Source organism: Anser brachyrhynchus, assembly GCF_964034855.1.
Source record: "Anser brachyrhynchus genome assembly, chromosome: 2".
In the NCBI taxonomy this organism is placed as follows: Eukaryota; Metazoa; Chordata; class Aves; order Anseriformes; family Anatidae; genus Anser; species Anser brachyrhynchus.
The window spans coordinates 3043114-3187292 of NC_137695.1; the positions used below are offsets into that span (position 1 = coordinate 3043114).

The following is a 144179-nucleotide window of genomic DNA, read 5'->3' on the forward strand; positions in this document are numbered from 1 at the left end:
ATCCAAATAACAATTACAAAAACACATGTTAGGTGTCCCACAGAGTAAGGCTGTCATTGTGTCTGGAACTTTAGGGGCCTACTCTAATAATAAGAAAAATTGCTTCTCAAGATGTGTCTCACTGTGATTGTCAAGACAGTGGCATATTTTCTTCTCCAAATCTGACCAAGGAATACAATTCTTAAAAACAAACACAAATGGGATTGATTGATTTGGCTTTGTCAATTTTTTAGCTGATTAAAATATTGACATTGCAGATGGACATAGGACAACAGGAACTCGTCTACAATGGGAATTTTTAATTTTGGACATAATATCCACTAATATTCTACAATTATCCTATGTATTCAGTGAATGTACATGTACTGGTGAGTGTAGGGGAATGAAAGAGAAATTTATTTGCAAACTCATCTCCATTTAAACTGTGTCTGTGATCAAGTGCCATCACTTTGGGAACCACAAAGAAACCTCACAGTTGCAAGAAACTATATCCAATACAAGCCACAGCTAAAAATCCTTGAGAAGGCTCTAGCAAGGCCCAAAACAGAGACTCTGAGCTGTGCTAGGGATGTTAATACAACATTTCTTCAAAACTTAATCTGGAATTATTTGACTTATCAGAGTATAAAACTGCTTTTTCATTTCTGCTCAGAAATGATTTTTTTTTTTTTAATTTTATTTTAATCCTGCTAAATACCTGTGCTGTCTTGTGGCAGTGAGTTCCTCAGTTTAATCACTAGCAATGTATCTGCATTTAAATGCATGTAAATGCATCTGCATTTACTGGTTTTAATTTTGTTGCTTTTAGTTCCATTGGGTTGGTATCATGAGTCAGAACAAATTATAGCTTCTTGACTGATTCCTATCCTGTTCATTATGTTGTACATCTCTTACTCACCACTTCTTGGCAATGAAACCCTGATATTTTTAATCTGCACCTCTTTTTCTCTCTCTTTCATTCTTTTTTTTTAATTTTGACAGGGGGTAACTAGAACATGAGTGCTTCAAATATCACTTTTGCTTCCTTCCTAGATATATTCTGATTCTCTTTCTCTGTTTTTCTACTGTTTCTTTATTTTTTATTTATTTATTTATATTTTTTAAATCTTTCCTGCATAAACATCTCTCCTTCTAGGACAACAGCTTTCTTCAGAGCGGTGACAGTCCATGGAGATGACCTGTGTGGTGGCCATGAGTCTAGGTTCTTAAAAGGCAGCATCACCTGCTACTTGCTTTGGGTGCTGTTCACCAGCCTGCAAGCTAATTTCCTCTCTTTCTTAATGTCCATCAAACCCCATTTAGACTAAACTGTCAGTAGATTTTTAATACTTTCTTGCCACATCCATAACCTATATTTAAATAAAAAATTTTGACTTAGACGGTTCCTCCTCCTTCTTCTTCTCCTTTAACAGCAAATAGTGTTTTCTCTCCTGCCCAGATGTTTTTACCTTTCCTCTTTCTTGTTCTTCCTGTCTCTTCATTTTCCATCTCCCTCAGTGGAGTTCAGCATTTTCTTTCTGATTTTACTAGATTCTTCTTCCAGGCTAAGCTGCTACATAGTTTCTCCATGAGCAAAGCTCCTCCTGGATCCTGAGAAATCTATCCCATATTTCATGGTCCATGATGTCGTAGTAACCGCCAGTCTAAAGGGAGTGACAGGCCACTACTTTACATCCAGGATGATGCAGAAAGCCTGAAAATGTTTTTTTTTATCCCTTGTCAGCTGATGTGGTGTTGCATCTGTTCAAGGATGCCACCACTGAATAACTGCAGGAACTAAGCCATGTTGGCCCCCTCCGTCATGCTGTTCATGATGGACAGCAGCATTAAGGTTATCAATCAAACTCTAAAAGGATGAGTTTAAAGTAGGTTCAAATGAAGAGCTGTGGTGTCTGATGGTGCAAAGCTCATGAGAGCATATTTCGTCCAACTATCCAAGGCAATGACACATTTCCAAGCCCACACAAGTCCAAGAGACCTCTACTTTCCTGCAACCCCTGTACTGGTAAAGGAGGAAGGTGTTAACCTTTTGCCACCTAACTCTCACTTAAGAAGCTGCCTATGCCCATTCTTCAGCTGTAACCTTACACTGTGAAATGCCCTCGGTGGCTTTAAACAAGGCCAGTGGGTCCTTTGCTTCAGGGCATTTTCCAGCTGCTTAGCTTCATTGTGTCAACCATCCTAAAACTCACTGTCCCTTGTATCCGAGGGAGCTCCAGAGTTTGTCATGTTTCAAGGCAGTGCAGAAAATGTCAGCATTTTGGACCAGTGGTATGGCTGAAAGCCAGTTTGGACACTGCTTGTCCTCTCCCACCAGCGGCTCCCTCCCCACCTTTCCTTAACTGGCCACACTGAGCTGGCCAGCGGGGTCTTGTTCCAGTTGCCTCCCACCCCCACCTCTGCATAAAAACATCACTTAGAACTGCAAAGAAATGATAGGAGCTGTAAGCAAATAGAATTTTCTTCAAAAATAAAAATACTTCCAAAATTTTGTTTTCTTTATGACCAGTCCTGCCTACCTCTTCCAAATATAGTTGTGACTTTCTCCATCTCTTGCACTACTCCAAGTATCTACATCTCTAAATTAAGTTAGCAAATATCTCAGACCTTAGTGGGGATTTTTTTTATTATTTTCTTCTCAATAGACTGGCTTCTGGAGCCATGTCATTTTGTGCAAACATACACTAAGTTTCTTGATGTGCAAAGTATTTCATAAACCATCTTTTCCACTTTTTATGAAAGTTCAGAAACTAGAAAAAAAAATCATGACTCCAAATGCCTTTGATTCCTTCAAACCTTACGGGGTTTGGGAGGAGGAAACAGAGGCAGAAAGAGCTGACTCCTGATGTCTGAAGTGCCAATGGTTTATTGCTCGATGTCTTCTGAATTTGCAGGCTCAGACTTGTGCGGCTCTAGCTCTGAGGAGTCCACTAAGGGAGAGAAAAGGTGAGGAGAGGATGAGGAAGGATCTCAAGAGAGGACGTGGCAGTCATGAACCATCTGCAGGACTTTTCTAGGTGGTAGCTGAAGATCTCAGGCCTCTCTGGTGCTTCTCCAGGCAGGTTCTGATGCAATGCAATATTGCCACCATGTCCCAGAGCTAGAAGCAGAACATTTTCTTTTCTGGGAACTGTAGTGTTGGGAAATTATAGGCCAAATGCTTCCAGGAAAGCCGTGACTTCTAAACCAAACCAAATCTCCCCAAAACTGTACAGACCTCACCTACCACAGGGACACGACCACAAAGTACCTCTCCCTCCCGTCCACTGGTCCCTGGGAAGTCCCACATGAAGCCAATAAGTCAGGGCTCTGAGGAACCAGTGGGAGCTCCACAGCTCCCTAAAAAGAGAAATGACGTGTAGTGGAACCAGAGCAGGTTCCAGATTTTAGCACGTGCTTATAGGTAAGGGCATTCGTCCAGATACTGGACCAGCTCGTCCCTGGTGTGACTCCAGAAGGGCAATGGCGCATGGGTGACCCAGCACCCTGTGGAGACCTAGCCACTTTTTCTACCTGATGTGGCTGCAGAGAAAGAATATAAACCCTTTTTCTTGGAGGAAAAAAAAAATTGCACAGCTGCCAATGGGGCCAAGCCCTGCAGTTTTTACACCCTTCTTACTCCATAGAGCCAATGGGATTTCTGGGTAGGATTGAAGCCAAGGAGGGCTGTTAGGAGGCAAAGTTCTCCAAGCTCTGCGATTTCGCTGCCATTCCCATGAAAAAAACAACTCCAGCAGGGCCCGTCTCTTCTCTCTTGTTGAATCCAGCCAAATACAACCCACATTAAGGGAGTTGCTCTACATTCATATTGAAAAGCTGGTGCTTGCCAACCTTACGTGCCTTCAACTCCTTGTTTTAAACTCCTGAGCACTGGCCTGGGGAAAGGATTGTGTTGAGGAATATGTTCATACAGTGCCTGGCACTGGGGGGTTCTGGCTCATGACTGGGGTTTGTAAGTGCTCCTGCAAGACTTGCAAAGGGCTGCAATGCATTTGAAGTCTGGTTTCCTTGGGAAACTTGGTTTAACTGATTATGTTGTATGTCTCTATCCACTCATTTCCTCCCCTCCAACTCCTGAACCCCTCGGCCAATCCCAGTCAAATTTGGCAGAAAGATAAAAGTTTCAGGGAGATTAAGTTGTATGAAAATAAGTGTACAGGTAGGGAAGAAAGACCTTATTACTGTGTTTCCCCTCCTTTCCCCCTGGGAGAAACGGGCTGCAATGAGAGCTCAACCTTTATTAGCCACCTGAGAGCCCACATAGGAAGTGGGAAGGCTCAGCAGACAGCAAGCATCACTAGGACCATTTCCCACTGAACTACTGGTTGCTTAAGCCACTTCACGTCATGTCCAGGGCTTGGAAACAACCTTTCAGAGTGGTGTGAAGAATGGGAGGATACAGGCTTGATCCTCATCCTGCAAACAAGAAGCTGAGAGAAAAACAGAGTGATGCAGTCCCTGCTTTTACTCCTGTACATTGCCCTGCAAAAATCCCCACCTGTGTTGCTGCTGGGGTCCATACAGCCCCCAGCACACCACCACCCCAGCCACGACCACAGCCCTTCCTCACCTAAAACATCCCACGGGCTTTGCAGACCCATGCACCGATCTCCAGTCATCACTAATGCTTATGCCAGAACAAAATGGGAGCAAGCATCTCACCACAGCTCCAACTCCTGGCACTTTGCCCTATATTGATAGGTAGCCATGGACTCTGGGCAAGAAACCATCTGCAGGTGTCACTCCTGCACATGGAGTAAACGCACCAGGAGACAGTCCGGGACAGGTGGCCACCCAGCAACTACATTAAGACATCATAACTTTGACTAATTTGTAAACAGGCTGAAAGAACATCCACCCTCCCTCGAAGGGGAAGAAGTGTCTCTTTAAGCCCTGGGGATATGACCTCTTGTCCTCTCTGTTTATAAGAGAGAGGAAAAAAAGAAAGGAGGGAGAAAGAGAGAGAAAGTCAGACTTGTTGCCGTGTTAAAACCTCCCCCCCACCATCAGCTTTTGTGATGAAAATGGTAGGAGACACTCTCCAGCGCCTGGTTTGCTCTCTTTGTCATTCAGACTTTGCAAGGGAGAGCTCCTTTCTGTTTATTTATCAACTTGCATCCCTTGTCAACACTTCACTTGGCTGAGGTTTTAGCACCTTGGTGGGGTTTTAGGGGGTTTTGGTGCTTTTTATTTTTGCCTTTTTTTTTTTTTAACTTGCTCAGCCAAATCAGCCTGTTATTTTTATTTTTTTTTTCCTTCCCTGGGCTCAGGCAGATCTTTTCTCCCTGTCAATTTGCAAGAATGTTTTTTCTTGTGGCATCCATGTGTCTTACTGCAACAATCCCAGGCAATTTCTCTATCTACCTGTTGCCAATGAAACTGATTTTTGGCATTCCTGAGAAAGATTGTTGCTTATTTCATTATTTCCCACCACATGATGAAGCTCTGGCCCCACTCCTCAGCCCCATATCCTCCCCTCCCACACTCTGCAGAGGTCTGGTAACCAGTGCAATGCAGCTAATCATTTTCATGACAACTTTGCATTCATGACGTTTCATATCAAGCTGATTTAAAATAAACTCAATTCCAAACAAGCAGATAATCTAACAACCTTGATGTTCTTCACTTATAAAACGCATTGAAAAAAGGATTTGGAGACCTCAACAAGGTCTCTATGCAATACTGGGCAGTAACATGAGTGCCAGTCCAGCAGATGCTCCTACGATTTCACATTGTATTCTAGGTTCCCAGTTACTGCTTTTAATGTATCTTAATTAGCTTTGCTCTGGGCCCGAAGAGGAGACACTCCAGTTTGGGTAGTTTTTCAGTCCGTTGCTTCTCAGCAGCATAGAGTAATGCCTGTTTACAATGTGTATTGATTTGGGAGCAAAAGACTTCATCTGGATGGATAACATCATTGGGTTTCAAAGAGTGGTGTTAGGAGTGAATTCAAAAAGGGAAGAAACTCTGTTTTCAATTTTAGTTTCTTTTTTTTATTTTCACCTGTGGCGGGAGTGAGGAGTGTGTCTTAGCCCTGTGAAAAGAGGTTGTTTGAATGGTTTGTAGGGGTGCTATTCGAAAATTACAACTTCAATGTTTTGATGCTTTCGTAACTAACTGTTTCTTTTATTGATCTTTCTGTTTCACAAACACTTAGTTTTCATTGGTTTTGGAGGGAAACTTCCCCAAAAGCCCTGCTCTGCTCCTATGGCTTCCCTCTGAGAGATCTATTACTGCATTTGTAGTAACGCTTATTGCAGTGCTGATTGTTAACTGTGAGAACCACTTTGCTTGACTTTAACTTTCTACGTTTGGGCACGTATCTGAAGGTAGCTGTCTAGGCTGTCTCTGTAGTTAACGAATGGTGGCTGCAGGAAACAAGGACGCCCAAAGGACATTTGATTTTACCCTTGAAAGACACTTCACTTCCACAGGCACAAGCTCCCTTTGGGTAAGTTCTATTAACAAGTTGTGATCCCCCTCTTAGATGCTGAGACTTGGGGAGATGGATGCCTCCAGAAAGGGAAGCAGGACCACTCCACTCCACCCCAAGACCCCAAAATGTTCTGTCAATGAATGTGGTTTATTACTATTACTCTCTTGGAACGATTTCGTTGTGTTCAGTTATTAGCGTCTAAGCCTGCATCGCCCTATGAATGGTTATTTGTACACATAATAGCAGGTTCGGGCCCTCAGAGATTATCAGCTTCCACTGTTGATTATTAGTCTTTTATCTGAATCCGGCCTAGAGAAATTCCACATAAGTAAACACACGTTACACGCTCAGGGCTCGGGTTATGTATACATTTATTGAATTCAATTCCTTAAGGGCAAACTTTCACTGACCAGATTCTTCAGTCACTGTTTGTGATTCTTTCCTCTATGAATCTGAAGTTTGCGATGTGACAGAAATGCAGGACTGCTCCTTAGGTACTCGAGGAGTTAAGGTTGCCTTCAAGTGGGCAGCTTGCTTTCAAAACAAATTGCTTTTCTCCAAACCGCATCCCGTAAGGAAGATCCCAACCCATACTTCACAGCACTCATTTCTCAGAGGACAATCTCCACCGAGAGCCTTTGCTGGTGGAGGCTGTCTGCAGGAGTCTTCCTCTCTGTCATGGATGGACCTGGCAAGCAGAGCTCTGACTGCTCTTGTGCAACCCAGAGGGGCTGTGAGAGGCTCTGGAGGAGATGGTTAAAGGTGACAAACTTGGCAGGTTTAGGAGGAAGTGGCAACAAAATGAAATGATTATCTGAAATGAGACAAGGCACTAATTTCTTGGCTGCTACTGCTGTCTGATAAATCAAATATCGACAGAGACCTGAATACATGGTTTGTTCCCTTCTGTTGCCGTCTATCAGGGGAGATCTGGGCGCAGCCCATGCTATTTCTAACAGCTACCATCACTCTCACAAGACATTTTCCCTGCTGCACTACCTACTTTTCAGTGGGGCAGAAGGCCAGGGCTGGGGGTGTTGGCATCCCCACCCAGCCGATGCCACCAAGTTGGAGGTGACAAGAAATAACAGCTTGGTGGCACTGTCCCAGAGCCCCAATCCCTCCTGAGAACTGAAGGGAAGAGGCTGGAGAAGGGAAAAACCCCACAGCTCATCCTCCTGCCTTCCAAAGCAAGACCTTCGTGCCTTCTGCCCACCAGGCCCATCACAAAGACAGCCCACCAAGGGCATGGGGACAGGCCCCTCACCACTTCAGGCTCTTCAGACACTTCTGAAGTGGGGAAAGGAGACCCACAGAGCCCCGTGCAGCAGCTGCATTTTTGCGCCCTCTTGTTTTCTCAGCAGGTTTGTTCTCCTGCAATACCACTAGGTGGGCCAAAGCCACGCCGGTGAGAAGCCTACATCTCCTGCAGGGAGGCCCTGCAGGTGGCTGCCTGATCCCAGACAGCCAGGGGACAGCCTTTTGAGGGACAAGAGATGCAGGAAGGGAGTAGGGGAAGGTGTCAGGGAGCCTCGAGTTCCACCCTGAGCCTCCCCCTCACTCAGCCCTAGCAGGAGAGCTCTCCTGTCCTAAAGCGACCACCTCAGGGACACAAACCCCCTTGGGAGGTGACATGTGCCAGTGGAATTGTTTGAAAAAAATGACCTCACAGAATGGCGGCAAAGGTAAGAGCAGAGCCCCCATCACCAACCTGAGGCCTGGCCTTGCCACCTACTGCCTTTCTGAAGGAGTTCCTTGATGCTCTTCAGAGTCTGGCACAGAAGAAACAGAGTCAGCACGAGTGCCAGCAGGTACACCTGGAGGCACACAGGACATGAGAGAGGAAACCGCCTCCAAATAACATTTTTCTTCACCCAAGGTAAGGTGACAGAAGCTCCTGTATATAAAAGTCCAAAGGGAAGGAGCATCAGCCAGGACAGATCTGTTGCACTCTGCAGAAGGTCTGGCACGGTGCATTGCAGCTTTTTGGGTGCTCTGCTTCCTTTAAGCAGAAAACCATGCCCTATACCTAATCCTTCCCATCATCTCAGGGACATACCAGTTCTGCACCTTATGCTTTCAACCATCCTGCATGTCTCTCATGAGCACTGTGATTAGAAGACAGCATCATCAACACCTTTGTATAGAAATGCTTTGATGGAAAACCAGGAACACCCAACCTCCCAGTCTGCCATTGGCACAGAATAACCTGTCCAGATGACAGCCATAGCCAAAGATGTTTTAGGCATTGCCAGATGTATGCTCTCCACCTGTAGATGGGGACAACTTGCAGCCTTCAGAGCTGAGAATCCCACCCTGAATGTGCTCCTGGTCTGTTCACTGCTATCAGTGCCTCTTCAGAGCCCAGAGAAGAGGCAATAGCCTGTGGCATCTCACTTAACTTCAACCACCTGGAGATTAGGCACAAAGTTGAAACTAGATACCAAAGAGGGAGCAATGTATTTCCAGAAGTAATTCACCACACCTACCATTGACTACCATTATCCGTGGGCTGAGGTCTCTGTTGCTCCATTGACCATGAAGCACCCAAGGTTATCTAAGCAGGATTCAGAAAGCTACAGTCAGGTGAGGTGGAACCCATGCTGTTAGTATATTTGGCACAATTCTAGATATCCTCTCCCTCTCTAACATTAGACCAACCTTCACTTCTGGGCAGCAGCCACCTTGAAGTTTCTACAGTAAATCCAGCTGGTCATAGAGAGATCTGTCTCGAAATGGGGTCATGAATCCAGCAGCAAAATGCATTCTTTCACTAGTTCTGCCACTGAATCACACTGTAAGCCAGCTCTTATCCATCTTCTGCCTCCTTCTTCAAATCTGATGAGATCAATATTAACTAACCTACCTTGTCCCTATTTGCATTGCTGTGACTCCTGGTCAAAATGTACAGATGACACAGATGATGGAAGAACTCAGCATTTAAGGACCTTAAAGACATAGAGGCAAAGTGGCATAGGGAAGCGAATGATTTATCACAAGTCAGCAGGCCTGTGAAAAAGCTGGGCCTCCAGGAACACAATATCCAGGCTTCCAGGATCCCAACACTTACATGATATTTCCTGTTCATCAATGGAGGGAGAAGGTTTAGTCCTTACAGCATGTTTTGATAGCTGTGTCTGGGAAGAGAAAGGGAAGGAAGCAGTCCTATGGGTGGGTTCCCAATCTCTATCACAGAGGGCAGCATGAATTTGAAAAAAAAAACAACTCCTATTAGGGACCCTCACCAGGGCTGGTTTTAGGCTGGGGGACAAAGCTGCCTGGTGGCGATTTACTGGTTCTTCTATTACAGCAAGGTTCTGCATCATGGGACTCTTGTTGTGGAAGAAAAAACAGGCCATGGCTTTCTAACGCTGCTTCAGTGGTTATAGCCAACCATGGGGACCGCTTTGTCCAGAGAGGGTAGTTTGGGGCAGCCAGTGATTTAACCGAAAATGGGACAGCCTGCTATCTCCCCGCAAGAACTATCCACAGAGGCAGTTTGCAAAAGCAGATTATGAATCAGATTTTACAAGTGGAAATTCAAAAATCAAAGAGGGAAGGGCAAGAATGCACTTCTGTCCTCCACCAAAAATAAGCAAAGCCTCCCTCCTTAAGAGAAGCCTTCCTTGGCTCTGTGTTTGCTCCCAGTGAAGATAACCTCTCCCATTTGCAGCCCTAACAAATCTTCTCCATGTAGGGAAGAGGGAAGAAGGGGATGAATAGCAAGACAAGTAACACACAGGGCATTTAAGACATTTGAGGACTGTGCTGCAACATTCTGCCCGCCTTCCCGTCTGTCTGAATCCCTCCAAACCTCCTCTCCTTACCGCTGATTTCTTTACATAGATGTCTTTGGGGTGGAAGCACCGTGGACATGCCTTTTTTTGAATACAGAAGAGCACAGCTGTTCCCACTTGTGACTAACTGCAGAGCGAAGCAGTCATGTTTCTAAATGCAGCTCTATTTTCACACTCAAGTGGGCCCTGAAGATGCCAGCTGGGCTATCCCCGTGAGTAAGCAAGGCCAGAGCAGCTTGCCATGGCTTCATAAGGCACTCCAACCCCTGACTTTGGGGACAGCTTCATGTCCTCCCGTCCCCTTTTCCCCATGCCAGCTCTTCAACTGAAGATACCCATCCCCTTTTGCAGCAGGCTTATGGGCTAGAGGATTCAGTGCCACAGCTGCAAGCACGGTCAAGGTTTTATCCTCCCATTTCATGGTCAGGGTGATGGATCTTCACTTCCCTGGGAAGTCAGGAAGCAAAACTGGTGGTAGTTTTGCTGGTGTAAGGCTGGGCACCGTGGCAGGTCTGTGCAAGGCAGGTCTCAGCTCCACCAGGACTAAGACTTGGTGTCTACCACTAAGGATCCACAACCCTCCACTCAAAACTTCTCCACAGGCACCAATGAGCAATGCCAAGAGTAAAGAAGCCAAGGCGATGCTGCGGTCACCCAACTGATGGCCTGATCCTGCCCATCGTGACACATGTGTCTGAAGGCTGGTCCAAATGTTTGGGAGAGGTGTGAAAAGGCTGGAGCCCAGCAGACCAACATGGGTGAGCTTAGCCAGGGTCTGACAAAAGGCCCTAAAACCAACTGTTGGGAGAAAACGTTGCTGATTTGAGCAACCAAATGTGAGCAGTCCCACATGCTTACAGCCCGTGGCAGCCTTATTCCTGACTCTAACAGCCTGCAAAATATTCCCCTTAAAGGGTACCGGTTCAAAGGTAGCATTGATCATAGATAACCAATATATAGTAGCGTCCCAAGCCCTGGGAACAGCTACCATACTCCCGACTGCCTTTTAATCAGTTAAATGAAAGCCGTTGGCATCAGAGCAAGTAGCAGTGCTGCCAGCCGAAGGAATCGATACGCTCCTGCCTGCCTGCGTGTGCGCCTACGACAAAGTGGATTATCTCCATCCTCCCCAGCCAGCAGCTGCTGCCTAAGAGGAAAAGGGAGAGTGGCTGAATTTGTACCTCCAGGTGAAGTTGCCTGGTGCTTCCTGGTGGGAGGGGCAGCAGCTCTGGGGGATGTTTAAAGCTCTCCCCAGGAACAAAAGGAGGGGAGATTAGCTGGACCCCCCCAGGAGGGCCGGGTGTCCTGCCCCTGCCTCCCGCCCCCTCCCCGCTTTGCGCCTCGCCGGGACCCCCGCGCCTGGGCTGGTGTCTCAGGGTCTGCGTGTGCGTGTGTGTGTGTGTGTGTGTGTGTGTTCCCGTCTGCAGTGTGAGCAATTTCACTTGAAAAGACAGAGAAATCCCCTCCTTTGAAAGTCTCAGCGTTTGGTTCTTTCCAGTAATGCTATAATTGGATGGGATTTTCTCTAATACAGAGGGAAAGTCCTTAAGATGATTTTTCACACACCACCACCACCACCCTCCTCCTTTCTTCCTCATCCTACCTTATGCAATGAAACTCCATTCTCCCTCTCCAGCCTCTCTGGCTGCTCTGGGGAGGGGAGCTGCTGATGGAGGGGGGCGATTTCATGCCCTCGGTACAACTGCGGCATCAACACCACGGGGATCTGCCGGGAGAGGCAGGGAGAGCATCAATTCCTCCTCTGGAAGCAGCGAGGAGCTGCTCAGGTCGACTGGAGCTCGGCTACATGGGGCGATTAGATCTCAGAGCACTTGCCAGCGCTCACATTTGCAATCACTTGTCATCCAACCCTAAAGAAAATAATCAGGGCCCGACCCCTGCCAAATTCCCAATGATTTAAATATCCCCGAATGAACTGCATTTCCAGTATAATTTCACTAGAATGAATATATCTCTCCATCTAGCTAAACACAAACATATCTTTATATATATGCATATAAAGCTCTGTGTGTGTAAATAGGAATATTCCCTACTAAGGGAAAATATATATGCAGTTCTTAATGAGAAAGAAAACGCATTTTGATTTGAGCAAATGCAGGGTTACAAGCCTTCCTCCAACAAAGTCATTAAAAACCGTACCTCTCTTTGTTCCGTGTGAGCCACAGAAATTTTCTGATTCACAGATAAAATGAAATAAAGTCAAATAAATAAATAAAATTGCACCCAGTTCTCTCTGCTTAATAATAATAATTAAAAAAAAAAAAAAAGCAAACACCCAACAGGCAGCAGCCACAACAACCAAAGAAAAAAAAAAATCACGTGAAACAGAATCGTTGTTGTTATTCTGGGGAGAAAATATCTCCAGGCTCGTCCAGCGCCTCCATCCCCTCGGTTTCTCTTCTCCAGCCCCCTTTCAAACGACCCAGGGTAAGGGGAAAGCCTGTCAGCTGGGTGACACTTGCTCACGGACACAGCAAGCTTCAAACAATATGTTCCAGAGGAGCAGCAAATCTACCCGTGCACCCAGGCTCGAGGAGCTACATCTTTATAATAATACTAATTATGATCGCTTTTCTTATTTCCACCCCGCTGAAAACCTGCCGATTTTGGAACCATGCGATCCACCCCGACTCACCCCCCACCACCGCCACTGAAAGGAGAGAAATTGTTGCAATATGTAGAGAGAGAAATTAAAAAAGAGATCAATTACTAGTGCCCCGTGGGGTGGATCTGGTGGATGAAGTCGTTTGCAGCAGCGCGTTTGCAAGGTCCGGGCTGGGACTCCCGCAAATGGAGATGATCTGGATGAGCCTTGGTGAGATTTGCATGGAAGAAGTTGATTTCTTAGCAGATATCTTCACTGGAGCCCTTGGATCTCTGGCTGGTTGGACTGGTGGAGACGGGGGCTGCGTGGCTGCAGGGGATGCGTGGCGGTGTGCGTGTGTGCATGTCTGGGTGTAAGCCCTCTTTTTCTTTTTAATGAAAAAAGGAGGAAAAAAAGAAAAAAGGAGCCAACCAAAAGTTTCTAGAAAGTTACTTCAAATGCATCCCGACCATCACTGTGAGGAAAAGGGGATTTGAGAAGACGGCTGAATGGCAAGAAGGAGCAGATTGAGAAAATAATAATTTAAAGAAAAAAAAAAACTTCACACTTTTTTTTTTTTTTTTTTTTTTTGCATTTTAGTAGCTTCGACCCAGGGAGTGAAATCCGGGCAGGTTGTTATAGCTACCCAAATCCACAGGGGTCCCCCCTGTCTATTTAAACCCCCTAAATCTTCCTTCCCCTTTTTAAAACTACATTTTATCCCTTGGCTTGTGGGCCAACGTGCCCCCTAATGAGTATTAAAACACTATCTCCTTGCAATTAGCTCATTCCTGACTTCGCGCTCCTGATTGACAGAACAAGCCAAAGCATCAGAATTCTCCCTTTGGCAATAAGTGCTGATTGGGTCCTTTTTAAGAGAGCTACTTCAAACTTTTTTTTTTTTTTTTTTTTTTTTTAATATTTGCCTTCAGTGTCTTGGCTGAGAGAAGAGTTTTTTACCTCTCTGAGATTTTTTTTTTTCCTTGAGAGTAGTAGAGGAAGCAAGAGAGGATTTACCTGGTCGGGTTGAGTTCACTTCATTTGACTTTTTTTTTTTAAATTATTGTTATTATTATTATTAAAATAATCATCCTGCCTCAGAAGAAAGGAAGGTTTTGGCAACTCTGGTTAAAAAAAAAAAAAAAAGAAAGACAACTTTTCATCAATGGCCTCTTTTGGATATTTCCTGTTTCTTTGTGGGTTGAGTCAGGCTCTGTCAAGTTACCCAATCTGGTGGTAAGTTTTATTCTTCTTTTTTTTTTCCTCTCATTTTCATTTATTTTTCCCCTCCTCTGTTTTCTCTGCAACCCCTGCGCTTAAGATGACTTGAAATTCTCCTTTCGTTGCCACTCAGCTAAAGAGGTGGGATTGTTCCAGCGCCAGCAAGTTCTTAGAACCTGCATTTCACCTCTTTTATTTATGCATTCACTTTGTTTATTTTGACTGGGTTATACCTGATCTCTCCTTCTCCTACTGTAAAAGAGAGAGAGCGAGCGAGAGCGATCGGAAAGTTATTATTTTTTTTAAAGTGCTTTGATCCTCTCCTGTGAAGAACAAAAGGCACTGCCTGAATTAAAGAGATAATGATACAAGTTGACATGAGCATTTCAAGGTGATTTCGAGCTAGTCAGGTGGAAGGAAGGAGGGGGAAAAAGGATGAAAACATTATTTTTTTTTTTAATTTTTTTTTCCCCTTCGCTTTGAGGAATATTTAGGGAAGGAGAGTGTGCGAGGGAAGAAAGAGCAGGGAGGTGAGGCAAGGCAGAGCAACCTGGGCTGGCTGTGCAGGGGCAGAGCAGGGGCCGGGGGAGATGCGCCCGGGGATGCGCGGAGCCCTGCGCGCCCCCAAGCTCCGCGCATTTGGGGCCGGGCCGCCGCTGCTTCTCCGCGCTCTCCCCCTACGCCTTTAAGAGGCTTTTCGCTCTCCCCCACAACAAGCAAATGGTGCTGGGCAAAGGCATGTAACTGCACGATCTGCTCTAATTACCCCGCGGAGGTAATTGGGCTGAGGGAAGCCCTAGGAAGGCTCCAGCTCCGCGCTTCTCCGGCTGGTGCGGAGCGGTGCAGGAGGAACGGGGGCACCCCAGGGCTGCGGGGACACCCGAGAGCTGTAGGGACACCCCAGGACCGCGGGGACACCCCAGGACCGCGGGGACACCCCCAGGCTGCGGGACACTCCAAGGCTGCGGGGACACCCCAAGGCTTCGGAGCGGAGGCTCCCCAAATCTCGGAGAAGGAGTCGCTTGCTGCGGGGGTGCCGGGGCGGTGCTGTGAATAATCACCCCAACCACCCCCCTAAAAAAAAAAAAAAATGCTAAAAATATGTATTATCGTTGGAAAAGTGCACGGCCCCCGGCCGGGAAGGGGGAGCGGGGTGCAGGTGGCAGCAGCAGGGTGGCGGAGGAGCTGGGGGCCCGCTCCGCGCTGCCCGGCGGTGCAGAGGTGAGGGTGTTGAAGGCAGCCTCTCCAACTATGTCAGGTATGTCTGAAAGCAGGGAATTCGTTGGGATGGGAGAAAGGCAATAAAATGCAAATGCGCGCTTGGGAAGACAGGCAGCAAGAGCACCTGGACGGTAGTCATTAAAAAGCAATCTTTTATTCCCAGCCACGATCTAACTTATAATTAGAAACTCCGCTTGCATTCCTGATTGGAGAAGGAAGCGCATTCCTCCAATACCAACATAAATATTCCCTTGTCACCCACCGAGGGGAGAGGAGGGCAGGGCGGCTCCGCGTCCCCGACCCACAGAGGTGCCCGGCGCTGGGGAGGGCAGCTCCGCTTCCAGCCGGGGCTGCAGGTGTGCCAGGGATGTCGGGGGGAAATGCTTTTTTGGATTTTATTTTCCTCTTTTTCCCCCTTTCCCTCTTTCCCTTGGTGCCAACCAGCGGTTTTAGACGTTTATTTTGCAAAGAGAGCGAGCCCCCTTAGGCCATGGAAATGCAAAGGAGGTTTTGATTGGGGTGGGGGAGCCGGAGGAGAAGCCGGGTGCTGTTACGTGTGCTGCCTAAATCCCCCCCCCCTTCCCCGTACACATCCCTTTCCCTCTTTATTTATCCCTAAGCAAGATATAAACCCAGAGGCACCCCCTGGCCGGAGCCCCGGACACCCGGAGGCCACAGGGGCAGCACGGGGGTCCCTCGGAGACCACAACCACGGCAGTGCAGCTTCTTTTCTCCTGGCCAGATCACGCTCTGCAAGGACAGCTTACTCCCAAACTAGATGATTTAGCAAATCGATCACACTTCTTTATTTTATTTTAATTGTATTTTGTCCTTTTTTTTTTTTTTTTTTTTTTTTTGTACTGCAGGGAGGGAGGCAGGGCCAGAAATTTTTTAGTCGGATAGTGCAAGCAACAAACATCTCATCCCAAACCTCCCTGTTTAAAGCCTCCTGAACGTCTGCTCATAGCTGCTTGACTGCTTGGAGCAGCAAATCTGTAATTTACCATACACAAATTGTGCCCCCCCATGAATAATAGTTTCTAATTAAAACGTAAACTCCCCCTAATGCACACAGAGCTATAGATACCTACTCTGCTTTCAGCTTCCAAACAATCTGAGCAAAAGCAGGGACTAAGAAACGATACTTTCCTGCAGGGCTTGGTTAATTATTCTCCCAAAGGAAAGAAATTAGGGGAAACACCAAGTGCGTATTTGTCAGGGTGAGCAAGTGGGCATGTATCTGTTACTGTAATTGCCTCCACACAGAGCGCCTGGCTTGGCTGTGCTCTTTAAGTTGCTGTTCCCACCATGGCATAGAGGCACCTGTTTAAAATCGAGCTGCGCAGTGCTGTTTGGGCTCTGCACAGCCCCAGATGCATGGTAAGTTAAAAAAAATAAAAAATAAAAATAAAAATAAAAATAAAATAAAAAAATAGAATAACGGTAAAGAAAACATGGAGAAAAAAAAAATGAAAGATCCCCCGGAGCTCTTGTGCTCTGTCCTCATCCTTTCAGCAGCAATGGGGGGAAAAGTGAAGGGAGAGTCTTGGAGACAAAAATCTCCAAATAAAGAATTTACAGAAAGGGATGAAATAGGCTTTGAAAATAATTATTTAAAGTAATAAGAGAAGAGGGTGCTGGTTCCTATTGGGACCGATGTGGCAAGTCTGCAGGGACAAGTTGGTGTGATTTATTGCGGCACAGTAACCCCACGGGACCTTCCCCAGTACAGCGCAGCATTGCACCCTGCGACCTAAAGCAGGCACTGGTAGCAGCAGCAGGCTCTTCTGCATCCAGTGGGCCAGATTAGCAGCAAATATATATTATATATATATTTTTTTTTCCAAATGTTAGTGCTGTTCATTTGTTTTCTTTTTGTTTGTTTATTTTTTAAATATAAGAGAGACCAGAGTGAGTGAATGAAGGAAAATTAGGAAAACCAAAAGCAGAATTCATGAGCAGAGGGGATTAGATGTCTCCTGTCCTGTTGGGGTATGGGGCACAAGCAGTGTCATGCTGGCAGCATGAACAGAATTACAACTTTTCCCAGCTAACTTGCACTGCCTTGGCTGGTTGTCTCGTTGCACACGCAGTGGAAAAACATTTTATTTTTTAATCAGTGGCGTGATGCCGGACTTGGTCTGAGGATAGTCAGGGAGTGTAGAAGTGGTTCAGGAGGGAGAAGGGTTTGATTTAGGAAGAAAAACCAGCACTAAAAGATGAGCTGCGGTGCTGGGGATCTGTCCCCAAGCAGCCTGGGAGGTGGTGCCTGTGGGAGGAGGTGGCTGAGCAGAATCAGAAATATGGGCAGACCTCACCACCACGGCAGGAACCTGCCAGCTGGCTTCTCAGATCTTGTTCTTCCTGGGGTGCGAGGCAGCTTGGTGCATACTGAGTGGTTACAGCACGTGCCTGGGGAAGGGCTGGAGGGGGACACCTTGGCGGAGGAGATGGTCACTGTTGGGGGCTTTGTGTGGCAACACCCTTTTGGTCAGTGATGTGTATCCCTTCCTCTGTCCCACTGGTCCCCAAGGAGCCTTGTGTGATGTTTCCCAGCTGGGGGTAGCCAAGGAAAGTGTAGCAGCGCGTGAGATCCAGTCCTGAGAGCCAGCTGCAAGGTCTTGATCTTGGGCTGACGCCTGGCTACACTGCACTGGAGCAAGGCTGCACGGAAGCAGGTGAAATCCCTTCCCTTGTCCCTAAGGGACCCAGCTGGGCATGAGGGGCCACCCTCACCCCTCATGGCTTGTCTGCTTCACCCCAATGGGTTGTGCAATGTGGAGAAGGACAGGATGTGGTGGAAACAGGCAGAAGACATAGCTGCTCCTGTGTGACTTGATGTAGAAGTAGTCGCTGTGGTTTATGCTGCTCTTGCACCCATACCTGAAGGTTTGGTAGGATGCAGATGATGCGGTGTGGTCTGGTCAAGGTGCACTGCAGGTGCTCCATGTCAGAAGTGGCACAAGGAAAGGAAAAAGTAACATGAGGGCTTGAAGAGTGAGAGCTGGTGGAGCTCCCGTCCAATCTGCTGCTCTCTGTAAGACCTGTGTCACATCCTAAGTGGGGAGGGATGAGATTGGCCCCATTACAAACTGGGTAACGAGATGAGCAATAACTGCTGGTGGCAGAGTAAAAGCAGTGTCACTGAAGATGCCAGGCCAGCATCAGGAAAGGGCTGTGAAGAGTGTGTGTTAGAAATATTTTCCTGTCTATGACCTTGTTTTGCACTGATTTTAGGTTCTTACTGTTTGTTCTCCGAGACTAGTAACAGAAGCACTATTGGTTGAATCATCCATGTGGGATGAGTTTGGCCAAAGTTGTTGATGTTCTGCAGTAGCCACTTTACAGCCCACAAACGCTGGAAAAAGTGATCTAATGGATCTATCCATCCCAATTTCTTGTGATTCAGGAAATGTAAGTGCATGGGAGCAGGGTGGGATGACAGCCTTGCTAATAGAAAGACAAGTGACCCAGAGGCATTACTCCAGCAGTATGCAGGTTCAACAGCTGAATGTGTCCCTGTCAGAGTTTGATGGCATCACTGCAATAAAAGCCATGTGCAGATGAAGTCCTGGCCTGTGCCGTGGTTCAGGTGTCTCATGGCATCTGTGCACCTTGGGGTGGGGGGAACAGCCCCTGATTTGCACTGGGGTAGATGAAAGCCAAGCAGGGTTCTGGAGCCCATGAGAAACCCGATTCTCCTTTCGTTGCAAATTCTAGAGAACCAAGCTGAGTCTTGGCAGGCTCTGCACTTGAGAAACCGAAGCTTAGGTTTGGCAGCGAGTGTGTAGGTTAAGTGAGAGGTGATCCTTCCTCGTTAGCCAGGAGGAAGGCAGAGCCATGGAAGGTCACCCAAGGGACAGTGTGAGCCATGCACATTGACATCAGAGCTCCTAAAGCAATCTCTAGAGCTCAAAAACATGAATTACATGTACCTGTTCCTCCCCTGCTTGACTAACCTGAGCTGGGGATTTTGACATTTCTGAGGCAATAGCATTCATCTTAATTTCCTCTGCTACTGTTTGCAGTATGATGTTAAGCAGCTGTCATGCTCCTCTGCAGAGGTGGCTGCACTTCAGCTGTATGCGGTGCAATCCCTGTACATGCAGCCCTCTCCCACCCTTGCCCCAAGGCTTGGGAATTACCTTTACATATATAATATCTATGTTACAACACTATCTTACATGGCCTTGTTTTGCCAGGCAGTGTGTAATCACAGAAGGATGCTTTAGCCTGCTCTCAAATACCAAGTCTCCCACCAGCTTGGATTTTCCTCAGCACAGCGTGGGCAATTGCACACAAGCTGCAATGGGGATAGAGGGCTGCTGGGTGAGGGGACCATGCTGCATCAGCATAAGCAGTAGGACCTCTTGTGGGGTCTATACTTGGCATGTATTGTGCAAAGTGTAAAGCAAATATCTTACCATCTCCATTTTTTCATGGTGGTACTGGAGAAGCAGACTCTAATGTTGTCTCTAGCACAGTCCAGGGATGGAGGAATTGTGCAATGAGACTGAGTGGCTGGACCGAGGTCATACAAGTCTCTGTCATGGCAAGAACAGTAAACTTTGCAAGAGTGTTTAACAAGAGTGTTACCCCTGTTTCAAATATGGGGATGGCTGAGATACTCCCAGAGAGCACAGAGTGTGCTAAATGAGAGCCCTTATCTACTCAGATTTTAGTCTAATTTTAGTAAACAATGTTGTTCTGATACACTCATTGATTTTTATTTAATTATTTAATTATTTGTTTTCATTGTAAGAGGATTTTATTAGCTGGCAACCTAAAACCCGGCAACTTGATATTCAGAGAATTGAACCAAAGCATTGGCTCAAACAAACAAGCCTTTTCTAACAAAGAATAAAGAAAAGTGAATTATTTTGCTACTCAGCTCTTTTCAGATAGCTCCAGAGGCAAAACATACCTTTGCATACCTTTGAACACCTCTAAGACATCTCACCTGAAAACCATGGAGCACTTACTAACATGGCTTAAGCACTGTTAAGTACCCAGAAAGGAGGACGATGATTTTTATTCCCATTTTACAGATGGATAAGCGGAGGTAGAAGACTTTAAAGGCCTTGTCCTGGGCCATACGATGAGCCCTGCAGTACGGCTGGTTGTAGCACCAAGACACTTGGTTTTCTGGTTCACCAAGAGAAGGCAGGTCTTTTCTTCTTCTTTCTAAAGACCTTTCTACACAGGTTCCATGTCCATGGGTGCTATTGCAGTGCACAGCACTAGGCAGGATAAAGAGGTGATTGCTTCAGGGAGGCAGACGTTAATGAAATAGGTGGGTCTTATTCTCCTCTCTGAGCTCCTGTGCTGCTTTGATGGAACTTTTCACCTGTGCACATGGCATTTCTTTTTCCATACTCAGCTGTAAAGCTAGGCCCGGGAAATATCCATTGCCCCTGCTTTATTTGAAAAAAAAAATAAAAAAATTCATTTTAACTGCTCCCTCTAAAGGGTCATGCTGGAGGAACCTTGGCTTTTGCTTTGAATCTGTGGTGTCTCTTAGGAAAGAAAAACTATAGATTGCTGTTCTTACCCTGGAGGTACCAAGAGAAACAGAGCTGGTGTCTCCATCCCAAACCCATGGGATGCCCTTCCTCCTCACAACCCTCTTCCTACGGCTGGGATGAGCCAGGGGCTCAGTCTGTGCACCTCTTACTGCACCACCGGTGCTTTGCCGCTTATCAAAGCAGCAGAGGAAGGATGATGTTCTGTGCTAGACCTCTCCAAGAGCAGATGTTCTTGCTTTGCATTTGCAGGAGGGTGAGAAAAGCCCAACAAGACAACCATGTGTCAAAGCACACGCTTCCCCCTCATTCAGCACCGGCCCTCCTTGGGGAAAGGAGCCCATGCTTGCGTTCCTCGAGAGCATGATTCAAATAACCTAGCCACATTTCAAAGGGCTTTATTGGGCATAATGACAGCATTTAACAAGCATTGCACAAGTGTGTCACAGGGGGAATCCTCCGGGCTCTGAGTCACAAGCGCTCCGTTTGGACAGCTGGGATTTATGCAGTGACTGTGCTGAGCGCACAGTCCCATCCCCAGGGCCTTCTGTGAGCAGGGGTGGACCAGTCTTGCTTCCACCAAAATCCATGTCAAAATTTCCTTGCTGGAGCAGGACTGAGCTCATGTGCTTGCTCTGGTTCCCAAAAGAAGCCCTACAGAGCCTGGAAGAGGAGAGGAGAAGTGTGCAGGAGGTCTGGAGACCTTCACTGCAAAGACAGAGAAGAGGTTTCTAGGCCCAGAATCGGCATCCGATGTCTTCGGGTGATGTGGAGCTTGGTGCTTTCTGCCCAGTCAGGTGGGGCTGCTGCCAAGGTGACAGTGCCAGGGAAAAAAAAATGAAATATAGTGTATAGGAAGAAGAAATAAGAGAGGGAGGAGTATGGGCCTGAGCATGCATGTCTCATCCACGTGCTCACGTAAGGCCTGATGGGGCACAGCCCCAAGGCTGCAGCAAGAGCTGTTCCCATCCCATCTCACTGAACTCAGCTCTACTTTGCTGACACGACCAAATGGGGGCCCAGGGTCCATAAGATTCAGTGGGGCTTCATCCTGAAGGGAGGTGAGCACCCAGGGAAGTCTGTAAGGAGCCCCCCATTGCATACCAGGGCTTTGCTGTGTTAGGCCCAGGGTGAGTCTTGCAGAAAAGCCACACTGTGTCCTGATGCTGTCTGTGCTAAATGTTTCTGTTTAGCCTGGGTCACTTATAATGATTTTCTTCCCTTCTGTCTCTTTAAAAGTGTCAAGGTTTTCTCTGAATCCTATTATAATCTTAGCACAACATGTAAAAATTCAGCAGATCACCAGCTCACTCCAAATTCTACCAGTGCTTGCAAAAAGCAAGGGGAGGGGAAAGAGAACCAATACATTAACTCCCTTGTTCTGAACTCTTAACATAGGGCACTGCTTTTAAAAATGGCCTTTAAACCAGGGGAGAGCGTTACGCATCACAAAGACGTTGTTTGTCTCTTCCTTGCTTGTCACCTGCATATTCGCAGTCCCCTTCCCACTTGGGTGCTGCTGATACCCAGAGAGCACTTTGCATTTGTAGAGCCTGGGCCATCAAAGGAGTTCAAGGTGCCTTTGGTCTCCCCATCAGTTTCTGTTCTGGTATCAATATGAGTCAGTTATGCTTTTTATGGTATAGTGATAATTCTTAGCAGGGATGCTGTTACCTTTCCAACATGCTTTTTCCACTTCCTACATCATACTGATGTAAAATGCTTTACTCTCATTGCATCTTTCCACACCCTGAGGTACAGCATCATAGAATCACAGAATTATAGCATCACCAGCAAGGTCATGTCATAATGTGGGGCTGGGTCCCCTCTCACATCACAGGCCTCACATCACAGGCCCAGCCATTGGGGGTTGCCACTTCTTTTCATTGGGGAAGTCAGGTTTGCCTAGGGGGCTCATAGAGTGCCTCAGGCACTCCTTGAGCTTGCATCATGGGAGAACCCCACATTTCTGGCCTGACCTTGAGTCTATTACAAGTTATGTAAGCTCACTTTGTCCCCGTGCATCAATCCTGGTGTCCAGTTTAAGCACATCTTGCAGGAAAGGCAACTAATTTCAAAATGAAGATACCTGGATTTCCATCAGGTGAGCATGCATAGGTAGACATCTACTGCCAGTTAAGATGCCTGATGGCAACCTGGCTGTCCTCACTGGCCTGGTGGGGATCATATAAGGTCCACTGATGACATGCTTCTTTTCGAGCATCAGATGGAAACTGGTCAAGAAACCCCTAAACAATCTCAGTGTCTCTTGATGCGCATCTGCAAAAAAATGTGTGAGGCCTCAGGGTGGAATTCATTTTACCCATTATATTTCTGTAGTTTAGATGTCTCCATCCAAGACAGGTGCTCTTGGGTCCATTTGTTGATGGGGAGAAATGGGCACTTTCTGATGGTTAAACCCTCTGTGACTATGGAGGAGCTGAGGCAGTCAGCTCAGAGACATCTCCACCACTGGCATACAGGTTTTGTCAGATTATTCCCAAAACAGGGATTGCATTTTGAGAGTTTGCTCATTTACCTATTTCCTAGCTGTCACTACATGCCATCCATCTAAATGTGCTAAAATTCTCTAAACCACCCCTCTCCTCAGCAAATTCACACCATCTTCTATTTTGTCATGTCTCAGCATCATTGCTGAAAGCCTAAGCAGCTTGAGAGTTTTGCAGCTTTCTCTGTAACACATTTAACCCTTCCTCTAATCCAGCACACTCCAGAGCACAAATATATCTTCCTCATCCTCCTTATCCTCAGCTGCCAAACACAGTCTCCCACCATCCTCCAACCACATCCACAAGTCATTGATACAAGCTTGTAATAGAAAACCAACTCAAAACTTACAAAATGATACTCAAAATAGCTTTCTTGCTTCCCCATCATGACGGGTGACTTAGCAGAGGACATCGTCACTCCTAAAGATTCAAGAATTATATCTGCATTTCAAAGAGTTTCTCTGACTTTGTTTTACTTTCAGTTCCCTGAAATAAAATCCTTTCTCTTTTCCAGTATATGTCTCCAAATTCTGCTTTTCTAGTTTCATATTCCCTCTACATCCCTTTTGGAAGATGCAGGTTTTGATGGCAGAGGTTTGGCACACTCAGGCTTCCAAGGAATTTGCTGTTATTTGGCAGAATTCCCACTGTGGGACAGAGCATTGAGAAAAGGCAGAAACCAACTCTGCTGTAGCCAAACTTGTGAGACGAAGCCAAGCAGCACTGAGCAGAGCAGGGCTTTCTTCTGCTACCAGAAGAGTGCACCTTGTCTAATAGAGATATCTGCTAAGGGGTGGGAAGGCAGGAATGAAACTCCTTGAACAGTTGCCAAGCCTACTATTCAATTTGTCCCTCTGCCCCCAGAAGAACAACAATAGAGCCTGTTGCTAGACGGTGTTGTGTGGCATGACAGAAAGCATCTCGAAATCCTCACAGGCTTAAGGGAGCATTTCCATTTTTTTACAAGACTATAGTAACTGTGAAGAAGCGGGGCAGTTTAAGCTCTTGCTGGACAGGCAAGGTCTTCTCCAAAGCCTAGTGAAGAGTAGGGAAATACCACCGGGTGTCAGATGAGGTTTGGAGAATTTACTGGGAGACCCATGGCTCCTTTAGAGGCCTAAAATCTGGTTAATGTTGGTTTCTGGGGGATCCAGATCTGATTCCTATCCCTTCTGGAGGGAGAACCATCTTTCCACGTCAGCAGTCTCTAGCCAAGTCTTCTTTAGAGTTATTGGCTAGAAATAAGATGCAACTCATCTGAGGTATGTTAGACATTTTCTTTCAGATGGGATGAATCACTCCCCAGCTGTGCCAGTTTTCTCACCATTGCCTGCAATAGGATCCTGGATGACAAGGTCAGACAAACATATCTCATTTTGGATAGATGAATTCAGATCCTTTTTTTTTTTTTTTTTTCCTTTCAATACACTCCAAAAAGCTAGGAGCATCTAGGCAATTAATGATCCACCTTGCCCTGTAGATTATTAAGAGGATGCTTCCATTAGCAGAGCCTTTTGAAAATCCCAGTAGGCATTTCTTTACATCTTTAGAGACTGAAATATCTTTAAAAATCTGTCACCTGAAGTCCTGGTGTTGCGTTCCACATATGTACAAAAGAGCTGAGAAAAATTCCCATATGTTGGAAGGGCATTTGAAATAATTTCTTATGAAGAAATGAAAGAATTTCTTATTTTTCCAGCATGTTCTTCAGTGGGAAAAGCAGACCTGATGCATTTGTTGTGAATGACTTTGCCTTACCAATCCAGACCAGGAGAGCTTCACTTGACCCTGCATACCATAGGGATGCTGCCTGTCCTTGTAGGTTGGTTTTGTAGTGGTGGTCAAGAGCCATTTTGGAGTCTCTGGAAACATTGCTTTCTGATGTGCAGATGCTAGGAATATGGTCTAAAGGTGTTTTGATGTGTGTGCTTTGTGCTGATATAGTCTTTTTTTTCTCTCTCTTTTTGTTTCTCCTTTTTTTTCTCTCTTTTTTTTTTTCTTTTCTTCTCTAGTAGTAAGGGATCCTGCCTTCTGAGGGACTAGGAAGGCCAGTCGAGCCTAGCCCATTTACCATCTGGCTAGAACAAAGTGTATTGATATTTTTCAAGGCCTTGATACACTCTCATTTACAAACAGTGTAAATCTCTAGAGAGAGAAAGTGGCTGCCTGATTGCCAAGATCTGAATCTGTTTTGCTGCAACATGAGCATCACATGCCATAGAGAGAACAGAGGGTGAGCAACAGAGATTTAACTAATTATTAGGCACCTTAGGTTAGTTGAGATGCATCCTACCATGGGTTTGCAATAATAGACACAACTTGTACCATCATTAACTCATTCAAACAAGAAATCGTCTCATCCATCCTCACGTGCCACAGGCTGGATTAAATGTACCTAAATCACAGTTGTAAAGAAGCAGTGGATATAAGAGGTAGTTAGCACTGAGTCATTACTAACAATAATATCAACTGGATGAGGAAGGAGCTTGCTGGATCACAGTGTTTTTCTAACAAGACAGGTCATGGATATTAGCAGTTTGATTGCAAAACTTAGAAGTCACTAACAACAGGAGACCAAGGGCGCAGTGGGAATGAGTTTTTGCCTGAAAGAGTAATATGGTCCAGACAGATGGGGCAAACAACTGACTTGAAAGAGAATAGATAAGACACATTAGCAGAAGATTGGGAATCAGACAGGGAAATGCTAATTCAGTGGCTGCTGAAACCCTTGGTGCAACTTGCCCACAGGCATATGGGAAGTCTGTGATAGAAACGAGCAGTGAGTCCATCTGTCCTGCTGATGCAATGTATAGTCTCAGTCCCTGGTGAAGGAAATGTTCAAGCTCAGTCATAAAATAAGGCAGTGTTTTGTCAGCACAGTTTTCTAACAACTCCACTGAAATTACAAGTAAACTGCAATGTCTACCAGAAGACTCTCCAAACTGTGGTATGGAAACTAATTCAAGGGTTATATAGTCTGGCATATATTTACAGCCGCAAACACATCTCAGCTAACCTAGCTGTTGTGTCTGCCACCAACAGTGCTGCTAGTGGTAGTTCCTATTGCCTCTGACATTGGTACTCATCCGGAATAATTTGAGAAATTCTGACCTGCACTCTATTTCCAGGAACAGACTGAATGCAAGCTAGTACAGGCTTCTCTTTCAATCCTGGCATGGAAGAGCCCAGTTTTGCCATCTTTAGTACAAGAAGGTTAGGACAACATGGAAGACCTTGAATATCTAATGAGTTGTAGGCTGTGATAAACCAGGGGAAAAATATGACCCTGGGGATAAAGCACGTCCTTAGGACATGAGATCTCTGGTCATATTCCTTCTCTGCACTACACAAGCTTAAACCAATAGCTTGGTGACCTGGATGGATGAGAATAAGCTGGAGGAGAAAAAAAAAAAAAAAAAAAAGGCCATTTCCTATAGTCTCTAGCAGAGGCAGGCTGCACATATCCCATTTCAATGTACAGCATGGGGTCATTGAGCAAAGTCTGAGGTATGGGAAGAAGAGCTGTGCTGGACTTGCCTTTGACTCACTGTTTCCAAAAACATTGGAGTGAGGATAACAGCCAGGACAGCTGGACACTCGTGAGTCAGTACAACAGAGACCATGAGCGAAGAGCTTAGGTTTGTTCACAGTACTGTAGAGATGTACACAATGCTTACACACTGCAGCCATCCTGAGCAGGATTCGTCATACTCCATCTCAGAGCTGGACATCTCATCTGAAGTAGTCATCTAGGTTCCCTCTCTAGTCAATGAATGAAAACTGACACTTCCTCACCATGACTCATCAGACCTATCTGTGATGCCAATCTTAGGATGCAATGACTCTCTGTAGCAGCCAGTCTCTATGTTGGTGATCAAGAGAACCAAGATGAATACCCGAGAGCCTGATTTTAAATGAATATGGTTAGGCCAAATGCCCAAGATCCATCATTCTCAATTCCTATGGACCACTGTTGTGGGCCCCCATGGACAAGGAGTTTGTGTTTGTGTTAAATTCTGTCCTTTTGGGGTTTCTGTGGTGTTAGCTTATGAGGCAAGAGCTGATTCAAAAAAGGCACTCTTGCGGAAGTATCATCGGTCAAAGACATAGGTCAGAGACATAGTCATTTGGACTGACGTTTGGAACCGGTAAAGAATTGCCACCTGGAGGTACTGTGACAGATACTATCCTCAAGGCCAATCCCAATTCTGAAATGACTACAACAAGTCATCAGCTAATGTTGCCTTCTCCCGAGCCTGTGGATACCTGGTGATTAGGAACTGACTTTGATTTTCTTAACATATTTTCCTTTTAAATGCATTAGAGAGTGTCATATTTGTAAGAGCTTAAACACATGAACCCTCCATCTTGAGAACATGGAAAATTACTAAAGTTTTATTAGGAAAAAAAAAAGAGAGAGAGAGAGATTACATGCACTTTTTAAGAGAGTTTGAGATTTCTATGGTTCTGCTGACCTTGCTAAGGAGATCTGTACAAATTTCTTCGCACACTTCTGCGGTCTAGAGCTCAAATTCCCAGACTGTTTTTGTTACTGCGAATGCAGAAGAGTTTGGCTTATCTTAAATTTCCTTTATCTTAAAGATGTCAGAAAAGATACCTGGGATTTTCTTTGATCCCAAAAGTATATGGTGACATCGATATAATGGAATAGTGATAGAAGTGTTGTGAACATCCCTGTAAACTGCCTACATTTCAGGTCTGTGTATAGGTTTTGCTATTAAAACTGTCTGTTTTTTAAGTTAGGCATGATCTTAGCCTTGGGCACTACTATGCTAAGTTAGACTTTATTATTAACATTAGGAGAGAATAGACACCTCAGGTGTAATTTGTGTGCTTTTCAGTCAATGTTGGCCCCTTCCTCTATGAAATTCAGGCCCTTCCAAAGTTTGTTTAAAATGCAGAATTGTAATCGTAATGGGAGAACTTGTGCAAGGGGACTGACATCCTTCAGGGCATGAGCTTCATGGTGCTGGAAGGGCTGGCAGGCTGGGATCAGGGAGGGACTCATGGAAGGGCTCTCAGACACCTTGTTCCTCTGCTCCATCTCTTACAACTGGTTTCTACAGGAGTCAAGGGTTAAGCAGTCCTCCTGCCTGTCTGCTTGTCCCCCTAATGTCACTTGAACCCATCAGCCAAGTGAGCTTTGCTTGGCAGAGGTTCTAGGAGATACTGGATAAGTACGAGTCTCAGAGAAATGAGCAGCTAACAGGAGGAGAGATGTGACTTGCAGAGGGAGAGGCTGCAATGTGTGTGCATGCTCATGTCTGTGAGTATGTATGCATACATGTGTGCATGCAATTTTCCCTGGACATCCAGACAGGCAGACAGAGAAGTCAATGCTCTCATGTTTTACTGCCCGCAGAATGATTCTTTGCTCTGTATTTTTTTTTTTCATCCATCCATCTTCTCCTTTCCTTCTCATTTTGACCGTGCAGTTTTGGGGAGGAAGGAGAAAATGAAGTGGGTTATACCATCAGTTTCTCAATAGATGTCTTATACCATATGACTGAGGAAGAGATGAAGTGAAGGAACTTTCTCATAATGTTCAAGGAGAGTGGAGGGTTCCACTTTTTGAAGTCCCATGCTTCCCAGCCACCTCTGGTCCCCCACAGCAGGACAGCATGTACCACTTGTCTCTTTCCAAGGAGGAACCTGACCACACAGGGTCAGAGGATACAGTAGTGAGATTCTAAAAGAGTTTGTGTGAAGTGAACAGCCAGATCGTGTGTTGTGAGCACAGGAGCAGGACAGCCACAGAGATTCACCCACCTCTCTGGTGGGAAGGTATTAGCGGTGACATCTCCCAGAAAGTCCAGTTAACAACTACTTGGAGGATTTTTATTTTTTTGGTCAGAACAGGTATACACAGGTATAATATATATTACATACATATGTATATATATAAAAATACATGCATATGTCCCTCTCCCTAGTCTTAGCTTCCAATCCAAAGACACGTTGAACTCAAGGGAAATCATGTCTTCTCTTTAACAGACTTTGGAGCAATCTTTTTGTCTTGTGTCTTAGGCTCTTAACTCATTTATGTCTTAATCCTGCAAATTGCATCATACTTTGATTCTGGGCCAGGGGGGTGCTGCTTAGCCTTGTATTTATCCTAAATATCTGAGCATTTTGGTTCATTTTCTATGCACAGGCACCAAGCTGGGTCACACAGGTTGAGATCAAGCCCGAGAGCAAGGAGAATCGTTCCTGTGTTGGGCTGATACATAGCACATTATTATACATGTTATCAGGGACATACATTAATAATGTATGTAAATTATAGGCATATCTCTCAGTCCCATCTCCTATCCCATTGCAGGAGAGAGAAGGATCCCAGTTAAGGCTTGTATATATCTGACAACATGCAGCAAAACTTGGCTAAGAGCTGGACGGGGTTTTGGGGCATGCAAAGGCAGCATTGCAAGAACTTTTGTGTGTAACCTAAAGGGCTTCAGCATTTTCAGAATCCTTCTATATAGTACCTGTCCTGGTCTGCACCCAGGTCTCATATACTATGGGTGTTAAGCTGAGAGCTCCTGCTCTGAGCTCCACAGGTCTCTGGCTGAGTCTCCATTGTTGGCCAAGACTCAATCAATGTGAATAATTGATTTGGTAGCTCTGTGGAACAGAATAATCTGTTGGCTAGAGCGTGCTACTGAGATTTAAGAAACTTGGGTTCAAAATCCTGCTTCAAATCAAGCAGAGGAAACTTACAAAGCTCATTTTCCCATACTGTAGATGAGTGCCCTAACCACTAAGCTGCTGACTATGAGTATAAAGGGGACATTGCGTCCTCTAACTTCACTTTGGGAATGGCACCTTAGGGGATGGGCACATGAACAAATTACCACGAGGTAAGTTAGGGTGTGATCTAATGAGATGCCAGTTTTTCTGTGGTAACTGCCCGTGTGAATGTTCTTACCCTGCAATAAGCGCAAGGTGGTTCATATATACCAGGGGGTAAGAACATTCGCATAGATTTTCACATAGCTTACACCCTGCTTTGATTCCCAATAACTTGGTTCTGTGTCAATCTCAGCACCCTTGAGAATTCATCCTGGAAAATAAATAAATAAATAAATAAATCAAATTCTTCTGTTTTACCAAACCCCCAAATCTTCCATTTCGACATTTCCATTTGTAATTATTTTAATGTATTTTTGGTTTGCCAGAAATGATTTGCCGAGTTTGAATCCGTTGCACTCTTTTGGCAAAGAGCAGCTCCACCTGAGAGCCCTGCAGCCAGCTTTAACCAACACGGGCAGATAGTCTACTGACGCCTCACGAGCTCTGCCTGCCTCATAGTCAGAGACCTTCTGGGCACTGACATAATGTTAATATCCCCATTTCTCACAGCCAGCCCCTGAGCCCTGAAGAAGTTTGAACATGTGGAGATATGAAGCTAGGCTTATAAAACACTATTTAGCCCTGTGAAGAAAAGGTGTTGTGGTTGGGAGATGAGCAGAGCTTGCAGGTTGCCTTGAGGTCAGTGGGAGCTCAGCACTTTTTCATGCACTTCCCAAAGGTCTGGGAAATTGCCACAAAGGATAGCAGCAGCTCCAAAGAGAAGACCTTGATTTCAGTCACTGGCATACTGGTCTGGGAGCCTTACAAGGTTACAGAGATATATAGCAGGGCTTGAGAGCAGGCTGAGTATAACCGTGCATGGGTACAACTGAGGGAACAAGAGAAAATACCCTTAAAATGTTCCATGAACTGGTCCCAAAATTCCAGTCAAAAAACACTTGCTTATAGGGTGGGACCTTGTCTCATGATGACCCCAAAGGCAGGCTGACTCAAGCTGTCTTGAGGCATCTCCTTTCAAGTTAAATTAGGAAGTTTCGATTCATCTTTGAGGTAGCATTCCACCAGCATGGGACACCCTTGTTTGAAAATAGGGCTTGCTGAGAAAGTATGAGGACACCTTCTGCTTCCAAGCACACAAAGAGTTGTATCCATACTCTCCATTGGGTGAACAGCACACTCCCCTAACAGACCTCTGTGGATGGAATTCACTTACTTAATTTTAGCTATGTAATGCTTAAATATCTGAGCAAATCATCTTACCTCCCTCTAGAAAGATGGGCATCTTCTGAGGGAGATTCATCCTTCCTGAGATAGGTATCTTTGGTGGATGTGATGAATCACTGTCTGGAGTTGCCTATCTTTCTCCATCCACTCTAGAAACAGCCTAAACACACAGCGTTTAGACAGCTAAAGTTGGGAGGTATGACTGAGTGCCTGAACGCCCGACAGATGTCATTGATGTGATGCCAGTTGGTGTCCAGAAGGTTTTTATGCCTTTTTTAAGAGTGGCTGATGAGAAGTCTTAAGTGCTTGTGTGCTCCTTGAACATCCTTGGTGATATTGACCAATATAGGAGGTAAAAGACCCAAATCCTCTCTGGTGCAAAGAGCAGAATTCTTCCAATTTAGGTGCATACAGAAACTTAACTAGGTACTGCTTTGTGAAGTTACTTTCAGGAAAGAGAAAGCCTGACATTAAAAAATGAAAACTGAATGGGAAGGCAGGTCTATTCTTGGAAAGAATTGAAAATGAACTCCTTTCCCAGGGAAAGTGAGCTTTATAATCTGTCCGAGGTAGAAGCAGAATCTGCCAGATTTTAGCTTTGTGGTAAACAAGAGGATGTTAATCAGTCCAAAAACTTAAGATTCAAGAGGACTTTTCAAGAGATTTTTTCAAGAGAATATTTACAGAGATATTGCTGATATTCAGGACTGACAACAATTATTTATTTATTTATTTATTTATTTATTTATTTAGAGAGAACTAAAACCTTTTATTTCTGGGTTTAAGGTGACTTCTGGCTATGGAAGATCAGAATGAGATTCATGCAAGGAAATAATATTCCACCAATGTTCTGTGCAGGGTACTTACATTTTCTTCTAGGGCAGCTGGATCTGGCCTCTCTCAGAAAGGTTACTGGCCTCAGGTATGGTAATTTCCATGTTTCTGTAGACCTGAAACATTGTTACCAGCCTGGTGTGCAAAGTGCTAATTCGTTTAGGGCTGTAGTGGGGACGGTATTATCTTTGTAGTGGAAATAGAAACATATAGAGCACAGAGGTGTAGAGTTAATTTCAACAAACTTCTGCCATTTCAAAATTAAACAACCAGTTTGTAGCTTTCGTGTAAGTTTACTTTGTAGGGACTAAATCGTCCAGAAGGCAAGTCAACCCACCTGTCCAAGACACCTATCTTATGACAGAGCAACTTACCCTTCCAAGGCACTGATCTCTCTGTAATGATGACAGACAGGTCTTAGATGATATCATCAACTGGATTCCTAAATTTTAGATGGCTAAAGAGAGGTGAAATCAAATCTGTTCAAGGCAACCAGCTTTGGCATGAGCATTGGTTTCTGCCATGAGAATGTGTGAGAATTCAGCCCTGGTGAATGGAGAGGTTTTGGCAAATCTGTTGAAGTTCTGCAGCCTTGAGAACCTGTTTAAAGCTGAAATGGTGTGACCTGGCACAGCTGAATAGCCTAGAGGATGGGGACCACAGCTGACAAATATCACACCAATGCAATTACAGTGCAGAGATGAAACATGAGGTCATTGTGGCTAAGGAAGCTACGGAAGCTGCTTGCACAGTGTTATGGCTTGAGAAGTTTACTAGTACCTACACGTCTTTTCAAACTCTAATTGTGCCAACTCTACAGCAACCCTGACTCCAGGGAAGTTTTTAACCAAGCTATGAATCTCTGGAAGCTTCCTTCTTGTTTTGCTTCAAACCTCTACAGTGAGAAAGTCTGTGTCTCTCGACTGATTTCTTAAGCATAAACCTTGGCTTTTCATTAGTTTTTTGTGGATATGCATTCGGTCGAGGCCACATGGAAACTGTGAGGTTTCCTCAGAACATCCTGAGCAAATGAGAGGTGTCATCGCAACTAACATGGCTTTGCAGAGTATGGGCTTGATCTACGCTGACCTTCACAGTCCTATGGCAATTTTTTTTATGATTCTCCCATTCATAGTGTTAAGCAAAAGAGTTAAGATTTAATTTCTAAGTAAATGCAAAGCCTCAACTTTGCAAAATTTAAACAAAATTGACCTAATTTTTCTCACCTTGAAACATTCACCTACTTTCCTCTAATTCCATGATGTCTGAACACCTTTCCCTTCACTTATTTCTTGCTCTTTGCACTGTATTTCACCTACCTTTTAAGAAACTTTCAGTTGTTTGTATAGTGCAGTCCACACGTATGCGTTGCTGCTTAGGAAGTCAGAGGGAAAGGTGAGAGCAGACAGCTCAGCTCTTTAGCATAACACAGGTCCAGCATTTCCAGAGTTTTCTTGCAAATACTGAGAGCTTGGTCCCAGAGGTGACTGGGGACCCCTGCAGTCCTGGATAAATAAGGTACATTTGCAAAAAACTCTGCGTGCAATGCATTCAGCAAAGCCAGAATTAAGCCTATTGGACTTGGCATTTTTGTATGCAGACATCTAAGTGTGTATGTTTCAGTCTGTGAACTGAGTCCCATCCTGAGAAACTTCAGCATTAGGTGACTGATTTTTCAACCCACTTGAGAATGGGTCTGGAATACAAGGCTCTGTGGGCTCTCATTAAGATGATGAGGAGGACTTCATATTTTTCACTACTCATCCAAACAAGTTGTATTGGATGGAAAGGCATTTATAGGAAGAGCTTTCAGTTGTGATATGAAGCTGTCAAGAAGGAGGGAGAACCCATTCTTTCCCTTGATGAATGTTATCAGTAGGGAATTAGTCACCATCACTATGCTTCAGGTCTGCTGGAGTTTATTCCAGGCCCCATAATCTGTCCTGGGCTTGGTGAGCTGAGCAGGTCTCTCCTTACGTTGAGATTGCCATTGAATGTGTCTGTCTTCTACCTTGGCTGCAGACAACTTAGATGAGATGGGGTAAAATGGTCAGTGTTTCTCTTGAAAGATGTTGTTTCTAACAGCAAACAGTAAAGAAGTGACATTTCTGACTTGGAGCTAGCAGGACTATCACTGCAGCAATGACTAAGGACATTGGTGACCTTTACTTCCTATTCTCCTGGCTCAGAAGCAAGAGTACTATTAGGTTATTTATAACTAATTTGTAGGAAATTTGTGCATTTTATTGTTTTCTATTAGTTACAGATAGATGTTTTACTGTGGATGCTGGCTGCCTCTAATGAATGAGATTTCTAGCTATGTGACACAAGTATCTCTTGGTGTTTTAATCTGGACAAGCATTCAGGATTTGTTGGGTTTTTTTTATTTTTTTTTATTTTTTATTTTTGACTTTTGCCATTGTTAGATACTTCCATTTGAGCAAAACAGAAGATTTTGAGGAACATTTTCTCATGCCCACCGTGTCGCAGTACTTCCCAGCTGAGAGGGGTATCGGTGTGACTGCTCCCTCTCCTTAATACAACTTTTAGTCAATTTTGTACTGCCCGAGGCTCTAGCAGAAATTAGAATCCAGGTCTAAAGGTTTGCCTGTGTGTGGAAGCTATAGCAAATTAAACTCATGATCAAGTTTCTGCGGTGTAACAAGTTACCACACATCAGCTGACCCTTGGTAACTGTCTGTGTGCTCACTGCTAGCCTGCAGCAAGTGAGGTAATTAGACTTTGCTTACCCACAATAAAAAAGGGTTAATTTAAATCACATTCGCTACCATTTGCTGTAGGCTAGGAATCCACATATGTAGGATTGCTGTGGGTCAACTAGCATGTTGTAATTTGAGCTTGACTAGCTTGACCATGAGATTGAGCCCTAAGCAGAGATCTGGATTTATCATGCAGCAATGTCTATGCACTGACTCCTTCAGGAGGCACTCTAGGACATCCTTGTTCAGACATCTGCAACAGACATCTCCTTCTGACTCCTTCACTGTCAATAGAGAGGAGAAATGGATGGTACGAAGAATTTTTCTCATCATAAAGATATTTTTTAAAAAGCCTACTGAGCTGTTCTCTAAAACGGTGTATTTCTCTTTATTGCTGAAAAGGAAATCTGGATGACTTGAGGTAGACCTCTACATTGCTGAGGTCATCAGCTCGAAAAGTGAAGCCCACCTCCCAGTGTAATTTTTTTGCAGGCATTTAAGGGTCTAGTGCCATCCAAAGGGTCTCCACCTGCCCCTCCAAAAGGGCTCAGGTCTCCCAAAGGTCCTGCCTCATAACTGCCAGTCCCATAAGCATGTTTCAGAAACTGTGCTGTCTCAGATGAATTGAAACCTAAACCTGACTTGCCCCTTTTCAAAGGAGAATAAGTTACTTTTGAAACAATTTAACGTAGATTTTTCAAACGTATGTCCTTTTGATCATCTATATTTCAGGTTTAGTGAGAAATGGGTAGTACTTAACATACTTAAAATCCAGGTTGCTATGCAATGACTTCTCATGTAGGTAAATCATTAGTGATTTCAATACCTGTTCTATAGACGTAGATGATGACTCAGAGAACAGGAGATTTCCTGCAGAATGCAATTCCTGTCTTCACTTGAGCCAAAATAATAGGAGAATTGGTCAAATTCCAAGGTAGCTGGGTAGCTGAGCCCTCAAGATATGAACAGAGAGGTTGAATGTCGTAGACATAATGAACCAACCAAACAAATTTTTAAATCAGTATCTTTTGATAGCTTGCATAACACTGCACGTTTCCTTCTCCTAACACAGATAGCCCTTTTTGTAATCTCAGTTGAGTGATTCCTTATTTCTGGTACAATCCTCAGCACAGAAAAAAAAAAAAAAAAAAAAAAGATTAGCCCTATGCTTCATGTAGTGAATTTTCAAATTGAACTGTAATAATCTTCACTGAGAGTTTGATACTTGTCTGAATACAGGTATATCTAAAGCCATTTGAGCTTTCCCTGGGGTTCACACGCTGCTTCAGAAAGATACAGGCCTGCGATAGTTCCCATGTTATATCTGCAATCCTTGTATAGGTTTCTCACGTAGGGTCTATGCTGTGGAATTATTTAGGCAATTGAATTCATTCCTGAGTTTCATATCCAGGTATTTTAACTTGGGTTTCTACAATATAGACATTAGTGCCTAATCTCATTGTCTGACTCCCACTACAGTCAGTGGAGATTGAATGTTCAATATAACTATGTACACAGAAGTCTGTAGTGCCATTTGGTATGCTCTGTGTCATCTGAGGTATCCACATGCTTCAGAAAGGCAGGCTGGAGCCAGGTGGATATGTAAAGTACCTCAAAAGGTACTCAACACACCTATGCTTAAGCAATAGAATTCCTCCCTGAGAATTCAAGCAAGCACATACAATTTCTCCCCCCCCCCCCCCCCAAAAAAAAAACAGAATGTCTGTTTCCCAACTGAAGGCAATATTATGTAAAACAATGTTATCTAAGTTATGTACAGCAATGAACATTTATCCTGGTAATGGTAATGATAGTTGAGAATTCTGCTAGCCTGGACATGGAGCCTTTGGCTATAGCAGGATGTCCTGGGAATTCACTGATCATGGAATCAGTGGGAAGAAATACAAGAGGGAAGAATTTACCATATTCCTGTGTTTTGGTTCAGTTCCTTTGGATCAGGTTCAGGCAAGTGGAAGTTCATACTACCAGTGTGTGCAGATGTGTGGTGACGAAGTAAGACTGCAGTTACCAGAAACTAGTAATCTAGAACTAGTCACCAATTTTAAATTCACTCTAAATTCTTTTGACTTTGAAGAGTCACCCAGTATTACTGGTTTAGACCTGTGTCTGATTACTGTTGAAGTATTTTAAAATCAGTTAGTCTTATCTAGAAGGATAAGCTATGGTGTTGCATGGGATAATCTTGAATTTACTGCCACAACAGCTGCACTAAAATTAAAGATAGGTGGGTTATCAGAGCATTTAACATCATTTATTATTAAAAAAAAAAAAAAAAAAAGAGCATTATCTTCAGGTGACAATGCAGTATGCAGTATAGTTGCTGTGGTTCAACAAGTTACCAGCCATCAGTAGCACTGCAGCACCTCCTGGTACACGTGAGGTCAACTTATTCTAATTTCAAGTTGAAAGGAAGAGACTTAAGCTTTTAAGTCCCCCCTCCCGGTTGGTGTAGGCTAAGAACACTTGCATGGACAGTTGCAGCAGCTCTGCTGGCAGGCAGGAACTTGTCAATTACTTGATCTCATTCACTGTGTGCCAATATCTTGCTTCTCGTCACCTTGGTGAGTAAACAGAGGGAGGTAGAGCCCCTACCTCTACATTTATGAAAAGTGTTGCCATGTCAACATGCACAACTTCACACAGACACGAGTGAATAGATCAGCTATGTACAGACATGCATCCTTCATCCCAAATGTGAAATGCAAGGTGACAGGAAAAAAGAATCCGCATGATCCAGTGCACTGAGCCCTTGAATTGAGTTGATATGGTGATATGGCTCCAGAGTGCACGCACCTGGACTGCTGTATTTCATCCCCTGCTCATGCCAGGAAGATCTTGACAGACTGGAGGGTGTTCAAAGAGCCAGAGGGCTGGAAGGACTGATGCTGATGAGCAAAGATTAGCAAGCACTACTCCAGGCCAAATAATGACATGATAATAGCTCTCAAACTTTTGTCAGGTGTATATAGTAAAGGAAAGTGACGAGGAATCGTTCCACAGGGTACCAGTGGACATAACTGGGTATAGGAAAGAAAGAAATATCAATTAAATATCAGGGAAAGCAACTTGTCTGATTTCCTAGAATGTCAGAATGTAGAGTTTTTTTAAATGGTGGAAGTATCAAAATGTGATTTAGCCAGCATCGACCACGGCAAGACCATGGAGAAGTTGCACAGGAGATCTCCATTTTATGAAGAGGCTGGGTGGTTCCAGGGTAAATAAGCAATTTTTTTGTGCAATTCAGTGAGGGCTTATCTTCAGTTGGTGTAAATCAATATAGCTCCACTAACTAGTGGTGCTTTTCCAGATATCCTAAGACATAGAAGAGGCTGATAAAGAACTGGAATTCAGGATATGACTGTGTGGACTCCCTACACATTAATCTGTGTACTCAACCTGAGGACTTGGACATTCACTTATTTAGATATAAAATGATACAATTGCCAATCATTTATTTTGTGTACCAAATAACAACAAGCTATGTAAACTCATAGTTTCCCACTGATTCCAGTAATGTGCTGTGAGCAGATTTGTATGCCTTCGTGGTGTTATTCATGCACCTGATAAGTAACTGTATTCCACAAATAGGATTTTTCTGATTTATGTTATAATAACTCAGATATGGTAGGTTGAATTGCCTCCTGGAAGTTCCTTTCCTTCCATCAAATCTAGCAAGAACTGGCTGATTAGTTGAGACTAGACATCCGCTCTTTGGATGGCAAACATTAAGTTAGGCAGAATGAACCTGAACAGCAGATGGGCATTTGGGAAGTTACAGAGTACATGAGAATAGGCTTTAATTTGTCAGAGATACTGAGGTCAATGCTTTACTTTGTATTTTCATAAGTGAATATGAAGTGAAGGAGGGATCTCCTGCTCCTTGTTAAAGTAGGACCTATATACTCTCCTCTTTTGGGTTTCACCCTCAGTATGAGATGGTCATTTTCTCAACTTCCCCATCTTATGGTGTGTGCAAGGGCTGCGTCTAAAGCAGGTGTAAATAGACCCTCAGGATCAACACCATTTAAGCACTGTGTTGCTTCTTTCTTTAGCACCCTGATGAAAAGCTGGGCAACCAGCATACTCATGCAATCAGAGAGTTAGCTTTAAAGAAGAGGCTTCTCACAACTCACTTAAAATGGCCAAAGGAATGCATATATATGGGCAAAGAAGCACAATTCAAATATTGACAATGAGGTAGACAGATGAAGGGAATATGTAACTTGCAAACTTATCTTTAGGTTTCCCAAGTCTGTGCTGAAGTTCCAATATCCTGGAAGCTGTGGCGTTGCCATCAGTGCTTAGACCACTGTGTAAATGCACAGGTATGCATCTGGTAGAAGGAGGAAGGGTTTTCTCAGCACAGTTGTAATAGGGTAAGTGTCTTAAGAGACAGACTCGGTGCTAAATGTCTTTTATGAGACCTGATGTCCTCATTTTCTGAGAGTCCAGGAGTGCTGCTCCTGTTTGACACCACCTGAGGATCTGTCTTCCCTCAGTGCTGATAGAGATCACTGGATTTCAGCAGTGTTGTCATGTTACGTTATGTACTGCTCCAAAATGCCTTGGGATGAGATTTATACAGAAAGCTGCAGAGGACAGAGTCTGGATGAATTATGTCTGCAGTGAGTTCCTTCCAGCTGAGGCAAGCTTGGGAGCAGAATTTCACACTTCCCACCCCGCTGGCGGCCAAGTACAAGAACAGATCCTCCCCACCCCTTCTCCCAGCATTGGCTGGACTTCATGGCTCATGTGCAGATTGCATGGAGACCCTCATGGTCTTTAGGCAGTAACTCTATTAGATGAGTCAAAAATGGAGCCTCCACCCCGTTGGTCGAGCTGTGCTGAACTTGTCTCAGCTGGAAGGGACTGCATATTTTACCAGAGCTACTGAAATATGATTGATTCCAGGCTGAGGCGTGACATGCAGGTTCCTAGCTCATGTAAGCAGATTTGCCTAGTGAATTTGGATTGTCTCCCAGATGCCGAATTATCCAACACATATACATTTCTTCCGCACCTTTGCAATGTTTTATTCCAGGATCTGGGATGCACCAAGAGACAAGACCTCAGACACCCATCATTTGGGTCTGAAGTAATCCTTTTGCTCAGTACTGACCTATCAATCCAATCTAACTGACTTAATGCCTCCTCTCACAGCCCAAGGTAGAGATTGTGTTAGGCGTATGGAAGGAATTCTGCCATGCACCTGCATTCCCCAGATTCTTGGGCCATTAAACATCTCCGAGAAGCTCCAAGGTTATTATCAATTATTCTATCATCTAGATTAGTCCCTGCTCTGTCACCTTATCAGTAATAGAGCCATAAAGTGGGTCTTTGTGATTCTTATCTCCTCACTTTGATCAAATCCCTAAATCTTGATAGAGCACTAGGTTGATCTTGTCTGCACTGTGTAGGTACCCAAGAGAACTTGAATGGGCAGAACCCATGCAATGGGCAGAACCCATGCAATGAGACTCGGCATGCAAAAAAATAACCAGATCCTGCTTTATTTTGTCCAAAACCCTGGCAAAGCTCTGAAGCCAACTCTAGCCATGAAATATTGCTTTCACTAAAAGCAGATTGAAGTGATGCTCATACAAAGAAGGGAACATGCAAAATAACTTTGAATTTCAATTCTTTGGGAGCTGAGCTCCTGGCTCCCTTGGGTAAGATGAGAACAGCCTGCTCTGGACTTGTTTCTCCTGGGGCAGTGCATGAGACAGTTGGGGCCACCAGAATCCAGCCTTTCTCCCAAGGGACAGTCTGACCACATGATTCCTCAGCTGTTTTTTTTTTGTGAAAAAAAAAAAAGGGGGAAAAAAAAAAAAAAGAGAAAAAAAAAAAGAGAAAAAAAAAAAAGAGACGAAACAGCAGAAAAGACAACCTCAAGATTGGCATTCCCCAGAATTAAGTTTCTTGACTTGACTGCCCCAGTAGGTTCCTTATATACGTGTGCTTTAAAATAAATCAAGTTACAGTTTAGACACTACTCATCAGTTGGACTACATGGATCAGGCTATGGATTAAACCTTCTATTAAATCTAATAGAAGTACATGATGTGCCTCCTTTAGTCTAGGACTGCTAAAGCAACCTCAAATATATTTGCCAGTTTAGTAACTGATAGGAAGAAACAATACCCTCAGTAAACAAATTCTGAATTAAATCTGTGAAGTGAATAATTACTGTTAGTAAAGCAGAGATGAACATAGATTTATTGGAAATTTCACTTAAGCCATTTTTTTTCATTATTTAAAAAAAAATGGAGATTTCTCATGTTTTTAAACTATGAAAGTCTTGATTTCAAACAATAGCAATTTCTTCTGGGTAGTGTCCAATGTTACAGCACCTAACAGGAAAACCTGGATCATGCATGGGGTTGGTTACTCATTTTTATTTCACTAAGTCTAATCCCCATGAAAACTTTTGTTCAGCCAAACACTTCACCACATGTTTAAGCACCTGAGACATCCTGTCTTTACGTACTTGCCTGTGTTTCACTGATCCATAGCCTGGCTGGGTTGTCTGGTAAATCAGGAATAAATTTAATTTACCTAGGAGTCAGAGAAGGAAATTTCCAGTTTCCCACCATTTGGCCTCTCTAGTTAAGTGGGTTGAATGCTTGAAAGTAAAAAATACACCAGTGGTCAGAGAAGGCTTTAATGGAGCAGCAGAAAACTATTTGGTGTTGCTCTGAAGATTGCAAGGAGAAAACTTTTTTGAGAAGATAGGGGTATTCTTATGCAGAAACAGAAATGAAGCCTCTCACACCCAACGTCATATTCATAGATACTACAATGAGTTCATCTGAGTGGGAAGTCAGGTTTGCATACTGTATCATCCATGCTGTTAAACAGCTGATTATAGGTAGAGACATGATAGGCATCATCCCAGCCCTTCCAGAAGACAATAAATTCAGTGACGTTGCTATGTTTCTGTAGTTGACAAAAAATTTTGTGAGCCTCAGTTTACCACTGCAATATACCTCATTCATTAATAACCCATCGTCTAAGTGTTAATGGCCTTTGTCTTTAATTCCTTTAATACCTGGCTATTTTCATGAATGGGTATGGTAATATTATTCCCACTTTACAGATGGGAAATTGAGGGAAACCAAAATGCCTGATTTACCTCAAGTCCCGCAAAGAATATTTTGTGCACTGAGGTATTGAACCCACAGTACCCGAGTCCCCAGTCCATGCTATCTTCCCTCCTAATTAAAGTTAGTTACTGATATAATTGATCCGTGTGCACTCTGGAAAGATTACTATCTCAAATCTAATATCAGCTGCATTACGGACAGGTTCATAAATCATGTAATCTTTTGGTGTTGAAGATTCTCCATCCAAAACAAGAGGGTTACAAGGCTTCATTAGGTGGTGCTTGTGAAGTTCCTACCTGTGATTAATCCAGAGGTGGGAGCCTGAAATTATCACTCTTAAGGTAAAACAAAAAACTGGAGAAAATCTGCTGCAGTTCTGATTGGCAGTGTTTGATGATTAAAAACATGATTCATTCAAAAACAACCCACGCCTTTTAGTCTGTTCCCAGAGCTCTGGCGCCAACCAAATTCTGGGTACCGAAGACACAATTCTGTCCTGTCACAGCAAGCAGCATATAAATTGCAGCAGGGCGATTCTTCTGCTGCTGCTAGCACTGGGTGTCTTTCACAACGGTGACCCAAACTGAGTAGAGTATCACCTGCAGGGAGAGTCTGGGGTGCAAAAGGCAGGATGTCACAGGACAATGGAAAGAAGGGGCCACAACTGAGATGTTTCCAAACAGCGTTTTTAGTTTACGGCCTTGGCTGATAAGTGATTAGGTGCTCTAAACAAAAAGGTGGTGTTAAAAGGATCAGCAAGGAAAGTCAGTGTTGAGTGGAAGCAATTTGCTGGTGAGAATCAACATCCTTATTCCTGTAAGGCTGAAGAAGGCTAGTAATTCCAAGGCATAAAAATCCCTTTAAGGCTTGCCACATCCTGGTTTCAACCAATGCTGGGATGGGTTGAAAGCAGGAGGAGCAGCATTGTAAAGCCATGATCTTATCCACCTCTCACCCATCCAACTATTTATATGGTTGCAGATATATTACATCCCATTGTCTAAGGCAGATCTTGGTGCTCAGCCCTTTGAGGGCTTGTGGTGAATGTTCCTCTGATCAGAGAATTTTATAGCACTTGGTGATAGGGGACTTTATGGCCTGAAGCCATGGACCATCTTGGGTCTGATCGCGTCAACTTCTTTACCTAAAACAATAAGGAGGTTGAGTCACTACTTGGGTGGGAAGCCTTCAAGGAAAGAAAGTATGATGCTGTCTCTTCAGGACCATTATGACCATGATGTCTGAGTTACACCTGGTCACTCCTTCATCAGGTCTAGTAACTTGTGCTTGAGCTACAGCATTTAGGAATACGTTCTGGGAGGCATTTTCTAAAATTTCTGTAGTCTGCATTCAGACCACTATTCTTAGACCTCAGAAGAACTTATAGAGGCATACTGTAGCAATTGAGAACAAGAAAGTAATGAATAACTCGAGTCAAAATGCTAGTTATCTCTAAGTTTCCAGAAAGAAGCTCAGGTAATATTCAAAGCATCTCCTGTATGTGACTAGCATCAATCTTTTGTCCACTTCCTTCATTGTCTGTAAAGGGAGGAACGACGTAGCAGCTTTGGACTGGAGATGGTATGAATCCACCCCTGCTCTCTCAAACTTCATAATTGCTTTCTCAAACTTAGATCCCATAGTAATGAAATTTGGTCCATGCAGGGCACTGCAGTAAATTATCTAAGTACAACCTGTGTGACTTGGGCATACATATCCCACATTTCAGTCCCGCTTGCATGATTGTTTAGGGTGTTTTGCTCTTCCTCCTTGAGAAAGGGGGTAAAGCCATGAAGAATCCACTACACCCATTAACAATCAGCCTTCATAAGGTACTAATCTTGCTGGCACAAACTTGCTCAAGTATCTCCAGCATGGGTTGCCAAATTCCTACTCTGGGTAGATGAATCTCATTACTGCTTTGTCTGATACATTAAAGAGACTTCTGGCATCAGAAATTATCCTTTTCAGCGTTCTCAGACTGCAAGAAAGACTTTTTAATCAGATCAATAAGTTCTTGTTCCCTTATAAAGTAAAATGAGGTAGTCCTGGGATTTCTCCAGCTTTTCAGTACCTGTCGGTATGGCAGTTTGGTAATGTCCTCACCAGTGCTGTATGCAGAGGTTGTACTCTCCTCCTCTGTCCCCACTCTCTGAGCCAGCTTGTTGTACTCAGTGTTCACATCAGGGGGGACAGTCACACAAATCCCTGAATCCTCTTGGGGTCTCAGCACAGTTTATAGCACTTCTGCAAGCCTGACTTGGCATTTGAGGCACAACAGTGGCTTCATGTGGGCACATCCTAATCTCTCATTTTGTTCTGCTGCCCTCTCCGTATATATAATCCCACTCTTACTCCCCCAGGGCTTTAACATCCTACAGATTTTTTCAGTGATGATGTTATAGAGGATTTTTTGGATCATTGGTAAGAGAGTTAAGTAGTACTGAGATGATCTCAGAGAGTTTGTGTTAGAAACAGCCCCACCTGATGATAATTGCCTAGCAGAATGATACTAGAGAGCTGTCAGCTGTGCATATATTTATTATGCACTATATTCAACCTACATATTACCATTTTGAGTTCTTTATTCACTCATATCCTTTATATTCTGACAAAAGTATTACATCAACAGAGTTACATTTATCACTTATGTTTAACAATCATATCTCAAAATTCCATGAAATTAATTTCCATATAACTGTGGTTTCTACCATTATTTTTATTACAATTCTTTCATTCCCTGTGGATTCAATCTTTGATCATCCATTCCTTTTTGGGCTAGATAACAGATTTACAGTTACCGTTTTCTGTCTAACAATACTGTAGATTCCTAACTTGTTTGGCATTCTCTTGTATTCCATCATCACTTTGAGATTTATTACAAATGTTAGCAGTAGTTGTCCAGAAATATCCATTCTTTATCTCCTTGTTTATCCGTATATGGTTAATACGTTATTAGGGACTATAAGTGCATGTTTATGTATGAGTGTGAGTGTGTGAATATATTTGTATATTCCCTAATAACACATTAAACAATTACTTACTGGTCTTTCTCATGTTCTTAACACTGCTAGTTGTGGATTATTCACTGATGACTTGAGCTTCCCTTATCACTTATCTGCCTTACTTAGTCCTCATTTATATTTGCCATAGTCCCAATTTCCCACTCTTCTCACATTGTGCCTAAGTGTGTGTAAAAACGAAGCCAGTCTGAGATTCATGGGCCCTAAGCTATGAGCTGATGGATGGTTTTTAAAACTTCCCATGAGATTTCACCTCTACTGTCACTTTTTGGTAAGAGCAGAGGTGTTTACTTTGGGGAATTACCTTCTCTTTACCTAAACTTTTCATGCCACTCCACTTGGACAGACTTGTCTTTTACCTTTCCTGTCCTAAGCCATAGTTCAGTGCTCATGTCTCACAGTCAAGGTAGATGGATTAATTCCTTTTTCCTGTGTGCAGTAAGGATATGTGTGCACTTTTTACAATTTTCCACAAAAAATGCTTTGAAAAAATTTCAGACCCCCTCCCAGCCCCTCTCAGCCCATCTTTGTCATTTCACATCTCACCTTTCAAGATCTTTGCAATTATTTATTAATTGCAATACGTTAGCAGTTGCCAGTTCCAAGGAAGTCGAAAGGCTCATTGTCCTAAGCACCTTATGCGCATACAGTGAGAGACAGTCCCTGCCCTGCAGCATTTCAAATCTAATCTAAAGAGACAGGAAAAAAGGTGGGTGAAGCGAAGAATTATTAGTATGCCACAATGTTAGCAACTCCTTACCCCAGATCCCTGGCAGCCTTCCAGCCCCCAAAAGGGACATGACTGCAAGTATCTCTTCCCAAGGTCACCAACGAGGCAAGAGCAATGTGGGCTTTGTGGTGGAATGCTTTCCACCCTGATTTTGCCACCAAGGAGGGATTTGGGGGGGGGGGGGGGGGGGCAGAATTTGACATATTTGGAGCAGAGCTCTGTCAGTGCAAGGAAGAGGCAGCTCCACACAGCAATGGCAGCATCAGACCTGCCTGCAGCTGCTGGAGTTTCTCCCACTGCCACATCAAAATATCCATATTTCTGCAGCCGGGAAATTCAAGGGAGCTTTCCCCTTCTCCCTGCTGAGATTTGACATGTGTGGACACAGACAAAGAGCAGGGTTTGCTTAGGCAAGACACCAGTGCTGACTCCTGCTATTCTGCTAACTGCTAACTTCATTTTCTACTTACTGCTGCCTCTCATCCTACCTCATTCCTGGCCTCTTTTCTCTTTTTCGTTCACCCCTTCATGTCCTGCCTGAATGCAGACAATAAGCTTTCTATGGCTGGAATCAGCTCCTTGACATTTCTCCATAAAGCTCTTAGCACAATGGGAGCCCTAATCTTAGACTCAAGTTCAAGGCATAATAGTCATAATTATCATTATAATAACAATGATGGAAAGATTGAGAGAAACCAAAAAAAAAAAAAAATCTATTGCTACCAGCAAGGAGAGATTAGCCTGATCCTGGAAAGAGGTGTGCATCAGCAGCTTTATTCACCAGATAGTCTTCTTTCTCCCGTGTGGGATGTCATGGGAGGCTGGGAGCTCCAGTCCTGCTCCATGACTCTGTGATGGAACACGTACTAGGGGCTGTATGAACAATTAGGTGCAGTTACAAAGAGGTGCAGGAAGCCACTTTACCTAAATGCAGGTGCAGGAAAGCAGGGGAACGGACTGCAGGCATCCGGCCAGGTTCATCTGCAGAGGGTGGCCTAGACTTCATGCAGAGAGAGGTCAGTCTTTGGCCACTTGCAGGGTACGTAGCACGGGGTTAACAGCCAACGTGGGCATGTAAGGCTTTCTCCCTCTCCCTTGTTTCTTCTGAGCACACCAGATAAATAGCTCGAGGTGAAGGCCTGCACATTCTTTATGAAGCAAAACGTGCTGTCGGTGTAAGGAGGCGAATCTGTGGCCCGGGGCACCATGTGCAATGTAATGTGTCTCGAGTCCCTTGCACGGGCTTGTTTGAAATATGTGTCAATAACACCAGAAGCAGCAGCAGCTTGCTGCTCAGAGAGCAAAAGGAGGTTGGCGTTGCAGGGAGCTGAGGGGAAAGCAGCATCGGGGTGGGGGGAGGTAGGTCCCCCATCCTGCCCTACCAGCCACCTTAAACCCTGCAATCTTCCCCTCCCTCCCTGCCACCAAATCCTGCTCTAGTTGGTGAGATCACCCTCACCACCCAGCAGAAGCACTTCCAGGAGAGATCCAGCATGCTTGCTTGCAAACTCATTTTCAGCAGAAGGAATAAGTATCTCTTGCAAAGAGTGGGTGAAACCTCTAATTACTATTTTTAAGGAAGCAGACCAAACCCATATTAAAAATTACAGGAGTTGGAGAGACAGAGTGCTTTCCCTTTCTTGCCTCCTATTCTAGGCAAAGTACACGTCTGACCCATTTCAGAGGAGTCACATTAGCACCTGCAGAACCCATGTATAGATAGACCTATTCCTCTTCCACAAGCATCTACACCACAGTCCATAATTGCCACCCCTGCCACAAGCAACTGGCTTCAGCAGCACTAGCAGCTCTTACCAGGGCAGGTGGTTAGCCACTGGAGCACATCGCCAGGGGACATGGTAGATTCCACATCTCTGGATATCTTTGAGTCAAGACCGGGTACCCTACTAGAGGAGGTGACTCAGCCGAACAAAAGTTCCTGGGTTTGCTGGGGGTGAATCTGGTGCCTGAAAAGCGATGGCCAGTGGTATAGAAGAGAAGAGCAAATGTGTGGTCTAGCCTGGAAAGTAGATAAATTGGTGAGTCAGTAAGATGACTGGGCTGTTGAAGTGAAACTTGTGAGAAAGAGCCTGTTTGGGTTTTTTGTTTGTTTTTTTCTTTTTTTTGATTATTTGCTTTGTTATTTCTTTCTTTAAGAATTTCTGAAGAGATTCTAGACCTTTGGGATTGTCTCTCACCAGTTTCCCTCTACTGGTTCAGGAAGACTGTCTTGCACGGTAACCAGTGAAGGGAATGGTCCTGAACCTTCAAAATTCCAAGTCTCAGTGAGAGTCCTGTCTTGGACTGCAGTGGGAATCGCTGTCTTTGGATGCCTGTTCCTGTATTTATTACACTTCCCACAGAGGGGCCTCCTACCCCTCTGGAAACCCGCTTCCCCTCTCAGCAAGTCTCTGGATCACCTCCAGAACCAGGTCTTTGCTCAGCCCAAGGGTTTGGTGCTGGGTGAATACAAACCCCCTGTTTATGACTTGACCACATTACCCTGAATTCAAGGGGGGATTCACCTCACTAAATACCCACAGTATCAGTAATTCACGTCTAAGCTCCAACTCTTACAGCCAGCAGAGTCCAGCACATGACTTCAGCTTGAAACAAACATCCAAAGTAGGACAGATGACTCGTGTCCTAATTATGCCCTTTTCTCTATGTGCGGGAAACATAGGTTGGTAGTTCAGGCCTCTACTGTAGACTTCTCCATGGCACTGAGGTGAACCCCACGCAGCTCAGTGATCCACATCAAGGCACTCAGGTTTGCCATAGGCTCCTGGCAGTGCCCAAGGTAGCTACCATCCATGTCCTACAGAAGAACACCCCTGCCCTTTGGTGGCACCAGGCTGTGGTACCTGGGAGGCAGGTAGGATCCCCATGGGTAGCTGGAAGGGCATGAGATGTCCATGTGCAATCATCCAAGCTGACCCTCCCACATCTTGAAGTGTCTCCCCTGGTTTTGGACATTTAATCCACCTTGTTCTGAGCTTCTGATTTCCAAACATTATTAATATTAGAAGGAAAATATATATATATGTATATGTATATATATATATGTATGTGTATATATATATATATATGTAAGAAAGATCTCCTTGGGGACAGTCAATGTTTCTGGCAATGCTTGGGTGCACTAGAAGAGAGATTTTTAAATCATGCCTTCATGGACAGGGATGTGTCAATAGGTGTGTCTCTGCGTGGGTACAGAAAGGGAAGGGAACAGAAGGCAGAAACATCTGATGGTGGCATCAAGGATGTTTATGTGCTTATGTTCATGATTTTGCTCCCATTGCTGTGTTCATCCTTGCAGTCCAACAGTAAAGGAAGAGGCTGTTCCTTCCAAAAAAAAAAATTTCTCTTTGCCCTCCGAATTAGTTACAAATCGGCTAATGTCCTGTAGCTGAAGTGCGTAGAAACCCTTAAAACCCAGGCATCTTTGTGCTGTCAAATCTCCAGACATTCCTGTATAATGTAGTATAGCTGCTCCCTTCTTATTCCTGCTAAGCTCTGGCCCTCAGTGATAATGAGTTCCATTAATTAATTGAGCATAGTACACAATACATCATAGCAAATAGTAAAACCCTGAGTTGTGCAGGGCCTTTTAAGGTAATAGTTGTAACATCTGTGTATCTCTTAATATGTTACTCTTGTAAAAATCTTTGAAAACTGAACTTTTTATTTTCCAAGCAACATGGACAGTTGGAGATTTCTTTATTTCTTAACCAAAATGAGTTACTACAATTCTGAGTGATTTGTTCAACTAAATATTTCAGGCCAGTCAAAACACCTCCTTTAGATTTCTACTTTTCAATGTTCTAATGCATGCAGGATGACAGTAAATAATTATAAGGCTAGAAGCTGAAAATGCACTGTAGAAAATGCAAAGAATAAGCTACTTGTACTGCAACAAAACATTTAATGTTTTGAAAGTTAAACATAAAACCTTAAAGAAATAGATATTTTAACTTAACCTTTCCTAGGAAAAAAAATCAGGTGTAAGATTGTTCCAATGGGAAGGAAAAAAAACAACCATGGTGCAGGTTTAGTGTTCTGTGCATCACAGAAGAAAATTGCAAATGCACACAGAAAGCTTTAGGGGATTTAGACTTTTGAGGATTTGGGCACAATCTCATCCAGAGCTTCAGCTTTCAATTCAGTGCTAACAGAAAAGAAATGGAAGGAAATATTCCTGCACACTTTCTGTCTCTGTCCCTTCTACAGAAGGCACCATCTGATTTTTAGGCTCTGCTCCATGAGCATGGGACTGCCAGAACGTGGAGGAATGAGCAGTCTTGTTCGTTGCTCCTGAAGCTCTTTGACAAGACAGAACTGCTTCTGTTGCATGGAGGAGAGCAACGAGCTCCTGCTTTATGGTCCCTGAGGCTCCTCAGACCTGGTCAATGTCCACAGGTTCAACACGAGATCTGTGGGTCGATTTGATTTTCCCCAGTGCAGCTTCCTTCCCACAGCTTCCCATTGTCACTGTTCAGATCTCCTGTGAAACCTAATTAATAGCATTGCATAATCCCCCAGCAACATCACTGCTTCGGTTCTGCAGGTAACGAGGAGAAATCCAAGCTGGAAGGAATCCATCTGCTAAGCTGAGTGACCCTGCAGCTTTATTATTATTATTATGAAGAGGAGGGCTCATCTCTGGTTTCTAAAGTAAACATAGGAGGTATCTTGGCAGGGGAACGTGCAGCAGAGAGCTGGGATTGCTTTCCCAAATTCTTGGCTGCTTCCCTCACTGCATGTCAAAGCTGGTATCTTTGCCTAATAGTGATCGCCCCTCCGCGAGCTGATCACTATCTGGCAGTCTGTCTGTATTGCCCCAGCCACTTTCCGAAAGAAATCATTATGGCAGTGGTGCTGTGCAGAGGTCTGCAGATGTGCTCCTGGCCGATGCCTCCCTGTGAGAGTCCTTCTGCAGGAGGCTCCTGACCCCAAGCACTGAGGGGGAATTTTCCCTTTATCAGACAGGGAAAATGAGCCCACTGCTATGGTCATTGCTTGTCACCCAGCATTTGATTTCACCCTCCCAGTCAGAGATTTTGGGTTAGTTTCTCCCCTACCCACATTCTCGCCTTTAAATCCTGCCCATCCTACACGCTTCCTCTCTCACCTGAGTTTCTTCCCCATTCATTCATCAGCCTGACCGCTGCCAGCCTTCTTTCAGCCAGGCACTGAGTCACAAGTCCTGCTGGGAATTGACTAGGATGGAGAACAGTTATGTTTTTCTGAGTAATATCATGGCACCGTGTCTGCCGAGTCACTTGGAGAAGCTCTTTGAACTGTGGCTCCTGGTGTGTGAACACCAAACACCAGCAAGTTTGGGAAGAAAGCTCAGCCCTCTGTGCCCAGATGCATTACAGAGAACCAGGCCAGGTCGGTTGCTTAGTCACTCAACAGATTGGAAGAGCTTTTCATTCAAATCACCCTTTTTTGACTGATAGATTTGGAGGCCCTTGGAGAGAGAGGCCTCCTTCTTAAGGGTCCAAGGAAGATGGCCAAGAAAAGCAAGCTATTTATGACTAGGTTCACATTGCATATACACAGGGCTTTCCATCTCAGAAAAGATTATAAAACTTTGGTTTAATGTTGGGCTGTTGGCATCAACATAGACAGTTTGGGTGCTTTGTTTACCAGACCAAGAAAATTAAGATGCCTTATGACTGAAATGTCCCTGCCTGTTCCATTCACATCTGAATAAATTTGGGAAAATGAAGGTGATCCAGTACACTCATTTCAGCAGACAAGTTTTATCCACAAGCAGTGGTAGAAGTCAGTTCTGCAAAGTGAACAAAATCCTTCTCTTCTTTCTCTGCATGAGGTTTTATTACTCTTGCTATTCTTTCTGTTGCCAGAGAAGATCTTTGAGAGAGAATTTTTCTCTCTCAAAGTATATACAAATGCCAGGACATACACTGGCATTTTTCCTGTACCTTTGAGCGACTCATCAGTCTGTGCCTCCCTAATTTTACTGAGATCTAGCTGAAACATGTCAAAGAGCCATAAGGATTTTTTCCAATGCAAAATAGTTTCTTTGCAAAAAAAATAAATAATAATAAATAATCAGAGGCTATGTTTCATGGCTAGAAATTCTGGAGTCTTGCAAGAGTTGAGTTGAGCTCTAAACCAGGGTTGACCTTCCCTTAGATTGGGGTGCTTGTCATGGCCTTCATGGTGTAGATTCTCTGTTATCTAACAATGGATTGTCTTTTGCTGCAGCCTTTTGAATATAGAGTTAAGGAAAATTCAGGTCTCTGCTTTCTGGTGTTTTCCATTTTGTCCTAAAAAGACAAATACAGACCTGGAAAGCTGCAATGTATTTTTTTGAGGAAAGAAGTGTCCAGCTCTCATGGCCCTTTCCCATGTATGTTTGGACCAAGATCCAGATCAGTATTCTCCTTAGTCCTAATTCTATCCTTTGTACAGAAATGGCCCTCAAAGAGAGTGTAAAGTGCACTCACACCTATGTTGTGACCTCGGAACTGCTGATTTCTGTATTGATCAGTTGTTGAGCTTGTCATTATTAGAGGTATTGAATGAAATGAGTCTTGTGACATTTTAGACCAAAGGAGGAACAGATTCTGTGATGAGTCCATCATGAACAGATGATAAGGAAGAGAAAGGAAGCACAACAAAAATTTATTGTGAAGTAGTTGTATGGAATTTTGATGGTTAGTACAACAAGACTAGCATCTAGATCTTTTCCAACAGAAATCAAAATATTTCGTTTAGTTTTAAGTTTTTGAGTATTTTAAAAGAAACATAAGAGCTTTTTACACGAAGTACAACTGTATGCAAACAAAACCCTATAAAAATGTTTTTAGAGAAGATCAGGAAAATGTAACTTCCTGAGCGCTTAGCAAATGTGACAAACTACATAGATGTGCTCAGAAGATTTCAGGGTTGTATTTTAAGTACATATGTTTTTATTGGGAAATGGATTCATTAAAAGAAAAAAAGAAAAGAAAAAAGAAAAAAAAGAAAAAAGAAAAAAAAAGCACCCGGTTCTAACTGGCAGTCTCAGCAGAGTAGGTAAACTAGTCCAGGAGAGCCAGTCTTCTGCTCTTCCTCAGAACTTGGACACAGTGACTAGAAGTGACTATAAGAAGTGTCGAAATTCCTGATGCAACTGGGGCTCTTCTGTGGGTCTAAAAAGGAAGCAGTCCCTGAAATTGCTCAATCAAAACCTCTAATTTAGTATCGATAATTAAAGAAAAAAAAAAAAGCACACTCAAGTGTAACAGAAAGTCCCTTACTCTATGCCTTGGTGCAGTAAAAGTGCTTAAATGTGTGCTCAGTTTTAAATATATGCTTAAATCCCATTGATTACAGTGTTAACTTGAAGCACAGACTAAAGTGCTTTTCTAAATCAAGGCTTCCTGGCATTTTCCTTAGCAGTATTTTATGACCAGAACAAAAAATAGCTGTAGGATTCATTAGAGGGAGAAGGGAAAAGAGAAAAAAAAAAAAAAAGAGAGAGAGAGAGAGAGAGAAAGAGAGGGAGAGTGCAAAAGGAAGGAAAAACAAAGAGGAGGAAACTTTATGGCTCCGTAAACAGCTGTAAGCAATGTCTCTGGTCGGGTCAGACCGGTCTGAGTTGACAAGGCAGTGTCTCCAATTATATAGCATGCTGTAGCCTGTAAAAATGAAATCAATTTGTTATTTTTCTGGGAGAACATTATAGCGTGAGTTCACACATTTGGTGAGCCTGATGACTCAGTTAAACCCAAAGAAGGAACTCGCAGACGTGTGCGTGTGTGCGCGCGCACAACTGGGCGAGGGTATGTGCGTGTGTGTTCAGCGTGGCCAAATGCATATTCAAAAGGCATCCTTGGAGGAAAGGGTGAGAAATAAAAGTAACTCGGTGTATTAGAAAAGTGGATAGGACAGCAAAAATTGTGTTGTTCATATAGGGTTACCTAAACACCAGAATGACAGAGCTTTCCGTCCACGGTTCTCATTTCAAAATTGGCTTCATCACTAAGGAGTTTCAGGATAAAATTCCCCCAAGCACTTAAACACTTAAGCAATTTAGAAGTCCAAATCCAATCTTCACAAGCATCTGAGGTCTTTGAGCCCAGTCCTCCAAGGTATTTAGCACTGACATAGCCCAGAACAGACCTCAATTCAGGGGGATGAGCATTAATGAGAGGTTTGAAACCACAACATATAATTTATATTGTTGATCATTTAAAAAAGGTTCAAGTTAGGATGCTTTGGGGGTGGGGGGGAACTCGGAGGGATGACTAGCCACACTTCTAATTACTATTGAAATTCATAGTAGGAGTCTAAATTTCCTTAAATACTGTAGGCATTTTTCAAGTATTTGCCTAATATGTTGCCTTCTCTCTTCCCTCCATTTCTCTAATTTAGCACACCTGACCCAGAAAATCTTGTCTTTTTTTCATGTAAAACTTTATCCCAGTGCCCAGGATATATCAGTGTTACACTGGGTAGAAAGAGGCAGGTTCTCTTTCAGGCCAGCCAGTCATTGCATCGCAAACAGACACGCATACATACTTTCCATTTGTCATGAAACCCTGATAGGGTTTAGGCTGGGAGAAGTCTAGAAGTAAGGCAGCAAAGGTGTTTACATGAAACTTTAAATTACTCTTCTTTCATTTGCAAGTAACTGTTGTTCCTCATCCCAGGTAAATTTATCCATCAGCAATATCATTAGATGAGTTCATTGTAACCACGAGATTTACAGCTCTCATAAACTGCAGTGTAGGTGGCAGATTAAAATGTTAAGGCTTATACATCTCTAATACCCTGCACTGCAATCCTGGCAAATCTTTTGAGATAAATGGAGCTGGATGGAGGTAGATCTCAACAGGGAGACCTCCAGGGAGGAGCCCCAAATGTGGGATGTGTTGTGGAACCAATATCAGGGTCCCCATGTCCTGGAGCCAGGCCTGAAAACATGGTTTGAGGGGCCATTATTCTTCTGGATGGGTTGTTTTTCAGATGACATGTACAACAGAGGAGTTAATTGCCTAGGGTAATTAAAGAGTTCCTGAGACTTTTTGCAAGGAACTGGGTTGTTAATACTCGTATTCTCTCCTGTTCTCTTCTATTCTCTAGATCCTAAGGGAAGACAAAGTCAAAGAAACATCTCTTGCACTCAGAGTGGAAGGTGCTGAGTGTTGTGGTGTGCCTTAGTTCCTGTGGGAATTTACTGTCCTGGCCAAACCTCAACTCAGATAATTACACACAGCTTTCTTAGTATCCACTTGAAGTTGCCATTGAGTCTGCTATTTTCCAGTTCCAGACCCAAACTGTTGCTGCACGTTATAAATAAGTTGTTGTGTTCCACATTAGAGATAGCTGCCATCTATCACTCAGCAAAGACTTGGTGTCCTCTTAACAGCCTTCCAGGCATTTCTGAGGTTCAGCAAAAATGGGTGAGATTCCTGGTCTCTAACTTTATCTTGCTAAAAACAAGGTGTCTAGTTTATGCTCATCACCCAAGCTTTTCCACAGCCAGTCCTGCCTCCTAGGCATCTCCAGTGATTCAGCCCACCTATCTGAGGTACCTATCTTAGGATGGGCTGAATTGCCCTCTGGAGGTGCTGATCTTGCTCTATGGACTCTAGGAGACAGCTAACTTGGCCGAGATGCCTAACTTTTAAATGGTCAAAGTCGGGTGAGATGAGTCCCACGCTTCAAGATCCTCTGATGAAAGGTGCAAGAGAAATACAATGCTGCATCATCATCACCATCATTATTATTAATGCAGGGTAAGGGTGAGGGAATTATTCATGGGAGAAAAGTTACCTCCATGCCTGCGTGTTTGCAGGATCAGACCCAGCTGTACAATTATGTACATACTTTCAGGGCTAGAACTGGAAAAAAAAATAATAAAATAAATATAGCTCTTGTGCTCTATTTAAGGATGAAAGAAGAGGTATAGTAACAACAGAAGTGAAAAAAACAGTTAATCCAGTAGTTTTCAGTCTTTTTCTTTCCAGACTGGAAAAAAATAAAAAATAAGAATATGGAAGGATAGACACGTGCACAGTGAATTTTAGCTGTCTAACAACTGGCTTAGGTTTCTTAGATCTTTCTGTGGACCTCTTAGGAATACTCTGTCAATATAAAGGTGCTCAGAGACCAGAAGGTGAAGACACCACTGAAATCAATGTTGCAGACATTCATAAATTTCTTTATTCATCTATGTCAAGGTGGTTTTCAAATTTGAAAATTTTAACCAAACATTTTAAAATAACGAAAATTAAAATTTTCATTATAATTCACATTTTTAATTGCTTGGGTCCAGAACTGTGTTCTTGCCTAGAAGAAAGTCCATCCAGGAGGGAAATCCATCCAGGATGGAAATTAGCTAACAGAATTATTTCTTTTCCCATTTAAAATGATGAGGTTTGGCATCCTCCCTTCCTTGCTTTCCTATAAAATTTCTCCAGGCTTCATTTTCATTTTCTTAGAAAACTAGAATATTGATGGCTTAGTGTGAAAATATCTTAATTTTTAAGCAGATCTCTTAATTTTTTCTGTTTGTATGTGCACATGACCTTTGAGCTGGTGACTCACATCTCCAGAAGTGTTTTGCGGGAATTGGTGTATGCATTAGGAGTGGAAAAAAAGACATAGTAGGCTCAGCTACACCTCCTACACCTGGTCCCTGTCTCTGGTTGAGATGCTCTGGTGTATCCAACCCAGCTTCCAGCCAGGCATATTGGAGGGCACTAGAGCTCTTCTGTCATGCTTGCCAGCCCTCTGTGGCATCCTGGGTTTGTGAGATCTGAATCAAGGCTGACTTACAGATCCTACCCCATGACTCTCTTGAATATTTGTGTGCCATTGGCCTTTCATTGGCAGTATTTTTTGGAAACTTCACAGCCTCCTAGTATCTCAGTCCTCAAAAATGCTTGAAGGCATATTCAGATGCATTAAGTTCGAGTTTCTCAGCCTTAGCAACATGTGGGGGATTATGGTTAGGGCACCACTGTGGGCCTAATTCTGATGCTGTAGGATGGAGTAAGGGCTGTGCCCAATCACCACCTGCAAGCAGATTTTCTGTGAGCCCTTCTTGCTTAGTACCAAATGTGAGACAACGTGCTGGGTTTTCTTTATAGCTTAACAGGACCTATGAATACCTCTCCCACCACCTTCTTCATTTCAATCTTTTAGCCTCATGATGCTGAGTGCATTGCAAATATTCATTGTTTTAAATAGAAAGCTTTGTACAACCTTTCCCCTTCTTCCCGGTGTGGCTGAGATTCACCTCCAAATCATTAGATGTGGTGCCATGGGGTGTTAGCAAAAATGAGGGAGAAAGGAAAAGAGGTTGAGGTGAATCTCTGGAAATCTGAATGGATTATGAGAAAGGATTTGGAGGAGGCATGACCTCCTGCTGTTAGGAGAGCCCATGCAAAGGGAGCAGGGTGGAAGAAAACCTAGGGCATCTGCAAGTGAACATAAATCCCTGCTAGTATAAGGCGATGGACATTTTTTATATAATTTCTGCACTGGGACTGGCTGCCACCTGGGATCTGTGTAAGACAAAAGGAGCAGTGTCATTGCTGGTGCTCAGTTCTCAGTATTCAGGGGGAGTTAAGTGCTCTCTGGATCTTACGTTGGGTCACTGCACAGACATTATTACACTCTTGCTGTACAGCACTAATAAACACAGTTATTTTACCTATGACGGGAACCCCAGAAGGACCTCCACTAAGGAAGCTCTCAGCAGCACTTGGAGCCAGCAAAAGGCCTCTCCAAGGTGAATAGCAAAACAGAGCTCCTATAGAATTCAAGAATAACAGAATTCAGGAAGAGGCAAGTAAATGTACGTGCCTCTACATGCTGCAACTGATGTTTCAAGGACTTTTGACAGCCAATACTGAGAAGGTAGTGACCTTGAAAACTCGGTAAAGTGGTGCTGTACAGCAAGGTCATCCAGAACTGAAGCCTTCTCCTTTTTCCTGAAGAACCTATGAGAATATATTTCCTGCATATTTCTTCCTCATAAACTGGCTGGGGTGTCCATTCCAAGAGGGAGGGTACATGTAATTTATTAAGAAGGTGCCTGGGTACTTATCTACAACCGCTCTGCTGAAGGAGCAGATAGATTGAGATAAGGGAAATGAAGAGCTCTCTAGGTGTGTTGGCAAAGAAAAATGCTCACTGAAGGTTGAATTAAACACTTCAGGGCATGCAAAGCTTAAAGATAAGCGAAGAACTTTGGCTGTGGACATACAGAATAGTGTTTTCATGGCTCCTCCTGAGCTAATGGCAAGAGAAAGCAAATTGGTTTGAAAAAAAATGTCTCTGACCTTTTCCCTTGGGTCAAACTTAAGCAGGTCCTGTTCTGGGGATGAGCTTTTTTCTAAAACTGGGTGCTTCATGAATTCTTCAGTAATAAAAAAAAAACAGGTCAGTGTCAATGCATTCAGAAAGCGTTGGTGCTTAAGAAATTTGATGATAACTGGTTAGACCACAATATTCACCACTTGGCCCATTTCTTGACATGGCATTTTCAAAATAACCACCACGTGGAAAACAGTTCAGAAGCAAATCGCAGGAGAGTGGAAAATGCAAAAGACAGATTTGATCATTGGAAACAATGAGAAGAATCAACAATGAGAGCTACCAGAATGTTGAGTAACACTGAAATGAGATTCTGATCTTCATAGGCTTTCCCAGTCTTTTCTAAAAGTTTTAGTTGTGGTTTTTTTTTTGTTGTTTTTTTTTTGTTGTTGTTGTTTGTTTGTTTGTTTGACGGTTTTGGTGGTGGTGGTGGTGGATTTTTTGTTTGTTTCTTTGTTTGGGGTGGGTGGAGTGGAAAGTTCATAAGGTCCATATCTCATGATCAATAAAAATGACAGGAAGCTGAAAGAATGTAGCTCTCCTAACAAAGAACTGACCATAGAGAGGGAGAAAGTGTTTACATCTGGATGTTGGTAGCAAAGTAGAGACCAAAAGGGGGTGCTCCAATTGATGTTATCATACTCCAGAGTCTGCAAGTGAGCTAGGACAAGGACTATACTTAGCTGTGCAGAGACACTGCACATGGAGGGATGTTGAGATTCCACCCTGTATCTTCAGCTGGAAATGAAGTGACTACACACTCCTCCATGAAATGCCAAATTTACATTTCACTGTCTCAGTGCCTGATGACGCCTTGAGAACAAGACTCTTGCTAGAGATTGTCTTTTGCAGATTAAACTTTCCAGACTGTAACACAGATCAAAGCAAGGTGTGACTGTTTCCCTACTGTATTGAGAAGGGAGCAGTGTGAAAAGCAATTAAAAGTATTTCTACATGTTTTTATTTTTTTTAATCTTAGATGATCTTCCCAGCAACGGAAACGAATAGTTGAGGGCACCAACCTATAAACTCCTCTTCCTGTAACTGGTGTTTTCACTGTACCACTGCAGTAACTTCCCAAAAATGTAGAGAGAGGAATGAGTTTGGATGTTCACATAAATTTAAGTTTAGTTGGAAACCTAACGTTTCATCCAGGTCCTGTTGAAATAGCTGAAGAATGTCCTTCTGGCTTCACAACATGACATATGGAGCCAACAACAGGTTGATTCTATCTCAGTGGATATATTGTCTTTGTTAAGAACTGAATGAGGCACTTACAAAAGCTTTGGGAAGGTTATTGGTGACTTTGGTTGATGTGGGAACAAGCTTTATAGATATTTTAACCAAAGTTAACCTTAGGCACTGGAAGCAGCCATCCTAGACTCTCCATAGTCAGTGGAGGAATTACTCTCTCAAAGATGAATCAGACCAACTAAGCTTATGCTCTTCTCTGGAGGCTGTAAGCTTCAGTGAAAACATGTTTCTCCCCAGTGTTTATAGAGATAAGGAGCATGTATCTTTTGAGTTTAAAGTGTCTAAATTTAGCTTCTGGAAATACTTCATCTCACAGGTGTTTGGGGACTGAATGGGGTTTGATTTGGAGATGTAGCACTCTAAAACTCCATATGCTCAACAAGGCTACAGAGGGAACACACCAACTAAATCCTATGAAGCCTGAAACAATGTTTTAGAAGGTGTCTTTAGTCCAGGAACTATGATCCAGTGTTTCGTATGTAACTTAACAGTGAAATGAAAATGTACACAGCAAAGTCACAGTGAAAACACCTGGCATGGGCTCCACTTCACTGGTGTTTTTAGGCCACTAGTTGTTCCCTGAATTAATCAAAACCTCAAGAAAATCCCCATCAAGCCACAAAGATAGGGAAAACTAGTTAGCTCAGTCCTTTCCTTGGTCTGCTCTTGAGCACTCCTGCAAGAACATGTCTTCGTCCTACAGCTTAGCTCTTTGCATGGACTTCAACACAGCTCTTAGCTTTCCTGGGCTGGACTTTTTCAAGGAACTTAGCCATCCCATATGTTAGCTATCATGATTCATCTGGAGATTCTTACAGTGCAGACATATCCCACTCAGCCAGTCACCCAGGGTGTCTTGATAGTCTAGTCAACACAGTCAATGTGTTGGCAAGGCCATGATTCACCTCATCCTAAGCAGACATCTAAAATGGGGCAGATGAATTGTGCCCTAGAAGTGCTGGTTTCCCTCCACTAACTGATTACTAAAGCAGCCCGGGGTGTGTAGATCAGATGGAGATGTCCATGCTGTGACATAAGAAGGTAGGTGAGATGAACACAATTCCTAGTCCATGTAAGCTGCCTTCCTTACCCTTTTAACTTGCTGGAAAAAGACAGGCACTTCTGGATGGCAGTTCATACTTGTCTCATACTCCAGTCCTGGGGTAGGAAGAACTGTCAATGCTAGGTGAGATTAATCTTCTGCTAATAATGCAGCTGAGGTGGAAAGAGGCACCTAAATTTAGGAAATCGGTTGAAAATCCTTTACTTTCTCAGGCAACTCCTGCCTTGTCCATCTAAATTTAATTTACTCGGCAATGTCTTGGAGGCCTCCATCTTGGCCAGGCTGATTATCTTAGTGCCAGAGTCTTACCTAGGGAAATCTTGGATTGAGAAATGAATGTCATGACAGAGGGATATCTCACCTGCCTGGAAAGGACAAATTTCTGAAGCATAGTCTATTCACACTTGGCAAAGTTGCTGAGTTGAGCCTAAAATGCCTTGGTACCTGACAATCTAAATGTCCACTTCCTTTTCACCTCTATCTTCTCTTGACTGGGTACCCACCAGGATGGCATCTTACTGACTGCAAATACTCTTCTCCCGTATAAAGGACAGACAATGTCAAACAATTTTTATCCAAGTCTGGAAAAGCTATAATGTCAAGCTAATTTTCTTGTGAACCCCCAAAACGAAATATTTTTGTAATATTTTATTTTATTTATTTTATTTTATTTATTTTATTTAGAGCAACAGAGAGTGGAGACATATTCCCTGTCTGCCTGTTGATAATACAAACACACCAGGCTGTTCCCAAATGAAAACCACATAGCAAAAACGAATGTAAACAGAAATACACACTGCCCAGGCAGGTTTCTGTTTGTCATTAATTCCAAGCAGAAAAGTCAATCAAGAGATTTAATTAGAAGAAAAGGAAATTATACTGTAAAAATCCCTTCACTTTTAGTAATCAAGGTTATTATTAGAAGCACCAGTAAAAACACTTTAAAAATCTATCTAATTAGCTACATATCTGCTGATCTCTCTGCATAGCTGACTTGTTTGTCTCGAAGGCTTCAACCAACAAAATGGTTCATGGACACTCCTTTCAGCAGGCTTCCATTTGGCTCAGCACAGAAGCTGCACTCAAGCTGTTGTTGTGGTTGTTGTTTTCAATTTTCATTTTAATCTCCACATTTTAACCAAAACAATTCACAGACTGATGGTCAAAGTAGGATCTCCATATCCTTGTGTCAGTACAGCAAAGCTGGCATTGTTTTGTGAAAATACAACCCTGCTTTTGAAGTTTCCCGGATTAAAATTGGTGCGAGAGTAAAGTGAAAATCTGCTAAACTAATATCCAGAAAGACACTGGCAGTTATTTGAATAATTTATTTGTTAAACACTTCAAACTGATTAGAAAGCCCCACCATAAATCTTTGCAAAGCACATGCCCAAATGAAGCAGGTGTTACTGGAAATACTTTACTAAGGAGTACAAAATCTTTCCCAGACCATATTTTTAGGGAGGTTACCAATATGCCAGCCATGGCACCAAACTTGCACGCACACTTGCATGAATGTCTCTACTGACATGAGCCCCTTTTTTCACACGGGGGAATAACATTGATATTGGACCCTTATTAAGCCATGGGAGTGTTTTTTTCTCAGCTTACCTTCATTCCATTGGGTCTACATTTCCATTCCCATTTCTCTATAGCACAGGAAATTTAGCTCCTTATGAAAATGTCATGGTGTAGTGAGTTTATGTAGCGCTCCTATGGCATTTAGCTCAGAGTCAGGTTTTTAAAGTTTTCGTGGTCCAATCTGCTCAAATTTTTACATTCAGTTTCAGTGCACACAAGCTACCTGATAAGGTTCAAACATACAGGGCACACTGATGAACTGTGTGATCATCAGTTTTTCGTGTTTCCCTTCCAAAGACCTGGAGCGTGGTATCTTCTACAGTTTGTGTTATTACCTTGTGTAGCTCTGAAAGTGCTTTTGACTCTCTAATCCCTGGGCTTCTGCAGCTGCCCAAATTTCCTGTAAAACCCACCTGCTGTTGTACATGTACATGTGGCTCTCAAAGAAAGAAATATGGTTTGATCTGCTGGTTGCAAAAGAAACTAACTGTATGAGAGTAGAATCTTTGGGAAGAAGCTCAATGATAACTTTGAGAGGATGAAGGAATGGGAAGGAAGATAAGAAAGGTAGAGTTTCTTGCCCTGTTGGACCTATAGAGAACCTCAGCAGAGAGATTATGTTGTTTTGGAGAGAAGACAGTGGAAAGGACGTCTTCAGGAGAGGGGAATGCACAGAGGAACTGAAAATATTGGTTTTCTCTTCCCATTCTTGGATTCAGGTAAAAAGGTGAAAGCCAGTCTGACAGCATCTCTTTTTCCTTGTGCTTTTTCCAGGTCCTTGGCAATTGGTCACCAGTATTCCTCCCTGGGGACTCAGCCCATCCTCTGCGGGAGCATCCCAGGACTGGTCCCCAAGCAGCTACGCTTCTGTCGGAACTATGTGGAGATCATGCCCAGCGTAGCAGAAGGGGTGAAGATTGGGATCCAGGAGTGCCAGCACCAATTTCGAGGGAGGAGGTGGAACTGCACAACTGTCAATGACAGCCTAGCCATCTTTGGGCCCGTGCTAGATAAAGGTGAGCCCGGTGCTATGGGTTTTGTGACAGCAGTGTCCATGGTGGAGTAGCAGCAAAAATTTTGAGAAACCTGCTGCGAACTTGTTTACGTGTGATCAATTTCCATGTAAAACACATGCCCAAATGCCTGTCCTTTTCTGACCCCATGGCACTTCATGCCACTTTCTCATCTCTCCCAGTGATTGCAGAGGGGAAATGATGGGCTGCATGGCAGCGTCTGAATGCAGTCCCTTTGGGGATGGTTCCTAGGGGTGTGACTTATCAGACACCTTCAGTGTTGGTGCTGTAATGGGATACAATGAAGTTCAAAGGCCTGCAGAAATCTTACTGCTAATGGTTCTGCTTTCATTGGTTTTGAACATGGCAAATTAAGACAGTACAGTAATTCAGGCAGCTAATTCTGACCCAGCTCCCCCTGATATAAGCTCCAGCTGATGTAAGTGGGAACTATTAGAAATATTTTATCCTAACTTGCTGAATTGCTGGGTCAGGCTCTGTCTTTCCCTTGAGCACAAAGGGGTTTGTCCACGAGGCAGACTTGCTTTGCATTTGGGTCCTGCTGAGATGGTAAATCCAGTTGCCCTGTGCAGAGCTACAGAGGAATAGGAGAGCACCAGAAGAGGAATGGAAAACCTTCCCCCTTTTTTTTTTTTTCCCATTTTCCTCTCTTCTCTTGGTTTAGCAAAAGGGAAACAGTTATATATTCCTGATAGTCTGGCAGTTGGAATTACTTTCTCTGGAATAACAGGCAGCACTATTTGATCTTGTATAAGGAGAGGAGGGAGCATCCGGGATATGTTTCAGGGAACCCTTCTGATCCAGTGTATGTAGCTCTTCATCTCAGGGTACGTCCTTCCAGGATTCGCTGTCAGGAAAGAGGGGATTTTACAGGCTTTCATTTGTTTTTCCCCTGCTGTGTGACTCAGAAGAGGCTCGGGCATTTCTTCCTGCGTGGATTTTTAAAAATACGCCAGAGAGCATGGCGGCAGCCAGCAGAGAACAAAGCCTTGATTTGTATCATGGCGGGGCCTCCACCAGCCAGAACAGGCATCTCACACGCACCCAGCAGAGGTGATTTCAGCCCTGGGTGGGTACCGTTACCCCGCTAGGAGCTGAGGCTCCGCGCTTATGCTGGTGTCACCATCAGGGTTTATCAGGGAGAGATCATCCCAAAACAATTACGCCTGTAAGAGCCGCAGTGTGCTGCACTTACAGCCATATCAAGGTGTCATATCACAATGTTTGGCATGTAATTAAAGTACCTATTCTGGGTGCATCACTCCCGGGTGACTATAGCGTTTGAATTAGGCCAGCACAGCAAAACATTTTTCCCATCGGCAACTTGCCCAAGGTAACTCGCCCAAGAGCGTCCACTGGGCACAGGGAGTAAGTGAACCAGATAAATCAATGCCTTTGCTTTGTCACAAGGCTGGATCTCCTCAAGGACACGTGGATCTCCTCGCACTACAGAAGCTCTTGGATTAGATACTTGGTGTCTCGTGTAGCAATGACAGCAGGAGGAAAGAGATCTTCACCTCCTGGCTGACCAAAGGGGCCCCGATCCCACAAGCCTTATCTCACAACCATGTCAACATGAATGGTCTGTCCCTGCTTGAGACTGCAGGCTTTCAGTAGCCAGGCTCAAAGAGGGAGAGAAGGCTGGGACGATTTCATAACTGAAGAATGTTGTTCCTTGAGGGAGAATCAAACCACCCTTCAGTTTTGCTTCACCTACAGCAGGAGGGGGGAGAAAAAACAGCTCAGTCACATTCTTGTGCGGCAGATCCCCCAGGGTAGGAACATATTTGAGCTCCTACCCAGAAAGAGAGAAGGAGAAAAAAGAAAAAGAGAAAGAGAGAGAGAAAGAGAGAAAGAGAAAGAGAGAAAGAGAAAGAGAGAAAGAGAATGAAAGAGAGAGAAAGAGAAAGAAAGACAGAAAGAGAAAGAGAGAGAGAAAGAGAGAAAGAGAAAGAGAGAAAGAGAGAAAGAGAGAAAGAGAGAAAGAGAGGAAGAGAGGAAGAGAGGAAGAAGAAGAAAGAGAAAGGGAGAAAGAAAGGGAGAGAGAGAAAGAGAGAGAGAAAGAGAGAGAGAGAAAGAAAAAAAGAAAGAGAGAGAGAGAAGGAGAGAAGGAGAGAAAGAGAGAAAGAAAGAAAGAGAGAGAGAAAGAGAGAGGAAGGAAGGAAGGAAGGAAGGAAGGAAGGAAGGAAGGAAGGAAGGAAGGAAGGAAGGAAGGAAGGAAGGAAGGAAGGAAGGAAGGAAGGAAAAGAAAGAAAGAGAAAGAAAGAAAGAAAGAAAGAAAGAAAGAAAGAAAGAAAGAAAGAAAGAAAGAAAGAAAGAAAGAAAGAAAGAAAGAAAGAAAGAAAGAAAAAGGAAAGAAAGAAAGAAAGAAAGAAAGAAAGAAAGAAAGAAAGAAAGAAAGAAAGAGAAAGAAAGAAAGAAAGAAAGAAAGAAAGAAAGAAAGAAAGAAAGAAAGAAAGAAAGAAAGAAAGAAAGAAAGAAAAGAAAAACTCTGTATTGTGCCCTGAATTTTAAGTCACCCAAGATCCAACTTCAGCCTCTCATCTCTGTCAATAGGGGCCCTGTCTTCCCTCAGCACACACCAGCGTAGTCACTAAAGCAATTCCCTTTTGCCTTGCACGACTATCTGGACGTTTTGATTGAAAAGGATTGATTTTAATGCCTTCAGGAAATACTTCCTAGGCCCAAATCTCTCTGAGGCTGCCTCACTGTCTGGGCTGCCCGTGTTGCTTTGGCATCTCATTGCTAATTCAGGGCTAGGCTCGCGCTGTGATTCAGCCGTGCCAAGCTGTCACCAGACCAGGCCCCTTAAGAGCCATATTCTGATATCTCATCTGGAACCGGACTCTTTTTTCCTCACAAGCCTGTCTGTGGAAAGAAATCCCATCTGTATTAGTCATAACTATGTATACATATATGTATTATATAGGTAGTATATATATATCTTATAGTATATATATATAGTAGTATATATAGTGTATAAATATATGAGTCTTCCTTGTAACATGGAATATGGAATGGAAAATCAAATGGAATGGAAAATGGAATACTATATATCTTATAGTGTATATATATATAGTGTATATATATACTATATATAATATATATATATACAGTAGTATACATAGTGTGTATATATATATATATGGGCCTTCCTTGTAAAATGCTATGAAATAGGTGTCTCAGGTACCCTAAGTTGTTGGGAATTCAAAGACCAGCATGTCTTTATAGGAAGAGAAGTGAGCCTGATCTCCCTCCTACCTAAGCCGATCTGTCTGTCTATCAAACATATATAAGGGGCCACAGTTCACGTTGCTTCTGGTCTCCCAGAAGTTCAAATCTCAGCTACTGTGGAGACAAAAGCACTTGAAATTTTCTAACAGAATGAATTATACAGGAAAAAGAATATGTTCTTATTTATTTCTTTGGGGCTCATAATGTTTTTTCATCTGTATTGTGTGAAGTAGTGGAGCAGAGTGTGGCCACAGCCATGCGATATTAAGAGATCACATTAGCCACAGCTCATGCCCAGCTGCTTACCTGAGTGGCAGTTTGTAAGGTAGTTTCCATATCTTTCAGTTCCCTAAAGATCAAGGAAAGATTTTTAAGTTGTCTTTAAAAATATACAGGATAAGATTCTGGAGGATGTAGTCGAGAGACATGCCTTCACCAACAACAGAAAGTGAACTGCGCAACCCAGAAGGAGTTTTCCATCTCAAAACTAAGTGGCTATTAGGAGTTGTGTCATTTGCCACATTTTTAACATTTATGGACTAAAGACAAGTTGTGGTGCATTTTCTAGCCTCTCCGCACAGTGAGAGCTCTCTTTGAAACTCCTCTGGGCAGAAATATGAACCAATCTCAAGAGAGCTAACACAATAAAAGCTTATCGTAGCCCTGTCTCTTTAAAGGACCTCGGCACATAATTAAGTCAAAATAAAAGTTTCCTCCCTCTCCTCCTCCTTTCAATAAAAGTAAATTACCTCAAACTATTTAAGCCCCCCAGTTCGTTTAAATTTAAAAAGGGAGCCCTTGTCTATCTATTTCTTTCACTCACTCCCACCTCCTTCTGCTAAAGACTGGCTGGGGCTCTAAACCTGCCAGTTGGGCTGAGAAATGGTTAATCGTCGTTGTGGAGGAGCAGCTTTTAATGAACTATTGAAGAATGATACATTGATGGAGTAATGGGAGTTTAAGTCGCTCTGTAATGAAACAGGTTCTCAGCGCGGACCCATTGTGGTGTAAATACGGCACGTCTCTCCCACTGTTTGGTCAGGGCTAAATAGCAGAGGCCAGAGGGGGGTCAGCTTATGGGGTCTCTGCTTTAGTTAATCAATCTGATTGGATTAGGGTCACTGCGATCCCTAATAATGTCAAAGGTTACGCCAAACTGGATTAAATGCTTTGTTGGGGAGGGCTCGGATTCTTTCAGCTTTCACCGACGGGGCTTGTTTATTAGAGTTTAACACTCATGCAACCTTTGGAAGCCACTCCGTCCCTTTTTTCGTACGTCGGGGCATTTGCCGGCATGCGATGGGGCTTGGATGAGCCAGGGCGTGTGGCTTTGTCAAGCGTCTGCGCCCGTCGGATGTGCCCTCTGAGGACATAAATCAAATTCCCTGCTGGACAAATGAGAGTCTAATAGGTGATGCGGAGGCTCGGGGACATAAATTAATTCTGGAAATAATTGTTGGCCATCACCCCTGCGAGAATGGAAATGACCAGAGCCACAAAAGCGGTGGAGTGCCCAGGTTCATGCCCTCCTGGCATAGCCCCCTTCCTGCCCAGCAAAGAGACAACCTTTTTGGTACAGCTCCTGCCTGAGCAGTTACCAGGATGGGTATGGCATGAAATACAGTGTATTTGAGACCACAGAATTGCTTTAGCTGGGTAGATATCTTGCCTTCCAGCACAAATCAAGGTGGGATGGGATGTCATCCAAGGCGACCATGAAGAATTGCTGTTACCTCCCCTCATGATGTCCCTGCAGAGGACACAGCCCTATAGATACAGCAGAGTGTCCTTCAGAAAACGATAGCAAATCATTTCCTTGAAGGACATCTGGCAAAGGAACGGGGCAGCAATAATAGCATGTGATTGATACAGATATGAAATTACTGGATCCCAAATGCCTCTACTCTCCTTCAATTTCCCTCCTTCCCTTAGTAACACGTTCATTGCATGTTTAAGGCCTGTCAGGACCGTCAGACTATCCAAATTTCTTTCAAGATGCAGACTGGAGTATTTCACCTCAAGACTTCTGGAACGAAACCAAAATCTGAATTTGACTGGGACATCTCTTCCCAAAAGATGTCTTGTCTTGACATAACACCAAGAGATAGAGGATCTAGCACTCCTTTTAGTAGTTTCCTCATTTCATGTGCATGCTACCGTGGCATTGACAACCACTCACTATATTTTTCCTTGCTAGATTCAGGATAACTCTCCTAGAAGAAGGCATTCTCTTTGTGATTTACACTTCGTAAACAGGTCAGTCATCAATATCCTGCTAAGCTAAACATGTTGCTTGGGAGAACTTCTGACGTTGCTCTCCACCACAAGAAATTAAAAGGTTGAAACTGAGGCCTGCAGAAGAGCCGTGAGTCAGCAAAGTTGGGTGCGTTATGTCAGACAGTGAGACAGGTCAAGGGAGTTCCATCTGATGCTGGGGTCCTCTGGGCATGATTCATTCGACTCACTGTAGACATCTACAATGAAATTATTCACACCCTGAAGTTTCTACATCTCTCCATCAATCCAGGGAGGGAATCCAGGGAATCCGGCTCTCTGGTGAGAAGACTCCTGCTCCCATGGACCACATGAGGGGCAGAACAGGCATTCGTCTAGCTCATTAGGGATGTGGGATTCAAGTCGCATCTAGTATTTTATGGGATGCTGGCTGCTGTTACCTTTGAAGCTAGGCTTAATTTGGATTCTTGATCTTCTGGAGATAAGCCCCATGTCTCTTCTCTCTCAAGAATGCCAAGATGTAGCTATGTTTATGTGTTCACTCTTTTGTCCCTGTTACTCCCTGTGGAGGAGACAGCTCAACTTGTGCCATGTGAGTTCTTCCCCAAGGTTTAGCAGGAACAGAACAAGACTTCTAAATTCAGTTATAATACCTTGGAGACACAAGTCTCCATATTTTTTTTTCTCGTTGTGTCGTAACAATACCACTCCACGGGCTCTCAGAGCTGATCTCATCTACCAAAGTTAGATGTTGAAGTCTGAGCTAGTCACCCCAGGCTCCCTTTGTAGTCAGTGGAGAGCAGTTGGTATCTCCAGAAAGCTATTCATCTGACCTATCTTAGACACCTATCTCAGGATAACATGAATCATACCAAGATGTTTATTTCTCTCCATTGACTATAGAGGGAGCCTAGGGCTACAGGCTCAGACTTCCATGTGCACTTCTTAGAGGCCCACTTTTGGGGGCAAGTAGCTCCCACCCCTGCCTCTCTCCTGCTAGAAAGCAGTCCTGACATCCAGCCCGTGTTGGAGAGGCCATTTTAGTAATGTAAGAACATGGCACTGAAAAGGATCTCCTGGACCACTGAGTACAGGCAGTCCCTTGTTATTTCAGGCATAATCCCATCCCATAATGTCTTGCATGATTTAAAATTAAGATGTTTAGCAGACCTCATCATATTTTCCTGATGGCATTCTGGCATCTCAGTTGTCTCTGTGCCAAATACTTACCCCCCCCCCCTTCCCCTGCTCTAGATCAGACTTCTCCACTTCTGCAATAAAGTAAGGCATGAGCAGAAAGCCACAAGATACTGATCCATCCAGGAGGTTAGTTACATGTAGGAGGTACTCTCTGCTCTCTCATGAAACTCTTCCCAAGAGGATCTGATTTCCAACCACACCCCGTCTACCTCTCCGCTAATGGCAATTTGGGCAGCTGCCCTGGTATCAACAACGGAGATCTACAAACTCTACCCTGTAACTATGGGGAAGGAAACTGGAAGGATCAGGATTGAAAATGTGACTATGCAAGCTCCACTCAGCCATCAAGATGCATAAATACTGTAGGCCAGAGATTTGCCAGTGCTGCTGAGAAAAAGACTGGCAGCTCCTGGCTCAGGACAGAAGCATCAGTTGTGCTCAGTGTCAGTATAAATTGAGCGTGGAGCTGGGGATTACTTCAGGAGACGAGACAGTAATAAGTGCCAGTATATCATAGCACTGCCTGATCCCATGTTTCAGCCCACAGGTATAGAACAGCTCATATCCATGGCTGCAGCATTTCTGAACTGACTTTTCTCACTTGCTCAATAGCAGCAGCAGCTCTGGAGAGGAATTGGGTTTTAGGGAGGTCTGTATGGGCGGTAGTCAACCCTCTGGTTTGTAGCCCATGTCCATACTGGGAGATTAGCAGCTTCCACAGAGCCTTGGCAAGAATAAAGTTGCAATAAAAGCAAATGGAGATGCCAAGGGAACTTGCCAATGTGTTGGACTAACACAATGTGAAGGACTAATGAGGGCCTTTGGGAGCGGGATACCCATGACGTGGCCAAGGAGGTCCTTGTCTTACTGCTGGGGCTGCCGGTAGGGCCTGGTCAGCATCCGAAGGGATCACTTCAGCCTTTTGTGACTTGAGTGGTGTTCAAGGACAAGCACCGGGCAGCCATCTGGTACCACAGGATAGCACCCAACAGACTACGGTTATCATCACGTCTGGCTGCATTTGTCTCTCCAACCCCAATGTGAATAGGTGAGCCAGCTGGAGACTGCCCTTGGTCTGTGTTCGGTGGGCTTAAGTGTAGTTAGGGTTTCTTAGCAAGAGGTCCTGACCTTATCACCTCTCCACCTGTGAAGTGATCCTGGGATAAAGATCTGGCTCTTGTGCCTCTGCAGCCCCATATAAACAGCTCCCTTCTGCAGCCAACAGACAGAGGCTGCAAACTTGGGAGAGCGCTGATGGTGAAACAGCAGCAACACCAGGAGCCAATCCTGTTTGCTCGCTGCGCTTCCTCCTACCTCCCACTCCACCAGCCTTCAGCTGTCAGCCCTGACATGGAGATTTTTTCTGGCGACTAAAACATTAGACGGGGGATCTGGGAGGGGAGCAGGAACAAGACAGCCTGTGGCTACAAAACCGGTGGCATCTCTCCCGGCGGCGGGAGGCACTGGAAACTTCTGCCTCAGGCGGCGTGCACAATGCGATGGGCTGGCAGCGAGCGGGCTGCGCAGTTATAGATTTATTTCCTCCCCCCTCCTTCCCCTTTCCCTGCTGGGTACATTGCATTCCCCAACTGGGCTCAGGCTGGTTGCAACAGGGAGCTCCCTCTGCCGCATCCCAGAGTGCCAAGTCCAAGCGTGGGAGCTAGTCCTAGACAAAAGGCAACAGTAGAGGGAGCTGATTAGCATCCCTTTGTCCTGCGAGAATCCCGACCCCAAATGGGCCCTCCGCGCGCAACGGGCGGCACAGACACGCACACGCATGGACGGGAGCCAGGAGGGAGAAGGGGGAGGCGGAGGCTCGGTCGTCTTCACCCGCAGAGGCCACCACGGCAGGCACAGGGGGAAGGGGATGTGGTGGGCTTCAACCCCGAGCACCGTGTCCCGACGGTGCCATGGGATGGGTCCTGAGCTAAGGTCCGCGAGGGTGCTTTCTCTGGCTGAGGAGCTAGCCATGTGTCTGCTGATATGTACCAAACAGCCAAAACAAGCAAAGTCTGCTGACAAAGAGGGAGCCAAGCCAGTGAATGTGGATTTTTTTTTTTTAACCCTGGGAGGTGTGTTATGAGCTGGCAGTGCTGAATGGATGCAGGGGTTTTAAGTCCAGAAGGGGCTGCAGGATCATCAGGTCAGATCCCTATAGAGCATTTCCTCCTGTTTCTATATGAGCAGATATGGATGGGCAGCAAGAGGAGAAAAACAACATGTAACACTGCCCTGCACACTCCTTTCTGTACGGCAGGGGAACAGATGCAATGCCTGCCTGTCAGGGCTTTCTCAGAGCACCGCAGTCGTGTCCATGGCCTGTCTTCCACTCACACACACTTCACAAACCTCCTTGGCACATCCAGTGCAAGGGGCTACAGAGCAGGAGAAAGCCCAGGCACTTCTCAGCAAGGGATAGGTTAGCATGGTCACTGCAAAGGCCTGCTAGATGCTCCTTGATAGATTAACTTCTGCGGTTCCCTGCTCCCTCAGCCTCATCTTTCAGGGAGGACATTCTTCAAAGGAAGGACTTGTCATCCAAGATGCATAGGATTAACAAAGAGGCAAGGGTCAGGCATCAGGGAGAGGGAATTGTTAAAAGGGACTGTTATGACTCCGTATTTTAGTTGTACCTGTGAATGATGTGCTCATAGGAGCAATTAGGGCCATATTGCACGGGCTGCTGTGCAGTTGATTTAAGACTGAGAAGTGAGGACAATGCAGGAATGAGAGGAGAGCAGGGGTGCTACAAAGAAGAGGCATTTTTTTGGACAAAGAGCATGCAATGGGTGAAGCTTAGGTACCTGAGGATTATGTAAAGTGGACCCAAAGGTATTAAGCAGGGAAGTGTCCAGTGTACTATCTCCGGCTCACCCTCAGCATGCTCCCATGGCTCACTGAGGTGCTTCTAGGGAGTGCTGCCCACTGCAGATCACTAAGAGAGCCAAAAAAAGAGGACTATAAATAGAACATAATATGGATATGCTTTAGGGAAAAGCTTGAAGGAAGCTGTCGTGGCCTTGTTTTGACTGAAGCTGGAGGCCCGGAGGGCCTTAAGAAGTAGAAGGCAGCATGGTGAACATCAGGGAGGCTCTGGAGCTTCGGCTGTAGGTGGCCGTAGAACCTGAAGGCAAAACATAGCCAGAAATCCAGGGCCCAGCAAAATATCCTGGGCAATACAGAGCCATCCACAAGGCTTGAGGTGGAACTCAACAATGAATACAGGTCACGAGTGCAGGAATGGAGAGTATCTTCTCCTTTTATTTCATATTGGGGAGACCCATAAAGGGTCACCTGGCCCTTTCTGGAGAAGAAAAAACAGTTTATAAAGCATAGGTGTTATTTGGCTGTCTGCTCCAGACTCACCCTGGGCCAATGACAGGGAACAAGGCAGAAAAGTTTTGGTTCTGTCTCTGGTTTTGGATTTGATACAGACAGTGAAGCAGGTCCTTGCTCCTCATCATCTCCATTTCCCACGGAGCACACCGCAGAAATGACAGGACACTTCAAAGAGAGTGATACCAAAGTAGGTCATACGCAGGGCCCTGCAGCTCTTGCAACATAATTTGGGTAGTTTTATTGGGCTGCTTATAGCTGTTGCTCTCAGGTTTGATCGACGGGGCAGTAATGCTTCACGGAACGTTTCCTGGTAGGCTGCAGTTTGTTGACTAAGCATCTGGCACAATTTCCTTTCCATTATTTCCAGGTGCTAAATCACATTAAATGATAGCTAATAATTATGGTTTATCCTTTCCTAATCATGCTACTTTCCCAGGGAAGCTGTTGCCACAGGGATGTTGTGGGAGTATGAATGGGTGGGGAGGGCACAAGGAGATATTTCTGTTCACCCGGAGACATAAAAAAGTTGGAGACCCCTTAGGCTAGGCACTCAGAATCCAGCACAGGAGATATTATATCTTGTCACAGATGTATTTGTTTATTTACTGGGCCAGTTTTCCATCAGAAAAGTCAGCCACATAAAAATTAAGATGTTTTGCAAAACCCCAAAAATTTCAAGGCAAAAATGCACGGCTTTGACTTTCTTGTTTTGTTTTGTACATTTCAGAGAGTTTCATCTGAGTTCTTGAACAGAACTAATTTTACTTCTTTTTGGTTTGAACATGATCTTATGTCAAAATAGCAAGTCATTAAATTATCAAAGAAGCACATTGCTGTACATTTAATATTTTATAGAATATTGAAGTGTTTTGATATTATTGAAGCTGAATGATTTCATCTTGTCAAACAAAATTCCAACATTAACAAGATAAAATGCTTCAAGAGCCCATTTTTTTTCAGCCTTTTATCACATGGAAAAATTCAGACTGTTATATTTTCTGTCTGATTTTCAACACTCTCTCAAAATAAAAAAATAAATAAAACCACCACTAGAATTTCCCATAGTATGGAAATCTGATTTTTTGGCCCTCATTGCTAGCCTGAGGCATGACATACTCTTCAGATAACTCCTTCATTCTGACAAGCTGCCTAAATCCAAATTCACTGGGAGTGAATTAACAGCAGTGCTCTCCTAAGGACCCCCTAAATTCATAAAGCAGCCTTACAGCTCTGTAAAACTGGGGCTGTAATAGATAGGCCCCAAATCCATGGCTCATTCTCCCCTGTTATAAAACACAGAGTTCCACCAAGAAGATGCTCCAGCAGGAAATTGCACAGATTCTTCTTGGAGAAGTAACAAAAGGTGGCAAAGTATTTTAGTGCTGTTGATTCTTGGTAGAGATAGATGTTTGTGTTCATGCAGCATTTTCAGTCTGCTTTCCTAACTGCGTTTCAGATATAGACTGTTCCACAGCTGGAACTGAGAGCCCTGAGAGGGGCAGGTGGGAGCTCTGTGGGGCACATCCAGTCTCTGATAGATGTTCAGTCACTGCCCCACACAGCGGCACTATGATGTGATTTGTAATAGCGGTAGCACTTATTACATCTGAAATGAAGAATATTTTCTATATTTAGCTCTTCTGAGCACAGTGTCTTCTCACTCAGAAGTTACTGCACACGTCACTTGTGCCTGAACACATCAAGTGTGTTCACTGAAAGCAAGACGCCTACAAATAACAGGGTTTGAAAAGTTCTGTGTGTGACTTTATTATTTATAACCTCGGTCCAACACATCCCTATATCATGCTATTGGTCCCTGTGGACCAGGAAAGAGTTGAGAGAATACAAATATCATATCACAAAATACTGTGTAGCTCCATTGAGCAAGCAAATGGCATCATGCCTTCTTGTGCTGGTTTTCAGGACGGCAAATGGACACTGGAGCTTTTGAACTGCTCAGCCAGGACCATGTTTCTTGTGCTTCTCCAAACAAAGGAGCTAATAATCAAACGTAAGAATTAAAAACTCTCCCCAAAACCCTGTCACTTCAACCCTACAACCATTAACCTTCAGAGAATTTTTGTCCCACCAGTCATTAATATTTTTGTTCATTATTCATGTTAAGGCTACCGTGACTTCTCTAAAATCATTAAAACAACCTAACATAAGGCCAGTGTTTTCAGAAAGCACAGAGAAGGAAGAGTGAAAAGTGTTTGCTTTGTGCTTCTTTAAAGGGATCCCAACATATCTCTGTGCTTAACCTGACTTTCCCAGTAGATATTTTAGAAATGGATGATACTGTGTTCTAGCACACTCACCATTACAGCTCTGGCATGAGCCTCATACAACTGTTGTTGGCTGCAAAATAATAGTTAGGCAGTTGTCAGAGGAGGAAAGATGCAATTTAAAAATATATGTATCAGCATTACAGCTCCACTGGCAGGGAAGCTGTAATCATCAGTGTTGCAACTCAGTGAGATCACTGCATCAAGCACTCTGAATTATTACCTGCACATATTTGCCTATTTTATGAGGTTGATCACTACTGTGTTTGACCAAAAGCCGAAAGCATATCAGGCTTCTCTTGCTAGGGGTGGGTATTGTGCTGTTTGAGAGGCTGTGGGGCTGACTGCTGCTTTGTCATCCTCTCAAGAGGATTTTGCCCACTGCTGTTTTAGAGTTTTCTTTGAATCCCTCAGCCCTTCTAGAGTGAGGAAGGTGTTCTTCATTCAGACTGGGCAACTGAACCAGGTAACCTGGCTTAAAATGCCAGGAGAGCTAGGCTTGGTCCTGATTGGGATCAGACAGCTTGGGATGAATCCCAACACGTGATAGCGGATCTTCTTCACTCTGTGAGCCGCGTGTGACGTACATCAGGAAGTCTAGGATAGTGCTGCGCCAGGGCTACCTCAGGTGATGACGGTGGCTCCTCTGGAGCTGGCCTGGGCACGCAAGCCACATCCCAGGCTAACGGCAATACTGGGCTCTCTAGCCCCTACACAGCATAGCCCTGCTGCTAACCACACGTTGTAGCTGGGGCAAAAAACGTATGCAAAATCTTGGAGAGCCACAAGTGATTCAGGAGCTGCTGGCCAGCCACTCCTGCCCTGCCAGCTTGAACTTTGGCTACTCAGCCAGACTAGTATCCAAAACTGCCTTGAACTTAAGTTACTCACCCAAACTGCCTTGGCTTAAATACTGTTTTAACCTACCTTAGCTAACTGAGACTAGCCAGCCTGGGTGAAGTATGTGCCTCCTGTGTGTACGGCTTAGTGGATGAGAGCTCTTTCTTTTCATACTTGATCTCTAAGCAGCTTTTCTTACTACGGGAATCTGCAAATGGTGGGTGGGCATTTTGCTTCTTAAGTTAAATGTATTTACTGAACAGGACTTGGAGCTTCAGAGACTGACATGTTGCACTTAGCATTAAAACGAAGGCAAATACAGGCTCTGAAACTTGAAGAATCCCTGTGAGCCCTCACCAAAATCTCTGCTCTCTAGAGGAGATCCCATCTCCAGGGAGGAGTGGAAACCTATTCTCAGCTCTGCTTTGCTCAGCTCTGTTCTCAGTCCCTGAGCTCTCTGCAGGCTTGCACCAACCCCTAAAATCAGCACCAAAGTTTATGGAGCTGCCCATAGTGCTTATACTTACCCAGGATACCAAATATACTGACTAGAAGAAAAGCATACCAAAATCTACACCATAATCAAGAAACACACCAGAAAAAGTGCACATGTTCAAGAAAGGCAAGAGGATGGGGAGAAACAGAAGTGATTTAAGGGCAGCAGATAACATTTATTTCCAGCACTGGCAGTGCTCCACTGCTGGATAGTATGGGGCAGAGTATGCTGGGTGACCCAACGTCAGCATCTCCATCTGGCTGACTTCCTCCCACAGCAGGGCATCCAGCAGCCTCCACAACACTGGTGACCAGTGACAGACCCAGCATGGGAGCTGAATTTCTGAAGAGCACCGTTCAGCTGAGGAACAACCGTGTGGTCAGTCCTAAGCCAGGACCCAGACCTGATTTCCTTTAGGCCACTGACAGCTTTCCACCCTCCCCAGCTCACATCCATTGTGAACACATGCAAAGGCTCCATATCCCCTCGCCAGTTTCTTAATCCATTCCTTCCCGCCCCACTGCCAATACAATAATGCCCCACTGAGGAGACCCACCCACCAGGAAATCCCCCTTTAACACCCTGCAAAGGAGCAGCCAGATTTATCTCTGCTGGTCTTCTGGAAAAGTAAATGAGGACTCATCGGCTGTAATCCCCCCTTCAGATTTCAAGATGAGGCCTGTGTTCCTGTATTAGCATTTCTAACAGCTCCTACGTGTGTACTGCAAGGCACAGAGGTAAATCACGTACCGGCACATACTTCAGGTGCCCTGCTATCTCTCTCTGGAGACACAAATGGCTGAGCCTTTGCAACAAATTCATAAAAATGCCTGAACTAATTGAGTTAAATGGGCTTGGAGATCTCCCTGAGGAATGAATGTCATGATTCATCCGCAGCCTGCTGCTAGAGGGTTTGGGGACTGCTCCTTATGTGTGGTGACACACGGCATTGCCACAGGCCTCGTTTTCAGCGTGGCAGCAGTGACTTCCTCGGGGTGGGTCGGGAACCTGCATTCCAGCTGGAGGAAAAGAGATATTTCTGCATCTGGAATGACAGTGAGGCCTTTCAAGACTTCCACAAGTCCTGAGAAGCCTTGAAAAGGTCTCAGAAACCTGTGGGCAGATGTCATCCACTGAGCAGATGAAGGCTCAGGGTGAAGGTGACTGCTTGGGATGTCAGTGACTGAACATTTCTCGCTGTTTTTGAGGCTTTGCTGTTTCATGATGGAAGTCTTAGGTTTGTTAGAGAGCTCTGGGTGGTGTTTTTGTGGTTTTTGATGGACAGCACGAGGCTGGGAAGGGATAGAGAGGCCACAGACCACCACCGGCACTGGCTGGTGTAGCAGCCCCTTCTGAGCCACACAGCGTTTTGTGTCCCCGCTGTTATACCACTCTGTTATACCACGGTGATATACCACGCTGTTATACCACACACCCTGAGCACAGCACAGCACACCCAGCCTTCCTGTGAGGAGTTGTCCTGGGCAGGCTTTTGAACTAAACCTCTATTACACAGTTACATGAAATTGCTGGAGACCGGATTTTCTGAACAAGGCTGTGAATCAGATCTGGATGATGCTAAACTGTAGACTGAGTGGTTTGATCTCAGCCTTTTCCCAAGACCCAAACCGAGTTGGTCCTCTTAGGATAAGCAAATCCTGATGCCTTTTGCTGTGCTATTTGGGCCAGTTTTTGCCTTCTTTTTTTTGCCTTGTCCCTGCCTACCTGGAAGCAGGAAATACTAATATACCTGCTAGACTCCTGAATTACGTTGTCCACTAAAGAGACTTGTTGGGCCACGCAATATGCAAGCCCAAGAGTTTTTACACCTCCCAGCTAACTCTGGAGACATATCCACTTGGAAGGATGCATTTTCAGGCCCATAGTCGTCGGAAACTTTGTTGTGCCAGCACAAATCCCAGTTCCCGTTTCCATACTCAGTTCTGCAGCAAGCCTTTTTGCTGGCAAGTCTGGAGCTGCACTGAAGATGTGAGCCATTTGCATGATTAAAGGTTGCAGGACCAAGCTGATTAGAAAGATTCAGCAAATTCTCCAATCAAAGCACTAGCACAGATCCATTAGGTGAGGAGCTGGCTCTGGGTACATAGCTGGCTTCTCCTCAGAGACACGGAGCAACTTCCATGGGTTTCCACCGAGAGCTGGAAGTTCTCAGCTTCTCTCAGCATTGATCTCTGCACCTGCAGAGCGAATGCCTGTAAATATTGTTGTGGGTTTGGTGGCTTTTTCTTTATAATATCAAAACCTACTGCTTTGATTAGAGGTGGGGAGAGGGGAGGTGGAATCTGACACTGTTTTCTGGCATCTAGTCCCTAATTAGAATATCCCCTTTGGGTATTTAAAACAAAAAATAAAATAAAATAAATTGGCCCAGATTTTTTTTATGAATAACACTTTAATTAAATTTTTACGTATTAAATGTGCATCAATTGAAATAGACAAATAGCACGAGTGTTAGTCATGTGTAAGTAAAGGGATGAATCAGCTGAAGACTGCGTACATTACAACACCCTCTCCCTCCGAGGGCACATGTAAGATGCTGAAAGGCAAAGGAAATTACCATGAGAGACGGAAACGAGTGAGAAGAGGGAGCATAGGAAAAGGCCAGGAGAAAAGAGGGGAACACACTGGTATTAATAAGGTAAGGGCTCCCTCGCTTACGCCGTGACTCAGGCACAAGTCACAGAGTGAAAAGACCTGAGCTCTGCTCCCAGCTCTGCCACCGATGCTGCACAACTTCACAGCATCCCATCCTCTTCCTCTCTTTCTTCCATTTCCAACTTCTTTGCTTTGCCCATGTTAGTTTGATGAGTTCTCCTCCATGTCCACTGAAATCGAAGCCGGGGATGGGGTTCAGCCTTGGGAAGAGCAGTCTAACGGTGAGGGCAGCGAAGCACGAGAACAGATTGCCTGGGGAAGGGGTGGGAGCTCCAACCTGGGAGGTTTTTGAGAACAGGTTAGACAAACATCTGTCAGGGATAGTTTAGGCAGACTGGATCCTGCCTTTGGGCAGAGAGGTGCAAGGTCCAGGTCTGATTTTGATGATTTTGAGGTTTTCAGGAGCAAGGGCTGAGCCTGCCAGTCTAACTGTAAGGTGCCTGCCTTTCAGAGCAAAGACCTGACTTCAGCAGGGGCTTCTAGACATCAGCATCATGCAAAATTACAGGAAGTGAGGTGTCTCAGTAGAAAAAATAAGCTTTTCTGTAGAAAATGTTATGACTTCTATAACAAGAGGCACCCCCGATAACATTGGCTTAACTTTTCTGCCATTTCCATGATATTATGTAAAGGTTTCTCTGATTTATACCAGGCCAAGAGAAGAATCATGCCCTGTATTGTTTTGCTGATGGCCAAACTATATTTTTTACTTTACCAGATTTATTCAGTAACTGATTTTCAAAGACATTTCCTGAGGGTTCTTGGTTGTTCTTTTATTTTTTTTCACACTTCACATCTCATCTACCTCCACTCATTACATAGGGCGGCAGCAGCGTTGCCACCAAGGGAGCTTACATTTAATAGAAAGAGAGGAATCTTTAGCAGCTCCCATCCCAAGAGGCCACAGGATGCGTGACTTTGATTTGTTGCTGCAAGACAGGCAGGGATGAAAGCGATGTGCATTGCCAGTAAACCCTTGAGGTACTGGGTTCCTCCAGCAGTTTGGTAAACGCCTTCCGCTCCCACTGAAGTCACCAAAGACCATGTAAGCAGAACAGGTCATCACCCTTCCTTCCCATCCAAGTTAATGTGCTGGGTGAGGGGTCATGTGTCGTTCCCACCAGCTCTGGAGTGCCCACACCCATAGCTGTGGGGTGTGGATGCCCTTTGACAACCTGTAGCAGAGTTTCAGGAGCATTTATAATGCAAAATCTGGAATAACATCGTGACCAGTTGTCAGATATGAAGGCAGGGGTGACACATGAGCAAACAGGCACTCAGTGAATTAAAAGCAATGAGGATAAGAAGTAGAAGCTGGGAGTTGCAAGTTTTCTTGCTTGGCAAAGTTCTGGACCAGACTTGCAATGCAAAAGAGAAGAAACTATAGCAGTGATGTATAGCCCGAGGAAGAGAATGCTTCATCAAAGCAAATATTATCATTTGGCTTGAGACGGGTTAACATAGACAAACCCAGAGACAGAGGTGGAAGCTGGAACCCTACATCTCTCCTGTGAAAGCAAACCCACAGCACCTGCCTCTTCTTCCCACTCACTCACAACCCTTTTCAAAGAGCCCTCCATCACCACCTGGCGGTTATGCACACTCCGGGTGCCCATCGTTTTCCTTGCCTGGGAGGGTAAAACCCATGTGCAGTTCAGGCTAAGAGATCATCTCCATAGGAGAGAGCATCTCCGTAGTCTGCACACTTCCAGCTCCACTCACCACGAGGGCTGGCAAGCGTATGACACGGGGCTGGGCGAGAAAACTGCTTCTCTCTAATTAGGTAGGTGGGTGTTATTTGAGCTTAAGAAACCTGGGCAAAATAATGTAAGCACAAGATTAATGAAATTGGCTTGTCTTATGAATACAAATGATGGTTGAGAAAGAGTTTTCTGGAGGTGTTTGGTATCCTTTGCTTCAACAGCAGGGTTTTTTTTTTTGTGTGTGTGTGTTTTTTTTTTAGGTCAGGTAGTTATCTCATGCTGCAACAACTCTGCTACAGTTTTGATTATGGGAAGGATCATGTAGCAAGAGACTGAGGCTTGGCACTACCAACAGCTGTCCACAATTCTGAAATTGTTTTGGGGTCACCAGCTCAAATATCTGTGTGACGCAGTGAGGAACAGAAATTGTCATCTCTGCAAGCTTCTTGGTGGGCATCAGAAAACCCACACCATTCTCCCAACCCAGGCTGGATGTTCAGGCAGGATGTTCAGTGTAGGCACAGGAGCGTGGGTGGACAGCTGCCCGTGACAAGTAGCCCACTCACACTGGTGGAGCCAAGCTAGACACTGTTTGTGTGAGAGCTTCAGTGGTTTAAATCACAAATAGATACAAGCTATGAGGTTTCTATTCTTGATATTATTACTGTCTAACTCCTGCCTATCACTCAACAGTGAAGCTGAAGAAGAACTTCCATTTATCTCATTTCTGTGCACTTATATTCACCAAGAGTTCTTTGCTTTATGATGAATATGTCAGATTGCCAGGTGGTCTCCTAGCCAAGTATCCTTGCATGTTCTTGCTCAGCTTCCCCAGTCAATGTGATGACATTTTCAGTTCAGCAGAATAGAATCATGGAAGTGACCTTAAAGATCACCCAGTTCCACCCCCCTGCCATGGGCAGGGATGCCATCCACTAGATCAGGTTGCCCAGGGCCTCATCCAACCTGGTCTTGAACACCTCCAGGGATGAGGTATCCAAAATTTCTCTGGGCAATAATAGGCTAACTCTCACAACAGCTAAAATGAACCATTATTAGGACATGCGCACAGTACAGGGTGAGCTGTAGTTTGAAAGCACTGTGGTGCAGATCTTTTTCTTCATTGTTTAAGTACTAGGACCCATTTCTCCGTGTCCAGGCCCAAGACCAGGTTAATTTGGGATCGGTCTCTTCTCCCAAATGCCAAGTGATAAGAGAAGAAGAAATGTCCTTAAGTTGCACAAGAGGAGGTTTAGGTTGGATATTAGGAAAAATTTCTTCATTGAAAGGATTGTGAAGTATCAGAACAGGCTGCCCAGGGAAGTGTTTGAGTCACCATCCCTGGAGGTCTTCATAAAATGTGTAGATGAAGAGTTTAGAGACATGGTTTAATGGTGGACTTGGCAGTGCTAGGTCAAAGGTTGGAGTACATGATCTTAGAGGTCTTTTCCAACCTAAATGATTCTGTGATTCTAGGATTCTATGATCATATTTCACAGACTTTTCTTAGCCAAACTGCCATAGCACAGCAGTGTATTGCCATAAGATTTGTGGGTGACAAAGTTCAAGGTCTGCACCTGCTTGGCCAGCAGAGGTGTTCATGGAGGAGCACAGCTATTTCCTTCAGAGAAGGGTAGTGTAGTTCCATTCTTGAGGTTACTGCTCTGGCCGGGAGAGCTGCTAGATTTGTTCATTTGCACACCCTCAGAAGATGTGCTCCGTGCCTTAATGTCCTCACATGCACTCCCCTGTGATGGACAAGTACAGACTGAATACAACTTTAGACAAGTGTTCAATATATTTAGCTCCCTTTTCTGCTTGCAAATTGTACGAGAGCTTCAACTATAATCAGAATATCTGTCATCCAGAGCTTATCTCCTGGCTTATAATAGCTTGTAAATCATCCAGTATGTGTCCCGGGCTTTGCAATTTTCTTATTCCTCTCTGTCTAAATAGGGTTGCAGCCCCATTGCTTCAACAACTAGCTGTGTCCTCAAGTGCTTGGGATTAGAAAGCAGGAAGAGGCTGATTGCTCTCCATTTCACAGGTGGGCAACTGAGGCAGGGGCAGGGCACATGAGCTGCTCTGAAATCATGTTTTTTTTTTTAAAACTGAGACCCTTATTCCTCAGGAACCACAGATCCGGCCTCCAAACCATGCTTCCTCTCACGAGCTATTTATAAAATGGCTTTTGTTGTGCTCTGGGAGCTGCACAAAACATTTCTGCCTCCCCAACAGGGTGAAACTGAAACCCACAAAAAAAAAAAAAAAAAAAAAAGATTGCCAAAGCTTGCTGGGGGGTGAGCAGCTCCCCTGCAGTTCCACCAGCACCCAAACCCACTCCCTTCTCCAAATTGAGCCTGCAAAGCAAAAACTTCTGCAAGCTAAAAAAATTGCTTAATTGCCTCAAATTGATTCCATGGTTTTATTAAGATATTTGCCCAGCTCTATTATGGTTAATTATTTGTATTACAGTAGACTCTGAGGCCCCAAGCAGAGATCAGGGACCCATTGTGCTAAATACTGTACAAGCACATAATAACAAAATCACTCCTTGCCCCAGATAGCTTACAATTAGGTGGATAGCTGCAGTGGAAACATACCACAGCTGGTGTGAACACCTTCTGGGAGAGGCTAACATGGATTTCCAAAGCCAAAAGGGACCCCGGTGAGAGCATGGGCTGTTCTTATTTTGTATGCTCGCTGCAGCTCCTCTTTTCTTGCTGAGCGCTGGTGGGAAAAATCAAGGGAGAATATAGCCCAACGGAGGAACCCCCTCCAGCCCTGGGCTTCGTGGTGGGATGGGGGGAAATAGAGGAAAGAAAAAAGGGGAAAAAACAAGTTCCTGTGCAGTTTTTCCTTTTGCTTTTTGTTTCCATGCATCCCTAGGCTCTGGGCTTAGATGCTCAGCTGTGGGAGGTTCATGAGGGAGCTTGTTTCCCTGGGGATTTCCAGCCTCATTCCACAGACGCAACACGTTCCTCTGTTTAGGTGACTGCTAATAGGAGCACACAGCTCTCACCCAGCCTTGCAGAGACCCCACGCCTTCGTCTGCTCCCCAGCCAGGGCAAGAAAGAGGAGCTAAAGCACAAAGGGGAACCCTACGCTTCTCCTTCCCCCTCCTCTTTTTGCATCCCGGGTGCTGCTCAAGCTCCGGGTGCAGCTCAGGGCTGCTTAGGAAGCACCTTGCATTGCCCATCCCTTTCCTGTACTTTTCTCTGTGTTGCAATCCAGGTTTGAGAGGACTTGAAAGACAGCAAACTGTAGGCAAAAAAAATGGGAAAATCCAATTGTTTCCAAACACTAAGCTCAAGCCTCAAGCAGAGCGGGAAGCTCCAGAGATAACTCGGTGTCTCTGTGTGTGTGTGTCTGTGTGTAAAATGGACTTGCAGAATCCCTCAGCTTTAGCAAGGCTTTGAAAAAGATCTGGGTGGTGATTCAAAATCCAGGTTATGACCTGTGACCTTTGGATGAGAAATTGTTGCCATTTAGGATGTGTTAGGAGGTCCATCCTTTTCATCAAATGCGTGTTTCTTCTTGCTGCGGGAGGCAATCACACCGGTATATCATTAACTCGCAGAAAAGGAGGCTGTAAAAGAAGTTGATGGGGGACCTTAGCCCACACCCTGCTGGGGTCTGCTCAGAGCACAATATCCCAGCGACCATGAGATTAAGCTAAAGAGAAAAGTGAAAATGCTTTTCACGATTCACACGCCCTTTAGATTGTTTTATTAAACCATTTGAATAGGGATTTCCCTTTCGGCCGACAACGGGGCTCGGCCAATGCATAGTTCTAGGTTGCTATGACTTAGTTGGTGCTGGCTAATCACAAGTGAGGGCAAATTTCATATAAAATATCTGGGGCCATTGTCAACCTAATGCAGCGTGACAGTGCCAGCACAAAGGGGGATTCATTCACCCCAGCAGGTAATAAGGACGATTTGCCATACCAACCAGGCAGTCTCGAGGGGGGCTGTCAAATACGATCAGAGCAGCGAAATGGAGCCTCGCATTCCATTCTCAGGTGGGCGAAGGCAATCCTTTTGTTGGACCATGTTGCTTCTGATAACAGAATACAATTATTTTTTTTTTCTTCCCCATATCCTATTGACCAGCGGGGCTGTTTTGCATAGTGGTCTTTGGGGCTCGCCTTTTTTTCTTGCCTTTTTTTTTCCAGGCCAGGAGGGACCCCGGTGATCCCTTTAACCTGGAAGGCGCCTCAGAGAATTTCATCCCAGTCCTTCCCCACTCCTTTTCTGCCTTCCCCTTTCATTAAGGACTCGGTCCTTCCACAATGAGCGAGGTGTATCTCTGCTAATAACCCCCAATTGGCACACGGCTTCCTTTTGTCTAAAGCCTTCCAGGGACATCAGGCCTTGGGGAGACAAGTGCTCAGGGTAATTCAAGGGGCTGAGAGGAGCGCGCTGTTTCAGGACTCGAGACGGAGATGAAATATTCAGAAGAAGGCATCTAGGGAGGTGGGGGGGATCAGCCGCCCAGCGTTTCACACATGACCAAGCCAACAGAAAGACAGATAAAATGTGCTTGGGTTGAGCAGGGTAGGTAGGGAGACATACACGGTAACGATTAGATCGACAGAGAGATAGGGCGATAGGGAGAGCGATAGGGGATGTTTGCTTTGCAGCTATCAGACGTGGCTTACTGATACCAGGCCATCCTGCTGATTTGCCTATCTTGGGGGTCTGGTTACCTGTGATCACCTGGGGTTATTTTGACAGCGGCTAATTGTCGGGAGCATTCCAGACCCCGACCCGCTCAGGCGGGCAGCGCGCACCAGCCCCGCTCCCGGGCTGTCCACGATCTGCCTCTACCTGTTTGGGATTGCAGGTTGCAGCCCCAGTGTGCTGGGTGCAAGGGCAGCCATAAGCAACCAGCAGGAAAAAAAAAAAAAAAAAAAAAAAAACACTGTTCACATGTTTTAGGGGAACTTGGCCTTCAGGATTTTACAAACTGTGTTCATCCGACCTCCTTCAATCCAGCGTTCCCTCTTATCTGTATCGCCTTCATGTTCCCTGGCAGGAATTGCCCATTTAATAATTTCCCTCCAATGATCTGAATCACAGCTAATCTGATCAAATGTCTTTTTAGGGCCTTTCATCTTCCCAGGGATGTGTTGACACTAGCATGCTGGTTCAGAGGAAACAAGAACTCAATCAGAACTTCGTTCAAAACACAGATGGGACCCAAACCTAACCTTTCCTTTAAGATATGCAAAAGTGTGGTTAGCTTCTTGTTATTATGCTTCGCATTTGCATAAGTCTTTGCATTTTGAGGCCTGATTTTTAAAAGGATAAAAAAGTCAAACAAACCCTGGAGCTGGATTTTGATGAGAAACGGCGCAGAATCAGCTGGGCATAGAGTTGGCATGACTTTTTGGGAAAAAGGGCAGATACTGTGGTGTCACATAGATCCCCAGCATGGGCTGTGGGATCTGCTCCACTCGTGGGTGCTCCAAAGCCCGGCATGGGAGAGCTGCATTTCTTTCACCCCATTTTGGGGTTAGACCTGAAAGTCTTGATTACCTGCAGCCCCCAAGGACTGGGGTTTTTGCAAAGCAGCCTTCTCTAGACTCAGAGAGAATCCCACTTGGGAAATGCTGCTAACAACTAAGGGACCCAAGATAAACCTAACAAATGCAGCAGGTATTTGGATTTTACCAGCATATGGCTCCAAACCATTCAAATCAGTCTGTAAATCTATACTGAGACTGTCATCTTACAAAGAAATGGTAGGGGAATGGACTCGGTGATCCTCCTGCATCCCTTTAGATCTGCTGTCATTTAGATTCCTCTTGCCCAAGGGATCCCATGCAATCATGCTCTTCTGCAGAAGACTGATAAGGGTTTGCATGGCTCTAGACACATCATCCCTGTGCAACACAGAGCTGCTCTGCAAAGTCCTAGAGCTACTGCCAAGACCTGCAGCAGCTATAAGCCCAGACAAGGTGCTGATAAGAAGGCCTACACAGCTCAGCACACCGGCAGGTTGAGGTACTGATGTTTTCCTGCAAGGCCTTATGCAAGAGGAGTGATCCAAGCATGAGCACCACTCCTAGGGTAACCAGGCATCATGCAGAGTGAAGAGAAAAGTCTTCTCTTTTGCCCTTCTCCTCCGTAATATTGTAGGCTGAAAGGATACTCAACGATACAGCTGTAGGGTATAAATTGAACTTTCTGTCTCACATGGACAGTTTGTCAGATCTGGTCTGAGGTGTTAGCCAATAAAGAACACCACTTGAATGAATCCCTGAGCGTTTCATTATGTGGCATGAGATATATTAATTTTGTATATTTTTGCAAATGAGGAAACTGAGGAAAAGTTACAGAGTTGCTCGTGTACAGAGAGGGACTTTGTTCAGCATTTGTAACCTACTCGGTGATGCAGTCACAGGGCTCTGATCTTTCTGTAGTCTTCTTGAAGCCTCCAGAGCCATCTCAGAGTAACAACAAGGACTTCAACAGCCACCTTCCTGACTGGCACTGATGTGATTAAGCAGAAAGTCAGAACCAAGGCACTTGGCTACTTGGCACTTAGATTTGGAGGGACACCAAGTAAAGAAATTAAAGCTTTAAGCAAGCTCAGGATCTCTTCCTACTGTTTTGACTTTGAAAAACATTTTATAGTCAGTATAAGTTTAGCCAGTATGAATACAGCACATGCTGTTGAATTTGGGAATGTGCTCTGCTTCACCCTCCCTCCAAAAAGCCTGGCTTGCCCCCCTGCTTTTATAATCATAGAATCATAAAATCAGAATCATTCAGGTTGGAAAAGACCTCCAAGATCATCTAGTCCAACCTAGTACTAAAGTCCACCACTATACCATGCTACTAAGTTCTAAATCAACACATTTCTTGAAGACCTCCAGGGACGGTGATTCAACCACTTCCCTGAGCAACCTAATCCAATGCTGCACAACCCTTTCAGCAAAGAAATTTCACCTAATATCCAACCTAAACCTCCGCCCTAATCTTTGTGTTGAGCCAAGGCCAATGTCCAAGGCCTCTGCTTGCTCAACACCTTTCAAGATGGAAGGTGCATCTTGAAAAACAAGCAGAAGGCTTGGTAAAAGCATCCCCTTTCAGTTAAGGGGATAATTGAAGAGACTTCAGTGGCAGGGCTGGAGAATCTGTTGCAGGACATCAACGCGTTGAGGTTGGCAGGACTGGTTTGGGGGACATGAATGCTGGAAACAGGGGCCTCTCTGGAGAAAAGCAAAAGGAAGCTTGAGGCTGAGCCATCCAGCTTATGTAAAACCCTTTCAGTTGGTTTATCTGAGATAGGATCCTCTATTGCTACAATCGGGAGGAATGTAGTGAAACTGAAGCTCGCCTGCCTCCGAGGCTGTGAGAGCCAATATTTTGTTTCCAACGTTCCCAGTATTTTCCCCACAAGCAATGTCAGGCTCACAGCAGCCGTGACACCTCTGTGATCCTCCTCCTCCTCCTTTACTATGGGAACAATGCTTGTTCCCCTCCAGCACTTGGGCAGCAGGCAGCGTGGATGGATCTGTCAGCCAACATGTGCCAAGGGGTTCCCTGTTCTCTGCTTTCACCTGGTGCAGTGCCAATATTTAATAGTTCTGATTGGCAAACCATTTGCTTCTTTGTCATCATCATTAAAAAAAAAAAAAGAGAGAGAGAGCTTTCAAACATTTTTTTCATCTTTCCTCCTCCTTTCCCTGGGGAAAAACATGTCCTATGATCTGAGATATGACCCTTCACGTCTTTCCTTATCAGACTTTGAGGAAGGGATTGGTCTAGTGCAAAGAGAGCATCATAAGGTGGGGGACATCATCCCCACGTCCTGAACCCTTGGTTCTTGGCTCGGAGGGACCTGCTGGTTGGCAGGTTTTGCGCAGAGGCTGGCTGGGCTGAGAGGGCTGGAGAATTTTCTCCTGGTACATGGGGCAAGAAAGGCTGCATTGCTGCAGGTGGTCTTGCCTGTTCTGCACACAGATTTCAGGGCAAGCAGGACATTAATGTTAGTATAAGCCAATATCAATCTCTGCATCTGTTTTTGCAGATCTTGTGAGCTCACCAGTCCTGTTGGATTTCACTTCTGCTGTTCAGAAGGTAGCTGCATTGCTGTATTTGTTGATGTGAGCCTAAAGAAACCCCAGCTCTCCTGAGTGTCACCTTCTTATTAATATCTGATGAGGATCTGGCTGAAAGTACCTCTGAGAAGAATTCATCTCATTCAGAGATGAGACCATGTCCAGCCTTGGCTTCAATGTAGTTGCAAACAAGTAACAGGCAGTGACATTTACTCCATCAGTACTTCAGCTCCTGCATCCAGATTCAAAACATCCATTGGTATTAATCTCTTCTGGCATCCTCTGTCTCCATCCAAAGTTGCACAACATGGCCATTTATTCAATCCCTTTTGGTTTAGCTTTTACCATCGAGGCGTTTATGGGTGACGCGCTCCACAAGGGAATGACACAGCTCTTCTCCCACCTCTAGGTAAGGTTGCTCTCTTGATGGATTTGAGAAGGAACCCATGGTGTGTTGACAGCAGCTGGACAGTCCTCTTGCTACCACAGCCAAACAAAATCCACCTTAGCTTGAGACAAATACTGGGCTTCCAAATCTCTCAAAGCTCACTTCACAAATTCCTCACTGTCTTCCTGCATTGGACAACTCTTTTCTCCTCTGTAGTCCCCGTGATGTCTAACTTGCAAGAAGGACCCCCAGCCACAGTAATGAGATGGAGCCATTAGCACAGGCTCCCAGTGTAAGAGGTGGGGCTGTGCTGACTCCAAACACCAGAAGCACTAGTCTCTTATTTAGATTAATTTTTTAATCCAGAGTCAATGTAGTGTCAACTGTTGTGCAAATCCTAGCATGAGAGCTGTGGGTTTGTATCCCCTCAGGCCAAGGAGGGAATATAAACCCTTTCTCACACTCCCTGGGTGCATGCCCTACCAGACAAATGTTGGAAACACTTTACACTTTCCACCCCTCAGAGATGGGTTTCTGAAACAAGTTGCCTGGATGTCTAAAATAGCTGACACAACATGTAGCTTTCTCTACTCTTTTAGCTTTGAAAAACAAAGCAGAGAGAAAGCAGCATGCCTCCTCCCTGCAGTCAGTAGAGCAGATGCCACTTTTTCTCCATGTTACCCTGCTTACTAAAGGACTCTTCCAAGATCGCTTAAGTCTATGGTGTCATAACTTCAAGGTATTCAGCCACACCACTGCAGATCCTCTTCTGGTGGGGGCCTAGGGGAAGGATCCTCTGTTCAAGAGCAGGGACACTAATGATCGCTGGGAGGAGTGTCTAAGATCTAGAGACTCTTTCCTTCACTGTCATACATTTCCAGAGGCAATCTGTGACAATTCTATTCTTTTTCATGCTGTTTATAGGTCGTTCATCCCAAAAAGGCACCAGGTCAGTGTTTCACTCAAAGGGCCATATTTTAAAAGGCATGGTGGCTAGGTCCCAGAAGGGGAGTAGAGAGTTGCTGGCATGGGAGGTTTAGCTCCCCAGAGCACAGTGAGCAGCTGTCCTGGAGACATGAATGTTCACGGTGCTAAGGAGCTTCCGCACCTTCAGGAAGACCATCCCAAAAAGTGAGGTGCTGAGTGGGAAGCCCTTGGAGCAGGGTCCATCCCTAGTGCTTGACTACCTGTTCTCCAAGCTGCGGAGACCTGCTTCCTTCCCTGCAAGATGTGCAGCCCAGAACCACCTCAAGCAAGACACCTTCCTTTCTTGTCTTTCTTTCTAAGATCACAGAGATCTCATTGCTTTCTGTTAAAGAGAAGTCAGCAGAAGCAGTAGTGCCCCCTTTCTTAGAAATGGCCTAGCTCCTCAAGCTGTGATCCAGGACACAGAACTTGCAACTTCAGCTCCTAACACATATGACAGTGGTTGTGTTGCCCTCTCCCAGGAACTTGCTGTTACCGCCAGACAACCGTGCAGAGAGGAAGGAAAGATTTAGGGTGTCAACAGTAGGGAGAACAGGGTTCAGTGCTACGGTACAAAGGTGGTAAAAATGGACTGTAGGTTTTTTAAGACAAAATGAACCATTGTGTTCAACCCTCTGCTTCATCACAGTCTTTCCTGCCTCAGATCTGGGATATCCGCCTGACCTGGGGTTAATCATTTAGTCACTGAGAGAAAGGTTCAGGAAAAATAAGTCACTGTCTGGGCAGCAGAACCTATGAGACCAGGTTTCGTATAATAGACAGTCCAAATATTTATGTGGTTATTCATTTGCCTTCCTCACTCCACATCTTGATGACCCTTTGTTTGGCTCCAACACCTTCTGCCCACAATTCTGAAGACATCACTGAATTTAGCATTGCAGGCTTCTGGGGAGATAAGCAGGATTGTTCTCAGGTGTACGGATAAGGAAGCAGAAGCACAGACTGACTAAGTCATGTAAGAAAGTTGTGTGAAAGCAGGAAATCAAATCTTAGCTCACCTCATCCTCAGACCTCTGAATTCTCATAATGAAACTGCCCAACCATTTCTCTCTGCATCCTGAAAGAGGGCAGTCAGAGGTGTTCTACATGGACCATTCACTCTCAGCTTCATAGACTGGGCTTCTTAGGAAGCAATTTCCAGAAGTGACCAGTGACTTGAGAGGTCTCTTTGTGGGGGTACACGTAAAGCATCCCACAAGGCCCTCTGTAAGCCTCATCACTCTTTTCCCCAATCAGCAACCCAGTCTAAAAGGGTCCAAAAAGGGGGACCTTACGGCTATACAAGTCTCTAAGCCCTCCAGGGAAACTCAAGAGCAGGCAGGAATTAAACAAGCTGAAGCCAGAGCTTCGGTGACCTTGTGCTGCACTGAAAACAAAATGGTTAAAATGCTCTTAAGTCAACATCTCCATGAGGTATTAGTCCCTATTAACCTTCTCTTGCCAGATGACTTTCCAGAAGCTCTCTTCAAGTCATAACGAGATGCTTGTCTCCTGCTACCAGAACCACCCAGAGAGGAATGAGGCGACCTGACAAATATACTGCACTTTCCTGTTATCTTTGCTAAGTCTCTTGCATTTTTATATGGCACCTTAATAACCCCTCATTTCCATTACAAGTGCATGCTTTCCTTCTGCTTATCTGTATCTCTATACACTCCTTCTCCATTCCTGCAGCCACACCGCCTCCGGCTACAACCTGGGGAGCTCTCCAGAGCTCAACAGGGTCAGGTCTGCTTAGTAATGGGAGGACAGTCCCATAACTTGGTAGGTGGCAGGACATGATTCACGCAATGGCGCTCCTCCATCTGCGTCAATATTGAACTCGCTGCCTTAAGTTAGGGGTAGGAGAAGTAAACCCAGTGCCCTAATTTCATGCAGTCATTAAGAGATCGGCTGCAACTTTCTCAAGAGACAAACTCCTAACCCCAGTGCCCGGGGCCAGATTTCAGCTTTGCTCTGCCTGCCTACATTCCCCAGGTAGTTACGATCAGATACAATGCTATTTGCTTCCTGTTGTGTGCTGTTAAGTGGTGGCTGCACTCCACCCCAGGGGTGGCTGCATTTCAAAAGCAGGGGAGTGATTACCGCATATACAGGCTGTAAAAGGCATTGGGCTCTTTCTGGGAAGAGGAGAGACAAGTATAATCGGCGCTTCTTAAGGCAAATCCTATCAATACCCTCCTGGAGTTGAAGGCTTTCTGTAAGGGTCAGCACCAGTGGAAAGCTGAGGTAACGGACCTGCAATTTGGGCAGAACTGGGTACCTACAACCAAAGCTGTGCTCCTGTAACCCCATGTTCAGCCATGCCCAAGTCCTGATAAATGTAGAAGTACTGCAGACCCTCTGCATTGCTCCGTTCTGAGCCCAAGGCTGCTGCCAAAGCCTGAGTAGAATCCAGGACCTGTGGGCTCCTAACCTAGGGCCACCCCTCTCAAACCCACACAGAACAAGGCTTTCTGTACCAACACTGTGACTGCAGCTGCTTTCTTTTCAGTCCTAGCATGGTGAGGCCCAGGGGATTTGCAGACAGCAGTTCAGCGCCTGCAGCTCCTTCCCAAGTAACCAAAGGCCTGGATCAGGCCTCTCCCACTGAGCAGAGGAAAAAGGGTGATTCTCGAGCCACGAGAGCTAGCCTGCACAAACAATGTGCTTTAGCCACCACAGCTATCGGGCAGAAGGGGTGAAATATCATCATCTTCCTCTCCTGTCTGTGGTATAACATCATATCAAAAGCTTTCGAGATGAGCTAGGCCACGGTTGGAGGAAGTAGGTGTTTCAGCTGTTCCCTGATAGCTATATCCTCCACCTCTCTGCTGGAGGGTGATGGGATTCGTCCCACCAGCTTATCTGACTGGATGCTATGAGAAGCCTTTGTCTTTCACAAACCCAGGCACTGGCCATCAGTGTCCTCAGAGACACCATGTCAAACCTCCACCCCAGAGTTCTGGTTTCTGGATCCCAGCTGGGCTTTAGCAAGGGCAAGAAGCCAGGTCCCCAGTCCAGTTAGAACTGGACTCGCCAAGTCATACTCAAAAGCCAAGTTTTCACACAGCTCAGGAGCTGTACGGTCACAGCTGTGGGTAGCTGAGATCCTCGAGGCTGGACAGATGCTGAACAAGGATTTTTCAAAATCACATTGTGGAACTGAGGGTTCCTGTCTTTTCCTTTTTTTGGTTCCAGCCCTCAGTGACTTACTAACCTCACGGTGCGCACTGACATCGTGTTCCAGGACATTGCTCATACCTTCGGCTTGTAAGTTCATGCACATTATTTGATTTGCATATTGTTGTGTTTGGTAGTCTTCCCAAAGCAAAGAAGCACTGCAAAAGGTCTTGCTTAAGCCTTCAATCCAGCCGAGACTTCTCTGCAAGCATGCAGTTTTGATTTCCCCCCAAGAACATGTTGGATTTGGGGCTTGGCATATTAAATTGTCCATGTGTTAGTAAAACCTGGAAGCATCTAGAAGGTAAATATTAAGCCAAAATGCCCAGGGAAAGCTCAGATCAGCAAAATGTGGTCCAATGAAGGTTTTAGAGGATTTATGGAGGTACCTCGTAAGATGATGCAAAGCTCAGTGGAAGTTGGTGAAGCTGCATCAGCTGAAAACTTGACCTGCCTTCTTGGGTCCATTCACTGTACTATCCTAATCATTCAAAAGGCGTCAGACAGCACTCTTTCTTGGCTACCTGGTCTATAGGCAAGACCTATAGCTCTTGTGGGTAAGGGTATATGAGGTTAAGGTAGGCAAGTTATCAGAAAAGTTGTCTCCTTAGAACTATATCAAACTCAAGGATTTGAGACTAGCCATTTTTGTGATTAAAAACGTCATTTTGCTGAAGCCAAAAAACATCGCAGTGGTGTTTTCTGAGGTGTAGCGTTGAACTCCAAGGTCATTTTCAAGTGAGTGAAGAAACAGAATGAGATGAAAATTGGAAGAAAAAAAAACGGTGATAATTTTGTATATTCCCATTTTTCAAAGTATTTTGGTTTTCATTTCAGCACATTGTGGAAAAAGCATTGGAAACCAAGAAAGCCATACTAACACTGAGCTGCCCTCCTCCTCCCAGCTCTAGCTATGACAAAAGTCTGTGAAGGAAGGTCTCCACAGAGACTAAGACTCATCAGTCCCTAACTATGAAAACTTTTGGCTGATCCCACCCCACATCTGTGGCAATGGGCCGAAAAGGAAAGTTCATTCTCAGTCCCCTTAGCAGTCTTCATTAGGCTAGTGAACCAAGCTTTTGGTGCAAGCAAGTTGCTATATTTTGAACATTGTCCCAGGGTGAGCTTGCCAGGCTAGGAAAATGAAGGTGGAGTGTGGGGACAATATTTAGTTTACATAACAGTCAGGGTAGAGAAGTATCAAAGCACCCTGACATTTTTCCACCTTCCAGCTGTCAGCAGCAATCCCAGTCAGTGGGTGCTGGTCCCACCATGAAGGGTGACTGCAGGCATTAAGCACAGATATGCATTCATGGCCCAGCTTCTACACATCCGAAGCCAACATTGCAGCTCTGTGTATGGCTACTTGGTGCATTGCCAGCAAAGGACTGTATAATATAGTTTGTATGCCCTGTGAAACTCGTTTTTCCACTGCTTTTTGTCTTGCCGTGGACCCATCCTAAGATCTTAGTCAAAAATGCATTGTTTGACCTCAGTGAGTTTGCATCAAGCCTGGTCCTCTCTGCACAGGAGCTCATTTCCATAAGGCAATATCTGTGGACCGCAGAGGAGAGTTTCCTGGCCTTCTGCTATGCCCTCGAGAAAAGGCGTTCACAGCTCTGGTCACAGCCACACATAGCCCTTTCACTGACCACTATTCCTTGATTTCTTTCTTTCACAGCTACCAGAGAATCAGCCTTTGTCCATGCCATTGCCTCTGCTGGAGTGGCTTTCGCAGTGACCAGATCCTGCGCCGAGGGCTCGGCCACCATCTGCGGCTGTGACACTCGCCACAAAGGCTCTCCAGGGGAAGGCTGGAAATGGGGAGGCTGCAGCGAGGACGTGGAGTTTGGGAGCATGGTGTCTCGGGAGTTTGCTGATGCCCGGGAGAACAGACCAGATGCTCGGTCAGCCATGAACAGGCACAACAACGAAGCTGGAAGGACCGTAAGGACATTTATTTTCACTTTCTCGATCTCCTTTACTGATTTCTTACCTGCCACGTTAGAAACCTGCACTGAACATCCAGAGGGAACTGAGGGAATAATCATACCTAATCTGGGTTGGTTTACATTCTGAAGTGGTGATATGAGCCCCACAAAAGTTCTTTCAGGGAGGTGGTCAATGGTTCTCTATGCCTAGTCTATGGAAGCTAAAAGTAAATTCACCCACTCAGAGTAAATGCCTACCTTGGAGTCAGTTGTACAGACGTCTCTGTAGTGAATGGATGAAAACAGGCAGTGCTAGGGTGGAATTTCATCTCAGCTGAAAGTAGACATTTGAAATATCTCAGCTGAATGATGCCTGTCTCCCTCCCTTGGCTTCAGGAAGGAGAGCTCTGAGATGTCCGTACTGTAGGCATCTGAAATTAAGAGAGATGGACCACAGTTTATGGGCAAGATTCAGCTGGTTATGTGAAGGCATTTAAGTATAACCTGAGAAAGGTATTCTGAAGCATCCAGCTTGTCTGTGGGTAGCTACTGGGAAAGACTGTGGGTCTGCAGGTCCTCTTCCCGCCTTGATCTGATGCCTTGGACACCCATGGAGCTCACAAATGGCATTAGGTACTTGTGTTTAGGCAACTGAATCCAAGTCTGAGTGCCACTGTCAGGCAGACAATGTTCAACCAGGCCTACCTATGACAGGACTTTGCCGTCTAAAGTGAGATTTAGGTACCCAAATGTACAACTGCAGACCTATTGCTTTATACTATGGACCTATAAAATCTACAGACATCTCAGCTTGTTCCCCAGAAGTCCCCAGTATTTGTACCACTCTGGACACATTGTCTAGAGAGTCCCATTAGGACGGAGAAAGCTGAATCACTGGTGTCCATGGGGTGAGATCCTGCAGGATCCCTTGCAGAGAGCCCAGTGGTTTGGGGTCCTTTCCCCTGGGACCACCACCCTGCCCTGTAGACTTGAGAGTAAGGTAGAGCAGGGAAGCATTTTCCACCGCCCCTCTTCTCAATGCTTTCTTTCCCAGAGAGTATTTAAAGAAAATGAGTGAGAATGTGACTCTGATGCCTCCTGATTAAACATTGACCATACCACAAAGCCAACTAATGTGTTTTCACTTCAGACTCAAAAAGATATAAGTATAGACTCAAAAAGTATATAAGGGAACTGAAAGTACTAAGTCTTGTCCTCATCACAGTGACTGACCCACAAGCAGTGAATTTTCTTTGTAAGGTGGGAAAATCCCAATAACAGGACATTCCCTTTTTCATCTCAAGAATACCCCATAAATGCCTGAAGAACTTAATCTATGGGAAACAATTTGTGAAATTAAATCACAAAGCTCTTGCTAATGGAGAACATTCCACAGCACCTGTAATATAACTGCTTTTTTTCCTCATGCAGTAAACTTGAATTAGTTCATCCTGCAGTGGAAGAAACAATACCTCACTGCAATAAAAAGAGGTTAATGTGGTCTTGTTCCCTCAGGAGCAGACCTTACGTGTGCCTAGGAGGACTGTGCCATGAGCCATAACAAAGCAAGCACAGTTGCACAGGGCTAGGAAACCTCTGTCCTTACTGGGACTTTAGTGTGAGCTCCTCAGGTGGCCAAACCGCTGTTATCCCACCTCACACCACAGGACAGCTGGTCTGAAATAGGGAGTACAATCTTTCAAAATAAAATACCGCCAGAAACAAAACTTGTCCACAATGAAGATGAATACAAGAAATAATGCGGTTTCCTCAAGCAATGGCCCAAATTATTCCAGGTACCTCAAAGTTCATTGCTGGTGGTAGTTACTGGGAGAGCTAATGAGATAAAGAGGACTGTGGAGAAGCTGTGGAAAGGAGGGATTTGCCTTAAAGTGAGAATCCTTGGAAAAATTGAGCTGTGAACAAACATCCCTGTGATCTCAGGCTTAGACAGGATGTTGGCATTGGGTTATTTTTGGACATTTTACAAATTTCAAAAATTAGGGAGCAAATGTCCCATCTGAAATCCTTTCTTTTATAAAGCACTAGTGTTTGTCATTCTCACCATGCCAGCACTCATGGAGTAGCTGTTCCAGGCCTCCATGCTCAAGTGTTTCCAGCTAAACCTGAGCCATAGGCAATGTTTCATGTTATGAACTCAAACCCTACCACCAGGCCAGAAGCTTTGATTAAGTTCAGCATGATTATATGAACCAAACATTTTGTGGTTCTCTCTCATCGCTAATTACAACCTCCTTTGCGGCGTGTGATACTCCGTAAATAACACAGGAAAGCACCTGGTAAACATCAAGGTGCTGATTCATGGCAAATCTTTTGGACTCAGGCTGGCACTAGTCTGTTCACGTACCCTGAAATTTGCTGATCAGTCTGAAAATGCAGATTATCAAGTAAGTTGCATAAGGCTTGTCTCCCACCTCAGAATACTGGAGGGCAACACCTCTAAAAACCTTTAGAATAATTTCATGAGTAGTGAGAGCACACAGCAAACCTCTAAGCTCAACAATCACCTTTCCATTTACTCAAGGACAGTTCTTTATATTGAAGTCTGAGTCTTTCAAAATCAGAATTTGGGATCCTAATTTTTCTTTGAAATGTTTTTAAAAACATCGTGCGTTTGGCTTAAAAATAAAAAATAAATTACTTTTCAGGTTTCTGAACATAGCCTAGAGGCTAGAACATTGTTTGCTTAAGTAAACGTGAAAACATACATAAAAGATGGAACTCTGGGCTGGATGCTCAGGCCATTTCTCATTTATTTAATTTCCAGTGGAATAGCTATATATTCCACTTATGAAAACATTTGTTTTAGTAGGTTTTTGTGTTCTTTGCTTTTCTGCCTAGATGCATCTGAACTGTATTCTTAGGTGACAATACTGTAATATTCACACATGAACATCAATAAGATAAAAATTAGAGTGTACAGATCACTTCAGCCCTTAGTGAAAACACTCAATAGATGCTTAAAGTTGGGGTGGCAATCAGAGATAGCCACTGAAAATAATAAAGTTGTGAAAGTTTTATTTGCCTCAGACCCAGTATCTGTGCACTGCACTGACTGGGGGATAAGGTGATTCTTGTTCACAAGTGTGCAAGTATAACAATGAAAACACTCTAAGTTCTTTAGGAAATCCTGGCTAAATAGCAAAATGATTTGTGTTTTGATTACAGACTAACGTCTTCCCTCTTCTTTGCCTTTCCTCTCCTTCTCTTTTCCAGTCTATCATTGAGCTCATGCATCTGAAGTGCAAATGTCATGGCCTCTCAGGCAGCTGCGAAGTGAAGACCTGCTGGTGGTCTCAGCCAGACTTCAGGGTCATCGGTGACTACCTCAAGGACAAGTACGATAGTGCTTCTGAAATGGTGGTGGAAAAACATCGGGAATCCCGTGGCTGGGTCGAGACCCTCAGGCCCAAATACAACTTCTTCAAGGCTCCAACTGAGAAGGACCTGGTTTACTACGAGAACTCACCAAACTTTTGTGAGCCCAACCCTGAGACAGGTTCCTTCGGGACCCGTGACAGGATCTGTAATGTCACTTCCCACGGGATTGATGGTTGCGATCTTTTGTGCTGCGGCCGTGGGCACAACACGAGGACTGAGAAACGGAAAGAGAAGTGCCACTGTATCTTTCACTGGTGCTGCTATGTCCGTTGCCAGGAGTGCATACGAGTCTACGATGTCCACACATGCAAATAAATTGGGCAAAACCCTTTGCTGGGCTCCAAGTGGAGAAACAGATTTGAGCCTACTTCCTCTGAGGTTGCAGACATGAGAGGAGTCTACTTTTTGATATTAAAAGAATAAAAAAAAAAATAAAGGCTAAAACTGGTTGGATAGAATAGGTCTAATGACTTCTGGGCTATCCCGAGGTACATCTGGCAGTCACACAAGTTACGCCACAATGATGCATCCTATAGGAGACAGCGGCTTTTTAACTAGCTGACGACACAGAGCCGGAAAGAAGAGCATCAGCAAAAGCATGGATTTGCTCTGCTCTCGCCCACTTGAAGTGACTTGTGTGATTAAGTGTCCTTTGAAAGACTTGCATCTTCCTATGTATCTCCTTTTCCCTCAGCCAGGGAGAGGCTGTGTTGGACAACAGCACTAAGCTTTCTGAGATCTATCTACATACCCAAATGGCCAGACTCTGTGCATAATATGAGCAACAACAACAGCAGCAAAAGAAATAAAAGCAGATAAGTTAATGATTTTTTTAAAAAAATGCAAATTTTCCTTTGCTTTTGCCCTGGAACCAGAGAAGTCTACCAATATATTATAGAGCTGTAGAGTGGACAGGCTCTTCACATGAACTTTTTAGCAAAGTAGCTTCTGCCAGATTCGACATAGGATGCAGTGACACCTATAGAGTGGGAGGGAGGGAGAAGGAAAGGGAAAAGGAGAGAAAGAGAGAGGACTGCCGATGGTTTCCTGCAAATGCCCTGTTGGCACACAGGTGATGTGCATGGTACAAAAAATTTCAGTGCCTGGTAAGTGAAGTGGACTCGATCTGTGCATTGAGAAGGAGACAGTCCCATAATGGACGTGGTGCTCCAGCTGTGGCTCAGCCAACGAGTCTTCCTCGGAAAAAACAAGCGGTGCAGGGTGATTCTCCTTGGGCAGCTGGGAGTGAGATATCTGACTCCTGAGCACCCCAGCTTGTTCCAGTAGAGGAGGAGAGGGAAAGTGTTTATTCCTCCCACCTCATTACAGAACACCATCACCAACAGTGGAAAGTGCACTTAGTCCATCCACCCTCCGCACCCCATGCAGGCTTCCCCCGGGCACTTAGCAAAACCCTTAGACCACAAGTCTGTCAGGAACATGACTTTGAAGGACTGTTTGTCACCCAGTAATTTACGTGATGGTGAGCCAACCCTCACCCCCCGCAAGTTGGAACAGTTTCAGACTCTAGACAAATTTGGTTCCTCGCCTAATTTCTACAGCCATTCCCATATCTAAAAGTGGCCCAGATTAAAATGCATGGAATCCAGACTCTGAATGAGCCCAGAGGTTGGACGCAGAGCCAAATCCCAACTGCGCAGTGCTGCCCTGTCTCTGCTGTTCACTTCCAACTGCCCTTCTTTGCACGATGCTCTACTTCAGATATCAGATCAGGATTGCCAGTTTACAGAAACACCTCTCACTTCTTTTGCAGGCATCAGGGCTTCCTACAGCCATGTGGGTATCAGGCCTGAATCTCAGCCCATCTCCTTGGTATTTACAGCACTGTAATTCTGCTCTTTGCTTGAGTTATTCATGGTCAATACCGGCATAAATGAGTGGTGAATCAAGCATGGAGTGGTAGCCTGTTTAGCCTCTGATGCAGTTGCCCTACGAACTCCTTGACTTACTCGTACCCTTGAGTTCCTATCTTGGGAAAGGGACTAAGGACTGGCATTTTTTCTTTCTTTTCATTGAGAGAGGGAGACGGGTTGTGATCTAACTCCCAGAGACCCATAAGAGTCTTTTCATGGAGAGCATGGCAATGTAATGATGGTTGTTAGCTAGTTCACACCTGGATATCTGTGTAGAGAAATCAGAGGGCTCTTCTCTCCCAACGAGTCAGCTTATTCCCAGTCATACTCAAGAGAGAGTATGCAGAAGAGACAGGGAGCGAATAGAACTTAATCCCATCAGAGAGAAAACAGGGGAAATGATGCCTCCAAGGGTTGACTCCATGAGTCATGGCGTCTCCCGGGACTACTCCTAGGCTGGTACAGTTTATGCATCACCCTATGTCTCAGGGCTGTGCCCAAGGACACAAGGAAGGTTTGCGTGTTGATGGAGGCACTTCTGTTAATGCTCTGCAAAAAAGCTGCAATGAAATGAGAGGAGAGATACAGGAGGGAGGGAAGGAGAGAAGGAAAGATCAAGAGAGACAAAGAAAGAAATGGGGAGAAAACCGATTGATCTGTACATGTAAATATTGCGTGCAGTGGGTGATCACACATCAGCTGATGGAAAGCAATAGGTCACTAAAAATTGAGACAAAGATGAACCAATGAATAGAAATATGGCTGATTTTTATAATACTATCTTGGTGAAAAGGAAAATCTGATCATTAGAGCAAATAGAGAAGGAGGCCACTGCAGGGGAAAATTGCCACAGTAACCAATATTCAAACACAAGCTGTCAAGAAAAAAAACACTAAAGGAAAAGACATAGAATGTGGAAGGCATTAACTGAAAAAAAAATAGACAAGGGAAGTTAAGTCTGGTTTACTTAATATAATGTAGTGCTAGCAGTCACAGTGAGAGATGTTAGACATGTCGTGCCAAGGACTTGTGTCAGTGATTTCTGCCCCAAGAGTGAGGATGCAAATCACTGCAGATCATGTTCTGTGTCGGTCCATTGACTTCAGCAGGACCACACCCGCAACTAATTTTACCCTGATATCTTTAAACAGAGTGATTTCAAACTCCTTGTTTTACAACATGCCAGTGAAGAAATGGGTTGAAGGATTTGGCTTCCTTGCATGCGGGAGTTGAATTTTAACCCCAACCCATCCACAGCATGCTAACATTCACAATTTCTGCATTTTCACCAGAACCAAGCTCAATATCACTAGCATGTGAAGCTCTTTGAGAAGCATGGAAACAACAACAACTAGGCATCTCCTGAGCAATTGCTTCTTAAGGTGAACAAATAGATTTTGACTGCAGCAGTAGAATTTATTTCTACTCTCTACTTTTGTACTAGGATCAAAGGCAAGACACAAATAAGTGCAGAAGGTGATTCATCATAGCCTAGGATGGTATCTAAGCTAGGTTTGGTAAATTGCCTTCTGGATGAACCTCTGTCTTTCCTGGAGGAAAGCTTTAGCTGATGAGCTCATACTAGATGATGAACTTTCAGACTGGGTACAGTCTGATGATGTGAAGTCCACCATGAGTCAAGAAGGTGAAGCTACAATCTGATTATCAGCTGAAATGGGCTGGAAATTGTACTCCTTCATTCAAAACTGGGGTCAGGCTCAGTGCTTGGAGACTTCTAGCCCATTCAAGGGATTTTTAACAAAACCTATGCATATTTGTTAGGTGTTATTATGTAATTAGTCATCTACTAATAGTAGTAAGGGGTTGTATAGTGTAAGGGATTGAGCAGCTGCTACAGAAGTCAATGAAAAATACGTGTGAATTCTGCTAATGACCCCAGGTACATCTGAGGGTCCTAGTCCCTGGTTTGTCTCCACCTACTTATGTGGAGGGGAAAGAGAGAGCCTGCCAGGAGTCTGGGAGCAAGGGACTGCTGAGTACTCATGCCAGGCCTGCGTCTGGCCCCACGGCTTTGGAGAAGTCACTTGGGGCATTGCTAGTTTATACACATGAATTCAGGGAACGTGTTTGAAAAGCTAAGATCCCACTCCACTGCCTACTCTTGGTGTCTCATGTCAGGGTTCCCACTGCAATAATCTTAAAGACAAAGTCAATGAAGGGTGAGGTACTGTCCCTCCCTGTCCATCATCTCGGCTACGGTGGGCCTCATTTAGGGAACGGTCTAAATACAACCCAAAGTCTTCTTCTGCCTCAGATTCTCCAAGTCTTTCAGAATGGTAGGGCCTTCCTCACAGAGAGGACTTTGGGTTTCACTCAATAATACAAGCATCTAGTGACATTTGAGGTGCCCTAAAATATCCCATTGGGATACAGCTGTTGCTTCAATGTCATAGGACTCCCACAATCCTGTGTCATGTGTACTAAATCTGGGCAGATACGTCAGAGACCAATGGGTACCCAAAAGGACACAAGATGCCTGTTGTAGACAGTTGAATTGTTCAATTGCCTGGCAGTGGGTTTCTGTAAAAACTTCCCCTCCACATCAGGTTGTGGCAGTTTCCACAAAAGGAAAAGATCATTCATTTCCAACTCATATTCTATTTTCCATGGTACCCTTTCCCTCAGTCTTCACATGTGGTGAGGTTTGTCCTCAAGCAGATGGTTTGTATCAGGGATGTGTCTGGCAGTACCAGGGAAAAGGGAAAGGGTATCATCCAGCCAAGTAACACAGATGTAAAAAATAAAAATAAAAAGGAACATAATTTAATTCGTTTTACATGCTGCTATCCAACTTTTCCTTTAGCTGAACAGATGGGTTTGATGGGCCCATCAGTTCCGCATTCAACCTCATTGAAGTCAACAGAGTTATATGCAAGGGGTGAATTTGGCCTCACCTCTTTTCTTTCTGTGAAAGAAATGGAAAGTTTAGGAGCTTTTTGTTGTCTTGGTTTAGTTTTAGAATTTGGGGTTTTCTCTTTCTCAGAGAAAATAAAAACACAGGGAGGGGAATGCATGACTTTTCTGTTACTGGACTCCTGATGTATTGCACTGACTGTCTTCTCCAAAATATTTTTGAAGTCTCCAGAATTGTCTCCACTGCTTACAAGGGGCTTTATTTGCACAGCCAAAGCAGTCAGGATTTAATCTTGGGAAGGCACTGCAAGGACAGCCACATCACAAAATGCAACCTGGTGCAAAAATCTCCAAGTTTGCACCAGTCGCACCAGCCCCGCAAACAGAAGTACTGTAGTCTTAGCTGGGCACTGCAGGATTTCTGTGTTAGCTAATCCTCATAGAGCAATTTTGTCTGGTATTCAATCTGAAATATTCTGGGTGTTTTCAGTGCATTCATTTCTATTGCTACAGAAATGTCCATGGATTGTAATACATTTGTCATGTGTTTTCATACGCTTGTAATTTCCCCACCCCTAATTTCAAATACAGAAGAAACACTTCCTCATTCTATAAGCTCTGGGTCAATTTTTAGCTTCAAGGGGAGGTTTCAGTGCAGAAAATCTGGGTTTTGATGTTCCAGGGGATATTCTGGGTTACAGCATGAGCACACGGCAGGAGCTGGGAGTTGTGAATCGAGTTCTGGGCCCTGTGCTATGGAAATTACCCTAGCCTTCCCTTGATGCCTTAACAGTAAGCTTCAGGAAGATAATACAGGGCCACAAAAAGACAGCAAATCAAACTGGTCTGCAGACACCAGCCACTGTGCCTGGTTAAAACTCACAAACAGTATCAGCTGCCCATCAGAAAATTACTCCTGGCTCTGCCAGAGACCTGCAGAGAGCTGAGGCTACTGAGAAGGCGATGCTCTGCTCTCAATGGCACGGCGAGGGGTTTGCCCGGGTCTGTCAGTCATGTGTCCAGGCAGATATTTGGGGAAAAGCTGTAGAGAGAGTGTTAGACGATGGAAGAGAAAGTGGGCTGGGTGGGAGAAGGTCCCATCTCTTCTTCATTGCTGTATTTCTTCTGTTCTCCACCTTCCCTCCAAGCTGAAACTTGGCTGTTATGGTAGGGACTTCTTAGTATGGGAAAGTCTCTCTTCTAGATTTCCCTTATCTCACGGGGCAGCAGCAGTGCGATCTGTCTTGCTTTTTGCTCAATTGTTTTTCTTCATGGCTTAACCCCCAGTGCTCATGTTCCCTGCCCTCTCCTGTGTGCTCCAACAAAAGCTGCTGATCTGCACTTCATCGCTGCTCAGCCAGGGGACAGGACCCTGCTGCCTCAGGTCTCTGTTAGCCACTTCTGGGTGCAGATGTGTCCATTGTGTTGGAAACAGAGGCTTCTATGGCTTCCTTTTTGAGAAATGGGTGTTTAGCCCTCATTCCTGATGCTGATGGTGGCTGTGTGGACTTGGGCAAGTCATTCTGCTCCCCCTTCCCTGCAGTTTCCAGAGACATCTTTGATGCATCCCCACCTTGGAGGGGGAGATTCTCTCAAGAACAAACATGAGGCCATTATATCTAGCTCCCAGGCATCAGGGGGTGGGATTCAGGACATAAAGTGAGAGGCTTAAATGTAGGTACCTACAAGTGAGCTCGGTGCTTGAACTTCCATGCAAGCAATGATGGTGGGATCCATTTGCCTAAACATAGCATCTAGGGTTAAATTGAATCATTGAAGATAGGCATCTAGAGTCATTTGGAATGCCCCAGGGTACCTCACTGGCTTCTAGCAGCTGCTCTGGAAGAGTGTGGTCTCCCTTTAAGTCCTGTGGCATATCTGCCAGCCACATGCAGATGTCTCAGAAACCCCAGGGCATCCCAGATGGCACTAGATGCGTGTGCATGAGCAACTCAGTTGATCTCCTAGTGAATTGGCAATGGAGGTTAGCGAGCACTTCATCTGGCCAAATGTAAGTGTCCGCTGTAGAGCGAGATGAACCATTCTTTAGGCCCCACTGATCGTGCTGACAATTTCCATCAGATACGGGCGTTTAGACATCTAACTCACATGGAGACACAAGCATGCAGACATCTACAATTGTGTATCTTAATCTCTGAGCTGGACCACACTCCAGGTGTCTAACACTCATGTCTTTGGAGACTCTAAGATGGAAATCTGTCTGCAGGCCCAGTTCTGCTCTCACTTAGACATAAATCAGGAGGCATCATTTCCATAATGCCAGACTTACAAGCATATCAAAGGGAAGGTGGATGTATTCTGGAAGAATAATTATTTGAAACCAACTTACTGACTGGTATGTGATGGGTTTGACCCCAAGGGAGCATCTCTGCTGTTCCTCTTGGTGAGCACATAATGAAAATGGATAACTCCCACCAAGTCATCTACAGGCAAAATCTTGCTGTTATGTGAATACCATCCACATAGAGAAAGCTCCTGAGACACAACAGTCACAAGCATCTTCTCCACCTAACTTTGTCTCTGCAGACCTTGCTCTATTTATACATGTTCTGTGGACCAAGGGAGGTCTTGGACAGCCGTGCATGAAAATGGAGAGTGGGGAAGGTGTGAGGAGATACCTTCCTCATTTTCTTTTCTTTTTCCAAGTTTCGTCTTATTTATTAGTATTTATTTATTTCTCACCACTCATTCCACTCTACCAAAAAGCCTGAAGGCACATCTGCTACATAGGCTAGCAAGCAGCTGAGTATCACCCATGTTTTTGAGGGAAGGCACCGTTTTGTCAGGGACCCTTCCCAACATGCACTTGCCACCTGCTGCTACCACATGCAAAGCACAAGAGGCCCAAGCCTTCCCGAGGCAGGCTCCCAAAACCTCCCAAATCCTCCTGTATGTGATCAAATCCTCCCCACTGAAGCCTCCATTCCCAACAATGCGCGTTCCTCCAGACCCAGTTGCCCCACAGCCTGCCTGTCCCCTACTGACTGCAGCTCAGCCTTACTCCTCTTCGTCTCAGTGGAGACCCACTCTATCTCTGTCTCTTACAGCATCATTTCTGTCACTCCCAGGCCAAAACCTGCCCAAACAGGACCTCTCATTGCTTTGGACTACCTGACAAGCCCACTAGCGGTGTGGAAGGCATAAAACACAACCCTATAGTACCACAGGGGATTTCCCCATGGCACGAAACATGCTTGTCCAGAAGTCAAGGACAAGTATCTTCTTGCGGGTGGGTTTTTCACTATTGCTTTCCCTTCCCACAGACTGTCTGCCTGATTACACTGCCCTGTTCAGAGCTATGTCATTGTCTGTAACCCTTCCCCAACCTGCCCCTGCCGTTACCCCACCTGAGCACCCCTTTGTACAGAATGCATGTATGATACAACCTGAAATTCCAAAGCTATTGTACAAAGTAGGATCGTCACCTTTTTTTTCCTCAGTATTTTGTTAAGTCTGATGATTTTTTTATGATTATTTATTTTATGAATAAATGTATATATTAGTAAGAGAATATATTTGCGGAAATAACTCATCGGGACAGTGTTGTTGCTCTGCTGTTGTGCTTGTGACCTCATTGGCTTTTACCCTATTTTCTACTGACAGCACACTAGCAATGTCTTGTAACTGTTTTTTGTTACCAGTTAAGTTTGATAGATGTGTTAACTTTATAATGAAAATTAAAAAAAAAAAAAAAGCATTAATTTTAATCTGTGTTTGGATATTTTTCCAACCGTTCTGCAGTTCTGATGGGATGGTATTCCATATCATAGGCTGAAATGCAATTGGGGAGAGGTAGGAAAGAAATATATACATCTTGTCCATGTAGGACAGAAGCCATGTTCTTTGGAAGAAGAGATGCCATCTGATTTGGTGCCATTTAACCCATGCCCTGCTGTGTGGTAAATGTCAATTCAGCTGAGAATAAAACGTGTACTCTCAAACTGCCATGAGCCCATTTCTCAGATGAGCATCACTGGGACAGGGAGCCAGTTTCCTTCCAGGAGTCCACGTATAACATGAAGAAAGGTGGCCAAAAGACATGCATTTGGCTTCAAACATGGGAAGGACAAAGAGCAACCACGGGGTTACTGATGGCTGAGAGCTGGTGCGTGGTGAACTACTGCTACTACTTAAGAGACATTCAAGCCACCCAGCTTCAGCCCTCACAGACCAGACATCTTCTTCAAACCAGCCCTTGATGACCCCTTTATAGGCAAAGGAGGGAGTTGAGCACATCTGGAGATTTATGCCGTTTATGTAAAGCATAGAGCTGAGATGGTATAAATCACCTTCCAAAGATGTCTATTTTTCTACAGCGATTCTAAATGAGCATATCTACAAACAAACAAATAAAACAAAACTAAACAAAACAAAAAAGAAAAAAAGTAAAAACAGAACTTTTCCAATGGGAAGGTTGGAAGGTTCTGGGAGAAAAGTAGCATACTGTGATGCCCCAGACATAACATCCTCCCCAAACCTACACCCATACCTTGTTTCAAATGACACAGGTCAAACACCACAGAGGGCTCTCAGCATACCGGACTCAGCATATTTTCCAGAAATAAATTATAAACATTCTTATTAAAGAGCCCTTGAGATAAGTTTGTTTGTCAAGCTGTGTTGCCTGTTTCTCCTGGTTCAAGCAAGAGCCCTTTTGGCTTCTATAGGAAAAAATAAGAAATTTGTGGACATCTCAGTCATTCTTACTTTGAGGGGCATATGTGCTCTTAACCCCTACAGGCCCTTTTATGAACTAAAGAAGAAAGTCTGGTGTTAATAACCCATTGCTGCCCCATGGCTTGGAATTTTCACCTTTTGGGATGAAATGCGGAAGTCCTCTCTTTTGCAGAACAGTCCCTTTCCTCTGCACAGGTGGGCAGCACAGCCAAACCATGGTCACATTTAGCCATGTCAGAGGGCTTTGCCATGACAGCCTAACTCATAGAAGCCATCTAAAACTGTTCCACTACCAAGCGGCAGCTCTTTGATACTCGAAGCCAGGGGTCCGACCCTATCCCCAAGGATAATATAAGGACTGATGCACAGGGGGAGTTAGGTACCTAGCTTCCTTGTAAATAGCAGAATTGAGATCTTGACAATTTTTTGATAAACAGCAGAATGAACTTGGGTGAAGGTTTGGCTTCCAGCAAGGAGTCAGTATTAGACTGGTGAGACTTCTCCTCCTAAGCCAAACCATGCCTCATTACTGGCAGTACCACACTACCTCTCCTGACTTCTCTCCATGCACAGGCATCCCAGTCACATACAAAAAGTAACTCAAACAAGTCTGGGATGTGCCAGATCCATAGCACATGTGCAAATTGGTCTCTACATGCAGAGCCCAAGGCTTCTGAGAGCCTCCAGTGTCCTTGTGCCTGTGCAGCAGTCTGGTGGAAACAAGCCACCTCCAGTCAGACAAATCTGCATATGACCAAGGTATCCAAAGCCTCCACAAAGTTGCAGACTTGCCACACAGGCTTCACTGATTATAAGGAGTGGGATTCAGCTCACAGACTGAAACACAAAAATGTAGGTGCCCACAGAACCACAAAGAGGCATATCAATGCCCTGTAGGCATTTCAATCTGGAGGATCCTGCCTGTCCTCCAGGTGCTCTCCCAGAACCACCGTGGATCTCCTGCAGATCCATGTCATGTCTGGCAGTTCCAGGAAGATGTCTCAGATAGCCCAAGACGTGCCAAAAGCAACAGACAATTAAGATCAGGCGAGTGAATTGAGCCAAATGTCCCCCAGTGTGAACTTTAAGTTTCTATTTTTGTCTGTAAAGCCTAGAGAAAGCTTAATTTCAGCACAATGGCTGAAAGCTGCCCTAGATCACTTATGGCATCTGCAACATCACCTGGGCTTGGCACAGGTAGTGCTACAGACCCTTAGGAGACCTATACCTATTGGATTGGCAGGTGCAGACCCAGGAGTTGTCTTAGATGGTACCAGACACCTGTGTTTAGGAAAGCACATTGAAACTTCAGACTCCACTGGTTGTAAAGGGAGTTTAGAGTCTCTGCCTAAATTTAGAAGTTTTAATCTGCAAGCTGAATCCTGCTTGTACAACACAGCATGCTTTGAAGCTGCTAAAACCAGCTGAAAGCAATTCTTGACCAGTAGCTAACCAGGCCATGAAGAAAGAAGCTGTGCCCCAATGTAGTTTTAAAGCCTTGCCATCTCATTGCTACCCAGCCTGGCTTTGGAATTTGCTTACTGATCTCTTTTATTTGCAGGTGTGGAATTTTTTTCCTCATCGTACAGTCATTTGGAGGCACATAGCCAGATTTGCATTCCACAGGGCTACAATCCGGTCTGGGATTTGCCTGCGAGTGTCAACAGGTGAAGTGTTAACTAATGAACTTGGTGGTAGTGTTAAGAAGAGGTCAGCTCGGTTTTTCTTCAAGTTGGCTTCATGCAAGGACAGCAGGGTTAGGGAGATTTTAAGAGTCATCTAAAATAGATCTGTGCTCTGAGCCTGACCATTTGAAGCCTTGTTCCATCCTCCCTGGTTTCTGCATCTGCTAACACCCTAAACTGCGTGCCCTTTTGTCATGGAAGAGGCACAGCAAGGCCATGTTGAGTGTCTCTCACCCAGCAGTTGATATATGAGAAATGAACTAGTCCTGTGAATATTTTTTTTTTCCTGGGATATGCAAGATTATGGTGGGAAACAGTGGTGGTGCCACCTTGTTGTAGTGAGAATATCTTTCATGCAAGCATCTGAGGTCTTGAACCTGTTTTTTCTGTCCTAGTCAATGCTGTTGGGTTATGCAGGCAATGTCTTTCATCCAGAGAATATCAAGGTCTTTATGCAAAACAGGATAGCTTCAGTGAGAAAACTATCCCAGAACAGCCACGCAGCAAGGACAACAGGCAGCATATGGAAATCCACGTGCAAGGCTCCCCTCCCCATTAGACAGAAGAGAGACTTGAGCATGGAGCCAGTACCCCAGCTGAGTCACCAGCCATTCCTGAGTGACTGATAGCTCCAGCCTTGTCTTGAGCAACCTTACTGGAACTCTGGTTTCAACAAACTGCTGCTTTCCAGAAGAAAAATATTTCCTCTGAAATTGTTGCTCTGTTTCTCATACTGGTAGCTGGTGAGCAATACACTTGAATTCCAAGTGCTTTCAAGAATAAAGAAGTAATTCAAGTCCCACACACTCTTTAGACTCAAATTCACAGCTGAGATTGCACAGTAGCCTTTGGCTAGTTTGTGTGAATGAAGATGGGTGGGTTTTTTGACAAAGACTTATCACCTTCACAGGTAGACTGAAATGACACACAGCACCTTCAAACAGCCAGCAGATGGTTTTATCTTCCACAATTACTAATTCAGGCCAGAATAGCAGGCTGGACTCTGCAGATTTCTCACGAGCATGGTTTCAGCCCTGTCAGTTGGGACAGTAGGGCGTCTCAACTCAGGTGGAGTGGGCAGGACAAGTAAATAGCCCTCAAGCGGGTAAGTGAAAGACTTTGGCTGATGCTAACAGCTAAATCAATAACTGCACTTGTTACTGGTTCAAATGCGGACTGGGAACACTGTCCCCCAAGCTCTCCTTGCTGGCCGTATCACCCAGAAGGAGTTTGGCACATGGAGGGCTGGCAAGGAGCTAACCTTTAGACTTGTTAATGAATGATAATTGAGTGGTCCTCGAGAGCTCTGAATAAGTTCCCTGGCTGCCCAACTGCTGTTACAGGCTGGCAGGGACTGCTTGACACACCTTGTCTCAGCAGCAGATGTTGTTCCTGCAGGGGAGAGGAAGGTTACACATTAAAAGGCAGCAGACACTCCAAATTCGTAGGGAATAAACTGCAACTGAAAGGCTGGCTGAGCAACTTTGTTAAACTATTTTTTTCCTCCCCTTTAATTAGGAGGGTTCAATATCTGAAGAGCACAATGAGATCTGGGTGTTATTGTTATTATGATAGTCTCAATCATAATCATACTCCTTGTCTTGTGATGGTGTCTCCAGTGCTCATCACCCCTGAAGACTACCCCTCATGCTAGGAGATGTACAAACACAGGATGAGAAAATGGACCTTGCTCTAAAGGACTTCCAAGGCCAAGTGATCAGTTTTTACCTAACCCTGTTTACATCCTTCAATGACGCTGACATATAAAAATACCTCCTAGCCGTTACTGTAGGTTACCTAAGCCAGTTTGCCTGTTCACACAACAGCCATATCCAAGGAAGGCACAAAGCCGTACCCATCAAGCAGATGTCTTTTAAACCATCTGAATGTGAAAATAACATTAAGATAGTAACAGTGACATTGGCTTAACTAGAGGAAAATGAGGTCCACCTTTTAGCAAGAGTTATCAGACATGCGATGTCAAAGAAATTATTTTTTTCACTTGAGGCTTGGAATTTGTGCAAGTCAATAAAAAAAGCTAGAGTTCTGCTAGCTCACCAAGCACATGGTTATAACTTGCTGGCGTAAAGAAGGTGGGAACTGCCTGTAAGCAGAGGTCATAGCGTGCGAACTGCAAAAAAAAAATAATCCTAGAAGCAGCCAGGCATGGGAAGATAATATGTCTGAGCGGTGAGTATAGAACATCTACCCACCATTTCTCACAAAGCTAGGAGACATCCACTGCAATCAAAGGGTCAAAAAGAAACAGAAGAAGGCGCTATGCCTCATAGCTTGACATAGTGGAACTCTGCTGCAGGGGTCTGTGGATATTTAAATTTTCTTGAGTTTGAAAAGCAGCTAGACAAAATTCATTGAGGAAAAGTGCGTGAGGATTTTTTTAAGCTCAGATGTAACTCCTCAATCAGAAATCTCTATGCAGGAGGTTGCTGGAACTTGGGCATATGCCAGTGGAAGTATCACCCTCTGTTTGTCCTGTTCTTCTGCTCTTCCCCAGGCACTACCCTTGGCCTCTGTCAGAGACAGGAGACAGGGCCAACACAACCTGCAGTCTGATCCAACTCAGCTGATCATATATTCACTGAGATGTAAATGTCCATGAAACAAACTTGGGAGACAGTAATATTCTTCCTACACTTCAGGGGGGAATGGCTTTCAGGAAAAAGGTGATTTATTCTTTCAGTCTGACTAAAGAACCTAAAGACTGGGTTCATTTCACCTAACTTTAAACAGTTTAAAAGTTTAACAGCTCTTTACAGCCAAGGGAGAGATCAGGACATGTCCAGCCGATGATTCGCATGACCAACCTTAGATGTCTGCTGTGAGATGAATCTCCCTCTAGGGGTGACTCTCTTCTCCCTTCACTACAAAGCAATCCTTGGCTGACTAACTTGGACCTAGGCATCTAACTTTTAGAAGCCTAAGTTAGGGCAAGTGAAACTCTCCCAGAACTGTAAGCCTCACCTCAAATTTGCAGGAATCTCAACTGTGGAGAGAAGGTAGAACATAGAAAAAGTTATATATATATATATTAAGCACTAAAGAAAATGCATATATTTTTCAAAATAGCATTGTATTGGGTAACTAAATTTTGATAGACAAATTTATTTTGGACCCCTCAGGTTTACATGCCAGCTCTTGGCCCAACAATAGATTTCCTTGAGAATTTTAGAGATCTACAATGTTTCCTATAAGAAGGAAAAGCTCTTGAAAATCACAGGACATGCAGAGTGAAGTCCACTTTTGACTAGGGAGAAACCTGTAGCTGGAGATGCCAAAGCAAATTTCATTTCTGACCCCCAAATGGCCTTAATGTCTGTCCAGACCATGAAACAATATATCCTTAATGGGAGTGCTCTGAACAGACTCTACTCAGCTGCTGAAGAAGCACAAAAGGTTTGAGTTGAGTCAGCCGGATTTTGACTCTGCGGTTGAAAGGAATCTAGGTAGTTCAAACCCAGCGCTCGTCTTGCTAAGCCTTCCTGTCACAAGGAGTCTTTCAGAGTATGCCAGAGGTGGTGAGTGGACTCCTCTTTCAGGTCCAAAGTCATAAAAGCAGCATTGTCTTTTCGCTTCCACGAGAGGTATTCTCGACAGATTCAGGTGCTAGTTGCAAATCCAAATTGTGGGTCTGCAAGTGCCACAAATTCCACTCCTACTGCAGTTTTCAAAGACAAACAGGAATATGTTGGGGTAGGTGGAGTGGACCACACCAAGAAGAAAGATAAAAAACTTGCTGTAGGCTGACTACCAAGGAAGATAAAATAACATATCCCCTTGGGAACAAAGTCATTCACAACTTGTGAGGATGTAGGGGGCTGTGTACTTATTCCTGGTCTATGATCTCTTAGTGTCAGAAAAGTGCAATTTCCCCCTTCATTTAGAATATTCTAAAATGTCATGCTGCCCATCCAGTCCATCTCAGACACTGTGAGCAATGACAATGCTTTTACAGTACCTCCCCTTTCATATTTATTTAGAGGTTCTGGGTTACCAAATGACTTGTGGTCTTTGTTCTTAAAATCTCTCATTAAAGTCCACATAAAGCTCCTCTACTTCTGACCTCCTAAGTGACCTTCTTATTGCTAATCTTTCAACACTGCTGTCATGTTTAGCCACGGGCAGACAAAAATTTTTGATTCACAAAGCTCCAGAGAATATATGTTCCAGTCCCCTCAACCTAGGGAGATGCATCAAAACCCACCCCTGAAGCAGAGTATCTCTTGAGGTGGTGAAAAGCCAACTTCTGGCAGAAGATGTTTAAGAAAGAAAAGTTAAAAACCATAAATAAACATTTTCTTATATGACTGGAGTTCCAGTATTGTCTTCCTTGTTCACCAGGGGAGCATGGAGAGACATCTGGTGGCTGAATAATTTTCTGCAAGTAAGCACATACTCTTGGGACTTGTCTTTGCTAGGTGGGTGTCCCAAAAAGAATGTGTATCTTCAGATATCATGCCACTCAGTTCACCTGCAGCACTATCACACACCATCACATATCCCAACTCAATAACAAATCTGCCTTCTGTTCAGTGGGGCAAAAACATGTCAAAAATGTGTCTGACAAGACAGCAGATCTCTTGATATCTTGAACAGTGGATTTCACTGGAAGTTGCTGACAGATCTGAAATGAACTGAGCACAGTTCTCACCTCTTACTCTGCTGAAACAATGGCAGAAAATAGATTTGAACAGGGGCAAGTCTAGGTCTGAGACTTTTGTATAAACAACCTCTTATAATCATCAGATTCAATTCCTTTTGCTCTAAAGATTCTATTTCCTACCCTTTGGGCAAAAACATCAATATTCTGGGAACTGCATGTGAGCAGTTGCGTGAGCATTGTCCTGGTAGAAGACAATAGCTAGCAGGTCCCTATTGTTCGCTACACTGCAACAGCAGACACAGCGTTCAACCATTTTGTTCAGATAGAGCTTGAATGCCACAGTTATATTGTCTTCATTGTGCTATGGACTATGCAAACACAGAAGGGCTCAAATCTCAAAACTATGTTGCACACCGTTAATGCAACAAAGCTGTTTGGTGTAGTTGGTACTAAGGAGTCTTTTTGCCAGAATTGTCTCAAGAAAATGCTTTTTTTATTAACTTTTATTATGTCAAAACCACTTGTTGGGTACTGGGCATGCATTTAATAACAAGTATTTTGCCCCGCCAAAATGTGAAACATAAATAGGAAGGATAAACCATGGAAAAACAATTTACAGAAGAATAAAATTATCTCATGGAGTTGCAGGGAATCAGGGAATACAAGCAAATTCTTACGAATTCCAGTCCTGGCTTCAGGACTGTATCTCTCACCCCAGCCCTCTCTGCTCTCTCTTATTTCACCTTGAAAACATCCAAAGCATGGTGATCAGTGAGGTCTTGATTTCTTCTTTTCTTAACAAAACATTGGCAAAAGGATTTTTTTCTCCAACCAGTCTTCATAAGAAGCTCTTCTGTACTCTACAGCGGAGGTTCAAGCAAGGCAGGGGATCGGTTAATGCATGCAACACTCCGAATCAAAAGCTGATTTAAAAGAAGAGCTACAGCATTTAAAGCAGCAGCCAGAAAGTAATCCAAAAGAGGCACTCAGTCAGTAATTCCTCCTAATCCTCCACTGCAGGACTGATGTAGAAACCTTCTCAAGATCTTTAGGTATTAGGCCCAAGGCATTGCTGGAGATGATGCACCTTCACTGATCGTTAATCCCCCCCAGACTCTAAGCCTGAAGACTCACCAGCTTAGGAATTTGGTCTGCAATTGTCTACTCATGGGATAAAATAAAAGGTGAGAAGAATATGACCAAAATGAGCTTCTGTTTGCTCTGTAGCACCACATTATATGATCTTCCCATGGTTCTTGGCATCCCAAGAACTGAACTATTGCACAGAGCTGGATGACTATCACTATCCCCATTTTGCTATGGGATTCACTAAGGATACAGGATCTGTAATAGGTGTTGTAGGCTGTAAATACCCACTGTCAAAAGTGCTCCAGTAGTGACGTACTCTTTACCCTTCCATGCCAGAGAAGGCTTTTAGATGATTACTTCAGGCAGATTCAGGAAGGCACATTGAGGAAAATACAGTCAAAGGAGGTGGTTAAATTCCTTCTCTAACTCCAGTTCTCAAAGAGTGAAAAGACTTTTTGTCTCCTCTTGTCATCATTACCTTGTTTTGTGTAAACAAGTATTTCCCTTTTGCAAGTCCTTCCCACCACAGATGACCACGAACAGAGGGCAATAGCAAGTAACAAGGCAACAGGAGATTTCATCCACTCTTTACCTGAGCCTGGACATTACATCAGCAAACAAATTTGACAATGCACCATGCGTGTTGACAAAGTAGAGCAGCTCCTCATCTCTATTAATCTCTAACATGATTTTTCAGACCCAGCAAAGACCAACAGCCCTCACTGTCTTAGCTCTCTTAAAACACTTTAGCACAGCCCTTCCACTTCAGCCAAAGGGGCTGAGCATGCAGAGGACCCAGTGAGAGCACAAGGACAAGCCAACCTACCCATGAGGTCACACAAGGCATCAACAGTAAAACCATGACAACAGTTCTCAACCACTTTGCCCTGCTATTTCTCTTGATAGTGAAGCAATGCCTACAAAAATTCCCCAAGTCAGTTTTGGTTCAGGCAAGCTGGAACACCTCCTCATCCCAGACCAAGCTGGCTTCTTCACCAACCCCAGTCTAACTCATGAGAGTGGCTGAAACTCTCTCCTTCCAGTGATGCCTCCCAGTGGTGACATCTGATTTTGACGACTGAGCGTACAGGAATAGGGATGAGGTTTGTTGCATACATCCCATTTTCTGAACTGCATGCCTTTACCCACTGATCAGCAAACCAGAAGATGGGATAATTAACCTACACTGCTATTCCAGCTTTATGGCCACAGCATATGAGCACCTCATCGTCTTTAACATATTTATCCCCACATCTTCTCTATGATGCAGTGAAGTGCTCTTTATTTTATAAATGAAGAGCAGAGGCACAAAGAAACTGAGAGAAGTAATTTCACCTGAGTTTGCTCCTCTCAAAATTAGGTATCAATCTCCTGCTGCCCTCGGGAGAGACAGATGGGCACATCTCACTCTACAAAGCCTGCTGAAATGAGACTTTGACTTGCCAGACCTTGAGCTTACAGTCTTGCCCTGCCTCTGAGATGGGTGCGATAAATCACTTTCTGGACAACCAGATCTCTTTAGCTGTAGAAGGTGAAAGACTGTCTTGAATTAGACATTAATTTTTGATAGGTAGTGTTATGTGAGATGAAACCCACATCAGATAACTTCCCCAATGTTACACTAGGAATTGCATCACAAGGATTGAGTCCCCTCATCCCAAGGGCCAGTCTTTCAATCTAATCCTCGTAAGATGCCTTTCAGCAACAAGGAAAAACATTTAATCCACATATTGTGTAGGGAATGGGTCTTACAACAGACTGACCTTGCAGACCCTTCTCTCTGGAAATGTCCTTTGACGTCCTTAGGAACTTTTTCTCAAATAAGGTGAGCTGGTACAAATAATTGTAGCTGGAAAAGGCCCCAAGCTTCATTCTGAGCATAGCTTGATGAGATAAGGCTCTGTCTACGTCACAGCTTGGAGGCTGAAAACCATTTACCACCACAGGGCACAATCTAATCTGCCTATTTAATTTGTCTGATCTCTCCTAATTTTGACTAATCTAGATGAGGAGAAGATCTTGTGTACCCAGAAGCACTTCTCTCTGCTCCAGGGGTATCAGATGGCCTATGTAAGATATTCCCCCTCCTGGCAAACTCTGAGTGCCCTATATCCTATTGTAGTGTTGGTTTTCCCTTTTATTTATAGAGCATCTTTCACCACAATGTTGAGGGCCCAACTAGAGGGCATCCCTCGCCCTCTGTTCCCCAACACAAACTGTTAGGATTCCTCATTTTCTGCGTAAGTGGTGGAAGCTAGGTAAGCAGCTGTCCTTTGGGGCAGGTGACATGGAGGTTCCATGGTTCAGAGATGCTTCCTGATGCTGCTGATGATGTATTGTTTTATAACTCACATGGTCACATGTGACTGATGAAACAGAAGGATAACATCCACCAGGGTTAGGATGGGTGATTATGAAGGCAGGTCACTAGCAAGCAATGGAGGCAAATTTGCCAACCGGAGCCAAAAAACAATTGATCCTTTGAAACACATGTTAAACCTAACACAAGGGATGCAGGCGGGGGGAGCTGAGCCACACAAGGCACTGCTTGCCAAGAAGTAAATGTGTGCTGAAATATACAAGAAGGTGGCGATTTCTAAGAAGCTCAGCTATGCAACTGAACTAAGGTGCAAAGAGTTTGGATTCAGAGGGCTCGCTGGCATTTCAAGCCTTTATCACAGGTACTGCAACAGTTTTAGTCTTAGGTGTGTTGCCCCTGAAAAGTTGATATGTCCCCTGATCTGAATCAGTAGGATGAGTCCCACCCCCTGTTTCAGAATAGAAGTCTCCTGAAGAAGGATTTGTTTCATCACCATTCTTGCAAGTCTGTGTTCAAATTAAGCTCTGGCTTCCTTTCTAACCAGCAGAGAGGCAAATGCCTACAGAAAGCAGTTTGCCCACCCTAAGCTACCTCTCCAAAACAGGTGAGATTAACAGCTGCCTGGAGGAGCCCCTCTCACCCCATTAGCTGTAGAGAGAGGCAAGGTGGCCAGCCCACACTGCATGACTTACTTTTAGGCAACTACATTTTAATGAGGAATGCCTTATTATTTCTGGGTGCATGACCATGATGCTGCAGATAAGGGCACAATCTGACTATGGCATTAATATGGCCACATTGCTCTTGACCTTCATCAGATCAGTAATTTCTGTACGTTATCATGTGCTGTTCTACACATACACATTTTAACGGCGAAATAACAAGGGCTTTCCTAAACAGGGTAATTCATCTGGAATAAAATCTCTTTCCCCTTGAATAGTGGCACCATAGAAAGCTAATTCAAAAATAGCTATTCCGGTCACATTTGCCACGAAGACAAGTCCTAAGGAGATGTAAAACTGGCACCACAGACCTTAGCTTCATATCCCCTGTAGTGAATTTCTCAAAGAATGTCTATTGTCTTGCTTGCCTCTGACTGAGAGATGATAAAACCAAGGAGCTGAGGGGAGCACAGAAAGGAAAAGCTCTGCTGTGTAGAGAGTATTGCACGTTGCATGGGAAATCTGGGCTCTTTTCTGGCAAATGTATTTTAATTACCTCCTTTTGTTTACAGGACCATTTCATGTACCATACCGCAGTACTGCCCTTGCCAAGCAGCCCAACCTCTACAATCATTTCCCCGCCAAAATTATAAGATCTATTTAAAAGTCATGAGATTTTAGAAATAGTTCAAGCTGGATTCATGTCATTTTTTTTCTGATTTCCGAGTCCTTGTGGGAGTTGTTCTCAAGCCTAGTTCTGAGAACTAGAATTCCAGGGAAAAGATTTTCTTCTTTCTTTTCAACTCATTTATCACATGGCTGACAATGGAAACATCAGGAAAGTCCAGACACAGAAGGTTTGCAGTATAATCACAAACTACCATAAGCAAGAAAAAAAAATCAGCCAGAAGGTATTGATAATTCTACATTGCACACAAAGATATATACAAAATGTGGTACAAGGGGCTTATTTGTAGTCATATTTGTTCATCCTGATGTTGATGTAGATAGAGGAGGAACCTGTTATAATTCATGTCCAGTGAACACTGCAAACAATCTTAAAAAGTCTTTTTGAATAAAACTATTATTTTTTCTAAGGATTTACAGAGCAGTTTTTTACATTTCAAAGAACAAGCTTTAAGTGAAATATACATCACAACAGTGACAGTGGAAGCCCTACAAACTCAAATTACACCTTAATGATGACATTTTGATTTTTACCAAATAAACTAAAATAAAATAATCAATCAAATTCTCTTCTGCAAATTGTCATCCTTAACCAGGATGCAAAAGCTCCAGTGCATGCTTCAGGGAGAGCAGAGTCTCTGTGCAAGAGGCTCATATTGAGGTATAATTTATTACAGTGAAATTCAGAAGCTACTCATAATGAAAAATATGTTTGTGTGAACAAGCAGATGAATAATTTCTGATTAGGAATTATTCATTCGCAGACTACTCACAAGTGAAAGAGAAAGAGATAGATTTATCCGTTATTTTCTGCTGTGCTGAGTCTACCAAACATTAATTGCTATCCTTGTAATTTTCCCATCATCTTTGCCATTATATTCTATTTATCCAGGACAGTCCTTCTGCGTGAGAGTAGATCTGTCAATTTTAGTAGGAACCTAGCATGAGTGAGCATTACTTGTCGCAAGGAAGCCAGGAAAAGGTCTGATCCTCCACTTATCTCCAGGCAGGGACCTTTCATTTTTAAATTGTTAATAAAGGGACGTGTGCACCACCGGCAACAACCACCCACCTTTTTAACAAACTTAACTGTGAAATTGGATCCTTCCCATTTAGCCTGGTTTTGCCTTTGATGCAGTTCCAGAGCTTAGGCTGCCTTATTTGCCTTTAATTTCTAATCCAGGCATATAGCCAAGTTTAGGACACATTGTCTCCTGTATTACAATATTCTAAACACCAGCTGTAGCAGCTCTATGAGTATCCCAGAGTTCAAGGAAAGCTCTAATGGATCAAACCAAGAGTCTGCAGAGCCCCAAAACCAGTCTCCAACAGCAGACAGACGAGGATGGTTAGAGATGACCACAAGAAACAGGATAGACTGAGAAGGATCCCTTCTTCTGCTGACCCTCCTCATCTAAGCCCCAGGCTGGTGAAAAGGAAGGTTGGGTGCCATCTGGATGAGGCCTGTCCTCAAGAAGGTTTTGCTTCTTCAAACGCTGTTTGACCAGGCATCCATGCTTAGCTCCATCCAGGTGTTTCCCCTCCATCCTGAACTCTGACATGCCCAAAAGAAGTGGAGAGGAGTGGCTGTGGGGTCAGTGGTGGGAGTCACAGTGGAGAAAGCCATGGGGCACCTGATGGTGGGACAGGACCAGTCACAGGCTCTCCTGAATATCCACGTGAGGTGGTTGTTAGGGAGGTTTCAGCTGATATATCTGTATCATGCCTGAAAATGGGGAGAGAAGGATCCAGGATGCCATCCTCTTGTTCATAATAAGGAGATCAGGTTTGGCTAATTAGGAATGTGGGTTTAAGTCCATGATCCAATGTCTATGGGCTCTCTAGGATGGGGTAATGATATTCCTTAGACAAGAAAATTCATACTATCTACCCTGAAAGATATGAGGGTGTTTTCATGCTTTAAAAAGAGCCAGGAGCAACAAAGGTGGTGCAAGTGTTTTTTTTTCAAAGACACCACATCATCATCCAGATGGAAAGCATGATGATTTTCCTCAGTTCTTTTCTGAAGTGAAGACAGATGGAGAAGAAACATCCTAGGGTTCGATGGGGAAAAAGCATCTTCCCCAAAGGAGGGCAAGTCAACAGTTTCTCAGTGCCTGGCTCATCACAAGACATTTTAGTGTTTTGGACCATAGTGTGATATCCACCTACACTGATGGTGACTCACCTACGAGTTCCCTCACCACGAGCAACCTCAATGCACATCCTTCATTCTTCTCCCACCGTTGCAGGTGATTCAAGCAAGCAGGGGTGGACTTATCTTCTTGAGAATTAAAAAAAAAAAAAAAAAAAAAAAAAAAAAACCCTTGTGCACCTCCTTCCCGAGCCAGCCTTATGCCAGCACTACAGAAAGACAACTCTATCCCTGGGAATGTGTAAAAAAAAGACCCAACTTACGAAAATACCAAAATAATGCAACTCCTCCCTCCTCCTAGCTGGCAAGTGAGCCCTGGATCCCCTCGCCCTCCCTCCCCCCAGTTTAAAACATCTCAGGCTTCCTGGCTGAACTTGGCTGAGGGCTAAAAACATGAATAAGCTTCCCCTGTCCGAAAGCCAACTGGCAAGGCCAGCTTGGATGGGACCCTCCATTTGTTACGGGGGAAAAAGGCTGGTCCAGTTCTCCTTGTTCAGCGGCGCGCTGCTGGTCGGGAAATAAAGACAGAAGGTCTGTTTGTAACACTGAACACACAATCCCTTCCAGCCTCAAAGACAGTGAGGCGGCAGAAAATCTACCCTATTCACCAAGATGACCTAGTTCTGTTGTCAATAGGTTAGAGCGGAGCAAAGTTGAGGCAGAATATCCTGATTAGGGGGATCTCCCACAATAGAACAGTGAGTACCCTTTTGTCCCTTAATTTTCCCCCCATACCCTAATGCCAGGCTTGCTATCAATGTATAATTGGGTGTGTTACAGCCTCGTCCGGTTCACCTCCTCCTAACTGTTGGAATCTCAAAACAAATTTTTACACTGGGGCATATCTAGCCTTGGGTTTTGAGTCACCTGGTGCAGGCTGGTATGGAGAATGTTTATTCTGATTATTTTTTTCTCTCTCCTCCTCCTTCTTGGGCTCAGTCACCAAGAGAGCAGCTGGCAACAGCTCTGCCTTCCTTGCACGTACGACCACAGGCTGCAGAGCCAGGGTGCAGCCAAGCTTCCCATGCCTGGCGAGACCTGCAGCCCAGCCCTGGTCCAACATCCCCACCGCGGCCGGGGAGCTTCTCCTCCTGGCACCGGCACAATGCAGCTCCTCCACACACAGAGTATCGGTGCACGCGGCAGAGAAAGTGACAAGAAAATCAAAAATGGAAAGCTGCTTAGCCCCTAAATAAAAGAGCAGGGGAGAGATTAAATTGCTTGTCTGCGCCTCCCCGATGGATGGAGGACGGACAGACAGACAGACGTTTCCTTTTTGTTCTTTAATCACATTGCAACACCCCAATGAAAACCTCTTCTAAATTTAAAATGTATGGACATCTAGAAACACGACATGCTGTACAGCCAGCCCCTTGAAAGACATATTAATGATTTAATAACCATTAAGAAATGTTAAAGATAGAAGCTTGAAAGAAAACATTTCCCGTTCCTCTTCCCTTTTTCTTGTGGTGACTGTTAATAAAGGATTTAATCACCCATTTTACATCCTGTTTAAAAGAGAAGGGGCTTTCCCAATAACAGATGCCCCTTTGGCCAACTGGCAAGGCAAAGGCAAATATATGGGGTATATAAATTTATTTGAGAGGAAAGGCAGCAAAACGAAGGAGAGCGGAAGAGAGAGAGGGAGGGAGGAAGAGGAGGAGGGTAAAAAAAAAAAAAAAAAGAAAAACTGAAAGGATTAGAAATGAAAAAGAAGGTATTTTGTGCTGAGCTAAATATTATTTTGTTTCCATTGAAAGGGTTAAGAAAACAAAGACAGAGTTGACAATTTCTCCCGACTGGAAGCTGGGAATGGCCCACGGTGGCACAATGCTATTATTCTTGCATGGGCCCATTCTCACTGGATTTTCCACAAAATCTTTAATAATTTGATTCTTTTCAGCCTCAGCAGCCAGCTGAGCTCTTTAAGAAACAGTAACAAAAACCCAGAGAAAAACCCACTACTGAGAGGGGAGCTTTGGCGGAGAGCTGAGCTGAAGCCGATTAGTTTGGCCTGAATAGAGGCAGCCGGGTCCTCGAGCTCTTGCTCAGCCTGGAGCCCTCCGCCTCATTCATCCCAGCACAATATCACCACCAGAGCCCGGGCCTAGACACTAAATTACACTATTATAAAACTAGATTGATACACAAACTTTCCCTCCCAGGCTGAGTGGGGGACTTTGGAAACAATGTTTTTGGGGGCTCGGGGCTCTATTCAGGCGTTTTTGAAGCATCCCCATTCATATCGAGCATATCAATTCTTAATTGTGCCACACACACAAGTTGCGGGGAGGGGACGCAATCCTCCCCGGGGGGGGGGCTCGTATTGTCCCCAGGAATTCACCTCGGAGCGGGGCCGGGGCTCGGTGGGGAACGCGGGCGTTTGGCCCTCGTCCCGTGTCAGCGCCGGGCAGCCCCGAGCATCCTCCGGTCCTCCGTGGCCATGTAGTGGATGAGCTCTTCGCCCAGGTCTTTTTTTGGGGGGTAGAAACATTAAAAAAAAAAAAAAATCCTCAAGGTTCCTTCTGTGGATATTTCTCATTTGTTTTGTAGCTGTCCACAAGCCTGAATTTTGCTGCACGTTCCCAAATGCCATCGCAGAGGCTCCCGCCGGAGCAAGATGTGTCTTTTAACTACACCAGCTCAGGGTGGCCGGATCCAGTTAGGTCACACAGCCCCGTCCTGCCCAGCAATGAGCCTTCCTGTAGGTGCTTTTTTTTTTTTCCTTAAGAAAAAAAAAAAAAAAACTAAGTCCTTCTTTAGGAGAGAGGAGCATCCTCAACATGCTCACATCCTTCCTCAAACTGCAGGAAAGCACTGTTAAAATATTGTTCATTTCATTCTGCAAAAGGTGAAATTAGAATTGCCACATTGTAAAGCACTACATTTGGGGGGGAGAGGGAAGGAGGAATCAGAAAGAAAATGCTGTATATGTCAGAAAACGTGGTAGTCAGATGTGTCCCAGTCCCATGCACCCTCAGCCTCATGGATAGCCCCCTGTTTGCAAAACCATCCGGACACACAAGACTCGATGCTCTGCAAGGAGAGCTTTGCACGAGCCCCTCTGCACAGGTTTTCCAGCCTATTTGTGGATGGGATCTGCATGCCTTCATGCATTCTTGTGCTTAATCTTTCCTTGGGACCTGTCCACGTTCACCCTTCGATTTTTATTCTTTTTTTTTTTTTTTGCCATCATAACAATTATTTTTATCAAAGCCAATGCTGTTCAGCAAATAAATTTTAAATAAAATAATAAAAAGAAGGAAAGACAGGCTTTTTACTGATTTTGTCTGGTAAAAATACAGAAAAAAAGCTTTCTGGGCTGGTACTTGTGGAATTTATTTTCCCCATCTTTTTCATTTCTCTTCTGAAAGCCACATTCACCAATGGAAACAATCTCACTCTCCAAACCTCAAGCTCCCCAAACACTCTGAATATATTAAATGCAATACAAAAAGAGCAGCAACCCAACATGCAAATGAAATTAAAACTCACTCTCCGCAAGAGGGAAATAAACAAACAAACAAAACCCCCACAGCTTATATACACACAAAGAGGAGAAATTAAAGAAGATTTAACAGTTTGCAGGAATTTGGACTGGTTTCAGTAGCTTGGCTGAATGGGAGCTGTTGTATGACATCAGCACTGAATATCGGTCACTTCTGGAAGAGGGAGATTTTTGCAAATCATTCATTAACAGGAAAGCCTTTTTGAGCATTTTCCACTTAACGTATTTTGGACACAATAAACATCAAGAAAGGCAGCGGTGGACATGGCTACCACTGCGATCTCCGCAATTTAAAAAGTGCTAGGTCCAGCGTGAGCGGGACAAATTTGGTGCACCAGATCTCTAGCCCAGGAAGCCCTCTAATTAAGATGGCATGATTATGAAGCGACGGCAGCACGACGGAGACCAGGCTTTGCTGGCCCGGATCCTGGGCGCCCGGATCCTGTGGCTTTGTGTTATCCCATGTGTGTCCGTGGGGAGGTTTTATCGTGGGAATGCAGAGCGCGCGCCTGTGCGCTGCGTGGCCTGTGTGGCCAGGAGTGATATGTGAAACCCAATTAGGGCAGAAGGAATAATTAGCATTGCAGCACATGGAGGAATGGCCCATCGGAAAGCTGCGGCTGCTTGCGGAGAGAAACAAAGGAGCCAACGGAGAGAAGAAAGTAGCAATTAGAAAGGAGAGAATGAGCTGGAGTGCTGAACCGCAGATCTGTAAATGGACACAAATTGTCCTGGCTTTTTTTTCCCCTACTTCTCTCACAGGACCCGTGGTTGAAAGAAAAGTCATATAGGAAGGATACCAGCTCTGCAAATCCAAGGGCTAAAGTCTGATCTCTCCATTTTAAGGTCAATGCAGGTTCTTGGATGTTAATTCAGTTAATTCTGATATTCTCCTATCGAGGAGGATGCTTCAACACTGACAGACAGCTGTGTCCAACCTGCCCAAGACAGATCTCACATTTCACATGGGAGAAGAAGAGGAAGAAGAGAGCAAGAGGCAAGCAGCAGGTTGTGCTGGTGTTGCTGGATTGCCTAGCCATCAGGGAAGGTACTCAAAAAAATCCAGAAAGGGAGGAAAAATAAAAAATCATGCAATTCTGGACCCCTCTGCCATTACAAGTTACCCATTCGGAAGTGCACGATAAGTGTCCTGTCTTTTGGGGCTGAAATATGTTAGCAAGCAGGTCCCAAGCTAACAAGAGCCCCACCTTAGGGAAAGTCAGTGGTGGGACCCAAGCTGGCCTGAGGAGGACGATGTGGGACTGGTGGAAACCAAAGGGTTGTCAAACTGCACCACTTTCAGATGCTTTTGTCAATTCTCTGAAGCTTTTTTTTCTTTTTTTCTTTTTTCTTTTCATTTTTACTTTTTTTCCTTTTTTCTTTTTTTTTTCTTTTTTTTTCTTTTTTTTTCTTTTTTTTCACCACCCCCACCCCCCCCCCCCCCAATAGCACAGAAGTATCTTGCAGCGAGGAGTTCCCCAGATGGGAAGGTTACATGATGACTGTGCACAGCTTGCATTGGGCTCGTATCGTTCTCCTTCACCCTGATGGGAACGCCAATGACCCATCCTTGGCACGAATGCTTGTTGTACCACGGTCGTGCCTCTCCTTCCCAGCACCGAGGGCAGAGTCAGGCCCTGGGGGTGCTGGGCGGCCCCATCCAGCAGGCACTGAGACTTCTTGGCCAAGCCCAGCCGAGGTCCCCGGCTGCTTCTTCACACCCCCCAAACACACAGCTCCTTCTTTCACTGCATTTTTCTGGCATTTCCCAACGTGTTTTTTCTTGCATTACATTTCTCAAGGAAGGCTGCCCGATGAGCAGCAAATCATTATTAATTCCTCAGGTATTCACCCTAATACATTTAACCCCCTGCAGACCGCACCCCAGACAGCGCCTCCCCAAGAGCTCCCCAGCCACCACCCATCCCATTCACCTCCACAGAGGTGACCAAAACCCAGTCCATGGAGCAAAACCGGGGTGAGATCTGCTGCTCTGCAGGCAGCAAGCAAGAAAAACATTAATATCTGCTGGAAAATGGTATTTAAAAGCCCCACTAAGAATCCACCCTCTTTTTTTCTGATTTTTTTTTAAGGGACAGTGTCCCTGGCTTCATGTTCCCAAAGGTGTTATCTTGCATGGCCCTAACCAGGCAGCATCTAAGCCCTTTGGAGAATCTTCCAGTCTAAATGGATGAGGGAAGCCAAGGGCAAATGGAAAGTGCTTATTTCTCTTCTGGGGGAAAGATGCAGTTAGAGGAGTTTATTTTTATATTTTTATTCAACCACAGAGTGTCCCTTGCTGTCACGAGACCTGCCTTACCCAGGTCAGAAAGGCACTCCTTTAGGCTTCCCTGATACTATACATTTTTTAAGTTCTTCAGCAGTTTTTGACTGGCTTTTTTTCTACAAGGTCTAAGCCTTTCTGTAGGAAACGTCTCCAAAAGTTGCTTAGGAGGACATTTTGAGGTTTTCTAAGTGCCACAGAGGGATTTTTTCTCCCTGCCACTCAAATTTGAGCCTGGGTCCTCATTGCTCCTAATGCACTGGGAAAACAGCTCACAACCACTTTGGGAATAACCAGATGAAGAGCAGAACCATCCTCATGCCAGGCTGCTCATCAGATGTCCACTGCCCTGGTTTTGCTGCTTTAGTTTACAGCCAGGCACTAGGCTCCAGTCCAGTCCAGTCCTCCCTCCCAACCACCAGTGGTTCAACAGTAGCCTCCTGCAACCCGAAGGACAATGAGGATTGTCCTAACGGGGACCCTGTCCCAAGCCTGGGCATCATCTGCCGTAGTAAAAGGTGGGGAAAGTCCCTGTGAGGACCTGGGAAGACCCAAAGGAGGCCAGACTGCCCACAATGTGGATTTGCTCCAGCATCCCCAGAGAACGGGAGATAAAGAAGCCTGTTGGCTTTTAACACCACCTGGGAGAAAAGGAAAAAAAAAAAAAGAAAAAAAAAAGTGTGGGGGGGGGAAGCAGAAAAACAAACCTAGAGAAGGAGGAGGAACACAAGAGGTTTATAGCCTTCCTTGAAAAGACCGAAAAAAAAAGAGTGAAATTCTTGGCTCCCCTCACACCTATTAGCCTAGGAAATGGTGCTGGGTCTCCGCTGGGACCTGACTGAGACCAAAGGCAGTCGACCTGTTAGCAGGTACTTGAGAGAGGGGCTGCTGGCTGGATTGGGCTGGAGGCGTGAGAAGCCCCATCAGCTTCCCCCATTCAGGTCTCCTAATGACCATATAAAAGGGCCAGGGTGGCTTTCACGGCAATAAGCTCCCTGTGCCGCATCCCACCCCGTGCACAAAACCCCACGGCCATAACGGGCAGCCCGGTGGGACCGCGTTCCTGCATATCTATACATGCCCACCGCTGCGGCAGGGGTTATTGGAGCTGTTTTCCCAAGCTGGGGCTGTTCCTCCCAAATGTCACACTCCGGGGCGAATAATTCGGCCTTTGATGTTGGCGGGCATCGCTGGATGCCGCGCAGGGGCTGGGGATGTCCGAGCACAGCAGCCAGCTGTCCCAAATATCTGTCCCCAAATAAAACAAACCCAAAAGTTTTGTAGCAAAATTCCTCTTGCTTTCCTGCAGACAGTCGGTAATTCCTGCATCAAAAGCAAGAGCCCAGCAAAGTTCATTTATTTTCAGCCAACATCCTTTTCCAACCCGTATCCCTGGTCCTGAAATGCATCGCAAGGTTGGGTCAATATATCTGGGTTTTCTGATTGTTTGTGTTTTTGTTGTTGTTGTTTGTTTGTTTGTTTTTTCATTATGTTTTGTATGGAAAAAAATATCTGTTTGTGGGTGATCACAGGAAAATGGAAATGTTTCATTCCAGCATTTCCAATGAATGAGATATAAATTCTGATCTTTAACAAGACTCAATGTCATTTTGGTTATAAAAAATATTTTTTTTCAGTGTTTTAAACAAATATTTTTTAAAATAATGAAGGTCTAAAATGGTTGGAAAAACTAACCAACCTTATATCCACCAGTTTCGAGCTTTTGTCTTTCCACTCATTTAGCTGATTACAAACGTTGCTTTTGTTTTTCTCAAAGCCACAGTCCTTGTTAGTGTTTTTTATCTTATTTTGGGGGTGGACTTTTGCTAAATGAAGCAACCCCATGTATCATTTAAAGACATCAAATTTACAAATGTATCCTTGCACAAAGCCCAGGAGGTCAGATCCACCACCCGGGATCCAACCTCCTGGATCCACATGGGTTCTTCATATGCTTTATGTGAAGACTCAGGCATCCCAAGTAACTCAGACACCCTTTTCCCACCCCTTTCTCCTTCCCCTTCACCCCAAATTTAGGTACAACCTTATTGGGGAAGGTATAAGGAACTGCACCTGGTGCATCTGCTCCTGAAAAATTGCTCTGATGGTGACAGCCCAACCCAGACATTCTGGCAGGGAGAATAAAAAATTGTTTTCTTTACTGCTAAGTGGTGGTGGGCGTAGCTGCCCAGCCGTGAGCTGCAGTCTGTGGTTGTCAGCACCCATCAGCACAGCACAGGTGTGGATACACATCTCAGAGGTCACCGGGGCTTTGGGAAGTCCTGACAGGTGGCCGGATCCCCTACCTCTTGCATTCTTCCTCTTTTTCCCTGTCCTCAACCCCTTTCCAAGTCAGAATATTTCACCTGTTTTTTGTTTTGTTTTGCTTTGCTTTTTTTTTTGCTTTTTTAATTTATTTTTTGTCTTTAAGCCTTTTCCAACACAAAGGTTATTGCTCTTTCCCCTCATTTTCAACCATTTCATCTTCCATTCCCTATGAAAAGGGGCAAAATAATTCAACACACCCCAGGCTTTCCTCAAGACCCCATTGCCAAGCTGTGCATTAACCCTACTCTACCCAGCACTCCCCTCCCTGAGGCTGGGCACAAAGAAAAGTGTCAGGAAACACCAAGATGGCTCTGCAATGGCTCTTTGAGCAGAGGGTCTCAACCCAGTATTAGCATCTCTCCCCAGACCTGCTCCAGATCCCTGAACACCTTTCCTTTCCCAATAAGCCCCACATGCTTGTCCACTTTCCTCCTTTCCCCAGTCATTTCAGCCCTGGAATTGGGAAGTAATTCACATGCATAATCAGATCCCTTAACTTTCATATCCCCTAGTTTGATTTCTCTTAATTGTCTGCAAGCAACACTTTCTTCTCACGAAATGAAGAAAAATAAAAAGGAGAAAATGAAAGGAACCAAAAATGAAAAAGGGCAGCTCATCTCTCCAGTCACAACACGCAGGAAGCATTTGCTGAAGCTCTGATTTCAAAAGAAATAGATGCCGTTTTCTAACTCATTCCTACCTTGTGCCACGACAGCCTTAGCAATTATTTAAGCAACAGCAGGAGAAGCTGTGGATTTTCCCCATGATAAATCATGCACTTCTGTTTCCCTAGCTGCAGAAATAATTTCTCCTTCCCCAAAAAAAACACAGGACCAAAGGCTCGGGAGCTGTGGCCAGCTCTCTGCAGGGGGAACACTGCCTTCACGCAGCAGTGAGATGGCTCCTCACCAGCCCAAGCCCCCTCACAGCCCAGCATCTTCCCTGTCTGAACCCTCTGGCCTCACCTGCTTATTCCCATTCAGCCTCTCTGAGACAAGGAAACCAACAAGCTCCAATGTTTAAAATCAATGGTTGAGTTTAAGTGACCCGCCCAAGGCCATCCAAGAAATCTGTGGCAGAAAGTAGAGTTATTTTCACCCGTAGGTATTGCCCCAAACTCAGAGCCATCCTTTGGTTGTCTTTCTCAGCAATTTAAGGTTGTTGTGTGGCATTTCAAAATATTAATATTTATACATTCAAGTGTCTGTGGAAGGACCTAGCAGAGGTCCTGCATGCATCTGAGACAACAGGGGCAGAGTTGTGGGGCTTTCAAGTTCAGTGATAAAAGGAATAGTGCTTCACATCTTCTGTAAATCTGATAAAAAGGCCAGTCCATCACGGGAAACAGAAAATTCTCCTGGGTTCCCCGGAGAAGCCACACCAGCCAGGTGATCCAGGTGGTTCCCGTCTTTCTCTTGCGGTCTTCTTTAACCAAGGCCATGACTTCTGCATGCGGGTCACTCACCAAAACCCACCCCAATTTGTACACGTAGACCTCTCAACGAGCAGGGCATGCTCAGGAAAGCTGTTTACTGGGGTTGTTATTCAGATGTCCAGCAGGGACTGAGGTTGAAGACCTGCTCTGTAGCTCTGTGCAATCCCAGAAACAACACCGCCTTCTTAATATGAAAATTCACGTTGTAGTGGCTGAAGGTGCTTGGGTGCACTTGGCTCACAGCCTCATGATGTACCCTGGGAGAAGAATGGAGCTCTGCTCCTCTCAGGTACATAAACAGCCTTTGCAGACATGTCTTTGATGTTTCTTCTCTCCCTAAGAACAGCTGGGAGTTCAAAGCATTTATCAAAAGCCGAGGGAATTCCCTTGCAATGTAGATGTACGCTTTAAAACAAAACAAAACAAACTTTTTTAATCCGAGTTGCTGTGAAGGCTTAATCTAGCCTCTTGTTCCTGCTTGAAACCTCAAGTATGAATCGTATCCTGCTGGCAAAAGGGCAAGAGGCAGCACTGAGTAAGGGAAAGTCTTGCCTTGGAAATCCCTGCCGTGTAGAAGTAGTGATCAAATGGCTGTTTTGTAAAAACTTGCTTGTTCTCAGGAAAAGTGGTGCAGGATAAAACCCTGTTGGCCACCTCCTTGCTCTAGCGGGGTTAAGCTCATGAGCTGAAGTTCACATGCTTGTTATTTCCAAGGTTTGAGTTCCCACCACCCTGATCAAATACATATATATATATATTAGCCAACCTGCTAGTAGCAATAACCCCACCACCTGATTCCACCAGCCTGTCAGGACACAGCAAAGTTTTGCTGAGATGGAGACCTGCATTTCCCCCTGGAAAGGTGCAAAGTCAATGCTAAGACTGTAATACCCATCTCCAAATTTATTTCTGTGTCAGTATTCCTGACCTGCCTGTGCAAGATCAGGCCATGCTGAGCACAAACCAACCCGGCACATAAACATTTCCAGACCCTCAAAGGGCAGATGGGAATTAGGTGCCTTAAATAGGAGTTATACATCAGAACATAGATCTAGGTGAAGATACTTGGCCTAAAGGTACTACCATTAGGGGAAGGAAAAAGAAAAAAAAAAAAGAGAGAAAAAAGGAAATAAAAATAATACAAGAAAGAGGCACATGAAGTGTAAATAGGAAACTAAGGCAGTAGGAAGATTCTCAGTAAATAATTCTTGCTTTGCACTGATTTGTTTTGCCAGTCATAGGCGCAGAGGAGGACTCAGCAGGCAGTGATGGCTGAGAGAAAAAACAATGAAGTTCAGAAAGGGGCTGAGGGGCTGAAATGTGTATTTATTTTGCTCTCCAGCACAACACAAGCCAAAGGACCCCTCTGTCAGGCTATGTCTTTGGATGTCCTTGGGCTTCACTGCAGCATCTTTTACCTGTCTGTTTAAGGACATCCCAAACCTCACCTGTTTAAAAACTGGACATTTATCTGAGCTGACAAGGCTTTTCTGAGCTGCTAGAGAGAAGCAGGTGGTCTGAAAAACACCCTCCTGGGGCAACTCTGCCTTATTTCTACTCTGAATTAATCTGTTTTTCATCCCCCACTGCTTGTTTTTTGGGTGCTTCCCCAGCAGATCGAAGAGCCCTTGACCAGGAAGCACTTGCTCTCCTGGGAAAGCTGCAGCAAGGGCACCTTTAAACACTTTCCTTTGGAAAATCAACAGGAGTTTCCTCGGGAAAGGTGGTAAGAGGCTAAAAGGCAGAGGGAAGCGGGGAGGAGGGCTGAGAGTGAGATGCGCAGATGGCCATGTGGCTAGTACCGCTGCGTGGCTTCTCACGAAGCAGGGTTGAAGCTCCTGTGTGGGGTCCCAGCCAAGTGTCTTCCTCTTTGATGAGCCCCAGCCAAGCAAAAGCGACCGAGCTGTCATCAGCTGTCATTCTTGGGCACTGTTTCTGATTTCTGCCCCCCAAAACTGCTGGTAATGAAGTTCACTGCTTCTTTCTTATTTTGCAGCTGCCATTTGCTGCTCATCAAAGTTCTGCAGCCTGTGAAAAGACAGTTGATGGATTTTTTGCAAGGAGAGAAAAAAAAAATCCCCAACCCATAAATAAATGGTGAAGGAAGTATAAAAAGCAAGGCTTTCTCAAAGCAATGGCTCGCAGCTAAGTATTTTCAGTCACCCCTACTGACCAGACAGGTTATCCAGAGTACTCCCAGCCCTAGAGATGACATTTGACATGACATGTACATGAGATGTATCAGTTAGGTCACGGTGCTAAAGCACAAGACACCACCCCTTCCTCCTCCTTCCTCCTGCACCCCTCAGGGAATCCAAAAGTTCAGGGGCTTTAAAGTTGAATTCCCCACACAAGAGTTCAGCACCTTTCAACCTCTTCAGACCTATTACAGGAAGAAAACCGGGAGGAAGGAGTGTAGGGAGGGAGGAGGGGGGTCAGGGGGTTATTTTATGGGCAGGTTTAGAAGCTCGAGAGAAAAGAGGCTTGTTGCATTGGTTGGGAAGGAGATAAAAGTCACTATATTGGTTCATCTTCAGGGCCAGTGACAGGGAGTAGGCTCCTTCTAAAAGCCTTATAAATGCACCTTTAATTCTACAGTAATCCCTGTATAATTAAGAGAAAAAGTCAACAGAGAGGGTTGTGTCATCACAGGATACCAGCAAACTGGTTTAATATTAAAAACAAAGAGTTCAAGAAGAAAAATAATAATAATAATAATAATAATTTAAAAAGCAGAGTAATCTACCCAGTCATAATCAAGTCATATCAACTGATTCACTCCTGTGACGTGCTCAGGGTTAGTTTGGGCAATGTGGCTGGTCTGGCATGGAATGACGATTCGGGGTGGGGAGGTGCCAGCTGAATTCCAAAGAAACCCACGTGCCCCATTCAGTCAGCTGCTCTGACCAGAGCCCACAGTAGGAGGAACAAACATCCATAAGGTTCAGTTCCCCAGCCAAAATTCTTCGGTATTCATATTTTTACCCTGTTGTCTTCCTTTCACTCACATTTTTACATAGCTCTCTGTACAACTCAGTTCACGGGAATGTAATAAAACTATCAGTATATGAAGTATATGGCCCTGAGACAAACACAGGACTGAATATGAATAGCATTCAGGACTTGTAAATAGGCAGATGGGGCATTATGCTGGACAAACATTTCTCTGTGCTGCTAGGAAAAGCTTTCTAGGCCCATCCCTGGTGATACTTACACCTAGCAGAGGCAAAATGACAGGCTAAAGGAGCTGGAAGATGAAGATGTTGTTCAGTCCATCACCCTCATGGTGTCTGTCCACTCCAGAGTGTGGTGTACCTGGCTGGGACGGGCCAGCGTCCAAGAGAGGTGGCAGCAACAACCAGGCCAGGAGCAGGGAGCAGGGACCAGAGTGTATTTCCTCAGTTTTTTCCTTCACTGTAGGGTTCAAATAAGCCAGGGTCTTTAAAAAACAGTGTCTCAGAGCAGTTCAAGTATGGTTCCACCCAAGGATTTTTCAGGTAGAGATGGGAGCGGCTGTTCACCCATTGCTGCATCATGGGGCCTTGGTGCTCCCCACCACAGCCTGCCCACCATTGAGCCACAGTTCTCTTTGGATGCATCTAAGTCTGATACCAGAGGGAAAAACCTCATGGTCCATAGGCACACGGAATTCTGGAAAGTTTCACACTCTTGGTACAACCAGTCCAGAGCGATATTTCCAATAGATCCTTTCATCCCACCAGAGACCAATAAGGCCTAGGCAGGTAGAGGTGCTAGAGCTGATACACACACGCAGGTAATGCACTCTAGAGAGGCTCCCACTGAAGTGACAAGTGGCTCCATCAGTGTCTTTCTTTAAAAGGTGCCTACAGCTCCACAGGGCTTGAAACAGAAAACTTTATTTTATTGTAGGAGTTCTGCTCCTCTCACAGACACAGCTGTAAGTGCAACCCTCCAACACCAATCTGCCAAGTTCTCCCAGCTGTAGGTTCCTTAAACTACAGAATATGCCCTTCCCCACTGTATTAGATGTCCTCTAGTTTGGTTACACAAGTTCTCACGCTTCCTACACGCACACTTGCCATGCAGCAATTGTGCGCATTCAGTTTCACAAACATCTTGAGCATTAGTCAGAGCTCCTCTGTGCAAGTATTTTTGGTTAAAGCTTCAGGCCTACTTGGAGCTAGTTGGATCTCCAGCTTCTTATTCTCATTAACTTGTTTTTTTATTGCTGCAAGTCACTGAGTTTTTTAGCATTTCAGCCTAATACTGTCCTTGCAAAGTCTGGCTGTTTCCCAGTTTGCACATACTTATGATACAATGAGGCCTACACTTAGGCCTACCTAACTCCATCCATAGCAGCTTACACTATGCTGTGCCCCCCCAACCCTGACTGCCCTTACCAAAAGGATCCAGCTGAATGATTCTGAGCAGCCTTGAGCCTGGAGGAAAACTCAGATCCTGGATGCTGGGTTTCATGGAACAGGACTGGGGAGACCTCATTACCTTTCAGCTCCATAGCAGCATCAGTGGACATCCCACATCTTGGAGTGTTAATCAATATCTGCAAAACTCCTTGTAGCTAAGAGCTCATGCCCAACAAACAGCATGTTTTCGATGGGAACATCTTCAAGTTTGTGAAAAGTTGTAAATGCTTTAAAAAATCTGTGGTGGCTCAGCTGTTGCTCAGGATTTAATAGTGACAGCAGGTTGTATTTGGCTTCCTTCATGGGCAATTAAGGAGAACAAACCTAAGTATATCATCCCATCTGAAGTTCCAAGACACATCATTAGAGACGTCTGGTTCTATCTATTTGATATAATAGGAGAGTAAGGTATTTTATTTGACATGAAATTTTTTAACATCTCAAGATGGTTAAAATGATTCATTAGGATAGCTTCAAGAACTACAGGACTACCTTGTAAGACATTTGTTAATTTGTCTCTTCACACCACATTTTGTATTGCTCTACTCCAGATGTCTCTTCAGCCAGTGCTTTTTTCTGTCCCTACTATTTCCAATGCCCACAGGAACAAAGTGCAAATTTCCCATCTTACTTCCAGAAAGTCTTGGGAAAAAAAAAAAAGAAAGAAAAATGGACGTAAAAATGATATGTAAATTTAAACCCGATGTTTCAACGAAATATTTTTCATGCTCTGTGCTAGAAATGGGTGCCGGCTCCTTTGAATGTTATTTCTCGGGTAACATAACTTACTAATTACTTATTTCACTTAACACCTACATAAAGGAAAAAAATCTAACATTAGTCACACTACCTCTGACATTTCATATTTCTGTATCTATCATTGCTACTGATAACTGTCCATCCCCCAAACCCATCCCTTCATTTGATACCAGGGACAGTTTTTCTCCATAAGCTCCTCAGCAGTGAGACTCCAGCCTTGGTTTCCCAAGTCCACTAAACCCCTTGGAAGGACTTTTGCTGACCGGGACTTTTGCAGCACACCGGGAGCACCTGTGTTGCATTAGAGAATAGCAGTAGTGAAAAAAAATAATGAAGTATTTGTCTCCCAGCCCCCTGCCCCACCTTGTCCCAACCCATCTGCCAAATATAAAAGAGCATTCGTAATCTAATTAATCTAACCATTGCCTGTCACGGCTGGAAGGCAGTTTTGAAAGACTATCGCCTTGTGTTTTACTTCGTCTCGAAAGTTAATCTCCTCAAAGCAAAGGGACTTCCCACTCCCCCAAGCCCCACAACCCTTAATCTTTCTTCTTAACCAGTTGCTGGTGAATGTGCCTCCGTAGCTGGATGTAAGAATGTGCAAGAGGGAGGCATCCCCTCCTCCTCTCCTGCTGTACAAAAGAAGACTTGTGAGAAGAGATGCTGTTCAAGATGCTCTTCTCCTGCCACAGAAGGAATCACAGCTCCCCAGCCTCAATCTGTGGCTAACCAATTACCCTATCTCTTCCATCACCTGGCCCTTTGTTTCTTTTTTTTCTTTTTTTTTTTTTTTTTGGTTGAGATTAAAAGATCTCACACACTTGGAGAGAAGAAAGAGCCCCCAGTCCATCTCCACATTGTCAATTATAAACAAGGGCCTAGGGAGGGGGAGAGGCAGGGTTGCACACTGTTATTGAGTTAAGCACTTTGGAAAGGTCATCTTCAAGGTCTAGGCCTTCCCTTTCCCACTCCAAGCTCACCTGGACCCATTAGGGAGGAATTTCTGGGCCCTCCTGTATTTCATTTTGGGCCCACTGACACTTCTGAGGAGTAATAGAGAAGGTGGAGAGGGAGGAGGTGGGATGCGGGGAGCGGAGGGGAAAATGAAGACAGGTGGGGGGAAAGACAAGTCATTGAGAGACTTCAAAGTAGAACAAAGACCCATCCAGATGTGAATAATTGCTAGGTCAGCACGTTAATCACAGGCAAGGGCTACAGTGCGAACCATCCCTGGTCCCTTCACAGGGGCAAACAGGGGAGAGGGGGGGCACAAAGGGAGAGGTACAGAAACGGGGCTTTGATACAGCAAAGGACAAGCCTGAGAAGCACATTTTCCAGGTGATTATGTGAATAATGAGCCAACCTCTGCTTTATTAAGGGCACACCGGGGCTGTAATTGCAAATAGGCTGCAGCTCGGGGGGCAGCGAGGGAGGCACTGCACACACACCTAGCCTCGCGCACACCCGCAGCTGGCTTCCACATACCTGCCGCCCAACAAAAGCTCCATCTCACCACCTGACAGAGGATTTCCTGCAGTAGCCACCACGATATCTAGGCTTTCAGATCTCAGCATGGTGGGAGGGAACGATTAGGGTTTTGTTCTTGTGTCTTTGAGGTGAATTATGACTCCGAGGCCAACGGACTTTAACCAAGGGTTGAGAAGATGCTGGCTTGTCATCTTTGCCTTTTTTTTTCCCCCCAATCACGTTCTTGTGCCACAGCACCAGCTGTGTTTATCTTGGTAACGTCTTTCTTCTAAATAAGGCCACAGGGTTTCACTAACTGCAGACTAAACACCTTCCCACGTGGCTTTTTGCTGTGTAAATAAACATCCAGCATCTAAATAGCTAGGGGTGATGCTGTGTTGCTGACGTCTGCATGTTCTGTTATATAAAGGAAGTTTCTTATTGCAATTGCATGAGCTGCACTATTATTACAAGACAGTTACCAGTATCTCTTCTTTTCTGTGCTCATTTTTAAACTGATGATTTTTACCAAAATTCGTATTCTTATCACATATACTGATCATAACATCAGACCCCCTTCCAGAATTACATGATGTGACTCACCGAGGGTCTGTGCTTTGCCCCACAGACGTGCGTTTGGTAGGGTATGTTGGTTCGGCAGGGATGTGATCCTGCTGTGTTTTAGTGAGTGTGCCACACAGGGCCAGTTCTAGTGAGGACAGAGGAGGGAAGATGTGGGCTCTGTCTCTGGAGCAAGTACCACCCATGTCTGTGGCAGGATCCCTGTCCAGGACTCAGGGAGGTTCCTGCCTCCCGCAGCCTTTTTCTGATGACAGAACATCACCTCAGGCTGTGAAATGACATTTCTTCAACCTCTCTGTCAGTCACTTTCCACCCACCACCTTCAACTCCTGTGCCAGAATCTACCATTCCTAATTTTGGGAAGTTTGGAAGTAGTCACTCCCCTGTCAGAGCCTTCTCGGAAGCAATCTGCTCCAGCTGGAACCTCAACATTGGCACAAAAGCTTAACACAGAAAACTAAAATGAGGTTCCCCCTTGAGCAACTAGATTCTTGACCTGCATCCCAGCAACAGTAATTGTACCAAGGACCTTCCAGACTGCATCTCACCTGCCCAAAGACCACAGTGCAGACCTCAGACACAAAACCAAGCAAGTGAGGTGTTTGGATTTGTAAAGAAAGGGGAAAAGACTCCATACACTGAGACTCTTCTTGAAATGATTCTCCCTTAGTGTCATTTTTGAGATACTATGAGATACTCATAGACACTGGGGAGCTACAAAGGCTGGAGAGAAGAATAACTAGGAGAGACATTTTCTTGTCTAAAAGTTATTTCCTGAGACCCAGTGCTAAGAAAGATGTAGACAAGCGGGAAAAGTTTCAGATTAGAGAGAGGAAAGTGTTCAGAAAAAATGATTGAAAAATATCTATGAGAAAGCTTAAAAGAAACAGATCTGCTGGTCTGAAAAATAAAAGGTTTACGACTAGAACCAGAGAAGATCATTCAGTATAGGGTTGAAGAATAAAGTTTAGACAAGAGTCCATCCAGAATATCTAGATTTCTGATGAAAGGCAGCTACTGATTAAAAGTCCTTCTCCCTTAAATGTTCTGATGGACCCCAGTCATGTGGTTTTTGTGTCTAGAAACTTCATCAAATCTCCACAGAACAATGAAGAATTTGATACCCGTGCAAGTAAACAGTTCAAATTTATGCCATATTTTAAAATTAAATGTTAGGAACACACAAGGCCTTAAATTCCAAGGGGATGAGGCCTCAGGTCTCCAAAGGGGAAAGGTCTGAAACAGCACTGCAACTCTTACATGGGTCCAAACTGTAAAGACAGTCAAAAAGCTGTACTTTCAGGCTTGCAGAGTAATGAAGAAGGACTGAGACTCGGCGGGGTTGAGTCCTGAGCTTTTCTTCTCGCACAGATTTTCCAGACTTCTTAGCAGAGTCTCCTGCTCTGCACTGCCAGAACACAGTTTCTTCCCCATCCATCCCCCTGCTGGGTTAATTGCAAGGAGTGCTTCATCAGAAGCACCAGGGAATTCAATAAGCTCTCCTCTGCAGCTGAGCCCGAAGAGATGGTACTGTGCCAGTCATCGCTTAGAGGTGCTATTTGGCTTTGGCACTACCACTGCCTCATAAACACCTACTTGGCCTCCGCCTCATAAACATCTCATAAACAAGTGTTTGGCTTGGTGTGGGTCTCCAAATTAGTGTTTATAGCCATGTAGAGAGCAAGCTGTATGCATAAGTAATCCTGAAGCAAAACTTGCCTTCTCAGCAAAAAAAAAAAAAGGCAATTGCTTGGCTATATCCACTGATTTGCTGCACATGCACAAGGGACCGTGGTGTTACCAGATCTGCATATGCCATAACCCAAGGGAGAATGCTCTGCTCCTACAACCTAAACTTTGATTTCTTGAGTTAAGGGTTGTATTTCACTTTCTAGGACTCTGATAATCTGTGGATTCCAGCTGCTTGGGAACAGCGCAATCATACAGAGCTGAACAAGTCTGATATTCAAGCTCGCACAAGCCAGATGAGTGCAGGCAGCAGGGACGGGATTCATTTCAGCTCACTTCAGATGTGAGCTACCCACACAAGAATCCTCTCGAGGTCAAGAGAGAGAAATAAGCACCATTAAAGAGCAGTTTATCTGGCTGACTTTAGATGGTTAGGCTTGGGCAGATAAATTCCAGCCAAGGAATTGTAGAAAAAGTAGTAGAAATCTGGAAAACGGAAGTAGAGATTGCAACACTAAGGGGACAGAGTGAGAAACTTTGGGATCAATTGCACCATAGCAGAGTTGTTCAATCAGGAGGCAAATTTAGATTCTCTGACTTTTTTCAGTGATTTCTTTGAGCAAGCCTTAGCTCCCTGAGTCCTGCGATAATGACAGCTTCATTAAAAATAGGCAGGTTGCTGCCTTTTGTGGTTGAGAAGAAATGGATTTAAATGTGATCCCAGATGCTCTAAGATACTAAGGGAAGTGAAATCAGATGAGAATATGCAGATCTCTAATTTTCATGATTTTCACCTGCACAGTTGACAGTGTTGCAGTTTGCAAGTCTGAAATCAATGCTCTGACAAGTCATGTGGCATTTACCTGTCCCAAGCCCAGCTGCACACAGCGATAACACAGCTTCCTTCCTCCCACTCTTCATCAACTTCATCACGAGCTCTTTCAGGCACGAACTTTTCCCCTTCAGCTAGCAAACTACTAAGCCAAACAAGACATATTTTTAAGGATAACATATGAAATGATGATTTTTTTTTTTAGCATGGCACCTGGCACTGGTTTGCCTGGTTCATGCTCTCACTGTCCCAGACAGTGGCTGGCTCAGGTCAGAAGACAGAGGAGGGCAGGTTGAATGCAAACACTCTGTTTTCAGGGGAAAGGGATTTTTGCTGCAAGCTGGGTTGTGTTATTTGTCCTCAGGACCGAAGAACAGCCCATGGCCCACGCACAAATGCAGAGTTTATGTTCCTGCACTAAACCTAGCACAGTGGGGACTTTGTTTTGTTAAGAATTGAGAGGCTACTGTAGTACAAAGGTTTGAAAAGGCAACATAAGCATGTCCCAGCTCAGCTTCCAGCTGCCTGTGGTTCACGAACCTCTTAGCCAATGGTAGAACCTTTGTCCATCATCTTCTTGCACAGTTGAGCTGTGGCATCAACCAATCATTTCTCATACTTGGGCTTCAAAAGGTTTACAGAGGTGAGTACCAGATGCAGAAACTGAGCACTCAGGTGAAAATAATGCCACCACTATCTGCCATATAGATCCTTCAGGGAGATGGTTTAGTGAAAGCTGAGTGAAATGAGATACACCAATGCCAGCCGTGGAGTGAATAGGAAATTAAGCGGTGGAATCATGTTTAATGGCTGGAAACAGGTGTTCCAACCCTCTCTAGTGTCTGGTCCACGCATGAGAAAAATACTTTCTGGTACCATCAATGAGTGAGTTGCTTCTTCAGCTCCAAGGGTCTGCTTTGCAGTATGGAGATCCTGGGACCATAGTCTTCTGTGGCTCCTGTTCCTCTCAGGCAGGGTTATTATAGTTGCTCAGATGACACAGAAACCAGTGTGATCTCACATTTTAGAAACCAGCCCAGGTAGGACACAAACAGTTCAGTTCGACTGTGTATGCAAGGTTGGAATCACAACCAGAAGGAGAAACTATCGTTAAAGAGAGGGAGATAGAACTCTCTAGTAAAGACCAGTCAAGGTGAAGATGTACCTCATCCCAACTGGTGTGTTTATTTATTTTTGTTCTACGGGGATGTCAAAGAAAAGCTCAGAAAAGTAATGAAATGAGATGATGTTGTATGCAAGTGTGTATGAGTTTGTGTGCACACCTGTATATGACCCCATACAAGCACTGTATCAGGACAAGGTACAAATGCTGCTCTTTACCAGTTACTGTTTTGACATTTTCAGCTTTTACTTCACTGTTCAGTGTTTTAGTAATGACAAATGAAATAAATGCTTTTGTATTTTCTATTTGCAACACCAACAGAACAGCTAGCAGTATGGGCAGTGTTGACCTGACAGCTCCATTCTCATCAAGAAAAAGGAGCCACATATAAAGACATGAAAAAAAAAACACCAAATATATTTTAATTTCTTATGTAAAGAATCCAGAGCTAGCATTGTGATATATTCTTGTGTTCCTCTTGGAGTTCTAAAAAATTCTAGATGCACAGACAGTCCTGCTGGAAGGAACTTTGAGAAATCTACTCCATCTCTCTGCCCTAAGCAAAATCAGCTCTACCTTAAATACAACTTCCCTTCAAGGAGGTTCCTAATTGGCTTGGTCTTATCACAGTCTTTGAGCTACTGCATGAAAAGGGATTTTCTTGCTTCTCACTGTCAGAGAGGAAATGTGATTCATTGTGATGAATTATAGATTCCTGTAATAAATTGCCCTTCTCAGGAACATTATGTTTCTGTGACATTGCTTTGTCTGCTAACCATATCCTTCCTTAGAGTAAGTAATGCTTCAGTCCCAATCTCTAAGATCCATCAACCAGATTCATAAATTGAATGAAATTAAATATAGACGGATTTGGGCTTTTCCTTTCCAAATGGGATGAAATGAATGTTTTGTGAGCAGCCGTCCTGGAGCAATTCAAGTTCTAAAATCTGAGAGTTCATGACTCTTAAAAAGTCTCATATATGCGCTAATAATTATTCTCTTCAGCTTTCACATTTTGGGACAAAGTTAATTTTAAATTTAATCTCACTTCTCTCTCCTCACAAGTTAGGCAGAATTCCATGAGAAACCTACTGTGGATGCATCACTTACCTGGGGCACTGCTGAGCCCAAATGAACATATTTCTTGTACAACTCTGTTGAGGTATGGGAAAGAAACACTCCATTCTTCATGGGGACACAAGACAGAAGGAGCAGCAGTTCCTGCAGAAAGCTGCCAAACCCATTCAGACCATACAGACACAATGGCAGATCCAGGTATAGAAAGGTCAGACACCTACTCATCTTGCACTATCAAAGATCAAAGACCACCTTGCTTGGAGAAATTGAAAACTTCAGAAGGCCAGGTTTGACTAACAGCTTGATCAAAATAGAGAAAATAGAGCTAATACCTTTTTGTCCGTCATCAAACCTAAGAGGGTCCAGTGTTTGTCTCCATCAGATTTTCAGTGGCCCTCCCCAGTGATACTTACCAGCTACTTTTTCATCACTACTTACAAACAAATACAAGTATTTGGAAGCTTTGCAAGCTGATTTTGCTTTTCATTGTTCCAGTCCTTTCTTTCGAAATATGAACATGTATCACAACAAATAATTCTCTCTCTTTTCTATGAAATTTCAGCACAGGTCCCTAAATGACAGAATCAGTCTTGATCAGGTCATTTTCCAAAACTTCCTGCCTTCAGTCATGGAATCATAAAAAATTCAGGCTGGACGGGACAGAGTTGGCCATTTGACACATTGTACGAATGTGAGAGGTGTATGTGTTCACTTGGATTAGAAATATATTTTAAATCTTACCCTGGTACCAGCTGTTGTTCATGGATGGGAGACAAGATTAAGACAAGGATGTTGTGCTCTTGGACCAAGGCTGAAAGCAGTCAGCATCTTGAGTCTATGATCACAAAGCAGCAATATCTAGTTGGTGTTGTACTTTGAAGGAAGACTTGAAGTTTTGTAGGCTTTTTCCTGTAAAGCTTTTAGAGCACTGTGTTAGCCCTGCGTTAGCCCTGAGCAGAGGCTTTCATCAGCTTGCAAGATGAAAACAAGGAACATT

At 44.4% G+C, this 144179-nt stretch overlaps 1 protein-coding gene and 1 long non-coding RNA gene across 4 annotated transcripts; one reads left to right on the plus strand and one right to left on the minus strand.

Annotated features, from left to right (window-relative positions):
* Positions 1-12506: 12506 nt before the first annotated feature.
* WNT3A (Wnt family member 3A) lies at positions 12507-107493 on the plus strand. The gene is made up of 4 exons (XM_080583459.1): positions 12507-14074; positions 62816-63057; positions 95376-95641; positions 98863-107493. The coding sequence occupies exons 1-4, from the start codon at positions 14004-14006 to the stop codon at positions 99340-99342; spliced, it is 1059 nt and encodes a 352-aa protein (XP_080439585.1). The 5' UTR covers positions 12507-14003; the 3' UTR covers positions 99343-107493.
* A 20679-nt stretch (positions 107494-128172) lies between these two features.
* LOC308189495 lies at positions 128173-137384 on the minus strand. Of its 3 annotated transcripts, none has more exons than XR_013946392.1 (4): positions 136970-137384; positions 136583-136703; positions 134462-136295; positions 128173-133275 (listed from the first exon to the last, which is right to left on the minus strand). It is a non-coding gene; the product is annotated as an uncharacterized lncRNA (long non-coding RNA). The 3 variants fall into 3 exon arrangements; XR_013946393.1 differs by having other exon boundaries at positions 134462-134661; positions 135630-136295; positions 136583-137384; XR_013946394.1 differs by having other exon boundaries at positions 136583-137384.
* Between the last annotated feature and the right edge of the window lie 6795 nt (positions 137385-144179).

Bases quoted from the DNA above. Each gene is read 5' to 3' on its own strand.
- WNT3A (XM_080583459.1), top strand. From the start codon at position 14,004: ATGGCCTCTTTTGGATATTTCCTGTTTCTTTGTGGGTTGAGTCAGGCT. The intron at 14,075-62,815 runs GTAAGTTTTATT...TGCTTTTTCCAG, and splicing joins TCAAGTTACCCAATCTGGTG to GTCCTTGGCAATTGGTCACC. The intron at 95,642-98,862 runs GTAAGGACATTT...TCTCTTTTCCAG, and splicing joins ACAACGAAGCTGGAAGGACC to TCTATCATTGAGCTCATGCA.